The sequence below is a fragment of the Myripristis murdjan genome, chromosome 14, assembly GCF_902150065.1.
Source record: "Myripristis murdjan chromosome 14, fMyrMur1.1, whole genome shotgun sequence".
In the NCBI taxonomy this organism is placed as follows: Eukaryota; Metazoa; Chordata; class Actinopteri; order Holocentriformes; family Holocentridae; genus Myripristis; species Myripristis murdjan.
The window spans coordinates 13,592,801-13,736,979 of record NC_043993.1 but is presented as its reverse complement, the minus strand read 5'-3'; the positions used below and the strand labels follow the sequence as shown (position 1 = coordinate 13,736,979).

General features: G+C 41.6%; 2 protein-coding genes across 10 annotated transcripts; one reads left to right on the top strand and one right to left on the bottom strand.

Moving 5' to 3' along the window:
- The first annotated feature begins 13,305 nt into the window (after positions 1 to 13,305).
- On the top strand, positions 13,306 to 23,189 carry sertm1 (serine rich and transmembrane domain containing 1). 5 transcript variants are annotated; one of them, XM_030069055.1, is made up of 3 exons: positions 16,163 to 16,199; positions 17,136 to 17,190; positions 22,027 to 23,189. In XM_030069055.1, exon 3 carries the CDS (start codon positions 22,032 to 22,034, stop codon positions 22,374 to 22,376), a length of 345 nt encoding a protein of 114 aa, XP_029924915.1. In that variant the 5' UTR covers positions 16,163 to 16,199; positions 17,136 to 17,190; positions 22,027 to 22,031; the 3' UTR covers positions 22,377 to 23,189. The 5 variants fall into 5 exon arrangements, with proteins under 5 accessions (XP_029924918.1, XP_029924914.1, XP_029924915.1 ...); XM_030069056.1 differs by lacking the exon at positions 16,163 to 16,199 and adding an exon at positions 16,267 to 16,363; XM_030069058.1 differs by lacking the exons at positions 16,163 to 16,199; positions 17,136 to 17,190 and adding an exon at positions 13,306 to 13,690 and having other exon boundaries at positions 22,031 to 23,189.
- Positions 23,190 to 27,536: 4,347 nt separating this feature from the next.
- Positions 27,537 to 142,954, bottom strand: nbeaa (neurobeachin a). 5 transcript variants are annotated; one of them, XM_030068808.1, is made up of 61 exons: positions 142,420 to 142,954; positions 110,010 to 110,241; positions 106,654 to 106,754; positions 104,023 to 104,118; positions 103,623 to 103,744; positions 99,442 to 99,568; positions 97,458 to 97,577; positions 95,547 to 95,693; positions 86,949 to 87,146; positions 86,462 to 86,595; positions 84,349 to 84,457; positions 83,502 to 83,654; positions 81,283 to 81,451; positions 74,844 to 74,923; positions 74,349 to 74,411; positions 73,755 to 73,852; positions 73,056 to 73,148; positions 70,925 to 71,033; positions 70,710 to 70,791; positions 70,221 to 70,344; positions 69,299 to 69,491; positions 67,220 to 67,906; positions 65,952 to 66,401; positions 64,944 to 65,161; positions 64,411 to 64,564; positions 63,851 to 63,874; positions 63,236 to 63,319; positions 62,312 to 62,492; positions 61,174 to 61,298; positions 60,975 to 61,043; positions 60,641 to 60,809; positions 59,866 to 60,248; positions 59,294 to 59,430; positions 56,950 to 57,104; positions 55,263 to 55,389; positions 54,335 to 54,454; positions 52,593 to 52,720; positions 51,115 to 51,176; positions 49,014 to 49,078; positions 47,995 to 48,103; positions 47,422 to 47,588; positions 44,221 to 44,345; positions 43,971 to 44,120; positions 43,007 to 43,143; positions 42,253 to 42,370; positions 41,779 to 41,881; positions 41,490 to 41,605; positions 40,010 to 40,122; positions 39,215 to 39,355; positions 38,972 to 39,091; positions 38,257 to 38,409; positions 37,894 to 38,058; positions 37,356 to 37,445; positions 35,462 to 35,654; positions 34,447 to 34,518; positions 33,889 to 34,044; positions 31,936 to 32,106; positions 31,514 to 31,615; positions 30,176 to 30,372; positions 29,844 to 29,995; positions 27,537 to 28,865 (listed from the first exon to the last, which is right to left on the bottom strand). In XM_030068808.1, the coding sequence occupies exons 1-61, from the start codon at positions 142,717 to 142,719 to the stop codon at positions 28,775 to 28,777; spliced, it is 9,129 nt and encodes a 3,042-aa protein (XP_029924668.1). In that variant the 5' UTR covers positions 142,720 to 142,954; the 3' UTR covers positions 27,537 to 28,774. The 5 variants fall into 5 exon arrangements, with proteins under 5 accessions (XP_029924668.1, XP_029924669.1, XP_029924670.1 ...); XM_030068809.1 differs by having other exon boundaries at positions 35,462 to 35,639; XM_030068810.1 differs by lacking the exon at positions 54,335 to 54,454.
- Between the last annotated feature and the right edge of the window lie 1,225 nt (positions 142,955 to 144,179).

Genomic DNA, 144,179 nt, shown 5'->3' with positions numbered 1-144,179 from the left:
GCCCTTTTCTTACCAGGTGTGTCAATCAGTTCAGTTTAAGTTCATATTCTTCTGCTTGTTGCTTAGAATTGCTTAAAACTGCCCGGACCCAACCCATCGCTGCACAGCAGCTATAATTTTTAATAAAGAATACTGAAGACCCTGTTATCAAGAGATATTTCTGTTTATTTTCAGTGTTACATACTTGTGAAAAGTGCCTAAACGCAGCCCAAACATAAGAAATCTGATCTGGAATCACTGATTTAACATTTGAATACATTATTTTAATAATTTTCTTGTAACTTTTTTTTGTATGTTTCAACTTTTATTTAATTATTTGTTTATTTTATTTTATGGTAATTATTAGTATTCTGTTGTTGTCATTTTTAAGTGTTAACATGTGTATGATGATGAAGTTCATTCTATTCACCATGACCTTAAAATCAAATGCTTGTCAAAAAGTGATTCATCTTAATATGTTGTGGCCACAAAGACACTGCTACTCTGTGCTGCATTTAATTTTTTTAGTGAATTTTTGATGGAGTAGAAGTGCATTCATTGCCCCTGTTGAAAAGCAGCTCTTATGCCTGACTGAACACCTGAAGGACTCCTGCACCTTAAACCAGCTCAGTTTGGCAGATCTGGCCCCCCAGCTCTTTTGGTAAACCACTTGATCTCTTTTAGCAGTGAATGCATTTTTATGAGGAGGGATATTAATTGTGATAAGCTGAAAATTATATCTACAGAGAAGGTCTTCAGTCAAAGAGGACTGATATAAAAATGTGTCAAATGCCAGACAGTGAAATTTCCATTGGGCCTCAGCTACAGCATACAACACCTACAATAAATGTCTGCTGCACTGCCCTCTAGGGGTTGAAACTTTCAGTCATGTTGGCTGCAGTTACTTTGCCATTGCCACGAAAAATACCTGCTGCCACATCGCTGATTGGGTGTGGTCAGAAGTGCAACACGCCCTTGAGAGTTTCAAACCTTAGAAGGCAGCGCAGCACAAGGTTTCTAGGATTTATTATTCAGTGTTGTAAATTCATGGCTTTGCTTTGTATACTTAATACTTGCACAAAGCATTTTTGCAATTCAGTATAGTGGGAGGATTTGAAATCACCTCCAGTCGACACAGTTTTGAAGCGACTTACATGTGGTAGCAAAGATAACTTTTTTTTTTTTTTTTTTTTTTAGCATGAAGAGGTATTTGACCCACCCTCTAGATTGTGGTGTACTCGCTCTGCGCTCATCCCTATAAATCAGTGTAGCCAATGTTTAAAATGTTACCCATCAGTTGAAGAGGTAAAAACACATGTATGTGGCAGTGATGTCAAAGGTCTTTTGCAGCAGGCCTACCCCTATAATTAATGTTCCATGTAAAGTAATGTCCACAGACATATATAGGTAGACTGGACGCCACTGGACGCCTTATGGTGGAATCCCAGTAGACTGACATCCGACGGCGGTGGCCATCTTGCCGCGGTCAACCCCGCGATTCAGTGTGCATTATTGTATAAACAATACAAGCTTTCAGAAATAAATATCTATTCCCCTTGAATATTTTGAAGTTGTAGTGGTATGGTTGTTATCACACAAGACTTATTATTTATAGACCCGGGTTAAATTCTTGCTAGAAGCATGTTTTTTTCCCCCCTCAGATCATATGCCCATCAGAAAGCATGCTTTATCATTAGACATGGCGAATTTTAAGATGCCTGTCAGTCCATTTGTTATCAATTTCGGTTTCTCATGGCCATATAGTAAAAGGTTAGGCCTATGGAAGACATATATTTTGTCAGTAGAATAAGGACACATTATCAATTTTCAAGGTAAATATATGCACATTAATGTGATAGGCATCTTATCTAAAATGTGAAAATATTGATGAGTATCTAAAATGTGAAAACATGCATATATGGTTCTTTGTCAGAGGGCCTCATTTGATCATTTTCTTTCTGATATAATCAAATTCTCAAGGTAAATATATACACATTAATGTGATAGTTTAAATAGTGTAATATTGATGATTATCTAAAATGTGAAAAAATATGGTTCTTCATCTGAGGTTCTCATGTAGTTATTGTACCTGTGAACACTCTGCCAGACCACCAAGGATCACACACACATTAGCATTCAAATAGACTTAGACTTTCTTTATTGTCATTGCACAAAAACAAACAAACAAACAAAAAAAAAAACAGCAGTGAGTTTTTTGCAACGAAATGTAGTTGCTTGTAGTCGTCCTGTCCTGGGCCGTGCACATCTCATGCCAGTTTGTGATGTTTCCAGTCAGGATGCTTTCAGTCGCTCCTTTGTAGAAGTTGACAAGAACTTGGTGTGGGATTTTTGCTTTCTTAAGTTTCCTTAAGAAATACAGCCGTTTCTGAGCTTTTTTAACCAGGTCAGAGATGATGTGAATATCTCTGCCGGTACATTTACGTTGAATACGGCCATGAGCACTTACCTGAGTTGAATGCAGGTTAGCCCACTGCCCAACTCAACAGACTGTTTATTTTATTTTATTTTTTTTTTTAATATTTCCACAGTAATACGAGCCTATGCAATTATTTTATTATTTAAGATCAACAATGTTAGCGAGTTATCAAGTTTCAGTCTAAAGGGAAATTTGCTGACATGCATCTGGCATTGTCTCCATGAATGATGGCTGGGCTGCGGGCATGATTTGATGTGATGGGTGGGTAGGCAGGCCTTTGATTTTTAAGTCACTGAGTTGCAGAGAGTTGGTAACACCATGTGATGAAATAAGCTATGGACAGTTGGTAGGTAGAGTAAGTGGCTGAGAAGCATATGGAGCAGGTGCTGACAGGATGGGCTGATACAGAGGGTGAACAGATAAAAAGGCTGGGGGAGGGAGGGATCCATCAGGGTGCTCTTTGGTGCTGCTGATGACAGTGGGTGAGAGTTTTCTGCCCTCTCTAAATGCCTGAGGCCTGCTGCTGAGAAAACTGTGAGCTCAGCGGATGAAAGGTTATAGACTGCTAAGGTGGTGATCTTTATTCATCATCTGATCCCATTAAATGATGTTGAAGCAGAGCTGAAACTGAACGGTATCCTGATGTAGTTTCCATGTGATTCCAAGTGTTGCAACAGGCAGCACAGCAGACAGGTCATGGGATTCTCCACGTGTCACCTCTGTTTGTAGGCAAACTGATGGTTATTTAGACACAGGTTGACAGTGTCAAATGTTAAAAATAGCCTCTCAAACCACTTTATTAAGATGGAGGTACAGAACACAGCATCCAGCCCTCTAAGACAACCCAGAGTTGCGACTGCCAGAAAGCTCTACATTGGTCGCTGGATCAAAGGAACAAAAATCTATATTGTTATTGTTGTAAGGCATTCATTTTATACAGCTAAACATACATGCTAGATCTCAAACATAAACCAAGGAAGTCCTATACTCTTTGTAAAAAGTGCAGACAACCAAGGAACTGCACTTTTTACAAAGAGTATAGGACTTCCTTGGTTTATGTTTGAGATCTACTATTCACCTGCCCAACTGAAGAGCACCTGCCAAGTCAAAAGCCCTATAATATCCAAGCAGCGCTTCCTTTCTCTCTTTTTGCAAACATAGGCCTACATGCTATTCTGACATATTTATTCACTATCCATTGCTTGAAACTATAGAATGAGCTAACATAAGCAAGCTAACTAGTTTTAGTATCATCAAGACCATCAAGCTGGCAGGCTTATGAAAATGGAACTTAAAATGCATTTCCCGGAGAAAAATTGTGAGATAGCTGTAAGCAACTAAAAGAGTAAGGAAACCTAACGTTTTTTATTGTTATTATGGTTATTGTTATTAGGCTATATGTTATTAGGTGGTTGTTAAGGATGTTACGGTTGTTGCTACGATGTTTCTTGGTAGTTGCTAAGGTGTTCAGCAATGGTCGCTAAGTACTTGGTTGCTGCTTCAGTGTTACTCAGTAGTTGCTAAGGCCTACTAAGTGATGGCTAAGGTGACCGAAGCGGTTGCTATAGTGAACTAAATAGCTGTGAGCTGTTTCTAGGTGCATGTTAGGATGTTACAAAGTGGTTGGTGGGAAGGAGTTGCTAGGATGTTCCAAGTGGGTTGCTGTGAATTTCCACGTGATTACTAAGTGGCTGCTGGGGTTCTTACTAGGGTTGCTAGGGTGTGTGCATATTGAAAGCAGTTTGGATGGGATTAGTCTCTCATAGCCAGACCTATCTTATCTTGGTGCTGTGTCAGTGCTGGAGAAAGGTCTGACTGAACCCAGTATCATTCTGCTACAGGAGAAAAAAACTTTCTGGCCTGTTTGTATTTCTCTAAACCAACCACAATCATGTTGGAGGGTGCAACGCCCAGGATGCAGCAGTGGTGACCTTGAAAAATAGTGCTGGGGGGGAACTTATGTTGGTTTTCACTGGACTTATTAAAACCACACATGATTTAATATCTGTACGTAGCTCTTGCAGAACATTATTTAACCAGTATCACAGAGAATTGTGTGAAATGGAACAAATCGGTACATTGGTAAATACATACTAACTCACAGGCTGTTGCTGTTGTTTCACATAGTGATGTGGATTTTGAAGGGGAGGAGAATTTCCAACTGAAGTAGTCGCCCAATGGCAGGCTTATACTAAAAAAAAAAAAAAAGAGACAAAGCTTAGGGTGAGGATAATAAATATACACACATAGCCACAAATTTTCGCTTTTCTCTTTTTCTCTACATAGGATAGCATCAAAAAATGGTCATTGTAAGATGGACCTTGGAGGCTGAAGAGGAAGGGTGCTATGAGATGGGCTTTATCGCTCAGGCAGTGGTTACCTTGACAAGTCACTCTTCAAATTTATGGTACTAAAATGTGATGTATCCATGTATAAAACATAACAGCAGATTTTTTTTTTTTCTGTTTATTACACAATTCTGAGGTTGTGTGATTAGAGATCGGGACATGGCATTCACAACTGAAAAGTTTCACATGTCAAAGAATACATAATTGATGGGTGCAAAGTTAAGCACATACTGGATTTAAAAAGAAATCCAGGAGTCCTCTGAATCAACTTGTGTGTTTTCAATTATTTACCACAGTACAACAATAGATGTAAGGCAATTGTTGATTGTATATTGTATGGATAAATTAGGTAAAAAGATGGCAACACCTGTGTCATGAGATAGCAGGGTGATTTAGACTCTGGGGTTACATGTGCCCTGACTAAGCTGGCTGTGGTCCCATTTGATCCTTTTTCTGTGTCATTCCTGTTTCCCCTCAGCCTTTTTAGTGTCTTGACATGGAGAGCATAACCAGAGCAGCAGACTCTCTATAGCTGTAGTTACAGGTGATAAAACATAAACCGCCAAAGGCAAGAAACTGGCAAGCCTCACATTTCGTCTGGGTGATGCAAGACTTTCCTGCACCAGCCTGCAATTTCTACATCCTCCACTAGATGGCAGGTGCTGTCTTCAGTGCCATTGGTTTGATGCGTCTCATCTACAGTAAATATCATCAGACCAAGGTTTTGATATTGTTGTCTTGTTAAACATTTTTTAAGAAGGCCTAGTGAAATCATGTGTGTATAACCTCAAAAAAGACAAATTTCAGACGTATTTCTTATTTGAATTAAAACTAAGCACAGGCATTTAGTGTGACCCAGTGCTACATCATCTTCTAAATTACTTGAGAACCTCTGCTCACCCAAATCCCTCAGGAATGGTGCAAACCAGTGAAATGCTCAGTTGATTAAAATACCAAAGCCTCTCTTACTCAAATTTCATATTGCATTTTTCATAATGTCTTTTTGTGTGGTTTCACTGTGTCAGCAAATTCCTACACATAATACCATTTATTCAGTGTGTGTTGGTAAACCAGTCAGTTTGTGTTGCATGGTTATTTTCTTTCTTTCTTTCTTTCTTTCTTGACCAGGGAAGTTAACTTAGGTCACATTGTTATTCACTGCGAGGACCTGGGGGAGTGACCACAGAGGCAGGTATGGAGGCTTGTGCACACACACACACACACACACACACACACACACACACACACACACACACACACACACACACACACACTCTGCAGCCACAATCTTATACTGTTGGCTACTGTGCAGCTCCACTGGAGCAGTTTGGGATTAAGGTTTCCAATCTCCAACCTTCTGTTTACAAGCCGACTTCCTGAATCATCACCATTTTACTGTTTTATTTTATTTATTCATTTATTTATTTATTTTTCTATCTAGTATGAAGTCGGTTTACTGTTGCAAATGTGCTCCCTCTGCTCCTTTACCCCAGATCAGTATTTCCCAGCCTTATTTTCATTTTTTAATGGCAAATAGAATTGAACTTGAGGAACATGATTTCTTTAAAAGTAATCCAAATCTTGACCCAGCAGTTAATTTAAAAAACAATTCTCTGATTCTCCACAAAAGTTGAATGTCCAGAGCCCTGTGATAATGGAGACACTGTCCACCAGTCATACTTATTCCAATCTGACAAGGACATCCAATCCTAACTTTGAGGTTGAGGTTATAACCACGGGAGATCATCTCCTGGCTTCTTCTGCTTTATTCCAGATTGTTCATCATTTTAAACAGCTTGGCGAAGGGTGGCAAAAATGTTCCAAATGGATAGATAACATTTTGCAATGAAACTCATCAAATATAGATGTGATCACATATTTAGTCCTCCTAATCCAAAGGGCTTTTTACTTTTATCTTTTTCCTTGCCAAGATATCTCAAGTTGAGACAGAGAGCTTTTTCACATTGTGCCAAACCGTCTTTGAAGAAAGCCCCTTGGGGTTCGTACCACTGACTTCGGAGAACGAGAACAAGTAGCAGGAGGAGGGGCCGGTCTACATCAGGAGGTGGACTGCCTTCACAGAAATGATCACCAGGCCAAGTTACCTCCAGATGACCGTTCAAAGGGAGGAATAAAGCTTTCATGCAGTCATCTATCATTCCTTTTAGCCAGGTGCGCATATGTATTTTTTTTTCTTTTTTTTGCCAAATTTAAAGATAAGAGTCATTTCAGTTGAACATTCATACTCTCAGATGTCTGGTGGTTTGATTTGATGTTATTTTATTAATCCCATGTCAATACTCAATCCCCCAAACCTTATCATAGCTCAAAATACATCGGCTATCTAAATGTTGACTCCAGTGATTACGAATTGCAAATATAAACAAACTTTGCTTCGAAATGATGTAAAACCGAACTATGAGTCCTTGTCTTAAAAGCTCAGATAATACAGTGTCAAAAGAGTGACAAAAGTGAAAAAATAACTTCAGGACTATGTATCACCAGGTGTTTCATCACAAGGTGGCATAAAACCATATTATATGTCAGACGCTTATGGACTTGTTTTCTCTAAACAAAATGTAATTCAGCTATTGTTGCAACCGCATTTGTGTAATAATATGATGGAATTTCGAGAGATGCAATCCAGCCAGTCGAGAATATGCAAGGAGATCTGACACTGTGTTGGAATAATGACATGCCAGGAATTTTTTTTTTTTTTTTTTTGACAGGTAAAATCACACCTATCTTAAAAATGAAACTGTAGTCTTTACCGACAACACAAAGCAAAATAATATTTTAAACAAATGAATGAGTATTGCATTGAACTTATTAGAACAATACCAAATGTTTTGTGTTTTTGAATCCATTTTGAAAATACTGGTGCACAATATCAGAATCACATGCAGTTATTCAGCTCATTCATTTGTGCATGGCTGTTTTAAGGGCTGTGATGGTTATCATTTGCCTCAAATACAAAGGTGGAGGGGAACAAATGAAAAATTAAATGAAAATAATGAGGACAAGGGACAGTGATAATCAAGAATAATTTACTGCTGTATCCAGAGATAAGGCGCAGCAGAAGCAAGGAAATATCCTTAGTTATTTGGTCCAGTGAAGATGGTCTGCTGTGGCTATTCTCTCTTCTGGAAATAAAATCAATATCTGTTCACGCTCTGCTGAGAAGAGAGACTGAGGCATCCAGACACACAAACATACTCACAGACACACCTGCTGTAAATGCTCATACATGCACACACACACACAGTCAAATATGTATGCATGCGCACAAACAAACACACATGGGATCTGTTAGGAGACCAAACTCTCTCTTTCTCTCTTAACAACCCCCCTCTCTCTCATTTCCACCCGGTCCCTAAACAGATGCAGATTGCATATGGCAGATAGCACTGGGCTCCTGCCACTGCATTAGAGTGATGTATTGCTGCTGACAGGCTTGGGCCAGATGAGTCGGGGTTTAAAGCATCACCTTTAAGACACAGTGCCTTCCCGGAGCATCCTCTGACTGAAGCTGGACACCTCTCATCACTCACCTGAAGGCTCCCTCAGGTTGACTCATCCCTCACAACACAGAGAGCTGTCTGTGCCCACAGGGATCAGTCACGGGACACGTGGTTTCAATATCAATACGAACACAGCAGGACAGGTTGAACAAGCCACTGACTAAGAAGAGGCTGTTTATTATTTTTATTTTTTTATTTTTTTTCTGACAGAGCTAAGATTATTTGAAACCGGTTAATGAGCCTCTGACAGTCCATACATACAGCACTAATACATATACAAAAATGTATATTTTAATGTATCACGCTGAAACTGTGCTTTGTTGTACATGTAATAGTTTTTACTGTTGTATGTGTAACGGGTTTTCAAAGTCTGAGACTGTGGACCTCCCTTCAGACAACGTTTGGAAAAAGGCCTCCTCCCTTAGTTTAGCTCTCGTCCTTGAAATCAATGGGATCATGTAGCAGCAACTTGGTCCCATAGACACTCAAATAATTGAGCAAAGATAGCCTAGTAGTTGTTGTTTGGCATAACTTCAGACTACTCCAAATATATGAAAAGGTCTGACTCCTAAGGCGTTTATTGGTTTATCTGACTCTGGGAAGGTAGGAAAAACAGTAACATTACCCAAAACTATTGTATCTCTGCACTCTCTTTAACCAAATGATAGACATGAAGCCCATTTTACAGAGCAATCTCATTTTGATAACTAATAAAAATATTAGAAATCTTTCATGAGCATCTTTTTCACTTTCAGTCTTTGAACTTACCCTGAAACTGTTTGGAGCCCCGTCTCTCACTTTGAAAACCTCTGGTAAATATGTTTAGAGAAATATTGATCAGTCTGCATTGTCTCTGAAAAAGTAAACATCACAAACTGAATTAAACTAAAGTTAACCAGTTCCTAGTTCATACTGGGACAATGCTGTGTCCTTTCCTTATATAATACTTGGTTTCTGCTGACAGAATTTAATGCTACCCAATGACATCTCTTTTCCTGTTCTTCTCTCCATCACATTCATTTTCCATTTTCCATGAGACCCTCCCCCACACACTCATGCAACTAATCACAGCAGGGGTCCATAATTATCCAGCCAGTTTAGTAAATCGTTTGGGAAAGCACTACATCATAGAAGCCCACCATTTTTTTACACACCATCAATTGATTGGCTGGACCCCAGAGCAACCTTTATCAACCGCTGAGAGTGAATACACGTTAACTACTGTCTGTCCCTCCCATAGGGGCCTCCGTCTATCTATCTATCTATCTATCTATCTATCTATCTATCTAGCTAGCTAGCTAGCTATCTAGCTAGCTATCTAGCTATGTATCTAGCTATCTATGTTAGATTTCACAACAGTAGCCTTGGTGTATGTGTTGAGCTTTAATGCCTTTATTCAATATAATAACCCCCTTCCTCTCATACTCCTCATTTGTTGTAATCAAAGGGCCTATTTTGCTTAAAGACCATGATTTAGAAATTTTGGTAATATATTCTGGGGTGTTATGCTTCAGAGTGATGCCAATCTGCTCTAATAACAAGACCATCACTGTAATGAACCCTGGCATGAAAAGAAAAAGAGCTCTGAGGGAGTGGGCGGTATGACAAAACTGAGAGCTCTAATTGTCTGTCTCTTATGATAGCAGGATAATAATGCTGCCTGGACTGGGACAATACTACACACACGTACTCACAAACACACACACACACACACAGAGAGAGAGACGGTGTCACCAGGGTGCCCGAGGCTCACTTTACACAGTATCGCAGCATGTGGCAATAACCATAATGATGTGACAAACCTTTGATGAAAGTTTAATTGTTTGCTTTTTGGGGTTTTCTGACTCTCTTTCTCTTTGTTGGCTATTCAGAATCATCTGGGGAGGAAGACAGTGAAGGAGGAGGAGAGACAGAGGGCAAGAGAGAGAGAGTAAAATCAACTTCAATGGGTATTCATTGACTGACAGAGAGAGAGAAGCTGAATAACAGTGCTGGAAGGAGAGTTGTCGTGGCTCCTCTCTCTGCATCTCTTACCTTTCATGGCTATAGCCTCTCTATGCATCGCATCTCACAAAATTCCCCATGCCTGAGCCACTGAACTTATGAATTATGAATTTCTGAAGAGTACATTTTTTTTTTTTTTTTTTTTTTAAATTTGCAATTTAAGGGCGCAGAATCTTCGGTGCGCTAAATTATTCATGTATTCAAATGAATCCGACTTTGAGGACATTTTTTCCCCCTTTCTTCTCTTCTTTCATGAATTTAAAGTGTACACTTCCAAAAGGACAGCGCAAAATTGACTAGACGATTAGTGTTAAAGGGTTTCAGGGAACAGAACGTGATCTCAAAAGCGGTATGTCCAGTTTTGGGTCTGTTTTAACTCGCTTTGAACTCACTTGACGTGTTGTTTTGTTTTCGTCTCTGTTGTTATTCTGGACAAATATAATGGCTACCAGACTGGCTTCTGTGCAAATGCGCCTCAGTATGTTTTCCCAGCTCCTTGCCCTTGGTTCTGTGGACTTCACTTGTGCAAGAGATAAAAAGCTGAAGTGCAGGGTATATTTACGGCTGTTGTCAACTCGTCAGTTTCTTTGTAAAAGAGTGGAACATCACATGATTCTTCACAACATGTATTTTGTCTCTTTTTTTTTTTGTCTGTGAGGAAAAATTTGCCAGTGGGCAGAGGTAATCCCACTTGTTTCCAATGCTAATCAAAAAGTTCTTGACTAAAAGTATAATTTTCTTAATGCTTGTGGGCAGATCTACCTTATTCTGCCTTGTTTCAATATATTTATACTTGCTCCCAGAAAAAAATCCTCAAGCAAGTGAAACTGCATTGGAAACAAGTGGGATTATCTCATCCCACTGGCAGATTTCCTCACTTATTTTAAGAAAAATACAATTTTAGAACTAAATGTGAGACTTAATGACTTGTAAAGATGGAGATATTTTGCAGTGAAGGAAAAGAAACAGGATTCTTCAGCTTTCAAGTTCTCAAGTTTCATGGTTTCCGGACTTGTAACACAATATATTTGTAACTAATGTCTTCACACTTTGCCTGTCTGTCATCACAGAGCCTGTTGTTGTTCACATGGGTTTAGCCAACTGAGCTTGGCAACCCCCCACCCTGCTTTACCCAAAATAGTCCCTAAATGCAGATTCACACCCTGTTGCTGCATGTCTCCCCCTCATTAGCATGCAGTGCAGAGACTGGTGTCCTCACAAGGGCAGCGCTTGGATGGCATGGAATCAGAACAGACCGGGATATCAGGGAATGACACGGAATCGGCGGCCACTTCCTCGCCTTCTGGGATTAGTGACAAAAGCCAGCCGAGGCCAGAGCTCTTATCTCCATCCCTCAGTCCTCTCTCTCCCTCTCTCACACACACACAGAAACACACACAGATACAAAAGCACAAATGAATACACACACAAGCACGCTCATGCACACAATAGAAAAGCGTACATGGATGCACACAAGTTTGTGTACACACACAAGTATATACAGCCTTAATTAGCACTGAGCATATCCTCAATTTAGCCTCAATAGGAAACAAGGAATCATGGGATGAACAAGGGTTGCGAGTGATAGGCTGTGACAGGTGGAGAAGAGGTCTTGCAGACTGTGATTAGTAGAATGGAGGTCAGGGGGAAATAATTATTGAAATAATTAAATGATGTGCCATGCTCATCCTCCACACTGCCCTCCGTTTCCTCCTCATCACTGTCAACTCCAGGAAAAGCAGCTATAGTGTCTCGGTTAAATATTTAGCCACAAAAGCTGAGTTTTTTTGGATGAGTCAAATCAAATCTAATGAAAAATATATTCACCTACATACATATGCTCTTTAGTTGAATCCTAGACCTTTCCAGAGCTGTCAAATTTTTATCCAAAGTGCACATGAGCACCAGCCATGCTGGTGAGGGCTGGAGTTGGACCTGGGATAGAGTTATCTTCCTCTCATCCCTCCTCTCTCTGTTCTCTGCTGCTATTCCCCTCTGGTGTGTGTGGCAGTGGGCAGATGGCAGAAGATAGAGGCATCTGTGGAGGAGGAGGTGCTTTTTTCCCCATCACAGAGCAGGGACAGGTATCATCTGCCACACGAATAACACTTTCATGAATATCATTAGGTTGCTAACAAGCATATACTTGATATTCATAAGCATGCACAGATAGTAACCATACGATGCACCTTTACTTGAAGTGTTTCATTCCAAAATGAGATATCCATTATCCATTTGAAAAAAAAAAAAAAATGACGCTTACTCTTAGCTTATAATTGCTCGTATCAAAATAAAGCACCCCAAAAGCACATTTGGGGTCACCTTAAATCCTTTGTTTACAAAATGCTTTTGACGATACAAACAGCTGTGTTTTAATGACAGGTGAATTTAGAAGCAGCATTTTTCCTCAAAATGGATCAATAGCATTTTGGAGAGACGGTGTTCATTTTTCACTTTATGAAATTATAAAATGAATTGGCTCAGTGGTTCTGTGGCTCTTTTGACAGGCTGGGTCCAGGGTCTTGTCAGGGGAGCCGAGCCTGCCAGCGCAACGGAAACCAGCCACTGCTCACCACTGTGTCACTGACGCAGTTTACAGAGAACAGAGACAGGAGACCGGACACTGGTAATCTCCCTCACATACACACACATAAACACTGATGATGAGAATTGATGCTTTAAATCAATAAAACCAGGATTATGTGTATAATGTTTGGCTAGGTGTGTAAATTATTGAGTGCTGTGTCTATCTATGTTCCATGCCCATCTCTGTATTTACTTATCTCTGTCCATATATTAATGATCTAATAGAAAATGAGTAAAATGAACACAAGGGTGAGCCAAAGAAACAGGGCTGACAGTTAACGTGATAATTATCGAGAGGTGGTGAACGGCCGAGAGAGAAGTGGGAGGGAGGAGACAGAAAGGGTGGGAGGGTGGGATGGGATGGCGGGAGGGGGTGGCACATCAGACATTTAGAGTGAGCACTACACTCTCTCTCCTCTCCTCTCCTCTCCTCTCCTCTCCTCTCCTCTTCACAACCTCTCCAGTAAAACAGTTGGATCATTCATTATCTACAGCCTCTCACTCACGGGGTGTCTGTTTATGCCTCTTATTACTGAAATCTGTTTCTGAATGTGAGTGTCTCACTCACCGAGGCGACCCACATCTGACAGTGTCAACTCCAGCTGTAGTGCCTCTGGCTTGTGTGTGCACTGTGGAAAGTGCATCTGAGAGTGTGTGTTGCATTGTGAGAGAACAAGAGAGGGGACTAGTCTCGCAGGGAAGATCTCCAGGGCAATATATCAGGATTGTTCGGCTGAAAGACGGAAAAAAAGAGCAGAATGGACTCCTGGGGGATGTGAAAGAGACACCGGAAGAGCTGCCATACATATAAACAGGTCTGTAACAATGTCTATACCCTGTAATATGATTTATGCTGTAGGATACGTCTGGCTGAAATGTGGTGAAAATTGTTTGGAGAGGCAGACAGAGAGGGGTCGATGGCTGTCTTAAGTGCTATTATGCAAAGTATGAGGAGAATGGGGAAGAATGCAAATACTGTTCATCTCAAAGTAATCAGTTTCTTAGCAGTCCCTGGCAACTTTAGTGCAAAACACTTTCCCACTTCATCACAGCATGTAGAGAGTGTGAGAACAAAGAGTGTTACAGTCTGACAGACAGAGAGAGAGAGAGAGAGAGAGAGAGGAAGAGTTGAAAATAGAGGAAGAAAGCAGGAGAAAAATATAAATGTCAACTGAAGTGAGTTGCAGCACCCAGTTAACAAGGTTAACGACGGGGCCAGGAATTCACTCACTCTATTCATCCACCAACTTAGGGAGATGAGTGGGCTTCCTATGGTCGTTGAGACAGAGAGAGAGACGGGGAGAGTGAGAGATGAAAGGAGCAATTGTACCCTGGGATTCAAAGAAAAAAGGAAGAGAGCATAAAGTGCCTTCTGAGACAGCAATGACCACAGACCACGGTCTGTTGCTTCAAATGACGTATGACTTTTCTACCTCATAATAATAAGCTGACTTACGATGAGCTGCAAGAGTCAGTCTCAAGCTGCGAGCTAATTCACAGGAATCAGGAGCAATTAACAGATGTGAGGTGAAAAAATACAATCCACCGTAGGAATGAAGCAAACAAGTAAACAAGTACACTCTCATGGACACAGAAACACGCACGCACGCACGCACACACTCACAAACACACACACAGATACACTCACACACTCAGACAGAACATAGACATCAAAGCATAAGAGCTCATTATCCGCATTGGCCACTGACCAAAAAAGCTTCAATACTTCCTATTCATAATGATCACTACTTCTGACTGAGTTTCAACTTGTATAACCTTGCTGTCGGTTATAATTATCCCTTTCTAAATTTTTGAGCTCTCATTCCAAATTGGCCCTTAATCCCCGCTTTCATGTGCTGAATATCTGAGAGAAATAGATAAAAGTTGAGCGGCTCTTCTCGACCTCTGGTGCCGCTCCGAGAGAGCTCAGGTGGGCTGTGGGATTTTGTAAAGTGTAAAGAAAATGAAGGTACAATAAAAAACATTTGGTTATTATGCTGTTACAATATTAGATCCTTTCAAATGCAGCCAATCTGACATGATCATGTTTCACGAGCTTCCGCTGCATATAATTCTGGAGCCTTGTTGTCTGTTTATTGGTTTATATTAAAGGTATATTTATAATATATGATCACACGCGCTTTTAAAGGACATACTATAAAGGTGACTTGTGAAACAATCAAAGTTAATCTTCACAGACAGAGAAAGGTGGCGCTCCAAAAACAAATAATACCTGAGGGTGTTTAGTTGATAGCCAAAACGCATCATCATGTATGTGGCAAAGGGTATATTTTTAAATATGTTGAAGTTCTAATGACCTGAAAAATGGAGACATCTGGAATAAGTCATTTTTGGGAAGCCAAAAACATTAAGAAGAAACTCTGTCACTCTACTGCACAATCAGGGTTAATTTTATCATCAGGTGGGAAACTGATTTGGTCACTGTGCAGAAATTTTACAAAGTATAAGAACCAAAATGAGGTAATAACTTAAAACACCTGGAAAACAGTACAAAAAATGACAAGGACAAGCATGACAAACACTTACAAGAACGATGATGGAGCCTCAAACCAATGGAGAAATATAATTAAAGGAATAAAACAGACCTTGGCCCATACCATCATCATATCTATCCTACTTCATGCCACAGGCTGCCCTGTTAGCATAAAAAAAAAAAGTAAATCTATATATTTCTCATTACCACTAATGGTCTCATTTGTAAAATTAAAACTGAACTTTCAGCCACTGGATTGTTAATCGCCTGTAGCACAAAATAAATTTTTATCTTGTTGATTTAAATTTACGCTGAAATGCATAACTCTAGATTTCGATGGGCTGTGACTGCTCCTACAGAATTCAGGAGTAACTAGATGGGAGGGACGATTTTGGATGTGAACCAGAACGACATGGATTTGTGACGTCTCAGTGAAGAGTGGCATCGCTGGAAATTAATTAAGAACCACTGATGTAAAACATATTTGAAAGTTGAAAGCATTGTTATAGCTGAACTGGCTGAGATAAAGAGATAGGGAGCATGGCAGTCTGTTGCCTGAGTGGAAGAGCTTGTGCATGTATTGTAACTTGGAACCGAATGCAGATACAAAGAGGCAGGTGTGCGATATAAAATACACTACTTAAAGTAAAATATCCAGGTAACCAACAGATAGATATAAGGATGTGGAATGCAAACATATGGAAAGCACACTAGACAGCTTGGCAAAGACTAGTGTGTGCCGTGTCTCTATACTTGTGAAGACTGTTTAGTGATGAGGAACAGCTGGTGCAGGGAGGAGCTGGGCTGAGCTGGTTTCAGATCGGGAACAGGTGTGTATATTGATGGGGAAAACTGTGAAACCTAGTGGACAGGACTGGAACAACACGACCTGAAAGATAAACAACAAACACTACTGCGCAACACAAACAGACAACACACCAGGGATGAAGGTGGAGACGAGGATGGTGAAGCAGACGGAGGCTCAACAGTGCGTGTGTGTACATGTGTCTGTGCATGTGAATGAAAAAGCCTTGGTATTTTTGCTATTTGCCCAGCGCTCCGCCCGTTCAGCTATGTGGCATGAATACAACATGAGAAAGTATGCACACACACACACACACACACACACACACACACACACAGACACACACACACACATAGGCGCACACACACATAGGCACACACACACACACACGCACACACACACACACACACACACACACACACATAGGCGCACACACACAGGCACACACACACACAGGCACACACACACACACACACACACACACACATACACAAATATGGCCAAATGTCATGACATTTTGCCACACATGGATCATAGTCCATTATTCATGAAGTTCTGCTAGTACCAGAAGAGAATAGCAAAGAGAATGTGTCTACTGGGAAGTGTGTTCATGTGTGTACATGTATGTGCAAGTCCATGTGTATGTGTGTGTGTGTGTACACTAAACCTTCCAGTAATGGCTGTGGCATTTATTTATCTCAACAAATCTTTTATTAGAAAAAGGCTATTATGAGACAGTCTTACCCTGTCTATTTTTAGCCATGTATAATCAAACAAACCCTTACTGACCGAAAAAGGTCCTTCAATGCAAAATCAATATGAATCGTCTCATTAAAGTGAAAGTCTCCTTCCATCATACAATTTACAGCCAGCCTGTTGCTGTATCCTGGTTTGAGCTTTCTAAATTTCTTCATCACCTGAATAAGCTCCTCCTCTGCCTTCCATGTTGTACAAATTGTAGGTCGACTGAAGTGAAGAGGAAGCCACCAAATTCACTGAGGACAAAAATACTTAAGGTGAGAAGTGTGCTACAGAGTTATTGTAGCACTTATTATTGTACACTTTTTAGATTGTCAAGAAGTAGAGCTTTACATGGTTGTGCAATGAAAAGACAAGATAGCCCCCGGCAGCCTGAACAGAGAGCGAAAGGAAGGGAAGCCTTCTGCAGGACATCTCTGATGAGCTCCACACTGGAAGTGCAAGGATGGAGAGGAGACTGAAACACTGTAGGTCCTTGTTGGTCCTTGTTGACAATGGGGGGAAGAGAATCCTTAAAGTCACTGAACATCTCCAAGCTAGAAGAGTTAGGATGGAACAGAACTGAGAAATGGAAACAGAGAAGTGTCTGGCAGCAGAGATGGTTGCCCTCCAGAAGCGGCTGCATGACGCATACCATCAGCAGACATTCAATCAGTTGGTTGCTAAACTGTATCAAGACCAAATGAAAGACCTTGAGGCTGAGTTTGTCCAGTCATCCTGAGACGTCCAGCTTCATTTTTTTTGGCAGAGAAATACTGAGCATCTGCATTCCAATATGAATTAGGCTATTGTTGCTAGACTCCATTATCAGGGACTGTTAGAACCACAAAGAGGCCATGACATGAGGCTTTCAATCAAGATCATTTCTGCCCAGAGAGAGGTCGAGGTGCAGCTTGAGACCACGCTGGAATGATGAAGTGAATCTGAGACTGAACAGGCTTCGCTCTTCAGTGGGAAGCAAGAGGCTCTGAATGCCTTGGAACAACTGAGGTCCTGTCTGCAGAAGATGGAAAGTGAGAGCAAGAGCAGCAAGCAGCAGCTACAGAAGGTTGTGTTCAACCTGGAAAACTGTTAACAGACTGCTGAGGTGACTGAGGCCTCCATTCTGGAGAACAGCAGAAGTCTGAAAAAGCAACCAGAGCTTGACAGCCTACTGAGGACCAGCAAGGACACTGCCTCAGGGTTTGAGGGTCACCTGAAGTCCAGTAAAGAGCAAATGAGTTTTCAGCTGGTCTAGCAGGGAAGAGATACATATATTCTCTTTGTTCAGAAGGAGGAGGTACTTTCTGCCCAGAAAAATGAAACGAAGCCCATCTTCAGCAGCCATCAGAGAGTAACATGTTCTCTCAGTCTCAAGAGGGAAAGTACTCTCATCTGATGAAAGCTGGCCAAAGTGCAGGCCACTGTTCCCAATGTGAAAAGAGGTAAAAAGGAAACTGAAGATCAGCTGGCCACCAACAACACTCAGTAGAACAAAGAGAGAGCCCTCAAGTGGCTAAACTCTTCAGGCAAAAGCTGGCAAAAAGGGACAATTTGGAGAAAAATAAAATCAAGACCCTTTAGCTTCAACGGAAAGAAGCTGAAGATAAAATGAAGGTAGAAGGGAAGGATCAGGATGTGGAACTGAACCAAAAGATCCAACCACTGGAGGTGCCGCTACAGGTAGAGCTAGATGAGATGTTTTTTTTTTTTTTTTTTTTTAAGCTTTAGAACAAATATTTCTGTTTTAGTTTTGGCGATAATGTCTGAAACTATCTTCAACATCTGTAAAAAGAAAAAGAACAAAGGATGCATGGCTGCATTCTTCAGCACAAAGCAGGCCTCTTCCCACCAAAACCACCAAACAAGCCAAGGTCACTCTCAACACTGACAAAATTTTCCCATACAAAGATCTATCTTTTTGACACTTTGACTCTTTTTTAGTCTCTGTGTTGTCTTTGTTACACTTGCTACTAGAGCTAAAGACAAGCACTATCAGTATGTGTTATGGTTCAGTGTGTGTGTACATGTTTATGTGTGTGACCTCTTTAGCCTCAGTGGGACTGGCCTGCCCTCTCAAAGTAGATTAGCTTGAAAAAGAACTGAAAATACCTTGTTGCCTGGATACAAAAAGCATCATTAAGCACAATTATCAGCCACTTCAGCTAACGATGAGCAACCTTCATTACAGATTTAAAAACAACGTAACATCAATGACAACAACTGATATTATACAGGAAAGAGTAGGAGGGAAAGACAGAGAAGGATGCAGGATAAGAAGAGACAAAACAAATGAGAATAACAATGGCACAGAGGAGGGGAGGAGAGGGAAATTACAGAGGAACCCATGAGAAAATTCTGAGGCCATATAGGTCTATAATTTATTTGGATCCCCTTAGTCACTACTAAGGTGGCAACTACTCTTCCTGAGGTCCACACAATATATGACTCATCACTTTGTGTACGTAGTCATTTAATGGGTTGAAGATATATTTTTTCAGAGATTTGTCAGCTAATATAACAAAAACATTTATTGTGTTGTGAACCGTTTTGAGATTGCAACAGGTTTGCTCATTTAATATTTTACATTTACACTTGAGGCATGTATTTCACACTCTTATCCAGAGGAATTTATAAGCAGCTAGGGGTTCAGTGTCTTTCTCAAAGTCACCTTGAAAAAAACCTGACTGACTGAATGGCTGACTTCATTCTTTCACTCTCCTAAAAAATGAATTTGCGAGGTTTAAAAGAGCCTTGTTTGTGACTTGGAAAATTTTATAAGTTTGGGAAACGTGATGTATTTTATAAAGCTGCTCTGGTGCAAAGGAAATTAGGATTCAGCTGTGTGATGAACAGTCCTCCAACCACTGACTCGTTTTTTCACCACAGTGCACTCCCTTGGTCTATCTGGGTTTAGTCAGGTTAGAATGGTGGTTATTACCATGAGCACCACAAATGTGTTTAATCTTGCTAGATTGAAATTTGATAAAGGCAGCCGCCTCTGAGCTCTATATGGAGGGAAACCCCTGCATATTGTCAGATCATTTTTTAGAGACCCTGCAAATTATCACAAATCATGTCTTTAGGGGAGCTTATGTCTTAGAGAAGGTTCCTCTGTAGTTCGCACCCTGGTTGTAAACACTGAAGAAATCCAGACCTGGATTTAGAAATATAGCCTGCCAAGAAAGTTGGAGCTTGCTTTCTACATCTGCAATTCAAAGTCATATATAACTACACTCAAATTCTCGATGGCCAAATAATTCTTTAACTGACAGTAAAGAAAGGAAATGCTGTTAGATGCCAGATGGAAGCCAGAGCAGATAGAAAAACAATTACAAGTACATGGTGGAGAGGGTAGTGTCCATGCAGTGAATATCAATATCAACATCAACTCTGAACTCAGACAAAATTCTGCTGGAGGAGTTCAAGTTTTGCAAGAGAGAGAAAGAGAACGATAAAGTTAACATGAAGCGGCGAGAGAGTTTTTCATTGAGCTGGGAAGAGATCTGGGAGAATTTGGAACCGAAAAGCAGAGCCGGGGCAAGAGAGCGCGCAATCACACAAGGGAGACAAAAAAAGAGATTAGCCTAAGTCCATCCTATCTCATTATGCCTTGTATGTCCCTGAAGGTATCGTAGGCTGCAAATTAAAGTCATCTCTACCATCCGGAGACACACAGAGAGAGAGAGAGAGAGAGAGAGAGAGAGCAAGACAGGGACAGAAATCAAGTGAGGGAGAAAGGGAATGAGAGGGAGGGAAAAAGTGGAGAAGAAAAGACTTTGGGGACAGAGCGCATTGCTTAAAACTTCAAAAGCTACATTATTTCAATACAAGATTAAGAAAATACATTTCATTCCCAGAATGCCACACAGCTACTGTAGCTAACCCCTAACTCCCATCATATTACCATCTCTACCCAGTGTCACAGAGTGAGTCAAAATGAGAATGGATGAATTAACCCGTGCCACTGCACTCCTGAGTGTAAAGCAGTTAGTCAGGCAAACATACACTAGATGGAGGAAATGCATAGGCATGAAATGGAGAAGAAGGAAGAGAGAGAAAGTCAAGGAGAGCTGTTAGATGAAGAAAAATGGGCACTTTCCACAGTGAGATTTAGACTGTGCACTGACCTCTCAGCTATGGTAAATTATTCCTGCCTTTGAAGTGTCTTTTTCCTCTGTCATAGATCAAGCCAAGACACAAGGCTGTCCTAACCCAAATACACCACCACCTCACCGCCTTAGCTCCCTCCCCCCACACCCCTGTCTCTCTCTTTCTCACTCTCTCTCACCCACACACAGACTGGGACAGTTCTACATTAAATTGGTCCATGCATGATGCTTTCCCACTTAAACAGTCACATCGTGTGGTCAATTTTGTCTCATACATTCCTAAGCAATGTGAGAGTGGTGGCACTACTTATATGCAATGCATAGATATCAGGCACAGATGTGCAGGCGAGGGGTTTGCTTTCTATTGTTCCTGTAAAAGCTGATTAGGGGGAGTGATGATGAATGTTTAATTTCATCAGATAAGAAGCCCTACATTTACCAGCATATGCAGCTCCAGGCACACAGCCTGAGAGGCATCTGATGAGACAAGCACTCCCCCTGCTGTCTCGACATTGATGGGAGTTTCACACCACTGCAGAGTCTCATACTTTAACAATATATAAGCAGTCCTACTGCATGGCATCCCAAGCCTTTTACTGTGTGGGACCCTGACTGAACTCTGCGCTAAAGGACCCCAGCCGAGAAGATTGTTGCAGTTAGTTATGATGATTTAGTACAGAATTGCAGGGCTGTCTAGTGCAAGGCAGGGAAACCCATAATCTGCCTGACTCAAGCTTTCAATAGCAATCTGATGATTGCTATTGAAATAAATATGTAAATAAACAAATAAATTTAATAAAAATGTTCATGTATATATAGATATAGATATATAGATGTATATTAAAATGAAAAACACAAAGGATTGTTTGCAGCTGCTGATGCCTCTAAGGTTTATCAGATAATTAGTGTATCATGAAATTCAGTTATTGTGTATCTCTGTAGTTTTACTCTAAACCTTACTCATATTCTCTCTCTCTCCTGCCAATCCCTCTGGAACCTCAGCCAGGATGTCAGGGATGGACGTCCCATTATTGGTTGACCATAACGAGACGGGACTCTCTCCAGTGGACAACGGGACCTTCCTCCGCTTCTCTCCAACCTCCGTTTCCACGTCAGCGGCCGCCTCCTCACCAGGACGGACAGGGAATGTTTACGTTTACGTGTGGATCTTCCTGGGCCTGCTGGTGTTCCTGCTGACGCTGCTCATCATCTCCCTCCACAGGCTGAAGAACATCATCACGTCCTCCTCCTCTGTCCCTGACTGCAGCAGCGAGGGGGGGAGCTCCTTCACCAACATGGAGATCTGCAGCATCTCCTCTCAGAGGTCCACCATCTCCTCGCTGTCCAGCTGAGGGAGCACACACACACAAAAACACAGACATGAGGGAATGAGCATTCCCATCTGTGTATGCGCTTTCATGCAGACACAGACAGGCAAGCATGCATACACACAACACACAGGCTACCAGAGGTCAAGCATCACCTGTCTGCCTCTCTGTCACTGTCTCTCTCTCTCACACACACACATGCACACACATCCTGAGCCTGAGGGGAGCTGACAGCGTGACATGTCCATCCATGCATGCATTTTCTTCTCATCCCTGTGGTCCACTGAATTTGCTGTGTGAGAGGAATTTGATAAACTCATTAACTACTTCCCAACTAAGACTCATGGGAAATATTGTTCACGATGTTCTGAGGAGGACTTGAGGGGTGAGAGTGTAAACTACTTTGAGTCTTATCCCAATGGACTGAGACTTACGAACCTGAAACCCTGCCTCATCCAGGAACAAACATGATGAGGCAATATATTCTTTCTTCTCTTTTTATAAAATGAATGACTTGTACTGCGTATTTCAGTTTAGAGCCAAAACATTGTTTTCATGTGACGCTTTGTACAGTATATCCTCCCTAACATCTGTAGAATGAATTGCAAAATCAGCATTCAAAGTGATTGATATTAAAGGCCAATACTTTGTACAGAAGTGCATGCTTATGCCTCACTTGTTTTGGAAGCTGTCGCTACATAAAATAATAACAATAATAAATATAATGCATAACAAACTGAAAGGGTAACACTCTAGGTTTTATTTATAAGACTGACATACTGTGACACAATTGCTGAACATGAACATAAATGAATATTTTTGACTCTTGTCATTAAGTGCCCTTCAGTCAGTGATGTTTCTTTGCCTGCTATGTTTGCATTTGCCTTCATCATGAAAGCTTGATAATAGCCAAGACAATGGTAACTTTACATGGAAGGCGTCATTGTCAGCGTTTTCATAAAGAACTTCACCAGTGCATTCCAAGCTGTACGCACAGTGGTGGCATTCTAATAAAAATAAAATTTAATGGAACTAACAATTAAGTAATTCAACTGATTTCCCAAAGAAGACAAGTCAGGTTGCCCATTAGCAACTTAGATTCCCCTTTACAATACTAGTTCTACTCAGTTCCATTTCTATGGGAATGATGCTTAATGACAACAGTTACTGCACTTTTATTTATACTGTTCATGTCTACATGGGTCTTATGACCACACCTTCAAACAGTTGGGTTTCATTACTTAACAAAGTCTAGAAAAATGTCTATAACCTAAAAGAAGGTCAGGTGAGAGAAATACTGCTGTGTATTGGGAGGTTGAGAGAGAAATGTTGGGTAAAAAAAAAAAAAAAGAAGGTTGCCACGTTAGACCGCTGACAGGTAAGCAGCTTCTGTCTGTAGCTACAGACAGGCCAGGTCGAGAGAGACACAGACTACACGATGAATATCTCAGGTTGAGTGACGGCCCCGGCGCTGTGGCGGATTGCCCTCTCCTGCCTGTCAGCTCAATACTGTATGGAATCACGTCTGTCTCCATGGCGACTGAACCGTGAGACTTGTGTTCGGCTGTCAGCCACCTCTGTATTTCAGGCTTAAGCTGGCTGTTATTTCCGACCTCCCTCCCCACATGCCGGCAAAAACAGTGAGGCCTAATTCATTCAAAAGTAACTCAAAACAGTTTGGAAAATGCTGAACTATTCACCTGCCCACTTTAAGAGAATCCACTAACAACCAAAGATCCCAAAAAACTGGAAGAGATGCCTATCATGTTGATTTTATCATGTTGGTGTCTGACACCCTAGGGAGACAAAATTTTTTGCTTTTTTATAATGCATTGTCATATGATCTTTCACATGGCCTAATTAGGACAGCTTGTGAGAATAAGAAACCTAGGGACCACGTGAGATTCAAGCATAAAATTTTATTTCATTAACTTGTTAACATGAGTAGTCTAACAAGTTTTGGATTGGGCTTGTTGTGTGGATATTCACACACACGCAGAAAAAAATCAAGTTGTTGAGATGTAGCAAACCACACACACTCAGTGGCCATTTTATTAGGTACATCTATACAATCTAATACAGTCCAACACAACTGTTCTGCCATAAAGTTCACTCTTATGATGCCTATAATGCTCAGGTTTTCTTTTTGTCACAGTAATAGAGGTGTTCATTCAGTTCTGTTTTTGGCATTGAGCTCATAGTTAGTGCTGCTGTTGTACTGGATTGTATTTTATTTAGAGGTGTTTCCATTATTCTGTCCCCCTCATGTAGATAAACTGGGAGGACAAAAAATTAGAAACACCTCTCAATATAATGCCAGTACAAGACCTCTGCAAACTACAACCTCAATAATAAACATAGACTTAAATTTACACATTCTCCACAATGTCAACATAAAACTGAACATTAAAAACTTTCTTAAAAGGTCGAATTTATGGCAGAGCTGTTGCACTGAACTGTATTAGACTGTACAGGTGGACCTGATAAGTAGTGTATATGTATTCCTCGTGCATTTTAATAATGGCCACAGACATTCCTACATTAGAAAAAATAATTTGGAAGAGAATGTGCCACAATGTGAGCTATATAGTAATTGTAGACACGATTTAAAAAAAAAAAAAAAAAAGATTTCTCAATTTTCTCATCTAAAAAACTAAAAAACAAACAAACAAGAGTTGTTCCAGTTGATTTGATCAACTTATGACTGTTTTTGATGTCGATTTTCATGAGTAAAGTCAGACGAGCTATCAGTGTGATCTGAGTCAGAGCACACAGATAAGAGAGAATTAATTTAAAAGATAAATAAGGAATTAAAAAATAAACATTCCAGTCCAAGGTTTTATTGGGTTTCTGTTTGGGTTAGATCTGTTATGCTTGTGCTTGTCATGGGTGTAACACTTTGAGGCTCCAGAAAGAGGTGTATGATCCACAAAGTAAACAAATTATTAATTTACATGGGGGTTTATATGGGGGTTAAATTATTAGTTATACTTGATTATTAGTTATACTTGAGGGGGTTAAATTATTAGTTATACGCTAGAGAAGTAAGCTCTCTCACAGTAGTGCCATATTTCAAAATAAAATCGAGGCATGAAACCAAAACGGTGTAATTTCAGATGGAAGTAAAGAGCAAAATGAGCTGTGTTTTAGATCCATGATGAAGTCCCAGCAAATAACCTTAGCAATTATAATGATGAGCCTTTTGTCCTTTTGATACTTTGAGCATTTTGTGTAGAGAATGTTTGAAAACGCTGTTGTTAACAATTAATTCACCATTCTCACTGGGGATGAATTTTTGTCCAACGCAGCCAAGAGATTACATGCATAATATTTTGCTTAATGAAGTGTGAGAGTCAACCCTAAAACGAATACAGAACATTATAAAACATTTATCTTCATTTTAACCAATGCATAACATTGTAATCATGGTGTTACAAATTGCATGGTGTTAGGGTTCATCTGTTGACAGACTGACTTTTCAATACACCACGTTCAGTATGACACTTGAATATTATATTGCATATTAACACCGGATCACTAATATGAGTTTTATGCCTTTTAAGATTAAAAGCCATAGAAGGGTAAAAGCATACCAGGCTCAAATTGGTGTGATGTAAGCGACACAGCTACAACTGATACTACTGATGATGGACGTGTTGGATTTTTAGTAGGTGTGTGAATGATCAAGCATGGGCAATACGAGCTCAATAGCATTGGTGGCACTGAGGCAGTGGAAGGGCCCCAAATCTAATTCTGCTTAGGGCCCCATAAAGGCTCGGAACGGCTCTGGCTCGGTGAGATTCTTCCTCGTTTTCACTGAACACAAGACACATTATAAAAAAGAAAACACTTTTTGCAGTTTTATTAAGGACATGTCCTTATTTCTGGTTCACTCTGCTCTCATGGCTGCTTTGTGGCTCCACCGCTTCACCTGGTGGTTCAGTATCCTGTTACCTTGCACAGCTCCCACCACTTTTTCTATTTTCTGCCCTTCATTTGAAACGTCTGCTGAACTTTCATCTAAGCGGCAGTATTTTGCCTCTCATTCATACATTTGCACACATTCATGCCTAGCAGCCGCCTTGTCCATGCTTGTTTGCTGAAACTGAGCTGCCTCACAGGAGTGGTTTCGGGTTAAGTGCTTTGCTCAAGAGCGCTTCATTGGGTGGATGTTGAGACTTTTTCTGCACCGATTATCCCAGACGGTTCAGGGACTTGATGCAGGTAGGAGACCCTGCAGGATGAGACCCTGACAAAGACGGCGCAGATTGGTCAGACAGCGAAAAGTTCCACTTAAAACTGGGATTTCTTTTGCCATGTCAATGTGTGTGTGTGTGTGTGTGTGTGTGTGTGTTCTTCACAAGTGCTATGTGCATAACAGTAACAGACACATCTGTAAAGAAAGAAGAATAAAGAAAGGATAAAGATAAAGACAGAAGACAGCAAAGTGGGCAAGGCAGCGAAGTCAACAAGTGGGTCAAAACTTTTTGTAGTGCAACATGATAACTCAAGAGTCTCCTCAAGAACTAAACACTAAAAACATCATTTTTAGGGTGAAGTATTCCTCTTACACTAATGTTTCATCATAAAGGTTCAAAAAAAGAAGTCCTTGAAGTCTCTTTCTCTCTCGTGAAGAAAAAAATTAAACACCCAGAGTGAAATAAAAGTGCAATCTTACCACCAATGAAAAGTCAAGTCATCAAATTCTTTGCATATTTTATTTTTCTTATGATTTTTTTTTTTCAACTCACACATGTCATATTTTACATCTTTGCAATAAAACATGAATACAATAGTTTTTAGGGTTTCATAGATCCAAAAATATTTTACCTTTTTTTTGGATACGTAAGTTGAACCTGTTGATAGAGTATGTGCATGTGTGTATTTGATCAAGATGGCTTTCACACATACAGTACATCTCACATTTCATCCCCCTCGTCTCCCTCCTTCCCACCTCTATCAGCTACAGAATCATGATATTGCTTACAACTGTGAGGTTGTACAACTTAATAATCACACATGAGCTCAACGTTTTAAATACAAACATCAATGCACAAATAATCCCCTAGGGAAAATGGACCTAAACAAAATGGCAGCCGACCAGAAAGAACCAAGCTAATAAATAATGATATGTGATTGGTGCAAAGTGCAAATACAAAACAAACTTACATTGATTTGATTCTCTTTTTTTAAATAATCAACAAATGTGGGTAAGTGAAGGTTTCCTCTGCGTTTTCAGTCTTATTCAGTTGATTAAGTCTCCCACCAAGCCTGAACCAAGACTATATGTACATATTTGACAAAACAATCACCAAATATACAAAGGAAATCATGTTCATCTTGTGGTTGTCATCCTTGGTGACACTGGCAAGATCGCTTCATCGTTACCGTCATCACCGCCAAAACAATCATCATCCCGCTCGTCACCGTCGCCATTACCCTCGGCCTTGTCAACATTATAATAATTATTACACAATATTTTACATACAGCAAGTCATTAATAAATTAAAGGTGATAAGCGCAGTTTGTGTAGTGAAAGAACAAGTGTAGACTCCAAAGGAAGCAGAGCCTTATTTACATAAAAATCATATTTACCCTGCTGTGGGTTAAAAAAGGGGAAATAAAAACTAAGGGGAAAAAAAAGAAAAATAAAGTAAAATTAAAATAACCAAAAAAAATACTAAAACGAAATAAAAACTTAACCTCAGGCAATTTGTCAAAGGTGGATTTAAGTTCAAGCCAATAGCACCTATTTTGATCAGTGGGTGGGGCTGGTTCAGTTCATACCATCTCAGATCAGTTTAGACGCATCATAGGAATATTAATTTATGGTCCACCCAAATACTTCCATTGCTCAACTTCCCCCCAAAACAAAAACAATATAGAACAAAAGCAATTAAAATAATAATATTAATAATTATAATAATAATGATAATGATAATAATAATAATAAAAGTTCAGTTCTTTGCCCGTGAAGCATTAAGCGTACCAGTAACAGCTGCTGCACCAGTCCTCTGTGTGGTACGGGCCTGGTCAACCCACACAACGTCTACTTCACTTGTTCTTTTTTTCTCCCCACTCTCCAGTCTGTGTATTATATTAGCAGGTTTTGGTGTGTTTCTTCGGGGTATTATGTGTCTGTGGCTACACACGTGTGTATACTTACACGTATGCACAGAGGAAGTATTTCCGCCAGCGCCGGGATGCGCCGCTTCCTCGCATCATGTGAACTTGCACAAGGGAAAAGAGCTTAGGGTTTCGCAAACCAATCCATTGTTCCTTACTTGTTTTCCTCCTCCTTTGTACCTGTAAGCTTCCCCCCCTTCCAGATACACAGCAGAACGCATGTCCTCCTCCTCTGCCTCTTTGTCCGTCACTCCTCTCTCCATCCTCCGCTCCTCCTCTCCCTCACTCGGTCCGCCTCAGTACCTGTTCTGGTGCTCGTAGTGCCAGCGGTTGAAGTCGATGTTGAACGCTACGATGCTGCCGGACGCCATGCCGGTGATCAGAGTCCTGAGGGCAAAGCACATCACAACACACTGCATCACAACAGATGCACCACTGCGTTAGATCACATCTCCAACACGATGAAATCCATTATTTCCTTTAGTGCTGAGGGGCAAGAAACAAACACCAATTTAAAAAAAATAACAAGCCTCAGCTGAATAATATGCAGATTAAAAAAAAAAAAAACAGCACCATTATACATTCTCCCTGAGGGGGACAAAACTTGAGGTTTAGGCTGTTTTTATGAAAATAACTGCACAATTACTGATCATTTTGTATTCTGCACAGGCCCCGTAGAGCCCCCCTCTAGCTCTCAGGGCCCCACAACAGCTGCATTGTTTACCTCCCCAATGGCAGCTCTGTATGAAAATACAGCCCCAAATTCTGTTCCTCTCACACAAATTCTCACTGTGTCTCAGAGCCTGACGCCTGCCTGAGCCCAACAGGACCCGGCGACTCGTGTCGGGTCACGCTGGGTTTGGACAACGCTCAGATTTCAAGTATATGGGCTGGGTGTAGTCATATTTTTAGCTTTGGGTTTCAGATTTGATGTCTTTCTTACTTATTTTAACTTTTAATGGATTTTGGATACATGCTGTCTTAAGTCATGGATTGATGAAAAAAATGATTTAAGTGGCATTTAAACGTAATTTGGGATTGAGCTTTTGGGTGGATACAGCCTGTTAGATTGTCCATCATTCTGTTTTATTCAGAGAGTGGCAGGCACTGTGTAGATCAGAGTTAATACGTAGCCTAAAGATAAACCATCTTGATATAACTGATATAAATGTTTCATTGAGACTCTGGCTGGTGGTGGTTGGATTTGGACAGAAATTCTTCAGGCTTTGGTTGGAAAGGATTCAGCTTTCTGGTTTCTGGGTCAGGCTAGGTTCAGAAAAAAAAAACGCTTAAAGATACCAGGCTTGATTAAAGGTCTCTCTACAGCTATCTGTCTCTGTCCGAGCGCCACCCAGCCCATGTTACCTCTGGTCATGTGAGAGGTCCATGGCGCGGATGCCGGCATCACAGCCTGGGTAGATGTAAAGCTGCTTGAAGTCACATGCCTGCCACACCTCCACAACCCCGTTATCACCTCCCGTCACCAGGTTCTGCCCATCACTACTCAACAGGATTGCCTGACAAAAGAGAGAAAAAAAAGGGCATAAATAAATGCTCAACAGCTCCGGTGTGTATATGGACAATGGTTAGCACATTACCGTGTTGTCTGACAGCATGTGAGTACACCTGTGCATACAGCGTTCAGGGTGCAAACACAATAATATGTTTGCATACTATGTTGACACAGGCGGCCCTACCCGTGTGGAGTCGTTGACCTCCATCTGGGCCAGCAGTTTCCCATTTATGCTGAAGTTGCAGAAGCGGCCTCTCTCGTAGCAGATGATGCAGTGACCCTCACTGGAGACCGAGATGAGACGGGGCCGCTGGCATAGCTCGGGCCCCTCCAGGGCCCTCAGCAGGTCTCCTGTGATGGTGTGGACCAGGCATGGGCCCTCTGAGCAGGAACAAGACAAAAACAAGCTTGTAAGCATGACCTATAGTGGCACTACCACGATGAGTACAGCTTGGTTCAGTAATGACAGATACTTCCACACACCTGTCTGAGGCTGAGTTGCTTCCACTGCAGCCGTATGTATAATGCAAACTGCACATTTCTTTTTTGGGGATGTTTTTATGTTTTCCATTCTACTGTTTGGCTTCTTTTTTTTTTTCTTAAAAAGATCATTAATTATGCATCTGTATGATAATGAACTTCCCAGGTTGTTTTCCAGACAGGAATTATGCTTTCCATATGTACATAGTTCAAGCAAGATATTTTTTTTGACCAGCCAGGTTAAAAAACAACAACAACAACAACATCAACATGTAATCAGATACTGCATAACCAGCAACTCTGCCCAAGTTGTGTATGTGCTTATTTGTCCATGTAGAAAATATTATGCAGGTAAAACCTAAAGGAAACTTTAACAGCGATTGAGTGAACATAAAAGCAATATAACCAACATGGATTCACCTGAAGCTAGGCATCTCTTGAATTCAGTGAATGACCTTAAATGTATAGCATTTGAGTTCCACCAGGTTCAAGAGAGGGCGATACTGAGAGCAAATTAGTTAGACTGGAGTCAAAGCGGCCACATCATAACAGTATGTATCGTACTGGGATGAGCAAGGAGCTTGATATTTCTCTATTTTAATGAACTGTAAAACAACTGAAAGATTGATTAATGAATGGTCTCAAATCTCCAGTCTTTATGAATGCATGTGCATGTAGGCTACAAATGGTACTAAAAAATATGATCCATCTTCATGGGAGAAATACATATAAATACTTCACTATATTTTTGTATGTTTTTTTTTTTTTGCATCACATACAGTAGAAGTATTTTCCTTTAGGTGTGCAATTACACCTGATTACCTACCCTTGCCAACAGAAGTTGCAGACAGCAGTGAGTCTTGTGTATGCACACTGATGAAAACCTGAGTGCTGAAACTTTTGTCAACTAAACTTCCCACTCAGAAAATGTATTCAACTCAATCTGGTGCCTCTGTAATCCTTCACATGTACAAACCCACGGACACTGTTAAATAAATTTTCCACCTGTGCCAGGTAGAAACACACGTGCAGACTCACTAACCTTTAGCTCCACTGATGACCAGTCCCAGCTCTGCACAGACAGACACACACACCACCTCATGGTCATGGCCTGTCAGTACTGCTCGAGGAGCAGGGTAGTCACCTGGAGGGGAGAACATAATTACAGGCACATCGCTATAAAAAGCGGGGTTTCTTAACTTTACTTTTTCTCAGGACCACACTTTCTCAACCTGCATAAACACGGGTACCCCGAGGCGTTCATTCAAGCAACAATCATTAGTCCACTGTTAAAGAAATGGAGTGATAAAATGGTTTCTTAACTGCAAGCCTTCAGTCTCCCTAGAGAGCAATATCATGAGCTGATTCAAAGCACTGATCAATGTACAGTCTAAAGCAGTTCCCCCCACACACACACATTCAACACAGCTACACACACTCCGTTTCCAGGCTTTTGCCACTCACTGTTATTGGGGTTGTCCCCTATGATGTGGTGTCGTCCGCTCCAGTACCACAGCAGCAGAGTGGCGTCTCTGGAGCCAGACACAATATAGCAGTCTCCTCCGATGTAGGACTCTGACCTGGCCAGACACGTCACCACATCCCAGTGGCCAAACACTATCTGGGTCAGCTTGCCTGTAGGGAGGAAGGAGTGCCGGAGATGAGGACAAGGATTTTGTCTGCTTATTTCATGAACTGTCATATTTTATACTAGAGGCCAAAATTTGGCATTTTGAGAATCAGACAATGCTGATCACCAGCATTGTCTGATTTCTGATTTCTGCGCTCACTGGGCCGATAAAACAGTAATGTCTGCAGATACATCTGTCAGTGTGGCTGCTGTGGAATGATGTTAATGCTCCCCCTTATCTGCTGATTAATGCTCTTGTTAAGTGCAGTGAAACGTTATCTATTTTTCATTCACAAGTTGTTTTTTTACACAGTTTAGTTTTTTGATTACCTGTGAACACTGATTTAGATGATATATTTTTTATTCAAAATAAGTGCACTGCAGACAGAGTGTGGATCTGCTTAAGCAAACACCGACAATGTAAACAATAACATTAGGATTATATAGATGTTTATTTAAGTTCAGCAATTTTATGTCATATTTGTTATTTTTTAATCAAATTGAAAACAACAACAAAAATGATGTCAGCCACTGCAAAACCAACAGTGGTCGACCACTGGTTCATACCTTGGAAAGCCATGCTTTTATAGCATCAAGATTAAATGTACTACACAGTTGTGTGCTAGCTGCAGCATAAAGGACCAACACAAAGTAAACTTCTCAAATCTGTGGAAAGGGAAAGTGAAAAAATAACCTTCTGCCCTCCTTCAACAACGGCTGAGGTGCACTTGAGCAAAACACTTAAACTACAGCTTCTACAAAAGAGCGGGAGTGGAGGCTATGGTCAAAAACAGGCTGTGAGATATAAAGAGAGTGGACTCGCACAGCACAGCACCATGCTGACTGGTACAGCAATCAGAGGGTTCAGTGTGTGTAGCTCTGTCATTCATGCTTACTGGTATCAGTGGGAATTTGCGAGAAACTTGTCATACTAGCAGAAATATTTTCTGTTAGCAACATTGAGGGACAACACAGCCCGATTTTCCAGAAGCTGAGGGTGGGGTCTCTATGCTGAGAAAAACCACTGGTGTTGGGGAGGCTCATTTGAGAGTGGCTTCATGATCAAAATGACAAACTTGATACTATAGACATTACAGTTAAATGGGACAGCAGTTTTAATCAGCGTATTGTCAATTCTGGGTCAATGGCACATAAAAAATATGCTTCAGTGAATTCAATTTATCTTCATTAGCTGTGGCTGCCACACTTACATCGCCTATCACAAAACCACTAATCAGGTTTTTAATCATATATGTTTAGTTAGTCTTTAAATGGCCTGTAAGGGGAAATTTAAAAAAAGACCATTTTTAGTGTTATTTGCATTCATTTCAACCCTCTGTGTTAGCTTGCTGGATGAGATTTCACCAACAAGCTCTGTTTTTAGGTGGAGGAAACCAAAGTTGATCTGTTAAAAGGGAAGGACCCTGTGGAGGCAGGCCTGTCCACTGTAGCAGGTGGTGAATGGCTTAGATAGCAAGGTCAGGTAGATGGTGCCAAACTCTGTCAATTGAGTCCGCTATCTTTCTTTTTATTCACCATCTTTTCTATGGCTGTGTGGTAAATAACAGCATGTCTCCAGGTGTGAATGTGTGTAGCTACATAAATGAAAAGCAGGGAATGGCCTTGCTGAAAAAGACCAAGCGCATCCTCAGCAAAGCTTCCCTAGGTAAATAAATGTTTAAAAAAAAAACAAAAAAACACTTAACTTAATGAAGAGTTTAGAGACACTTGACAGCTGAGAGTAAACATGCATGCTCAGCATGTCTCATAAATGATAGAAAATCTACCGGTTTCAGTGGAGTAGACGCGGAAGCTCTTGTCCCAGAAGCCACAGACGAGGATGTAGCGGTTGTCGGCGGTAACCACAAAACAGTGAGTGTTGATCTGGATGCTCTGGTCCACCAGGTCAGTGATCTGACGCTTGTTCACGCCTGAGTTGTTTGCTAGACGAGACATGAACACGGAGGTGTTAGCGGACTAATGAAGACATACAAATGCAAAGATGTTAACAAGCTATTTACGATAATAAACTTTAGTCTTTCCCAATCACTCATCACTGGGCACGACGTCTTAGGGAAAAGTTCAGGTCAGGCACACTGCAGCGGGTTTTTTACAGCTTATGACTGAGAGATATAAATAAATCCAAAGTGCATCATGTGATCCATTACTTTCAGTCCCACTGGTGACCTCATTATCTGGCTTGGGATAATGATGTCCTAAATATTACTACATAATGTTGGTTCTATAGTTGCTTGTACTGTGAGTCAGTCTGGACAACAGCGTTGGCACATAAAATGTCAAAGGCATGTGAGAAGCTGTGGAGACTTGACTCAGTGTGCACTGACCTATGAGAGGGTCCATCTCAATGGGCAGATGATGAGCCTGTTCCAGGGAGTATCCTGGAGCTCCACGGAGACCTGAGGGTTTAAAGGTCAAATATTATAGACAGTCACACACACACACACACACACACACACACACACACACACACACACGCATACACACACACACACGCCCAATGTGTCCATCACTACACAGATGCTCTTAAGCTGCTTAATGCCATGCCAAAATCACCATGCTATATCTAACGTAACCACTTATACTTATTAAGTGTTAATGAAGGTAATTTATGCATTAATTATCAAATGATTAGGTTAGTGCAGCCGACTGATAGGGACTAAAATGGACAGCTATCGATGAAGTAGACTAAACATGTTTTATTAGCTAAGACTGGACACACCAAAAACAGGCTCTTTAAGCGGATGGTCTTCAATTACACTCCCCCCTAACAAAAAATGAGGCTTAAGAGTAAAATACACCAAGCATATTCTTTAATATGAACTCTACAATTTATCTTGAAGAGTTAAGGAGTTAAAACAGATTCAAGATTATCAGTGTGTCTTGGTTAATATGCAGGTTTAGGCAGCAAGGTGCTCTGAAATCTAATCACAATCTGATCATTACTGACTCTGCAGGAGGAACCTGTGGTGCAAAAAAAAAAAAAAAAAAATGCCTATCATGCGCTGGTGTGTGTTAGAATGTATTTACACACTCACACACCATCATAACATGATGTTCTGCCTTGTATATACCATAGCAGCAGGACAAAAAATATGGAAAGTCTTCAAGTTCCAGTCGTATTTCTTAAACCTATTTTTTGTGACACCTGTATCATGTTTTTGTGTGTTTCTGGCAGCCATGGCATAAAAAACAAACCAGAACACTCCTGGATCTCTAGTGATCACCACAACCACCTGCCAGTACATACAACTGCATGACACTTGCTGCTACATATAAGCCAATTAAAACTAACAGTACCCGACTGCAAACACATGTCCTACACACACATCCCGCACTCACCGACTGTGTTGTGCCAGCGGTTGACAGCAAACAGCCGGCTACAAGTGACAGTCACGGCTGCTGGTATACTGAGGTGGGGGAGTGTGTTTGCTGCCACGTGTGTGACTGGGGAGTTGGAGGGGAACTTGAGCACCATGATGACATCCTGCTGCATCTGATCCTTAAACATCAGAGGGCTCTGAGGAAGGAAACACTGGTGAGACAGAAAGAGAGCGACAGAGAGACACAGAGAGAGAGAGAGAGAGAGAGAGAGAGAGAGAGAGAGAGAGAGGAGGGGGCAGAGCGAGGGTGGAGGGCCAGAGGAGAGAGGGGAGGAAAAGGGAGATGGAGCGTAAGAGGAAGGGGCACAGGGAGAGACAAAGAACAGATGGGACAGAGAGGGAGGGAAGGGAAAAGGTATATTAGTGGGAGCACAGGGTCAAAGCAGGTACACACACTGAGGGTGGCTCTAGGCCCAGGAGAGGAGGAAGGAGGCACTGGTGGGCAGGGGGTCAGGACCGGGAGGTTTGGGTTGACATGGAGGGCTCTGATGTGGAGACACTGAGGCTTTGGGCTGCTGCTGTGGGCAGCAGGGAGGACAGAGAGGCTCAAACCAAGTCAGAACTTCTTGCTTAACAAAAAAAAAAACTCCAAACTGTGTACAATAAAATGTTGCAATTCCAAAAACCTTAAGCGTCACAGTCCTTCTAGCTAATGCAATGCTGACTCAAATACACTGAAATCTGAGGGCTGAAATGGATTAAAATGTGACACACAATTACTGAAGACGACACATAATTTCCTGTTGCTTGTCATAACAGAAATCAGCAACTACAATAAAGGCTTGTTATTGTTCTAGTCCAGCATGTTGAAGTGAACAATGTGTATTTTTGTGAACAACTACATAGAATACAGTTATGGAACTTAACATAAAAGTATAAAAGTAGTAGTTGAGTTTAACTAAGTAGCAGTAGTTTAAGTTTTACTTCAGCTATGGATACACTAGGTGAGATTTCACACTTAACACCTTCAATTTGCTGAATCTCTGGACTAGAGGGTGTCACATTTGACATCTGGAAATCTAGGGGATGAAAATCTATATTTTTACAGGGGTAGGCAATAGTAAGTAAACTAAATGGTGGATTGCTGCCACCCAGTGCTCAACAACATGATGCAACGATTTAAAGTGTATGTTGCGCTGCCAGAGTTGAACAGATTTTGCAGCACTCTCACAGCCAGTCACAAAGGACTGCTTGTACTGTTTCACCTACGATTTCATTGCCTTTGGACTATTTTGCCATGAGAGTCTCTAGGACTGGCAACAAAATCAAACACGTTTGATTTTTTAAGACAAAATCAAATATGTTAGATTTTGTCTTAAAGGCGCACTATGTGGTTTTGACAAATAGTTGTTTCCACTGGCAGAGCCTGCTGCTACATATGCATTTTTTTACATTGATTTTACAGACCAAAAGGAAAAAAAAAAACATTTTGGAGCACTCTATAAACCAAGCAGAATCCTAGAAGATGCTTTTTTGAATAGCAAATACATATGTACACAACACTGCGGGCCCTGCTATTGTAAACAACGGTGAAGCAGTGACTTTTACATTTTCCCCTGAGGATGATTTCTTTGTTTTGTTTTTTTTGTTTCTAAGATATGTATTTTTGTTCATAATATAGTTTGGCTTTTCTTTTAACTTGTATGAGTTTACAATTTATCTAAACTACATATTGCTAGCAGGTCCTAGGAGCACTAAAACTGCATCACTCGAGTGTAACTCCAGAAGACAGTTTCTCCTGCAGGATCCTTAAGATGCTCAGGGAACTCATTAGATGACACAAATAAAGGCAAAGGCTGAAATTTCGGGGGAAAGTCGCCTAGTGTGTCCCTAGCTATAGGTGTTAGTCTCACCAGGTGCATGGCAGAGGAGCGAGGGGGATGTGGCTCAATCAGCAGCTGGGAGGGAATCTGACCACAGGCCTGAATCTGGGCCTCCATTGACTGGAGAGAGAGAGACAGGCAAGAGAGAGGTGAGACGGGAAAGGAACAGAGGCAAGCGGTTACACAGAGACACAGTTTAAGTAAAGATATGTATTTCTATTTTAATCGATACATATTTGTACAGGGCTCACAGCTTATTCAGTACTGCAGAGTTGGTGATGACAAATAGATACAGTCGAGGTTGACGTTCAATATTTTACTGTATGCTTGCTGGACTGTATTTGGAAAAAAAAATCAAGTTTGCTTTCACAATAAAACTTTAGAGGTAAGTTTTGTATTGCCTTACATTAATTTGCTTCTGTTCTATAACCTTGAAGAAAGAGTGACTGCACTGTAAATGCAGGATAGCAGCAGGATGAACTTATGAAGGATAATTCCTACACCGGTTACCACTCTAATAATAAATATGAGACTAAGGCGAGAGTGATGTGTTGCCCTAGAAACAGACCTCCCGTTGCGCAGCGTCTAGATTGTCTAGGTTGACGGCTCCCTCGTAGGACAGGAAGTTGAACACGTTGAGAGCTCGGACTGCTTCAGGTCCTCGCTGCTTGTAGCCAAATATTAGGTCAATCCACTGGTGGAGTTGGCACGACACAAACTCGCTCTCCAGCGCCTGGGGCAGAGGAACAGGGGCAGAGCAAAAGCAGTGAAGTTTTATAAAAAAAAAAAAAAAAAAAAAGCTGAAACCAAGGCAGCATTTTCCTCTCAGTTATTCTGTAAAAAAATGATTTCTGCAGATTTATGGAACATATAAAAAAAAACTTCCTATCAAGTTCATTATATTTTAGCAAAGACCACATGGGCCCCTTACCATACGGTTGATGCGGACAAAGTCCTCAGGTTTCTTGGCCCAGGCGGGAAGCTCCACATCACAGACTGGTACCCCGTCATCCCGCACCCCCAATTCATACTCATTACTATTGACAAACATCTCTGGCAGGTAGTAGAACTCGGGGATCAGCTCCTGTAGGACACGGCAGCAACACACAGTTTCATACAACACTGTTATCACTCATACTTGCTTTCATTTTTCACTGTTTTATCTGTAAAGCAGAATATCAAGATTAAAGTGCTATACAAATAAAGCCAGCTATTATTGAGGTGAGCTCACAGCTAGCACCTTCAGGCTATTTCCTCCATTTCTGAATTCTCATTATTTTCTCCATAACTTTGGACTCTGACTGCTTCTACTTGCTTTCAGCTTCAATAAATGTTCAGGTGCATCAGAAGATGTGCGGATGTATTCAATTTTGGAAGGCTCTTTTTGCTTTTTAAAATATTCAATTCTATTTTTTTTTTCCTTCTCACTGAAATTTCTTAACTTCTTAACCTTCCCCGGCTGCAGAAAGCACACTGCCAGCCCACACATCTCCTCAAAGAAATGTTCTTTTCTAGTTATTGTATGCATTCCTTCGTTTCCACCTGAATACTGGTGTATTTCAAGCGGATTTTATGGTGTAATCTTTTAACAACAAGCCACTTCAACTTCTCATTCCCTCCTTTCTCATTCCACTGCAAACTTGTACCTTGACATCGGCCGTGTCCCTCTGGCAGTTCCTCCACGAGCGTCCGATCCCGGAGAAAGCTCTCTCTGGATGGTCAAACTTTTTGTCATTGGCATTGAGGAAAAATGTCGTAAAGGGCTCCTGCAGGGATGAAACAAGACAAATTAATTTCAGGCCACAGCTCGTCTGTAAAGTACGTTCAAATGGCTATGAGAGGTTGAGAGTGTGTGTGTGTGTGTGTGTGTGTGTGTACTGGGTACTCACTATCCTGAGCATCCACGACAGTGTTGTATGAGCAGTAGAGTATAAGGTTGTGTAATGATGAGGAGGTGTGCCGTCGTCCTCCCACGTCTCATAGCGTTCTGCATAAAACGCTGCCCGCTTGGGGTTCAGTGCTCCGATGGGCTAACAGAACAGAGTCAGTCATAATAAACAATGCCATACTTTTCATTGGAGGGCATCACAATTTCATATTTACAACTATCAGTAGATAAGACAATGAAACTAGCAAAACTCAAATTAATTTTGATCCTTTCTAGGTGGGCTGGGCAAAAAGCAGCAAAATATTGAGATTATGTTTTGTCTTACTGTAGACAAAGCTAAATAATGCTAAGCAGGCCTTTGCATGTCAGTGGTAATTAGGGCTGGACCCATACATCAACAGACTACCTGTATTAATTGATAACAGCTTTAAAAAGCGATATATAAATACGTCAAGCTCATTCATTCATACTGATGTTGGTGCAGATTTATTTTTCCTGTTGACATCTGGATGATTGTGAAATTGGCACTAAAACTAAAACTAAACTAACACAGTCTTTTGTTTTGAAAAAAAAAGAAAAGAAAAAGGAAGGAATCATTTTCTTAAGACAGTCCTATCTGCAAAGCTTACAGTGGTTTGCACCTGCACTGGTGTGATGATTCCTACAAGATATATATCCTATCTATATGCAGTATCTATATCTGCCTCAAAACATCGTATCAGTGCATCCCTAGTGTTGACTGCAGGCTCTGCGCTTCATTAGGAAAGCTGTGTTGAGCGTGTCTGTGTGCTCCAACCTTGGAGAGGTCTCTGAAATTGCCAGGTAGTGTGAGATCCAGCTCCTCAGAGTCATAGTTGGTCAAGACCCAGGGGAAGACAGGGTATTGGTTCAAATCATTATAGGTTCTCCCTGGATGGGCATAGCAGGGGGAGGAGAGGGAAATAATAAGAGGACAGCTGGACACAACAGCATGGATACAGTTCTGTCACTCTGTTAAAGATGTTCCCAAACTATAGCAAACAAGGTGTCACAAGTATGTTTACTTGTTTAACTTTGGTTGTTATGACAATACAATATTGAATTAATTGCATCATTTAGCTGTTTTACTGTAATTCTACACAGAGTAACAGTCTAAAAATATTCATGCAAACTGCAGTATTTTGTTATTCACTGGCACAATCATATGGCTACACGTTTCAGGCCTCAAAGCCCTCATGCCTAAACAAATGGGCACCCACTCAGATGTTTCACCAGTGACACGAACTTGTCTGTGTGAGCTTGCATACAATGCCAGACAGGGCTTGGCATGACACCAACAGAGCTTGTTTGTTACTGTGATGACAGACACACAGGCAGGCCCAGATAAAACTGCATAAGCTGTTGACAAACCTCTACATGCAAACATATGCAAAGGTGTTTAAACATGTTTTCTCTGGCTTAGCTCGTGTGCTCAGATTGCCCAGCGTCCACAGCTGACAGAGACTGTCACCATTTGCCTAGATGTGTAGCACTAAACCAAGCATACATCTGCATGCCCGGTGTAGCCCTGCGTTTTAGTCTCACTTGCACTTTGCACGTTTTGTTCTGCACCACAAGTTTAAGAGGATACGTTGCTAGACCCATGAAATCGTGAGCAGTTCATTACAGTGTGCAGTGAACTTCTCATGAACTCCTGAACTGGGTTGGCTTTATGCAGCTGCAGCAGCACTGCACTGTAATTAGCTTACTCTTCCTGGATGTGTATTTGAAAGTTGAAACTCGTTCTTCTATTATGTATTGAATACATCAGGACAAAGCATCTTGTGCTCTTTGAAAATTAATTTACTTCACAGCAGATGCATGTTGTACTATACGTTAAGTTTCTGTTGCTCACTGTACGGTACATTCTTACAGGTTGTCTGATTTCCTCTCAAATACACCATTTCTCATGTACAGAAACAGTCTGTATTCACTTTTATTTTGAATGTACACACAAATGTTTATGCATTTACTATACATAACAACCAAAAATGACTATAAATCCCCAAAAGATAACAACAAAACCAATGGGACTTGTATCATGCCAGGTGTAGCTGAGCTGCAAGTTATTCAAGGAGTAAGGCAGCGAAAAAAGATAGAAAAGATAGAAAAAAGGAAGTTGGCTCAACCAATGCACCTCAGTTTGGATTGCATGTTGGCTCTCTAACCCGCTCACATGTTATTTACAGGCTAAATTCCACTGTGTCAGCTAATGCACACAAGGGGCTCACGTGAGGATCACTGGGAGTGTGTGTTACCTGCAATAGTGTTGAGGAACATGAGGTACTCAAAGTTGGAGATCTCTCTCCGCTGCCAGCGCTGTGTCATGTTGGAGGACTTGAACAGCTGACGAGGCGTGGCCAACGAGATCCGCCTGGGGCACACACATTATTTCAAATAAATATTCTTTCAATGGTATCGCGCTCTAGGCAAAACAATCTATTGCAGCTCAAATGTGCAAGCCTTGCAGACTGACTGGATGTGTTTCTGCTTCATAAAAAAACCTTTTCAGCCATGGATTGCTACGCTGCTCCACCCGGTACCCACCTGGCCTGTGGCAGGCCGTAGCTCGTTCCCACGCCCACTCTTGGCAGACTGTAGACCACCCTCTTCACTGTGGCCTGGTCGGGGAAGTTAAACATCACAGACGCTGGGGAGAAAGAGACAAAATATAGTCAGGTGGTTACTGTGATGGCTGATGTTTATTAGTACTGAAACAATCACTCAATTAACTGAATTGTAGATCGACAAAAAAATTGACAAAAGGGGCAGAGCAAAGTCAAAAAGAAAATATGCTAGAGGTGCACTGCTGCTCACAGATTTTGCATTTTTGTTAGCCTGCCAACTTTTCTTCTGCTACTGACAGACAGTAAAACTGGAAGAATGAACAACAGTATGATGCAAAGAGCTAGGTATAACAAACAAGTACACAAATGGTCCTCATACATTTAACTTCCTTGCCATGCTGATGTACAACCAATGACTAGGAACTACGATCTAATGCGAAATGTGCAGCCTTACTCCTGTTGGCCATGAAGACCTCTAGCCCGGTATTCTGCAGCAGGTAGCGTCTGGAGAACACGGCTCGGATCTCACTGAACATCCATTTACCATGCAGACCCTCAGAGTAGGCCAGGACCTGTTCAGGATGGACCAGTACGAAAACAGGAGACATTTTTAACACACATTATGACATCAGAACAATCGATCCAACCCAGTCCAAACCCCAAGCGCAAAAAAAGTAAGCTAAACAATGAACTTTTCCATCAATGGACTGGAGGTGATGCAATGTTTGGGGTTCCATTTTACACAAACACTAAAGCAGTGAACACATAAATTCAGCATTTTAAGAGTAACTCAACACTAAATCATGCAAGGCAAAAAAAACTTTGGCTGCAGTGGCGTCTAGGGGTTGAAACCTTAAGGCATATTGTTGCACTCCTGGCCATAACCAATTAGTGATGTGGAAACAGTATTTTCAGCAGCTGTCAATGGAAAAGTACCTTCAGCTGCGTCACTGATTGGGTGTGATCAGAGATGCAACATGCCTGAAGGTTTGAACCCCCAGAGGGCAGTGTGGTAGAAATTTTCTGGTAGTGCTGAGTCTCTTACATTTTGGGTTATGATGGGGGAAAAGAGTTACCCTGAACTCCTAAGGCGTTTCTAAGTTATAAAAGTTTGTGAACTGAGTGGCATTCATCATTCTTTACCACATCATAACATCATAACTCCTCCATGCACTGAGTAATAATAAAGGATGGGACTGTGTGCCTACTTTGGCATCGATCTTCTTGAAAGCAGGGTCCTCTTCATCCACCTCGAAGTAGATCTCAGTTGTGGTGATGGACAGAGTGCCTCTTGCAACCACCACAGGAGCGACCAGCTGAGCCGGGGTGCTCAGCACAACTGGGCCTGGGGGGACAAATTTGTAGCTCAGAATTACTAAGCCGACAACTTGAGGCAGTGGTTCTCAACCTGTTTAGCGTTACAGAGCCCCAAATTGATACAGATGAGGGCGATAAGATGTACTTTCAGGGGTCCCCGTCCAATTAGATTTAGTTATTCCATGACTGTCTATACTGTAGATTTCCAGATTAACAGTGAAAAGTGTGAAACCTATGAACTGAATGGCCATTCTTATACATTTGCTCATTGTGCTAACCTCTAGTCAATGAAATAAGAGTGAAAATATCCTTTTTTTCTGGGGAACCCCTTCAAGGACCCATGATTGGCCCCCAGGCCCCAGGTTGAGAACCCCTAACTAAAGGAATCTGTAGTACTAACAGGATCATGACACAGACAAGAATAATCAGTAATCTTTATACACAATCGAAAACTAAAATAACATAGGAACACGATCAATTCATGTTAATTGAGATCTATTAATTCCTAGCTTCCTCTACTTTACTCACCACGTAAACAAACTATCAAGTGTTTAAGTCACAGGAGAACTGTTGGATTACAAGAGGATTACTGTTTGGTTTGGTTTGATTTGGATCAGTATCATTTTTTAGTGAATCAGGACTGCCGAGTATTTTCTTGAATCAGATAAATCAGTTGGATTGTTAGTGGGTCAAGGCTGATTTTTTTTTAAAGCACCAACTTGCCTCTGGAGATAAAAAGTCGCGGTCGGAAACGAACTAGAAATGAGAGCAATAGAGAGTTTACTCTTCTGTAAAAATGCAGTACAGTGTGTGTATCTGTGTGTATCTTTGTGTGTGTGTGTGTGTGCATCTCACCAGCAAGGTTGTCAATCTCCTTCTCCTGCAGCAGGCTGACGGCGTCATCATCTCCCTCCAGCATTAGCTCAGCCTCCGGGTTCTGGCTGACCACTGATTGGCTGCGGAAATTCTTCTTTGACTTAAGCCCTTCATCCTCTTCCTCTGTACCTGTTGGAGGGAGTGTGTGTGTCAGACCAAAAAACGAAAGGTAAAGAACATGTACTTGTAGCGGGTGTTCTGCATTCTGGTTATGGTGCAGGTGACTGACCATATTCTTCCAGGGATTTGAGTGACACGTCGGCATGGGTGGAGCCAAAGGCATTTCGCACGAATCTCCGCCTCCTCCTCAGGTCATCCTCCCAGTAGTCGAGACGCCAGAAGTCATGTAATTGGCTGAGAACAGAATAGGGGAGGAACAAAGATGATGACAAGTTATTTGACTGGTGGGAGACAAAACAACACTTTGGACTCCACTTTTGAGAGACTTCAGCCCTATGAAACATAACTTTTAAACTGTGAAATGGACAATATTTTTACGACAGTCGATGAATAAAATCTGGAACATTTAACATCACACAGCCTCAGTGCTAGGATTGCATCTCAGGTTATCATTATGTCTTTGATATAAACACTGGACCCAGTAACAGTGACAGAAATAGTTCAGTTACTTGTAAATATCTGAAATAAAACTTTGATGATCATTTAATCGTATTTACCTGCATTGAGAGCCATGTATTCTCCTGTATTTACCAAAGACTATACTGCAGTCTTATTTTGCCTCACTGCAGTATATGGCTATGGCTCAGCTTTCTCTCTTTATAGGCTTTGGTTTAAGTTGTTGGTTGCAGCAGCTTGACTACTAATGAGCTGTGGTCAAGCTGCTGCAAGCATGACTGAAAATTTTCCATAATGTCACAGAAAGAAACATTATCTGGGCCAGAGCACTTCAAATGCAGTTTAACAAATAATGGTATATCTGAACACATGAAGTGTTTATTAATAGCCTCAAGGTTGTAGCATGCAATTTACTTGAATAATATTCAGGAGTGGCATGAGGGAGACAGAAGTAAGATGCTGCATGTCACATGGGCTCAGATCAGTGTCGGTGTTACTGCCAGCCTGGAGGCAACTCTGGATAACAACCAATCATCAATTCAGTGTGTGTGTGTGCACTCTAAACCATCATGAGTCAACTTACATTCACCAAGAGTCACAGTCTATTTTGGTAAAACGGTCTCCGCAAATGGCATATGTCTATGCCTTTCATCCATATAAAAAGCAATATATTTAGATTTACTGAAATGAAAACCATCAGAGCAATAAATTCTCACATAATATTGGACAAAACAGGTCACATTTTCTAAGCAATCTGCGGTTTATTTTCCCAGTGCGTCCGATTCAAATGGCACAAGCCTTTTTTCACCCACATTAAAAGAAATGCTCTTAAATTAAAAGCCACTGAAATCAAAATGATGAAAACAACCTCATGTTACCAGTGTGTAGGCCTGCTGGTGCTACATTTCTAATCACACAAGATGACTCAGACTTTACTCCGCTGAATCAGATTAACCTATTCATGTATCTGGGCTATTCAGTTAGACTATTCTATTTTTTTGTAAATAGCCTTTCTGGAGAAGAAAATGCTCTGGCATAAGGCAATCATATTCAAAAGCAACAGGGTCATAGAAACATATTTGACAATTCAAAACCTATAAAATTCAATAGTTATTTATTTGTTAAACACCAGGACATGTAAACAATTTTATTATTCAACAGGTTAGACTGAAACAGGCCTATATAATCTAATATAATTTTCCTTTCACTGCTTCTACTATGTATTATCTTACATTGATGGATAGCATACAGACCTAAAAAAAAATTTCTCCCAAGTTTCTACAAGTTAAACGATCAAGACATGCAGAAGGTGATGGCAACTCTGCCTCACATATCTTTTCACTGGAAGAATCCAAACCACCACTTCAACTTTAACTCTGGTGCTCAGTCGTACTCTGACATCAGGCCTCTCCTAAAGGGACAGACGGTGAAGAATAATGATGCTGAGGAAACAGATTGGGACCAATATCCCAAGAACCTTAACTCACCAGTGACACAAACATCACTCATATCTCCCGTGGTTTCTTCGTTTCTTGAAGAAACCTAGGCAGGATTCTTCTGAATTTTGTCCATCAAGTTATGAGATCAAGCAACATGGCAGGTGATCGAGGTTCTGTGTAATCCTGTGGCGAATTACCACGGCGGGGTGAAGAATGATGATGTTGAGGACACGGACTGGCAGCCATATCCTCAGTATTTCAACTCAACAGGGACACCAGGAAACCAATTTTACTTCCACCAGTTTCAAACCAAGCCAAAGTCATTTCACCTCCCCCAGCTTCAACTGCAGGGCTCAGTCATGCTGCGGCTCCATCACTGCCCTGAGGGAACAGAAACCCTCACGAAGAGGCAAATGGTAGGCCTCTAATAACGAGGCAGTGCTAAGCCAGCCTTCAGAGAGGTGAAAGAAGATTCATTCAGAGTTTGTGTCAGCATCCTTCCCTTGCCCATGGGACAACTCCAGCTACTGTAATGTCCAAAAATCCTCCCACAAGACTTGTGTGAAGAGCTAGGGAATGGGTTGCTGCCTCAGATGACAAGGAAGAGGGAAAAACTGAGCGGTCCGTGTTAATGAGAGGCCTGATTGAGGAGAACAGCTACACAAGACATCTCTTTCCTTTCTTTTTTTTAAAGACCCTTTTTTGGCATTTCTGCTTCATTTGACAGTGACAGTAGCGAAAGATTCAGGAAAAAGCAGGGGAGAGAGGATAACAAGCAGCAAAGGGCCCGGGCCGGACCCAAACCCAGACTGCCATTATAAGGACTTGATATGCGGTATGTGCTCTACTGGGTGAGCCCCAACACATCTCTTTTCAACAACTGTGAATGTATTTTCTATTAAACAAACATATAAAATATTGACAATCCTACATATTTATTGTAGTCATTACATGACGTAAAATTGGAGGTATTTACTGAAACTGAGAAACCCGCTCTGTCTTTGGTCTCTCTCTCTCTTAAGATTTATTCAAGTGGGGCCCAACTTGCCATTGAACTCAACAATGGACTTTTTCTTTTTTGTGGGATGCTGGAGCTTTCTATTTAGTTTATTTAGTTTGCGTATTTCCACATGTGAAAATACCAAAATGCAGAAACAAGAGAAATTTGTAGAGATCGCTCAGGTCAGAGTAAATATGTTCAGGTCTTTAAAAAATATGAAAAACAAAAACAAAACAAAACAGAAAAACAAGAGGGAAGTGCTGACCTTTCCCCACCCCTCTCCTCTCGTATCTGAGCAGTTTTCTACCGAGGCGCTCACCCCTGATAATGGCCAGAGCCACATCCGACAATCTGACAAACAATACCTCATGACAGGGTATAATTTGATACGCTGTTCCTCACGCTGCGCGCTCACCTCTGTGACATTGTCCCCCACGCTCCATGCTTATTGGTCAGGATGTTGAGGATCTTCTGCTTCAGTTGGTTGGCCGTCACATGATCTCTGTGCTTAGCGGCACTGATGAGGTGATCGCACATTTTCTCCTCCTCCCTCCGGTCGGCAGCGTACTGGGCACAGTTAGACTGCACGAGAAAGGGAGGGGAGAGAGAGAGAGACGTACAGAGAGGTTGCAGAGAGTGAAACTGAGAGAAATTAGATAGTGATGAAGAGAGACGGGTTTGTTTGCTGAGTGGATGACGAAACATCGAAATCTGTTTAGGTTTTCAGATGTGTGTCCTCAAATCCTGTTATATTCACACAGTAAATTCACTTTTTATGCAGTTGGTAGTATTTGCACACTTTGAAGTGATATGCAATATTGACGCTCTGACTAGAAATGTTCAGTCAAGTTGGTTGAAAGAATTTATCATTCTTTTATGCTTTTTCACCATAAGGATGGATGGAGTTAATACAACATGACTAAATCTGCATCAAATTAAAACCCTCTGAAACAGGCAGGAGTGGTGGCATGTGCGTGTGTGTGCGCACCTCAAATTCAGCGTGTTTGTGTACATCCTCAGCCCTCTGTCTGTTAAGGATGAACTCTGCTTCGTTGGCAACGCGCACAATATGATCTTTCATGGCATGGCACAGAAGTCTGGTGAAGGACAAAGCAAATACATTAGGAGGTGAAGGGGGTTACAGAGAACAAAGATTACAGATATTAAAGCTGAGCTAGGCAGTTTTTTTTTTTTTTTGGGTGTCATTGGGCAGAGATCCCATAATAACCTTTCAGCATATTGTAATTCAAATGGTCTGAGAGAAAACTAGACTGCTGCACCTCCTCTTGGCTCTGCATTCAGGCTTTAAGATCTAGCCCATGATGGGAGACTTCGGCCAATCAGGGGATTATTTCAGAGAGAAAGAGCATTCCTATTGGCTGATCTACAAACACAAACAATTCACATCTACCCTGCCCTGACTAGCTTGCAGCCCTCTAGAGGAGAGTTTTATTTTCAAAAAATCAACAAGACCATCTAAAATGGCTGATTCACATGAACAACATTAATGTCACTAAGAGGTTACCAAAAAAACAAACAAACAAAAAAAACAACATAAAACACCTTATTTTACATGGATGAATTATCAGCTATGATCCAAGTTTCATGAATGTCACTTGGCATTTCCTGGTTGTAACGTTACACAGAGCGATCCCACATAAATGTTTTATTTAAAAAAAAAATCAACAAGAATATATTCAGACTATCCAGTGTTAATATTCAACTTATTATCTTTATATCAGCTGAATTTCACAGCCGAGTCAATCTTGATGTTTAACTTCATATAAACCTGTCCAGTGTAAATGCTGAACTGACCAACTTTATATCTTATCATTTATACTAAACTGACACTCAGCTGACACTAAGTTTAATATTAACATTGGACGCTTTAGATAAAGTGTTGCCAGATTTCCTATTAAACACATTGCACTGTACATTTGTTGAAGCAAGGCTCTCATTATGGCTCTATCATGGCGCTGACAACAGAATCAAAGTGTTTATTATTACCTCCCCTCATTGATGAGCTCAATGAAGGCCAGTCCGGCGTTCTTCTGAATGGAGTTCTGCCACTCCTGCAGGAGGAATCAACAGCGTTAATATATCACAATGTACAGGCACTTTTACATACAGGCATATACATACATTTTTAATTGACTGATTCAAGAGCAAATATACTGTTTCATCATTACGTTCATCCATTATCAGGCTCCACAGCCTTTTGTAACAATGATCAGTCACCTTTTATATGAACCGTAGAAACACTGAAAACCCAAGCAATTCATCCCAATTTCAGATTTTAACACAAAATAATTCATTATGTATGCTGATGTCACTGACAGGCTTTTGAATGGCATGGATCTGCACTTGATGTTTTTATGTTCATTGTTTTTCATTTGTTCTGTCTTTAAAAAGAGCTCACTTATAAAAGAGATTTATTCTGTGTGACTACCCTGGTTAAATAAAGGAAATTTTATGTTCCAACAAATCTTTGTTCAGTGCAGCATAAACACAGGTATTAGCAGCTTCCTAAGTGTCAATGACACTGCACCCATGTGAGTGCATGGGAGTGTTTTAAGCGAGTGTATGCGTTTATATGAGGCTCCAGGCTTCTAAGCGGGCTAAGAGTGTGGTTGAAAGCCCCAAACGATCAGAGCTCCATTAGCTCCACTGGTCCTGATGGTTGTGAAGGACACGTGGGAGCGTCTCCGGTTACCTCGCCCATCCAGAGGATCAATATCTGGGCTAAGGTTCGCTCTCCTGAGCCCCTAATGGCAGGCGAGGCCGGAGCCTGGTGTAATACTATACATGCTGACAAGAAGTAAGACAGGAGAGCAAAGGAGAGGGAGAGGGAAGGGAGTGGTGAGAGGGAAGGCGAAGTGGAGAGTGGTAGAAGATGAAAGCAGCTGTCACTGAAACAGTGAGTTAAAATGGATCTAGGAGACCAGGAGAGCAGAAGTGTCGACAGCACGAATCAAATTGGAGCTGGAAAAATGAAGACCATGCTGAGAAAAAAGTAAGCACAAGAGTGAAATAAGGGAGAGGAGACCAGAATGGAGTTGAAGGAAAAAGAAGAGTGGGCTGAGGGTGTGAGAACCGAAAAGACAGGAAGAGCTCCTCCAAGGACAAGAGCAATTGAGGACAGTCAGCATCCGGCCAAATGAAAACACAAAGAGAATAGCCGGGCTAAAACAATGAAGAACATTAAAGAAGGAAAGAAAGCTTTGTGCTGGTGAGTGCCGTCTTGTTTTTAATCAACTGAATATTGTTGTGAAGGAACAAAAAATAATTTGATTTGATTTAATTTGACATATATATTATACTTACTTATTATACTTACTTAATGCTTATATTATCATTAACTATTATAACTATTATAACGTTAAAGAGAAAAAAATTGTATTTTTTTCATGAAGCTTAATGTTTAAAAGCCAAACTGACGACTTCAAGTATGTGAAATAGGGCTGAATGATATGTTTAAAAAAATCATAGTGTAATTATTTTGACAGATACTGTGATTGCAATATGCTTCACAATTTTTGTGGGAGTGTTCGCTTTTGCATCCTAATTTAAATTTTCACTGAAAAAACAAATAATAACAATGATGATGATGATGACGAGGTTTTTGTGATTTTTGCTTCCCAAAAAATGCAATTCGAACGCCAGGGACACAACACATCATTTATAATTAAAAAAAAAAAAAAAAAAAACATTGCAACTCCTGCGATTTGGATATTTGGTCATACTGTTGTGTTCAATATTTCAATGAATTATTCAACCTTGACGTGAATCCTTAGGAAAATACTTTTTGTTCGGTGCCTGGATATTGATTTGGGAATGGAGTGTACAAGTTGATATTATGTTTCATCTGCAATGCGCTCACTGTCAGCCATGATGGCTACACAGCAGGGTGGGTCTACAGCTAGACAGCTCTGAGTTCACTTACAACCAGGCGATCCAAATGAGAAAATATTATTTGATTGGGAATGACTGATAAACATAAGAAGTTACTGGGTTGGAGAAAAAATGCCCATCCTCATATGTGTTAAGATAGACAGAGGGACAGATGGATGAGGAGATAAAGAAAGAAAGAAGTGATAAGAAAACCAACCTGAGAACAGAGCAGCATTACCAGCTCCACCACAGACGTACTAGACTTCATACACACCAGACCTGCAGCACAGAGACACACAGCACAGTCAGGTGTCTCTCCCTCTCTGTCTCTCTCACTCACACACACACACACACACACACACACACACACACACGCACACACGCACACACGCACACACATACACACAGGCACACAAACACACACCCCACTCAAAGTCAAAACATGCCATAAAAGAAGAAACTATAGCATCAGATGTTATAGCTGCAGTGTACAGTATATAGTCATATTCAGTTTCAAAAGAGCATGCCACACAAAGGACAGACATACTGTGGAGAAGGAGAGAAGGGAGGAGAAAGGACAGGAGGAAAGGACAGAAGGACAGAGGAGAGCAGAAGAGGAGGAGGAGGAGGAGGAGGAGGAAGAGGCGGAGTTTAGAAAGGACAGGGAGAGATTTACAGATCAACATAAAGACAGTGGATCACGTAAACAGGACACCAGGAAGCAGGTGGGCACAGGAAGGGGACGCACCACATTTAGCACAATCTACACAGCCTGATGTAGTCACACAGTAGAGCTTGACCGATATGATGACTGGCTGATAATATGAGCCCAAATTAACCACAGATACATCAGTATCAGCATATACATTAGCTTATATGCAAATTAGTGTAATGCCCAATTGTGAACTGGTCAATTCTGTGGTCCAATATTTCTGAATACTGATCGTTGGGTTTAATTGATTAGGGAACTTGACGTATTTGATTCATGGTTGGAGGTTGAGAAATCACCCCAAAAAGGAAAAAAAAAAAAAAAAAAAAACTGAAGAAAGCAGCATGGAAAAAGACAGACTATAATGTATCGTAGGCTAGTTGAAGTGTTAATAAGCCATCCAGGGTTTAATGTTTGTTGTAAAAGGATGCAAATAGACTATTTGTTGCTGTGGTGTCTTAAAGGCTAGTAAAAACATTCAGAAATTCTGTCAATCTCTCAAATCAATTCAAAAACCAATTATAGAGAGGTGCATTTTTATGAAAACCCTTACTAAAAATGTATTATGTATATAAAAACAGTTGACAAAATATTGTTATTGGAAGTTTTTTACCCATCCAGTATCGGTCAGGCTCTATACCGTAATAGTAATACTGGTACTAACACATAATCTGAAGTAACAAAGCTTTCATTTGCTAGCTAGCTGTTTGCTAATGGTGAAAAATACAACTGACTTCATACCTTGTTGACGAATGAGTGAGGCAGCCAGCTTATTCTCTCTCTCTCACACACTCTCTCTCTCTCTCTCTCTCTCTCGCTCACTCGCTCACTTGCTCACTCACTCACTCGCTCACTCACTCACTCACTCACTCACTCACTCACTCACTCACTCACTCACTCACATATTGCGGTGAGGGACAGTGAATGGGAGGACTCCACAGAGAGACGCCAGTTAGAGATAAAGGAGCCGTGTACAGCACCTGTACCTTCTATGAGCAGTTCCTGCCCATGGCTACCCAGCAGCGTCCTGGAGAGGAACGGGGCAAAATCCACAAAAATCTCCCTCAGCAGGGGGGCCACCTTCTCCAGAGCGCGCTCAAGCTTGGTGGTGATACTGTGGGGGGGAAGCAGAGGGAGAGGGAAATAAGGGAGTGAAGGGAGGTGAGAGAGAAAAAATGGAGGAACAAAATGTGAGAAGGGCAAACATACAATGTCATACGGTAAAAAGACAGGAGGAGGAAGGAAAAGGGAAGCGGGAATGGGGAAAGACAGCAAGGCCAGAGAAAAGAAGAGAGAAAAGGCAGGAGAGCGGAAAAACAGGACATATGACAAAATAAGGGGTAGAGAGAGGGAAGGGCACATGGAGAAGGGTGAGAGAGAAAGGAATAAAAGAAGTCAATTAAGTCAGTAAAGAAGTACGGACACAGAAGATGCAAAAGGCATGATGCAGAGTTAAAAAAACAAAGTTGCAGAGAGCAAAACTTGAAGTTATGGTTTGGTATGGAAGCACTATGCCTGGGTTAGTACAGGAGATGAAGGGTTAATGGTGCTATGAAGATCAAGGGCTAGTCTTTTGCAGATAATAAACAATGTGTGGTAGCACGAGTGGAGCTGGAAGTGCAAAAAAAATGCTAAACCTCCAAAAACTGTTCTTACGCTTGACTGCACCAGGTAATATCTTGCCAAGCTGAAGTTGTGTTAGCAAATGCTACAAGATCTAGTGGTGGAAAACAATGTGTGGGTGTGTGTATTTGTGTGTGCGCACGAGCATGTTTGTGCTGTTGTCTATCCTATACTCTATTGAGGAATGCGGAGGAGAAGGCAGGGAAGTGTCAACAGCATGAGTACAGCGTTCTGTAGAGCATACTACAAGTATGGAGCCAAGATGGCCGTGGAGTTCAGTGTGTATTCTTTGCATTATAAGCATGTGGTTTCTGGAGCAGACCTGGGTCACTTGGGTGCCGTTCACATTAGCATCTTGGGCCTTGACAACTGAGGTTATGAACTGGAGTCGTTTATGTTCTGTATCCATACACACACGTACATTTAGTGAGTGAGAACACTTACATGTATGGCCGAGTTACTGCTGTATTTTCACATCAACTACTGGTTGTCAAGTCCCATTCCTGTCCATGCATGCGGAGCCAGGCTCATATGCATTGTAACTTCAGTCAATTTCAACTGTTGCTACCTGTTTTGAGCAGGACTCATTACTACTACTGTAGATGTTGCTTTCATTCAGAATCCTACTGAGTGTGAAAATGACCAGATTAGGTACAAAAAAAAAGAGGAGGGACAACAACATTTAGCTCTAATGTGAACGGGGCCGGAGCATTTACAAATCTTCATTTTCTTTTAACCTGCTTGGAGTGCCAGATGGATGGTGTTAGCCATACAGGACAGTAAAAAAGAAGCTGCAGAAAAGTTAAAACAAGCACTTCAAGCAGGCTTAAGCAAAGAAACACTGTTTGCAAATAGAATTTGACACAGGTCTGATCTGGAGGTCGGGGTTACTGTGAGAAGACGGCCATGCCAGAAGAGACAGTAGTGGCTGCACCAAAAACAAAACCTAAAGCAGCAGGCCTGAACCAGAACTGAGTCTAATTTTTGAGGCTGTCAGGGAGGATGTCTGTCCTTTCTCGCATGGCATTCTGGAAACATTAATTAGTGGCTGGGCGTATTAGGGGTGCGTGGTGAAGACTGGGGGCAGGACGAGTGTCTTCCTTGCCTAAAACACTGTCCTGCATCTCGGGGGGCGGCCTGGAAGCCTGCCAGAGAGCTAAAAGACTTGAGCTCAGGGGGCGTCTGACCGCTGCGCAGTGCACACTGCTCCATCTCACAATAGGAACTGCAATGCAAACCACACACACACACAAACACACACACACACACACAGACATGCACTCGTATTAAGGGACACATCCACACACACACTCATGAATGTGCGCGCACACACTCGCACAGACACACACCTAAAGACATAATCAATACTATCTATTATGTGTGAGTTATGCTATGATAGAGATAGAGATAGAGATAGAAATAGAGATGCAACAATACAATAATACAAAATATTATAGTTTGCCATACAAATAATTATGTTCTAGGATTTTTCAACTGTTTAATATTTTATTGGTGAGTGTGCGAGACAGCTACAGTGTGTGCAAACACTGATGGAACACAACAAGTTACATTTATGACTGTTTTATTTACACTTAGTCAAATATATTTTGTGACATGAACTTGGATTGTTGACTTTCACAGAGGGAATTAGTAAACCTGGAGTAATTAGAGGTGATGTGGAGTGAGTGGGGAAGAAGACTGACACAATATTAAAATAATGCTAAGGAAAGTCTTTGCATCTATGTGTGTGAGAGAGCACAGAAACAACATATTTACCCATGCCAGACAAAACTTATCTATCACTAACAGTTGTGAGAGTGAAGCACTTGTGAAAATGATTCGGAAGATATAAGGGACTGAGTGATACTATGGATGGAATGACAGGGGGGAGAGACGTCCAAGAAAATGGAGAAATTGAAGAAAAAACAGCTGAAAGGAGGAAGCGGAGAGAATAAATGGTTGAGGAGGTAAATGAGCAGTTGAAGCGCTGGGGAGCATTGTGAAGGCAAGTGGCACAGGAGTCCCCCTCTAACCTCATGTTCTCCATGGTGTCTTCTGGCATGGGCGCCACTGTCTGCACCGCTGGCAGGTTCTTACTGGTGGCCCCGTTGACGAACGACGAAGAAGAGGAGGAGGAGGAGGAGGCTGAGTCTGTGGCACCTGGGTAGAGGACACAGAGAGACAGACACAGTGATGAAAATGAGCGAATCAAGTGTGAGAGAGATCAGCTGGTGAAATCATTTTAATGTTACTGATCAGTTGTGACCAAACTCAATTCCGATAGCGTCTCTTGAGAAAAGCAGTTGCGTGTCTTCTGGTAATGGCTCTTGTTTGTGAAAATAGCTTTATTCACGCAGAATACTTTCCAGTGAAGAAATCCATTCCCTGTCCATTACTAATGTATTGCCTGTAATGTCTGACCGGTTGAGTACAAAATGACATTTTAACAATGAATCTGCCCAGTATGATGATGCAAAGAAACACCTCTGAGTGGCTATAAACTGATGAGTAGGGGGTTTGAAATGTGATTCCAATCGAAGTTCTACAGATGCATCCCAGCCCAGCCATTCTGGTTGCTCATTTCAAAAAGGATTTCAAACTTTTTTGTCTTTTGCATCACTCGCAACACAACACACAACAACGTCAAATCCAGAAGAAGTCATGCTACTTCCAGCAGAGACACTGTAATAAACTTCCTGCTGGCACTTTGGGGGGAGGCTTCTGTACATTCTCCCTGCTTCCGTGTTGCACAGCCAGGTCACCAGCGTATGTTGTTACTGACGTCGATGTCATTGCCACAGCAACCCATGCAGAGAGGTTGGTGATGTCTGGACGTCTGGTGATCCGATCACTTGCAAATAACAGTGCAGACAGTCTGTCTTAAAGATCTGATTTGAGAAACAAATCCGCTTTGCCTGCAGTCTGAACAAAATCTGCATGACCTCTTACCAATCACTGTATTAAATTTAACCCAACTGTGATCTGCTACTCTAGCTGTATTATATTTGTGCTACTCAAGCACAGAAACAAAGCAGAAACAGAAAAATAGTTTTCCAGGCTCTCTGTCTCTCTCCTCACCAGACAGTATGTCAAATCGGTGCCCTCTTTTTAATTTAAGTATGTACAGTAATAGTGCACTGAAACACTATCATTCCTTCTCATTTAATGCGAAATGTGGGCCAAGTTGTATCTAATAATAACTCTTACCAAATACCAAATGTGTGTGGTGTTTATAGAAATGCCCAGCACAGCAAACAATGTTAAATTAACTACTCAATGTTTTCTTGTATATGGGGGGGGGGAAATTACAAATCCTGGCACATGCTTTAAATAAGCTAGTACAAATGATGAATTTGCAGATACTATTGGCTGGGTTTATTACAATTTTAGCTTATTCTGGCTGTCAAAGGACCGCATCTTATGTGGAGGAAAGCATTAAAGTCTGGCATATCAAGAGAAGAAATTCACCACTGCTTCATCTCACAGGCTTTGAATTCCTGGAGGCTTTTCAGACAAACACCTCCGTCATACTGCAGGTGTCTAGCTGCTGTTCTGGAGCTAAAAAATAATTCACAGGAGTAAAAATATCCTTAAAAGGTACAGGCTTGAGAGGAACATTAACAGCAAAATAGCAAATCATTGTTAGCATGTGTGAGAGAGTGTCTCGTTGTGTCCATGTGTGTCTCACACACAAGTTTACAGATGTGTGTGATCCCTCACCTGTAGTGTTGATCATACTCTTGGGTGTTGCAGTTGCAGCAGCAAAGATGTTGGGTGTGCTGCCAGGAGTGGCTGCTCCGCTGGTGGTGGGTGTGCCCACTGTGTTGACCGACAAGCTGCCGGGAGGAGGCTTCTTCACTGGCACCACAACGCTCCTTTGAGGGGCAAAACAGACACGTGACACACCAATGAGAATACATGGTGCACTTCATAGATGCTCGGGACAGAGTACCACAAAACGAGCTCATCTGTGTTTGTTGGTGCAGGCAGAGTCTGTGAGGATGCACACACAGGATCGGCCCCAGTGAGACACTAGATGATGCTGAGACTGGATGTGTGAGCATGCGTGCTAGGGCTGGGCCATATGGTTGAAGTCAATATTCTGATAAGGTCTTAGAGATGTACAATATATATCATATCATCGGTATTGGCTGATACCGGCTTTAAACTGAGACATTGACACTGACACTTTAATTATGCCTACATGGTCAATGCTCCAGTGAATACAGAGTATCCAGTATGCATTTTGAAAAGCAATATTATTTTATGTCTGCATCTGCCTGTGGGCCATCATGATAAGAGCAGCCACAATAACATGTTAATTCCACTTCAGGAGAGACGTAATGATGTAAAAAAAAATATGTGCATATATCAGTATCAGCAACTGGCCAAAGTTGGAAAATATTGGCATATCAGATATCAGCAAAAACATCAATTTCATGCATCCCTAGTTGTTGTTTTTTTTTTTTAAGTTTATGTATAATTCTATTACTAAATATATATATCATCATATTACTTGTATACAGTATGTAAAATCATATGTTAAATAATTTGTGTTCATCCAATTGAACCCAGTATTCCTTAAAATGCCTAATTTGCCTAACCGCATGATTCTGCTGAAATAAATGATGATAAATGATAATACTGAATTACTGTCCAGCTCTGTTTGCTGTAGCTCTCTCCACTCAAATAATGCAATCCAAACACCTAAAAAGGTAGGAGTACACTTGTTTAATTCCATCCACATAGTGGGCAAGACCATGAACATATAGGTAATGGCAACATATATCATGTGGCACATTAAAATAAGATTTGTGTCTTCTATCACCAGCAGTACCAACAGCCGAAAAAGAAGTGCAAGTGTTCAAAACAACAGCCCCAAGATGGTGGAAGTTTTTTTCATTTTTTTCACATCTCTGGGCTGTTTATGAGTCATACAGGGAAATATAAGTGTCATTATAAAAAAAAAAAAGGAGAGAAGTATATATAAGTAAGCAGAATATATTGGCTGAAGAACTGATGTATCTATAAGTGAAAGTGTGCAACGGATGTGCTTATTGGTACCTGATACAGTATGCATCTGCCAAGAAATGACATGAATTGATTTGCCTCTTTCAATTGCATGAGGTCTGTCTGTATTTGGACAGTTTGAAAGGCAGCTGGATGACCCAAGAGATGATATGGAGCTGTGATCTATTATGCACACGGTCTTCAATCAATAACTTAGCTCTTAAGGACTGTCACTGAGCAAGATCAAGGAGACTGAGAGATACGTAGGGGACATATATTGTTAATAACTCAGTGGAGAGTCCATATGTTAACAGTCTGGATGGGAGAGGAAAAAATCTAACCTCTGTTCGGGGTTCATTACCTGTCATATCTGATGACTTTATTACTCTGCGACAATCTCTGCATCTCAGCATAGGAGCTGTCCCACTATGAGGGCAATATTTAACTGTGACCGATACAAGACTTTTGAGCTCAAAACCAATAAATCAAGACGGCAATTATTGACACTGATTTTGCTTTCGGTAAGGTTTAATTTTTGTGGTATCACTCTTACTGAAAATAATTCATTGTTAACCTCCTTTTAAAATTGAATTCTCAACCAGAATACTAAAACACAGATATCTTGGTAATTGATCTTCTCATAAGTCACTGTGCTGAAATCGGGTCTTATCTGTGCATTATCCATGGAACAAGTTTCATTAAAAAATGACTATATTCACCATTTGAAATAATTGCTGGCATCAAAGTGAAGCATGTTATGGGTGACTGTAAAAGGTATGAGTCACTGTAAGACCTTTGTGCATGATGTTTTCCAGAGCAGAATGATCTGTGTGTTGCAATAATCCTGGATTTAAAGTCACCTTTCCCACTCAAATGAATGTATTGCATTTTGAAACAACAGTCTTCAAATGCAGATACCATTACGTCTCTGTGAAAGGACAGTCCTGTCCAAAAACACTGGTGCACTGATCCATTGTGGTCTGATATCCTGCTTGGGCCTAAATGTCTTTGTGTTTCTCTGTCCTGTAGGCCATACACAGAAAGCATGACTGACCTGTCAAAGGAGTGGAACTGCATGGGCAGCATGGGGTGCGTCTTCAGGGCGGGGTCTGGGTGATAGGGCGTCGGCCCCGACTCCTGTCCCACCTCCCCGCCATCAACTGGAGCAGCCACCAAGCTCTTCAGGATCTCCTGTAAGGCCGAGAGAACATCCAAGGTGGTGATTACTATATATAAACCAAGCTTTAAAACACACAAAAAGGTGTTAACACAAGGCTATAAATAGTTTAATGGTTTGCCTAATGTTTAACTCATTTTAAAATTTCTTATCACTTAATTGAAGGGATGCATAGACATAGGGCTGGGCGAAATAGTGATAAATTATCAATACTGCGATATGAATCTGGGATTTTGGATGTTGTGATACTGTGTTAAGTCCGGTCTTCTCCTGGATTTAAAGGCTGCATCTAAAGGAATGCGATTTTCTGAACTAGTTACACTGTGAGGGCTGTTCTATTATTTGCCTCCACCTGCTCAGTCATTATATCCACATTACTAATGACTTTTAATAAAAAAGAGATACACCCTAACAGAAAAGACCGCATGTGGAAGAACATACAGACGCACCTTGACATTGATGCCCTTGTTCGTTTGGCTGATGCTGGAGATGGAGGAGGGTGGGGCTTGAGCCGAGTTGGGGGTGGAGCTGGGGTTGTGGGGAGAATCCAGAAGACTCTCCTGCGACCGCCTGACATCAGATGACAGACTACACAGCAGATCGGTCCCTCCTCCTCCCCCTCCTCCACCATCTCTGTCTCTGTCTCTGTCCGTCTCTCTCCCCACCAGGCCGAGGCCGAGCCCCAGACCCATCTCTGAGCCGTTCAGCGATCCGGCCACATGACCCTCCTCCCCGATGCCCGAGTCTGTGTGTGGGAGGCCGGCACGTGGGGAGTCGTCCACAGGGGTGGGAGTCTGCTTGTCTCGGTCAGAGAAAGATGAGGACGGGTGCTCTGAGGGAGGAAAGAGAGATAATGGTTGAATTCACAGCAATACACCGTGGTTATAATTAAAAATCAATATAAAAGCCATTTGTGCAACGCACTGTCAACAAATTACAAAACAGCATGTCTCTTTTTAACAGTCCATTCTCAGCTAGATCCTCTTGCTTTTCAGCTTTTATTTCACTACATGAACAAGCAATACATCTACCTCCGCCCCCCACCCCTACCCTCCCCCTCACTTTATTTTTCTAATGGTCTCATATTATTGACAAAGTATGTAATTATTTGACTGAAGCTCCTCTGAATGCACAACACCAATGCTACCATGATGACTCATCACTGGCTCATCCAAGATTACCCTCTTACACTGATGTTGCAGGACTCAAAACAAAGAGAATTACCTGTACTGGTTGGGGAGTTGATCTCATGGCGGATGCTTCTCCCTGATAGGCTGGTGGTCCTGCCAATCTCACGCTGGGGTTCCAGAATGTCCCGGTACTTGGACACCATGAGGACCGAGATGAAATAGACGACCGCCAGCGCCAGAAACTGAGCCTGCTTACTGTCATCCTGTAGCCACATAACACACAGTAAAAACAACAATGGTAAACCACATGAAAAGCCAGAGAGGAAAGTCAACGGCAAGGGCATTCAAGTCTTTGTAGCTGTGTTCAGACAATTATACATCACAAGACATGCACACATACACACACACACAGATATACACACACTTACCACATCTCTGAAGACAACAGCTCGAAGGCGATTGATGTCTACATCCTGCAGGAGTCTGTCTGGATCCTGCTAAAGAGGAGAGCGACAGTTCCAATTGTGGTGTGGTGAGTGTGCGTGTTTTTTGTGTTGTGTAGAGTGTGTGTAGTATGTGTAAATGCGTATATCCATGTGTGCACGTGCAGTTATGCGTGTGTGGTACCTTGCTGGTTGTGGAGGCACTGTGGAGGCTGTCCTGTGACTTGCTGCTGGTTAAGGAGGACTTGCATCCCCGATCTCTCTGTCTCTGCCTGCACTCCAGACAGTTCCTCACCGCCACACAACACACTGACAGACAGAGAGAGAGACGGGGATAAAAAATGTAAGTATCACGCACTGGAGGGGCTTTCAGATTTCTTGATCTATTCTGTTATGAATTTCACAGATTGTTTCTGATTTAATATTTCAAACTGACTACTGATATATACTAGGGCTGCATCAAATGAATATTTTCATCATGGTCAGTTAATTTATTGATTATTTTACCAGTTGACCAATGAAACATTTAGTCTATAATGTGTCACAAATAATGACAAATGCTGACTGGAAGTTAGTAGAGTACCAAGTTATGTCTTCAAATTGCTTCCTTAGTCTGACCAGCAGCCAAAAAACTAATAATTAATAATTTTATAAAGATATGAATGGAGAAAAGTGAAATCTTAGCATTTTAGTGATCTTTGTAATCAACAAATATTTGGCATTATTACTTGACAAATGAATCAAATAATTGTTTGATTACCGAGAGTGTGACAGATTAATTTTCAGTCAGCTGATTAATCAATTAATCAATTGTCCATTGTCCATTTGTATGTACTAACATAACAACCTGTCTGTAAATCAAAGCATGTCTTTGTTTTTAGGAGTTTGCACATTCCATACATAACCAATCACCAAACCGCACAAGCTTACGTTGATGCAACTAAAAAAGGTGTATACTTCATATGTGTGAACATATGAAGTATATTTACACACACACACACACACACACACACACACAAATGTGTGTGTGTAAATATATAGATGGATAATTATATACTATCAAATTTCAAAGGTAGACTCAGGAGGGATATGATGTCAGATCAGTGATGGAAAACAAATTCCTTGAAAACATGCAAAACGAGAGTCTATTTGCAACACCACTTTTTGTGTAACCTTGAATAATCTTCTTCGAGCTCAACTTCTGAAAATTTCTGAGTCATACCTCTCAACTGGGCCATGAAATCCTCTCTGTGAGTCTACCTCCACGGTCATAATAGTTTTAAATCTTTAATAAAGATTGAATAAATCAAACTCACACATACCCAGTCGGAGGCATTGCCTCATCAGCCCTCCCGAGGACATGTTCTTCTCCGCCTCGATCTCGCTGAAGTTGAGGGAGCTGGCGAACACCAGAACGTCCACCATGGCCATAAGACGAGACAGGAACGTGACCGCTGTCTCCGAGGACATGCCCTGCGTCGCCTCGATGTTCTCCAACTCCGTCTGTGAAAGGGCAGGAAAAAAAATACACACTAGCCAGTTACTGAATGTATGATAAGCATGTAGACACACTGACTTGGATGCTCTCTCATTCACTTGGTGGTTAAATAGTATCCTCTCTATGTAAAGAACAGACACACCCTTTAGGAAACAAATGCAGCTGGGTCTTGCATGGCCATGACCCAAACAGTCATGGCTTGTTGTATTACACAGGAATAGCAGCCTTGAGTGTCATGCTGGTAAGTGAAGTATTTCACCATACATGTATGGTGAAATCTGGCAACATGAAGTGCTTAGGACGACACACACAAAATATAGCCTGATGGCACACAGGTAATGGGAACAGTGAGATAGTGACGGTGGTGGTGTGGATTCAAGGCCTATTAGCAGTAACAATAGCAGTGTGGGGACAGGTACAGCTAGCCTAAAACTACATAAAGCCCCCTTATGTTTGCACCAACCTAAGTACACAGTTACCGCATTGGAAATAAATCTGGAGGCAACGTGACAGGTGTGAAAAGTTGAAATAAAACCAAGTATGTGGCTTGCTCTGTCTCCGCCTGACTAAGCAGATAAGGATGTGAAGGGTGCGAACGAGTAGACAAAGTGCAAGCATCTAGAGGCTCCGCAGAGCAAGTGTGCACAGACATTTGGGGATAACAGACACACAGGGTGAGGACAGAAGGACTTGGGTTGGTGCTCTTAGCTCTTCTGGTGATGGTGGGAGTACCAGGCTCTTTACGCACCTCTCCCCCTGCGCTTCCTCCCCCAGGAACAGGGGTCACTTCCTCTCCCTTTGACCCCCTCTGGGGTCCGGCTCCTCCTGCCTTCTTTAGTGTTGATACAAAGGGGACAGGCTTAGCAGATGCAACCCCCTCAGTACCATCATCAGTGTTTTAAAAGGGCTTTTGGAAAACTCTCATGCTTTCTTTCTCATACTTTTAATCCATATGAAATTTTTACTATATTTATTTTTACTATATTTTTACCTCCAACATATGTTTTTGAACGGTACTGCCTATCCACCTCCTTGCCTTTCAATCTATTGCATCCCCCTGGTTTTTTATAATATTCTAACAATGTTAGAATATTATTTGTTACAGTGTTAGAATAATATTCTAACCCACGTTAGAATATTATTTGGTAAAGAAATAGATACAACTGAGGTAGAGAGTTCAGTGCATAACCACAGTAGATAGGAACAGTACAAGGGGGAGTATTGATTAGCAGGAAAAGAACACAACAAATAGAAACACTATGGATGTTAGACAGGCAAGGGTTAGTGTCAGTCACAATGGTATAAATAAACCATAACAGAGTATTAGTAGAACAGAGAGAAAAAGGAAGAAACCACAACTTACAGTGTTGGCACTACCCTTAGAACTCTGCACATGCAAAAACAGACAAAAACAGAGACAGAAATACACAAAATACAGGTAACACAGAGAGGAAAAGGAAAAAAAGAAAGATGATTAACATAACCAGATTATCAAACTACCAAACTGAAGAAGTTGTTAATTAATGGGTTAAAAAGTAGATTAAATTAAGGTACAAATACTTTCCAAGACACATCAAATGTTAGGTTGACAGTCATGAAGGAGATCAGAGGAATCCAGAAAACGGTGTTAAAAGTTTAATCAGGTTACATATTTTTATATTTGTGGATCACACATAGAGAATTGTATAAAATGGGGCCTATGGGGCTTCAGACCTCATTGCTGATCTAAAGTGTAATGGACACAGCAAATATTTCAGCCTATCCGTTCATGTCAGATCACCGCTCCCTGAGCATGAGAAGGAGGTATGTTTTAGCAGCTTCATCTTGTGTTAGTTCACCATTAAGCCTTAGTCATGCCTAATTAGTGGCTGGTGAACTGCAGTTTTGTCTCCCACCACAGAGGGGCAGATCAGAGCCACTTACAGAGGGGGAGGTGGCAGCGGAGAGGAGAGGCAGGATGCCTCCACAGGCAATGATGATGTTGTCCACCATCTGGGAGATGAGGTGGATGGTGTTGTGGACGAAGATGATGTTCTCATTGCTGTTAACAAAATCCATCACGGACTTGGTGGAGTGGCTGAAAGAAAAGGAGTTGCACTGATTTTACACAAAAATAGAAATACATTTATTTTGCCCTCCTTTTTGAAATTCATCTAAATCTGTTGGCACACCTCTAAAAAGGATGTGTCATTTTCAAGACATCTATGAGCAGTTTGTTAGTTTTAACAGTACGCGTTAATAAAGTGATGATTACGACTGCCTAATGACCCAACTGTCTTGCTGTTCACACATTATGTTGAGAAATATCGGGTTGTCTCAAACCACAGTTACAAAAGTGTGGAAAGTGAGACATCCTTTTCATTGGTGTAAATGGAACATGGTGATGTCAAAAAAAAAAAAAAAAAACAAAAAAAAAACAGCTGACCCTAAAATGATTTTGGCTCCATGACGCTTACCTCCTCCACACATGCACGTCAGTCTCCAGGGCAAATAGCAGGTCAGTGAGGAGCCTCTGATGCATGGGGGACCATTTGAATTCTGGGATGCGGAACATTGTGGTGCGCGGGCCGGGGCTGAACTGTCGGCGCTGCTCCTCCGTCATGGGCATGCCCCTGAAACCCAGGTCAACACGCAGGTCTCGCTCCAACTGTGCCGCACTACGACCATGGAGGGCCTACAACAGACACAGCCAAAAGGGGTGGGGGGCAGTGAATAAGTCAACCAGGGCTTTCAGTAACCCCCTCACAGTCAATAACACATCATAAAATTATGCATTTAATTCAGAAATAAATCAAGATCATAGCCAGATGATATTTTATCTCATGTTCATTCTGCGGGCAACATGATTAACAAGTCACCCGCAATCCTTACATTTCAATGATCAGGGAAAATTGACCAGCTGGTGTGTGGGCAATCAATAAGATTGTCACGGTGGAAAAAAGTTGGCTACAGTGTTACTTTTCAACAGTCAATCAGATTTGCATGTTTCATTGTTTGCCTGCGGATGTGATTTTGTTTCATGATTACAGCCATTCAGAGTTTTGTTTTTGAAAGACTATACCAATAAACATTGTTAAAAACCTAGGATTTCAGAATAGTTGCATAAAACATTAGCAACAATGGCAAGCTTCATGGTAATTCTCCTATTGTTAGGTTTACTTTTGATTAATGCTACCTCATTATACTTGCCAACTAGCTGTCAAAGCAATATTACATTATAAAACTCAATAAAAACAGCAAGAAAAATGAGATGTGTGTGTTCCCAACATTGTAGCTGCATGAAAACACTATATAGATGCAATCAGAGCCTTTTGCACTCCCCAAAATCAGCCAGAAGAGCAAAAAGAGCAAGCCATCAACTAAGTTGCTTGCAGTGTGAGCAATGAATTAGAGAGACCTCAAGCATGCAATGAGAAATGAGACAAAAAAAAAAAAAAAACAGAAACAGAAACACATAAACACACCTGAGTAGTGGCAGTGGTTTGGATCTTCTTGGTGTCCTTGTCCTTCCCATCGTCTGATCTCTCGGTATCAGAGGTGGTGCTGGCTGTGTCTCCTCCAGTCTTCAGCCCTGTGGCCTCTCCCTCTGCCCCAGACGGGCCCTCACCCTCTGGGTACTCTGGCCTGGAGGCTCCTTGGACTTGGGCTTGACTCTCAGCCTCAGCGATGGAGCTGATGTCAGCCAGAGGGCTCTGGATCTTGAAGGGTCCATCCTCTGGAAGTTCTCCAGTAGTATGACTCTGCGGTTGAGTTAAATCAGAGCCACAGCTAGTCATGTGGGCCAAAAGGCTGAGGTCGTCACTGGCACTGGTGGAGGAGAGAGCTGGGACCGGGCCAGAGGGAGTGGTCTGGTCTGAGGTGGGCAGCACCAGGGGGTCTGTCGCTGCCAGAGCTGGGAGCAGCTTCTCATCCACCTGGAAGAGATTGAAAAAAACAAGTGGATGAGCATTAATAAAAAACTCATTAGTATGGATACATCTGGTGTGCAGTCTTCAGAGTCTAAGTTGCTTATTTACAACAGCAGAAAAGTTAAGGCAGACACACAGTAGTAGACAGACAAGATTTAGTGGGATTCTATTCTAGGAGAGGAGGGAAAGAAGTGGCTCTACAGTAGAGTTTTAGTCAGGTCTGGTTTAGCAAATTTTGTCTGAATCCAACCCAACTCACCAATCAAAACAAAATGCTGAATCCTATCTAACTACAGCATGCGGAAATTTTGACCAAATTCAGTACGAACCTGACCACCACCAGCAAGAACCTCAATCAAACCTGACATTCGGCTGTAGCAATCCATCCAAAAACTAAGTTTAAAATCAAGTTTAAGGATGCATTACATATACATATGGGTCGACTGAATGAGGAACTTTTAGACAACTGACAAAAGATGAATAAGAAGCATGCAATGTGATGATTGAGTCTACATGGTTGTCATTTGAGTCTAAAGGGTCCTTACTTCAGTCAACCCTCAACAACTTTGCATAATGCACCTTTAAATAGCATTAATGAATTACTTGACTAAGCTATGCATAACATATATCCAAGATCCATATAAGTTTAAATAAGTAGGAAAAAGCCCAAGCCTAAAAATCTGACTTGACCGGGCGAAATTTCAGAAATTTCATCCAACCCAATAGGACCAGTTGGGTCCCATCAGGTTCAGGCAGCGATCTCAGGCACTGCTCTACTGGCAAATCCTTAATCAGTCAATGCCAATAAATACATTACATCCTACCTTACTGAAGAGAAATCCATTGTTGCTGGGGACACTGTCCTTTTCATCAGCCAGCGTGATGAGTGGCCCCATGTTGCCATCATCCTCCAGGCTAACTCCTGAAAGCCCCAGGCTCGACCCCATGCTGACCCCTGACCCCGTCGTGTCATCTTTAGTTGCCAAGTTCCCGTTCAGCTTCTGAACAACGGCACAGTAAGCGCTGTCAAGGAGCGAATCAACCTCTACTAGAGGTCCGTTCTCCATTCCTCCTCCACCTCCTCCACCCACGCCTCCACCCAGGCCTTCAGGAGACAGATCCAAGTCATCCAGCTTCACTTCTGTGGCCTCCACCTTCTCTGCTTTAATGTCCACCAGCAGGTCGTGAACCTCCACCCTCACCCCGGACCCTGCACTCTGCTCCCCGGTAGTCAGGGCTTCTCCGTTGGGGCGTTTCACTGTGCCCTCTGCCAGGAGGTTGCGGGAGTCTCCACCAGCCCCTTCACTGTACTCTGCCTCACTCTCAGGTGTCTGTGTCTGGGAGTTGTCGTCAATCTCCAGGTTGCCGTTAACAACTGGGGTAGGAGCAGCAGACAAGCCAGAGATGGTGGAAACGGAGCCTTTTTTGCCCTTCTTCATGTTCTCCTCCTCTTGACGTTGATACTCCTCATACATTTTAGCCAAGTACTCCTTATGAGCCTCATAGGTCACCTATGTGGGAGGGCAGAGAGATGCTTGGTTAAACTACCAGAACAGAAGGGTGAACAATGATTCATTTGAACAATTCTGCATCGCGGATTCCTTAGGGAGTTGTAGATCACCTGTACCAAAGGATAAACAGATCAAATTTGGGCATTAGTCTCAACAGGCTCTCAGACAGCCATCCATAATTTCTCTTCATGTTTTACACTATCAAGGCCTGAAGTGTACCATAAATGGGCTAATGTGATAATAAAATAATAATGTATGGTATTTATGATATGATACATGGGCAAGTAAAATTTCCACCCCTGAACGGAGAGCAGAGAGCTTATCAGTTATTAATAATCAATATTTACCAATCATAGGCATTATAAGCTAATAAAAGCAGAAATAATTATGATCAATAATAGCCAGCTTGTACAAATCAATAAGTCCTTATTCACTTTCTGAAATATACAGAGTCAAAATATCAATAGCTACAAATCAATGCCACCTCAGCAATAGGGTGGTTTAGAGAATAATAGATTTTGATCACAGAGCAATCAGTTGTCAGCATCAACCAAGTATTAAATAAGGGCCTCAACCAACTCCAGGGAGATTTGACAAAATCAATATCTATCAGTCAAAACTTTCAGCATGAATTCCATCACACAAAGTAGCACACGACACAACTGCATGTGCACACAAAAAAGAAAACAGGCACTGTGTCAAAAGAGATTGAAAGGAAAATTCCACTCTTGTGTATCATTATTATGCATTATCTGCAATGGTCAGTGCATTTCAGGGGTTGTTTTGTGATTGCTGTACTCACACTCCTCTCTACTTTTTCTTCAGTTAGTAAATTCCTAATGCTGTTTAACAGCCTCTAGAGAACATGCTTACACTTGTTGCAGAGCAAGAGAGTGAGTTTTTGTGGTCAAGAAAAAAATGACAGTCATGCCCTTTACTCAAAACGCAACATATCTTGTGGCTACATTGCATTCTGGTCTATTGAGGTTATGGTCAGTGGACAAATTGGTATTTCTGCCTATTTTGTCATGCATTTGTGCTTGCGTAATTGTTGAATGTTGGTAGAAAACAGTGACTCTAAAAAGAAGGCCTTGCTCTTTGATTTTGGAAGACTGAAACCAAAACTTGATGAAACTGACATGGTTGAAAACTTTCTATCTCATCAGCAACATTTGGTCAACGATCAGGAAAATACTCTACCAAAACAACTAAAGAAGATAAATAAATAAATAAATGACTAATAATAGATAAATAAACCCAGAAATGCAAGGTACATTGCCACTGGCTGTTTTTTTTAACACTGTTTGTTAAGGTGGATTTTTCCTTTAAAGAAAAATAAATGAACAAACCCAACAATTTCACTTCTAAAAGCCACAACTGTCCCACTCTCACCTTGGAGTGTGCAATGGAGAGGGTATCAACCCAGACCCTCCAGCCTCCCCACTCGTACTTGATGGCGTGATAGAGCAGGATCCGGAAGATGTTGTACACCATCTCCGTTATCTTCTGCTCCTCAGGGTTCTTGGGGTTGATGTATCCCAGGGAGAACATCCAGTCCTGCCACACGGAGCACTGCAGCAGGCAGCTGGAGCACAAAACAACCGTATGTGAGTGGAGTTTGTTAACAACATATATAAACAATGTAACAATGACTAATAATTTCATTCAAAAACAAAATGTAAACCTTTTGATTCATTATAAGTTTTTACAAAATCTGTGTAAGCACTGGAATAAATCATATTATGCATTACTGCTACATTTTGAAATCTTAGAAAATCTAGAGTACTGTCTAGAAAATAGTTACATTTGTTGATTCAACACTGATTGTAGAATTTTTGAGATGAATTTTTGAAACACAAAATGGATAGTTAGCATGATGGAGTGAGCTGCAACAACATTGTGTTAAGTGTCAACTCAGACATCATGACTGCATATTCAAGTTGGATATCCACAAGTGAATACCAACAAGTAGAAGAAACTTTCTATTTTTCCTCCAAGGAGAATACCAAACGTATATGCTGCAGCATTTCCTTATGTAGTAAAAACTCATCCAAGATTCAATTATTAAAATAAACATCAAAAGGCGATTCGTTTTCTGCTGTTTTTCTGTGCTCTAACATCACTTCAAATCGGAGCACTGAAATGGCACCCAAATTTCTAATGCTGTTCAGTTCATTTTTTCACAAGTCAGAGCTTGTTTTTAACAAGATCCAAGTTGAAAGCAACGCAGTATGAAGGGTCTATCCTGAGGTGCATTCTATACTATTCTCTGACTGTCTGCAAGCCTACAGTGCACATATATGCATGCTCTCACCGTCGGTTCTCACGGCTATTGCTGAAGAGTTTTATCATGTCGGAGAGAAACAATCTCCTGACCTCCATCAGCTCGGCACTGGGAGTGGAGTTCTTCAGAAGCGTAGCCACCACCTTAAGAATCACTGGGGAAGAGAAGAGTGGAGCAGGAGGGAGTGGAGAGTTAGATAGGAGTATGAGAAGAAAAACAAGAAGATGAAGTGCTTGGAGTAGGAGAAAAAGAGGAGACGAGAGTATGAGAGAGATGAAAAGAGAGATGGCAGCAGCGTGGCCTTCTGAACTCATGTTTCGTTGTTTGCATTTAAACCACATTGTATAACTGGGCGACTAAAAAACTCGGAGACACGGAGAGGTGCGGACAACAGTAATAATAATAATACATTTTATTTATATAGCGCTTTTCAAAGAACTCAAAGACACTTTACAAAAGAAATATAGAAGAAGCAAAGAAGCAGTACACAGAATGTACTTCACAGTGATTTGTACTTACTGGGATTTTGGATCTTGACGGTGGAGTCCGGCTCAGGGTGGGGTTTGTGAACCACCTGGGTGCAGACCTGCTCTGTCAGAATCTACACAGACAGAAGATGAAGAGCGGCCAATTAAAGACACGAAGAGACTACAAGGTCATCACCGTACTGTACTGTACGTGCGTTGCTATGACAACGTGGCATGCTGATGAGCTGCTGCCTAATGGTCACTCACCTCATACAGCGTGTTGTAGGTGGTGACAGAGACAGTGTTGGTGTGCATCATCAGCCTCTCCCCCAGCAGTGTGAACAGACTGTGTGTATGCATGATCTCCACCTTCCTCCTGCAGGGACACACACACACACACGCGCACACACACACACACACACGCGCACACACACACACACACACACACACACACACACACACACACACACACACAGCTTGTCAGTCATATGACTGAATATCTGACAGCTGAAACTGACACTGGTTGCCATTGGTCTGATATTGACATGAGGAACCACACGGCCCTGTCAGTTATTGTGGCACCAAAGAGGAAGGCAAATTAACAACAGCAACAATTAGCTGGAGTCAGTGGAACAACTGCCATATGGCCAACAAGTATTAACCTTAAATATTAACCTTGCCAGTAGGCACAGACTGAATCTCATAGAGGCCTTTTACTTAAGGTGCTCTGCAATCACACTTCACGCTGCAGTGAGGACTAATGACTCCAGTGGACTTTGTTAATTATCAGCTTGGAGTGGTTTTAAATTTGACACAAAAGAATAATGCTCCTGGCTTATGTAAAACTCCTGGCCTGTTTTCAGTACACTAGAAACAGCAAACTTTGTACGGCATTCAGTTCAATACTTCAGTATATTCCAGCGCTGGTTCCAATCATTTTTTTAGCGCTGTGGTAAATGTTTTTTCGGTTGATAGTTTGTTTCTGATGACTAGATAATTAGTTATTACCTTTTAAAAGGAGGGTATTAACATATACATTTACAGTTTCACTTATTGTTATTCATAACCCTTTTAGCCGTAGATCTTTTTTCAAACAGAGGCTCAGAAGTAATGGGGAGGGGGGTTAAGGAGTTGTCAAATTGTCAAATTAATGATGTTTTCTCTCTTTTTGCCTTTCTCACACATCGGCACAGTAAGCCAGCCAAGCCATCTCAGATGATTGCTGTTATGACAGGTATTAAACTTCTACATTATGATGTGATTAAAATGTCATTTTCTATTTATGAGTAGCTGTAGTCTGCCTTTGAGCTGGTATTAAGTCAGCCACCCTCCTCCAGAAACACACCAATCAAAGTTTTAGCTCCTACTTAACTTGCGATAGTTTTTATGGACCAACTTGTGAATACACCATCTCATGCATAACGGAACATTTAAGGTCATCGAGATTATCTGTTTGATGTAATAAATCGGTTTTATTGAAATTTATTTTACAAGATGAACAATCAACAATTAAGGTAGCATCACATTAGTAAGTCACACGAAAATAAGGTATGTTCAACAAATCAAACATCTTTTAAGACTACGTTAAAAAATGTTGCTTGGTTCTCTAGCTCCCTGTATTGACATGTATTATTTATGAATTTCATTTTTATATAACATCTACATTTTACATTTTAAGTTGCTTCTCTAGATTTTTGCAATGTAGCATGATATAAATTATATTGTGATCCATGTATAAGGACACATTTTGTATCATGAAGTCCTTGCCAATACTCAACCCTAATATGTGGTTGTCATGTTGACTGACTGGAGTTGGTTACTTTATACTCCTTTTTATTCACCACTACATTACTGTCTGGATCTTCAATTGATATTTCGTAAATATTAAAGTGACATATAAACTTGAAGAGGCAGCGCTGAAGGCTGTTTGGTTGGAGCAGATGTTAAGTAGGTGGGGGATTGAAGTCGCGGGGCTCAGGTGCGGCGCTACAGTCTGCGCCCATGTCATGCAGCGAGAGGTGTGCATGTGACATGGGATGAATAAATCCCCCAGCATTCACTGCTGCTGATCAAGGTTCCACCTCCCTGCAAGCACACCCTGTCAAAATAATTATTCCGCCTGGGCATGATCATATTACCTCGAAAGACACACACACACACACACACTCACACACATACACACATTTACCTCCCATGTAAGCCCAAGAATTAGCAATAGTATAGCAAAGCAGTCTTGCTGAGGACTGCACTGCTGTAGTTTTTACTGCAGTGTGTTCTCCCACTCTTGGAAGTGAAAGTTAGGACTCTTAAACACTCTTTCTCATCTCTATAATTCACTGAAATACATTTTCTTAGCAAACTTAGAGACGCCAAAGCACAGAGACAAAAAGGTACTGACTTGTGTCCCAGGTGCTTGAGGAAGTAGCCCAGGACTTTGAGGGCTTGTACCCGGATACTCTCACTCTTCGAGGCCAGGAGCTTGCAGATCACCCTGCAACAGTTCAGACATACAGCTGTCAGCTAAATGTGTGTCAGTGGCGAAATCATTTTAAATGCTGCATATAGTGTACATTGCGGGTAAAAAAAAAAAAAAATGTTGGCAGGACTGCATATGAGTGGTAAAAACACCATGCACTGTCAACATTAATCAACATGTGTACTTATTGAATTTTCTTCAAAGCAGTGAACTAAGAGGGTATGAAGGTTAAAAAACAAGAGAAAACAAGATACATCACTAATTAGCTCTCTGGTAATAATTAAAAAAAAAAAAAAAAAAAAAAAAAAAAGTTACCATGGCAACCAATAGCAGAACTGGCCAGGCTTTATGAGAATAATAAGCATGGTTAGAATATGCCTTTGACTTGCTTGATTGACTGCCCTTTGTATAATTCAAATTACACATACATATATATAAAATGGCCTCCTCAAAAATGAAATTTAATAGTAAATAAATTACAAACCTTGATTATATTTCATGTGACCACTCTCGTGTCAGTAATATGTGGCATTGTATGTCATCTGCGTCATGTCATCTGTCTGGGTGTGTGCGCGCGTGTGTGTGTGTGTGCCAGAAAGTGGTGGGGGAGGGGGTGTTAACCTTATGCCGTTTCTCTGGTCAAAGGCGGGGATCATGGATGCTGGGTGTTCAGACATGAGAGCCACCAGTAACTGGAGCACGTCGTGGATATTCTCATCCTTTTGCAGATGGAGACAAAGAGACGTTAGCGGGTTGGGCGGGTACAGCGAAGAGGAAGATGGAAACAGGTGAGACAGCAGACAGAGACACAGAAGATAGAGAGAGGGGAGGAGAGAGCAGAGAGGGTGGGGAGGGGGGTGGTGGTGTTGGTGGTGGTGGAGGAGGAGCAGGTGTTGGTTGAGAGTAAGAATAGATATAATTGTTACAGAAGAGGACATTCTGTTCGGTCCATTGTTGCACCATTTTTCATACTGTCACAACGCTGAGGCTGAGTCACACTCTCGCTCGTTTAAGTGGACCATAACTCCAGCCCACAAATTATAATGCACACTCGCATTCGCCACCGGCACCACTCAACCGCTCTCCCGCTCCCTCTTTCAACGCTCTCCCAGTCTCTCTCTCTCTTTTCCCCGCTCTTATTCTTTCTCTCACTACATTTTTCTCTCTCTCTCTCTCTCCCTTTTTCTCTTGCATAACTCAGAAGTTAGCATTTACCTCATGCATGGTCAGTAGGTAGTTGAGTATGCTCTGCAGCTCGTCCTCTTTCACGCCTCGATCCTGCAAAAACACAGCATCTATACTGAAAGATCCATCGTCCCGTATTGTTTTTATATTGCATCAACCTGGGATGACCTCGGTAATTCTGTGCATGGTTAATATATTCTAACTGCAATGTAGGAATGCCCTCGCACACATGCATGCCAACACAGCAAAACATGTGCACATTCTGATATGTGCACACACACACAGTCTCATGAACACGCAAAAGCTAACTGTAATTTCTTAGAGTGCTGATCCATAATGCAATTCTCCCTGCACAGCACTTCAGGTTAAGCTAGTGGTACCTGGGAGGGAGAAAAGCAAACAAAAAATCAACAAGAAAAAGTTATTCCCAGTTACTGCCTGTCCCAGGACCTTAAGGTAAACTAATCAAGATAATCGCTTACAGTTTCCCATGTGGAGCCACAAATGCAAATGTAGTCACTGTACCTTTAATATCAGCTGTTTGAGGAAGAGGAGCATGAAGGCTCTGAGTGAGATGATCTCCTTTTGCGATGGCCGTGGTCCATCTGCACAAACACATCAACATTTCACTGTTAATTCCATATTTATACACGATAATGATCAGCTAAATCAATATGTGGTGCACTCTGAGCGGGCTGAGCTGTTTCTGCTGTTTACTGACATGAGGTTTGGACAGTGCACTTCCAGTCTGCCAAAGCAAATCAAAACTGCTCTAAAACACTTTCTTGACACAAAGCGCACAGAAAGACAAATCTCTCACACACACACACACAGACAGACACACACATAAAATGCTGCATTAAGAGGAAGCTGTTCATTCTCACCACTATTAAGCCTCCATCAGTGACTTCCACACTCTGGTTATCTGGGTATTTAACAAGCGCACTAATCCACCTGATTAGAGTAATTGTGATTAACCAGCGTAATCCAATCTATCTACCTTGACTCAGACATCAAACACGATGCCATTGCTACCTAGTCTGGAGTTTGCCATCTTTTTCCCACGGTCAAAACACTGGCAGCCATTTTGTGGTGATTCAAAACTGCCACGTGTCCATTACCCCCTGAAAATGTGCTTCAAACACCACAAACCACAAAGATTGATGAAGATCACAACACATGGAATTTCATGTCTCCATCTCTGGTGTCAGTCGTGAAATTTTGCAGCATTTTGCTTCTAAAGATAGTGGAGGCTTTAGAACTCCATACTGCCTCTGAAAATAGAGCACAGAGGTGCTTTCAAAACGTTGTCTCAGAAGGAAACTGATAACTCAGATGTTAGCGTGGCATTTGCATTGATGTGGTTGTATTCCGCGTTTAATGCACACGTCAGACACACCAAGACGCCTATGGCAGTGATGAACTGGCTCAAAATGCCAAGTGTTGCTAATGGAATAAGGTGCCAAATGATGGTCTGGAGTATTAGTCGTATATTCCTTTAACAACAGCGACTGCCACTGCAACTAGTCAGCTGTGATTTTTCATTTCCTTTATTTACTCTCCACTTTCCACAGCTACGCAGCTCCAGCTGTCACCGAACAAAGACGTAACATACAATTAAACCCAAACTCAACTTTTTTCACCAGTATCCTGCGTTCCCAGCAGAGGTGTGTTAAGTTCACAAGGCTAGAATAAATATTTAAGTAGTCCTGCTTGTGTGCCTTTGCCACTGTAGACTTAGCTGTGTCAGATGTTTTGATTTGACCTCATTTTATGTCAGCTGCAACCGAACCAATAGGACAGTACCACAAGTACAAACTCTGTGTTTAAGGTAAGCGGAATAAAATGCACCCCGCCCTCTCAGAGTATTTTAAACCAATATTTGACCTGTAAGTGCTTAGCTGGCAGAAACAAGCAAAGGAAAAATATAAAGATGGCAGGGGTGGGAGAGGAGGGAGGCACTACGGGAGGATATGAAGCTCCCCTCTCCGTTTCTTTGTCGTACTCTGCTGACCTTGATCCCTGCGAGTGTGTGTGTGTGTGTGTTTGAGTGTTCACATGTGCTGCACAAATCCAACACATGACACTGAAGTATTCCCTGGTGATAAATCATCCTTATCTGTCATGTTGTTACATGTTGAAGGGATGGTGGCACTCACCATCCATCATCGTCTCTATTACTCACATGTACCACATTTGCACAGAGTCCTCTGTGTGTGTGTGTGTGTGTGTGTGTGTGTGTGTGTGTGCACCAGGTGAGCGTGTGCAGGTGTGTAAAGCGACTTCTGTTTTAAAGCTCCTTTGTTAACACAGGCTCTGAAAAAAACTCGTATTCATCTAAACACTTCCTCCTAGGCAACTTTAATTTTTGCCTTTACTCTGAATTCATTTCTCTATCTCTCTCGCTGCTTTTATCCACATCTGACTCAACAGATTTCTCCTCTCATTGTTAAAAACAAATGAACAGCTTTGTTCCAGGAGATGATGACAACCTGGACATACAAAGACTGAGAGGTTTTTCTTTTAATAAGCTTGTGCAAATGGGTGCGTATGTGGATGTGTGACTGTTCAAGCGTGCGTGAATTTGTTCTCACTTTGGGAGTATCGCACCGCGCTATACAAGGATTGATTTTATCTAAAAACTGATCTGAATGCAAATATAATGATATTCTGCAGTTTGTTTGAGCATTCTCAGCTGGCGTTTGCTTGTTGTAGAGGATTTAAAATGGCAGCATTTCTGAAACCAGACACCGTACTTGGTATTTTTTGATGAACTACATTATGTTACAGCACATTACAAGATCACAAAGTGACAAAAATTACACAATGATAATAGTATTTCTCATGTTGGTAGCAAAAATAACTAAGGAAATTTTGACTTAAACATGTCCTCAAAGCAAATTATTTTTAGCTGCATTTTCATTTGACTCCTCCATCTATGAATATTTCTACTGTGTTACCTTTCCACAGCGCTGCACACTCACTGTTCACTGCACAACTAACGCACAAACACAAAAGACATGACATGTTTATAATATGAGCTATGTTCTACGACAGATGTCGTCCCACTTTGAGGTCCAGGAGACAGTCTGTTCACCAATGGAAAGCAACAAGCTGGAGCAGCATCAAATAAAGTTACAGTATTTTCAAACTCAAGATTTGCCAACTACGGGGAAACCTGGGTGATCTATGCACATCCAACTTATTTCATAGTGTACACTGGATAAAAATACACCGGATGATATGAATAAAAACATATATGAGACTTGGATTGAAGCTCCTAGAACCTGATTAGAGCAAAATTGAGGACATCTCCATCCAACAGGGCCGTTGTGTGTGTTTAAAAGATCTCCCAATTACTATGCAAATTTATCCCATCAATGCATATCACGCACTCATAGTCGAGTGCGCACGTACGCAGACTTCCCACAGCCAGCACATCCTTTAACTTTGAAAGACCATTAGTACGTGGCTTAGGCTAATTGCCACCATTATCGGCAGTTCTGTGGCTCAGTTCTAGTCGCCAAACAGCAATATCGCCAAACAGAAAGGAAGCCAGACAGCCGTTTGATTAGAAATTCCAAAGGCTCCCTTGGATCTGTCAATCAAATCTGTCTGTTTCCATGGCAACATGGGATGCGTACTGATAGTCAGCTGAGAGTCAAGGGGCTAGAGGAGGAGGTTGATTAAACTGAACTGCATGCTCAGAGCATTCCTAAGCCTTGGTGTGTGGCAAGGCGTGGCTACTTTAACGCTGCTCCCTGCCCGCTTGCAAAGCTGATACTGACATGTTGAAAATCTAAGATGTGCATTGGCTGTATGCTGCATTATGAATATATTTTTCACCTGTAATTTTTTTTTTTTTTTTTTTTTTTTTTTTTGGACAAAAATGGAAAAATGTTTCCAATGCATGAAATCACTTTTGAACATAAATATGCATCATAATAGATTTCTCTGATAACACAGGCTGCACTTTTCGTTTACAAATACTGACACGGGGAGCTGTCAAGTTCAATTCTTGGCAATTGGAGCAGCACAGAGTAGACTGCCTTGCTCAAGAGCACCATGGCAGCAGCCAATAGGAGAGGAAAGCATTACTTCTACTCTTCCCCTACTCACATTTTCCCAGCCACACGGAGTAATCAAACTTTCCAGTCAGAAGCTCACATCTCCAGGCTATCATTAATTTCCTCCATCCCCAGATTCCATTCCTCCTCTGTGTGCGTGTGTGTGTGTGTGTGTGTGTGTGTGTGTGTGTGTGCGTGTGCGTATGTGTTTTGCCCACTTTCTTTCCTGTCATGATCTCGTTGCTAGATAACATAATCAAATTATTTTATTAAAGACAAATTAATAAAGCATTCACAATTTGATGTACTTTTTAGATCAATGAGTTAAAAATACCCTTCTAACATGAAACATTTTTCACACTGACTGCAGACTTTTCTCTCTCCCTGTATGTCTACTGGAATCGTCCAACACTGTAAGTTAAAGTGGAAAATCAGTAACAGTTATGTTACTGATTCAAGCTACTTTTCCTCCACAATTTCCCTCCCAATTAAGAGTTTACTAAGAGTTTTAGGTAACCACTACTTAATACAATAATAATACAGTTTATTGGCACATTCATTGTTCAGATGAATTATTTGAACTGAAGAAAGCAGGTCTATTCTATAACACTCTACTGTAAATAAATTTTGAGGGGGAAAAAATTCAAATTTAAAGTTGTAACATTTAAACAAGTTTCCATTTCATCAGCCAAAGACTCAAGTTACTGCAACACTTCATGTTTGTGAATTTCAGGGTAAGTAGGTGATAATTAGCAACTGCCAGTATTTGAAATTTCTTTGAAATTATCCCAAAATTATATCAAGATTCACCCCCAAATTTATTGAAAACCAAAGCTTTTATTTTTTACTGTGCGACCAAACACATTCCAAATGATGTTGCAAACCAAATTTTAGATTTTTATTTGCTGGTTTTCCTGTAGAACTACAATAAAACTAAGCTTCACAGAACTGAAGGCAGTCTTATGATTTCAGGATATTCCCGAAATCCTGCGACCGGTGACAATCCTGGTTTAATTTTTCTGATCTAATGTACCTGAAATATTCATCTAGAGTGAGTTTGGTGACACAGTAAAGGAAAAAGTTTTGCTGTTCATTAAATTTTGAGGCAAATGAAGTGTTACCAAGTTACCTGCTGTTCTCAAAAAGGTGCAGTGCTATACTTTGTCCTGGTTTCTGGTTTTAGCTTGTAATAGTGGATGTTACACTTTTCAAATGGTGGATATCTTGTCTTGGAGAAAAGCTCTTAATATGCCTGTAGAGACTTCCCACTCTACATTTTTATGACAAGGATGAAATGGGCTTGCAAATAGGATAGTTACCTGACACTGCTCTAAAGAAGACACAGTTTTAGTGGGCATTAAGGAGGGAAAGTGTGTGAAGGTTAAAATTATTGTGTTGTGAATTCAATACTAATCTAGATCTAGTAGAGCTAAAAATAGGCTCTGAACTACTGGAGCCACGTGCGGGGCTGGCAACCTCTCATGTTTGACCTCCTGAATGTCAGTGTGTATGTTAGAAAGGTTTAAACCAAACAGCCTCACAAAGGAAAATATAGTCCAGCTCCCTTCACCATCGGACAGAGCAATAAAACCAGCAAACACATGAGCTGTACACAGATGTAATTTCCATCAATGCAAATATTAGAAGGAATATTAATAGTTATTAATAGTTATACTACTATTATATTTATTTTTTATGAACTACAGTGAGAAAGTGTCAGAGTCTCAATGCATCCGGCCAAAATAAAATAAAAATAATAATGTACTTGTGTGTGTTCAGCTAATGTATGTGTGTAAGTGGTGTGTGTGTGTTAAGACTGTGACTCTGCACCACATCCGCTACGAGCAAAGTTTTCCAACTGACTTTATATCAAAAACCAGCTGGTAAAAGCGAGCAGATGGTAAAACAAAAAAAAAAAAAAAGACCGGTGTGTCGGCAGTGAGAGACGCGACGCCAGTCGCATTCAGCCCCAACCCCCTGACGGCCTGTGCCACGGCCGGCTCGCCTGATGCCGGCTGGTGGCTTTTTTATTCAAACAAGATTTTGTCCATATAAAAAGTAGCCTATTTTTCCAAAAAAGGGTCTTGAAAAAGAGGGGTTGTCTTAAAATCAGCGTCGTCTTTTTTTTTTTTTTTTTTTTTTTTTTTTGTTTTGGAGGGTGCCCCGAAGTATATTGCGCCCTGGGCGGTTGCCCACATTGCCCATAGCAAAAACCATCCCTGCCCACACTAATGAAGTGGTTCTACCTTTTTTATCAACCAAGCGACGCTGCTCAGCCTCACCCTCTGCCATCTTCACACGTGCTTAAAACGCCAGCCTGGGTCTCCACTCTCCACACACGCGGGGGCGGGGGAGTAGCAGTTGCGTTGCGCATGCGCGTCACAGAAACGGAAACTGACAAAATAATCGTTTTTCCTCGATTATATGAATTTTGAGATCGTCTGGAGCCAAAATCGTAATCACGATTAAAATTCGATTAATTGAGCAGCCCTAACCATGAGTCATGTGAGGTTCTGTTAAAATGCAGGAAATTTCTTAGTTAAATTAATTAAAATAATATCTTGAAAAAGACCTCCAGATCGCCTCCCAGAAAGCAGCCCCCCCAAACTTTACAGACCATAGTTACGTCCCTGCACATACATACAAAGAAAGAGAGACAAATGCCTAGACAGACAGCACAGTACTGAATATAATGCTCGACAGATGAGAGGTCAGGGCTTGTGTCTTTAAATGCTGGTGCTGGTGTGTAGGAGGGACTCATTGTTCCTTCGTCGCTTTCTTTTCCTCTCTGCTGCCTCTCTCTATCCCTCTGCACCTTTAAAGGCTGCAGTGTGCAGTGCGTTATGTGTGTGAGTGACTTCATGTGTATGTGTGCAAATGTGCAGGTGTGTACATACCAAGACCTTTGGGAGTGATCCCACTGCACTCCAGCGGGTTGCTGGCCCAGTAGTAGTACTTGAGCGTGTGCATCAGTTGCAGGACAGTGCCGACGCGGCGGATGGTGGTGTAGATGGTGGCGGTGCCGATGAACTCTGATGATAGGTATGTGTAGAGGGACAGCTGGACCTGTTTATCCACGCGTACATATGCAGGGATATACACAGAGTGAGAAAGATGGACAAAAACAAATTGTCAGACAGCTGCCGGGGAAAAATGAATTGATGGCGTGTGTTTACAGAGTGTTCAAACAAAAATCAAAGACTTTTATTACAAGGAGTCAGCCACAGGGGAACAATAGGAAACCTCCCTCCAGCAAAAGCGCGATGTTCTCCGCTCTCCGTGTTATTTTTGTTGTTTCAGTGCCTGAAGCCGTCAAGCCTCATCTAAGGAGCTCCTCACACAGCGCTGACATTTTAAGCGGGTGCTCTCCATTTCTTGTTCCCTCCCTCCCTCCTTCTCTGTGTTCATTTTTTCCTTCTCTTGATATTCCTCTGACCAATTCTCCATACGCAGCCTCAACTCTGCTTCGCGCTCGCAAATCTCTGAGCTCATTACAGTGACCATGACGCTAAGGACCAGCCTTAACGAGGTAGCTCTATTTAAGCGGTTGAAATTAGTGAGGTGCCATGCCCTGGCCACATCACATCACAGCTCATCTGGAATGGAGAGTGCATTTGGCTGGCTTAAATGGCCATCATTACATTACATTTTACACATTTAGCTGACGCTTTTATCCAGCACAGTGAGTTACAATGAGTTCAGGAGTAGGACAAGCTTAAATTGCTAGATCACTGGCATTAAAGGTAGCCACTAATAAGGAGCACAGCAACTCAGGGCCACACCGCCGCAACAATAGCTGTAACAAATGCTTGTGCATCTCTGAAAGGATTATTATGTTTGCTAAAAGTGCTAGGCAAAGAAAACAGCAGCTTTATTTTCAGTGCAAGTAGGGGATAAAAAGTTATGAGAGATAGGAGCTGACATTCAGAGGTGATTTCTTCAAGTGCTTCATTAACTGAATGTAACCAAGGCTACTCTTGCAAATAATGGAAGTGATGATAACATTGAGGAGTGGGCTTGACACAGTCAGATGACTACAGAAAGTAATAAAGCTCCCTGGGAGAAGGAGTGTATGGGGGAAAGTAAGATTACAGGATTAAAAATGTGTCTCTGTATTGCTGGTTAATAGGCAATCATGCTCTTGTTCTCATTATGACGCTGTGGTTAGGGGACAATTCATCTGTTTCATATTTGCACCAACATCAAGGTAAGGAATACAACGGTTTGGCTATTTTCATCTGTTTCGTGGTGACACGTCATCGTTTGAGTTTCAGACAGATTGTCTCCTGAGCTGCCTCTCTGCAGCAGCAGCAGCTGCCAGGTCGCGTTTCGCCCATCTTAACTCAGCATGCCCTGGGGACTCGCACTGCTGCACCCAGGAGCCAATCACATCGCAGGGTCAGAGGTGAGATGACGGGGAGTCAGGAAGTGCTGAAAATAATGGAGGTAAGAGCTGACTGGCCCTGCAGGGATGGCAGGAACATTCACATCTAGTTCAGACCGAGAAGTGGAGGAAGAACCTCAAACTATGCATCTCTCTCTCTCTCTCTCTCTCTCTCTCTCCTGTCCTGGGGTATTCTCAAATGTCACTTTTTCTCTGTGTTTCCCTCTCGCTGCGTGTTCTGTCCTTTCCCTGTGAGATATGCCAGCTCCTCCATCTGTGTCCTGCAATCTCATTGTTAATATACTGTAAAGGCCAACAGCCTCTGGGATGTCTTCCCTCCCTCTTCATTGTTTTATATTCCGCTTACCTGCTTTAATTTTCCTTCCCTCCAGACAAAACCCTCATTGTTCTCCTTATGTAAACTATATATATAAAAAAAAAAAAAACATTTCTCCCACTACTTTTTCCTCTGTTTCACATTTTGTCCGATTCTTCCTCGATAAATACCTGGCAGCTTTTCACTCATCAGCCATCCTCTTCAAACCAATAATGTTGTGACTTTAATTCATTGCCTTCTCTCGTCTCTCACTGTGTTAAAAGCTTTGTGCTGTTTCAATGTCTGGCCGCATGTTTTAGCAGCAAGGTCATACTTAAGCCTACATATTGAGAAACAGAAATACACACACACACACACACACACACACACACACACACATATATACACAAACAGACCTTGGCAGGGGTGTGTATCCAAATGGCGGCGTTGAAGAGGACGTGGTCACAAAGCTGTTTGAGCAGCGGGGCTCCATGTGGTAAACCATCCAGATATTTGGCGAAGGACAGGAACTGCTCCAGCACTGCCCTGGTGATGTGGACCCGCGACGACTGGAAACAGGAATTTTTGTTCATGATTTAACAAGATCACACAACAGTGCAAATTTCTATTGGGAGAATGACCTTACTGTTTTGAATTTAAGCTTTGAAGACTTGTAAGGTGTCTCTGGCTAGACTGATCTTAGATAAAAATTAAAAAATATCTCAGATTTAAGAAAAAAATGCAAGGAGAGATAGTAGTAGAAGTACTACTTTTTTTTCTTCGACTTTGGACGGACCCTCACAGGTCGACTTTTACATTAATGCCCTACTAGTGAGTGTATTTGGTGTCAGAATAAAACTACAGCTGTCATATTAAAGTCTTTTTATTTCTTGTTTTCATTTCAATTGAACAGGGTGAAATATTTCTTTAGTTTTATGATTTCTTTCTTTGGCCTTACAGAAACCCTTTCAAGACTAGACTGTTTTTCTTAGGTCTTGAAAAGCTGGTATTTTGGAGAGGTTTTCACTCATCAGCGATGCAATACAATATGTAACATATGGCAGTTAAAGATGCACTATACAAAATTGCTGAAAGATGATTTAAATGAGAGTTTAGACCCAAGTAAAAAAAAAAAAAAAAAACTTGGAACGAGCATGTAATTTGATTTGGTTTGAGTCCAAACAGTCCTCAACCCTTGGCAATTTTACATAGAGCACTATTTATGTCTTTATGTCATAAACAGACAAAGGCATGTACACTGACCTTTTCCAGCAGGTACCCAATCACCAGGAATCCCTTCCCACCCAGCATCTGCTCCTGCATTGCCACTGAGCTCTTCAGCAGCTCCACCAGGAACGCCAACAGGGTAGCACTGCAGCAGTGCACAAACACAGGCATGTACATGAACAAACACACACACACACACACACACACACACACACACACACACACACACACACACACACACACACACACACACACACACATTAAAAACTGTTTTGAAATCTTTCTTCTACATATTCTCTGTAGTGAGTTATTAATTATAAATGTCGGAGGTTGATCTTTCAGAGGAAAGACTTCTTCTTACACTTAGATCATGGGGCGCACGGGGAATGGATTAATGATCTCTTTTTCTCCACCCTTCCTTCCTTTCCTTCCTTTCCCTTATTTAATCCTGAATCCAATCTAGGATAAGGTACAGTACGGCTGCAGTTTAAGAATCAGTCCTGGGGCGTCCTGAGTTTAAATCCAGCCCAGGATATCCCACTCTCCATACCTTTCCTATTTATACTGTCAAACTAAGATGAAAAATGCCACTCTACTGTTAAAAAAAAAAAAAAAAAAAGGCTTATTTGAATGTTAACATCATGGTACAACGACGGTTGTTCTGTAACTGTAAAAAAAAATGAGTCTGGATGAACAATGAGGCCTGACTGATACATTTACAGGATGTATTTCTAGTTGAGGGCAATTTTCCAGCAGCGGCTTCCATCTAAATTGGGGGTGTAACGATTCATTCATTGCATCATTTTGCTAAAATAAACAGAATGAATCACTTTGAATAAATATAAAATGCTTAGAATCAAAATCATTAAAAATTCTTAAAGGTGCACTAAGCAAAACCATTAAGGGTCAATTTAAGAGGACATTTTAAATTCAACTAACAAAACAAAAAAAAGTGGAATAAGCATATCATTCAAGTCAGTCTACACGGTTATCTTCATTAGCTCGACTCACTGATAAATTATGTGCTTATTCCATGTTTTTTGCCAGTAGAGTCTCAACAGTCCTCACTTAAACTGACACCCGGCATAGTTTTAAAGGTGCATGGTGCTCGTTTAAAATGAAAAGCCCTTAAACTACTTACTAAACTAGTTACTTTGTATTTTTATCTTATTTTCTGTGTATGGTAAACATTTATAAATGTTTCTCTTACTTTTAATTCATAAAAAAGAAATTATAATACATTGAGAAGCAGCCAGGTCCAAGAAAATAAAGATTTTTAGTCTAGAATTAAGATACGTATTATATGAAATTATATATATATATATAGAGAGAGAGAGAGAGAGAGAGAGAGAGAGAGAGAGAGAGGCGCGCGCAGTATATCAGCGATCTCCTACTTTCTCTCCTCTCTTTTTCCACTGCCTTTGTTATCTCAGGGTAGACAAATTTAAAAAAAAAAAAAAAGTTAAATGAAACAGTAACTAGCTTAGCCAGTCTGAAGATGACTTTTAGAAGCGGAAATGTTTTTTTTGCAGACACAGCAGAAGGTAGCATTATGTAATTTGTCTTTTTTAGATTTTGGTAAAACAGTGTGTCCAGGTGTGGCCACTGGCCAGGAATTATTGATGGAAACTGTAACTTGCAGGTTTCCTTGTTCTACTTTCTCTTGTTTCTACACAGTTACAGTCCTGGCATTTGCTGTAAGGTGTTTCTCCTATCACTGCAGTTAGGGCAGATAAGAGTCTGGTAATGAAGGTAGTGAAAAGTTACTGCGTTACAAAAGGCTAATTAGGCTACTTTTTCCTAATTTGCATTTGTAATACCTGCCAGAGGTCTAGAAAACCATGCTAAGACCCAGACACCAAAAAAGGAAAATTGGATTGCTCTAAAAAAAAAAACAAAAAAAAAAACACATTCTTGAACATAATCTTGACCCAAATAGTGAATCATGAATCAAATTGTTAAGCCAAAGATTCAGACCCCAAATGTAAATGAATGTAAGGAAACATTTATGTTATCTTTCTTTCATTCTACTCCACCATCAGGTCTTTCATTCTTCTTCCATCAGTGCCTGCCATCCTCTCCCCTCTATTTTCTTCTCTAATCCCTTTAACTCTGTCTTCTCGCCCTCGTTACTTGTGATCCCACTCACCAGACTGTGGTGTCCACAGTGCTGTCATTGAGCTGTCTGTAGTCCAGCTGGGAGAACAGAGGGAAGAGGACCTGAATGCCTCCTATAGAGTGTATGGCACTGTGGATGGAGTGGGTCACGATGGCCTTCACATCCTAAGGAATGGAGAGACAGACTGTTAGTACAGAGAGAAACATACAGACGCTCACACAAAACATGAAAAAGCCCTAATGTACAGACTCAAAGCATACTCTGTGTCTGCAGCATGATTATGGCTTAAACCATGATCATGGATGAATTTGAGGAAGAAAGTTTTCATAACAGTGAGGTAACCAGGTTCATGCAGATGCAGGTTTGGGTTTTATTGGGCAGTTGCAGTCGGGTAACTTGCTAATGTGGGCGGATTTGGGTGAACTTAGAGCTAAACCGCACATCCCTACTTTCTGTTAACAGATTTATAGTATTTAGAAATAGCTGTATCCATCCATGCAACTCCAGCCACACTGACCTGGAGCATGAGTGCATGAGGTGAGTGGACGAAGATGGAGGGGTTTTCCCTGGGTGAGGACTCCAGGCAGAGCTGGGCATCCGTGGCCTTGGCGTTGTAGGTGAAGGAGATCGAGCTGGCCAGCTTTCCGTCGTACAGCACCTGCTTGTGGTGCTCAGCCAGGTGGATGTCGCTCTCCGACTTGAACTTGAAAGTGCTCTGCAGAAGAAAAAGGAAGAGGAAGAACAACTAAAATCAGATATTGTTAAGAGACAGGTGTGGTATGACAGGCGTGCATGCCTGTGTGTGTAAGTTCAACAGCCAAAATGGAGTCTGTCTAATTGTGGCAATGAGCCGTGTGTAAACAACACAGCATTAGTTTTATGAACACAGCACTAGCCCAGGCACTAATTCAATTAGCCTCAAATAAAAGAGGGAGAGCGGCTGTGTGGGAGAGATTCACATCAATCTAAATTATCCTCTTTGTTGTCTACCAACATCAAAAAATGTTGGTCTACTTGGGACGACCTTTTGCTGACCAAACTCATTTCCAAACTTAATCCTACTTCTACAATTAACCGTAAACTTAAGCAACACAGTAGTGCCCATGCAGAAATATGGAATTCATATATGGATTGACACATATGTTCATATATGTGCAAACTATATAAGAAACCTATTAGAAATAGGAACAATTTCACAGATTACCATATACTATATGTCTAGCCCATACAAATATGTATATTTATATATGTATGATACATTTTTTGCATCTATATCACTCATGATTATTTATACATGTAACCTTTATTATCAAATATATATGTAAACAATTTTTTTGGCATTTCTCCTTTATTGGACAGTTAGAGCAGAGGAAGACAGGAAAGATAGGTTAGATTTTACATATAAAAATATATATGATTTTGCTGTATATGTGGGATATATAAAGTGTCTTTATTGAAAACTGTGCACATACATGTAGTGGAATATATGTTGTTTATATGTATGAAAACACATGTTTGTCACATATGTTTCCGCACAGATATGTATAAGAATTGCAAATACAAAATATTTTTGCATTGACATTGGATATAAATTACACAAATATATAAAACATATGGTGTTAAAAGAGGATTTGTAAACTGAAGAGGAAGATGTAATGATGAGAGGCAGGTTGTTCCATGATCTGGGATCTGCTGGGTTAGGCTGCACCGTCAGCCGCCACTGCCATGTAGCTCAGCTAGTAGCAGTTTATTACATATGTTCGTATAAAATATAGACATGTATGTAACATACATGTAAAGACATGTATGTTTAGAATTTATTAGAAAAGCAAAAGCAAACATATCCTTTTTTAAATGTGTTGTTTGAATAAACCTGCATATAAATTAAATATGCATTATTAATATACATGGTGTCAATATCTAATACCTTATAGGAATTCAGCACAGAGGTATTTTTAATATATGTACATATATAAATTCAACTATCAGTATTTCATATATGTTATAAACATAGGGCTATATATGTACATACCGTATTTCACCAATTAATCGCCCGGCCGCAAATAGCCGCCGGGTTCTTATAAATGCCTGGGGTCTGCACCCATTTTACCCACCTGAATAACCGCCGGGGCGATTATTTGCATCATAATAAGGTAACCCAAAATAAGGCTACTCACCTTATTTTTGCAGCAGTAAACAGTTAGCCGCACAATAACTGTGCGGCACTTCTGTTTTCTGTCAAAATAAGAGCGCTAGCTAACGTTAGAAAAAAGGGTGTACCGTAATCTTAAATTGCCCGACTGTAAATATGTTGGACGGTAACTGTCATCACGATAATGGCCTGGTGCAGGTCTGTGCAAAAATAAATAAAGGCCTGCAGCGAATAGCCGCCTGGTTCTTTTAAACGCCTGGGGTCCAAGTTGATTTTGCATATTAAACGCCCGGGCGATTAATTGGTGAAATACGGTATATGACATTTCAGTAAGCGTGCTCTCAAAGAAATGAGAATGGACAAAGTGTCCTCAATATGAAGGATTTTCTTCATTTTTTCATTCTTGTGAGAACACTTGGTCCTTTTAAGTATGAAAAAAGTACACATCCATGCATACACGCTCAACAGAATTACAGTAAACAACTGTATGGAGCACTTCAAACACAGATAGATATCTCTTCTTTAAGTAGTGACCTTAGAGAAAAATGAGAAATGCCAATGAATGTATAGTGTCCATGAAGAAAGGGAAGAGTAGATTATATGTTGTGTGTCTGCTGTGTGTGTAGTGTGTGCGCCTGTGTAAGTCTGTGAGGCCAAATATCCTGCAGCCATGCCAATACACACATGTGAAGGCACTCAGATGAAAGGCCAGCGAGCTGCTGTGCCACCCTGTGTAGCGGCTGCAGGCACGGGGTGCTCTCGCCTCCGAGCGGCTGGGTCCCCAGGTGCCTTGCTCAGCCCGACCGCACAGGAAAGCCCCGGGCTGCTCACAAACCTGGAGGCCCGTCTTGTTCCAAAGCTTTCATCTGAGGTCTGCTGTAGACAATGTGCCCTGAGCAATTCTTACACGCAACACAGAACTTCACAGTGATGCAAAGAGCACACTGCACAATGGAGAGGACTCGAAAAAATAACAACCCATGCACAGTATACAGCATCCATATCTCAGTCCAAAGGCTGAATACAAATCTGCTGTTTTCTACCAGTGTCTTAATCTTAACCTTTTCTTTTCTTCTTGCTTGTGCTTTGCAGAGAGGCTAATTTAAGATTCTTGAGTGTTATTTCTACACAAAACAAGCGCCCACTTGTATAGACCTGTAAAACAGAAGAGCTGGTAGTATAAATAAACACTAATGCTGATCTGTCCGAAGCACACTTGCAGATGCAGGCACACTTCCTTGGTCTTGCCAAGGCCCCAACGAGACATGAATTGCAACAGCAATTATGTGATAGGACTGGATGCATGTTTTTTCCCCCCTCTGCCTGTTAAACACACTGCTCTGCCTGAGAGTCGATGACCCGGTGTTAAAAAGCTATCTATTAAACAAGTGTGTTAAATAGCTTATCTGTTAAAAGCTTACCTATAATTTGGTAGGCCTCTGAAGGGACAATCAATCAAAAACCCAAATAAAATGCTCTTAGTTTTATTTTGAAAGTTGGCGGAGCTTCTGCATTATAAATTAATATGGAATAGCCTGAATATGACATTAATGCACTTATTAAGATGCACATTTTTTGCAGAGTAAGCCTATTTAATGTGATGTATTTATGTAGTGTGTGGGTGCGCCTAACTGTGCGTGGGCTTATATTTACGTTGCTCCGCTAAACGAGGGAGGCAGGTAGCTGAATGTGTAAAAGAGCTCTGCTGACTCTTAAAAGTCTTCAGGCCTGTATGGAAGGATTCTACAGGCGGCCGGAAATCAGGGGAAAACATGATAGAGCGATGGAAAAGTCTAGACAACATGCAAGCGGTGCAAGTTATTACATATGTAAAGCCAACGCGGCCTTGCATGAACACGTCCGACTCTCACCTGCTTATACAAACACACAAACACACGGAGGAGCAGGGCTCAAAGCGACATCTCCAGCCCGTCTCGCACCTGACAGCCACAGATACGACACTGGCCTGCAGTGATAACAGCACACATCTCCTCCAGTCAGCTCAGCCCGGGCTGCCCCGCATCTCCACACAACAAAGACTGTCACTCCGCCACTTGGAAGAGTGACAGCATCTCTTACAAAATGTCAAGGGAGAGGCGCTCATTTTGGGATATTATTAGGTTTATAGTCACTATTAAAAGGAATATGACTTATTCAACTTTTTCGGCAAGTTTCCACACCAGAAAATTCAAGAACTTGCTCATTTCTGTTTCTTGATGGTGTTTTTTGGGGGGATTTTATACCAAAATCCAATTGCTTCTACATAAAGGAGGTGCATCAAAAATTTCCACTGAAAACAGCACTTTTTTGAACAAGCATGCCCCTCCCGTCAAATACTGTTGCGTTCTGGTGGAAATTTCGAAGTTTATCACTGAAACTTTGGAATCGAACAGCGAAGTCATGAATAAAAGTGATAAGAAAAAGTTGTGACATATCACCTAAACTTGAGAACAATGTGCCACTTCAATGGTAAATCATACCCACGCATAAAACTTTCCTTTTTTGTTCATAATGTGTGTAAATAATTGTGACAGTAACTGTCCAATCTGTAAGCAAACAATAGCCATCTAAATAATCTACTCCTGGTGCTCGTTGTTTACATCTTGCAGTGAACGATGTCATCAGTCCAGCTGCTTGTCAAATGTCAGTGGACATTTGTGTTACATACGTCAGTGAGCTGTTACCACCTGGACACAAAAACCTGGAAAAGCTGGTCATTTTTCTCATTTTGACGAGGAGTGCCCGAATGCAGCATAAAATTGCCTCTCTCTGCCTAATCAATCACCAATTGGGATGCCTCTCTGTGTTAAATCCCACCCCATCAATTTGTTTCAACAGGAAATGCATCAAATTAAGGAAGCAAGAGATACTGAAAATGACATTTCACTCTGAGTTGTAATGAAATGTACAATAATGATGTAAGTAATGAAGCGCAAGAAAATGTAAAACTAAATAAATAAATAAATGTAAAAAAAAAAAAAAAAAAAATGGATGAACTATTTTGAAACCTGTCAAATGCACCGGGACTAGGACACTATGTGCATGTACGTGCACACACATATAAAAAAAAACAAAAAACAAAAAACAAACCTAAAAAAAAAACAATACAGGTGTCCAGGCAGACTCACACACAGTTCATTAATTATGTGGCGGCCAGCCTGTTGGCTAGTGGCGTGCAGCGAGGACATCTGGATACTCCTGGTGATGAGTGTAACCAACAACACTCTCATTACTGTGTGAGTGACAAGACATACACATACACAAACACATACACATATACAGTTATACACACACACTGACACACATAAGGACACCAGAGCTTTCTGCCATGACCCGCACAAAAACACAAGAAAAGAAGAGGTAATGTTCCATCTTCTTCTGTCATTATCAGAGCATGGAAGAAGTGGACTGCACAAAAGTCCGTGCGTGTACGCACACACACATACACACCCAGAGTGTGTCTGGCATCGTGAGCAGAGCCGAACGGGAAGACCTTGAACACCCTCACTGTGCCGAAGGCTTGTTTAGCAGACCGAGCAGAGTGTCTGTCTGTCTCCGTTTTGCTCCTCATTACTGAGCAGTAACACTGACACCGGTTGAAACCAAGGAGCTACATACGGCCACACACACGCGCACACACACACACACACACAGATGCAGTCCTCTTCACTAGCGATTAGGCAATACCCCAGGAGCAGCAGGAGTAAGCTTGTCACATACACGCATTATCATCTGCGTGAAGTCATGAGAAGAAGGACGGCAGGCCCGCATTCGCATTAAGACAGGAAGCGGTGTGACACAAGCCGAGCCCCACGAGCATTCTCTTTTAGTTGATCGAAATCCAGTCCACCCATCATTACGATACAATGCCAGCGCTGAGGCCTGCAGCTTCGAAACAACTGAGCCATTTAATGGTCTCTTCTGGGCATCTGAGAAGCCCATTCTGCACCACGCAGAGAGGCAATCATCTGATCAGCCTCGGGAACCGCGGGCTATGACAGAGGAAGGAATCAGTATGCAGAGCAGAGCCGCGGCAAACCCTGAGCCTGTGATCATTAGGCAGAGCATGTAAGAGCCAAAGAGCTCTATAGTGTAAGTGCTGTATGTTGGACTGTATGAGAGAGAGAGAGAGAGAGAGAAGTGTGTGTGTGTGTGTGTGAGAGAGTGAAGTGTGAAGCTGTCAAATGTATAAATCTGTGCTCCCCTGCGATGGCAAGATGGTTTTCTGTGTGAGGTGATAGAGTGAATACAACATGCAACATGGCAAGTGGTTATGATAGTGTATGTGGCATGATGCAGAGGATCTCAGCCATTTTTATGTCACAAGTCCTGAAAAAGACACACAGCAGGACCACAGATGCACAGGAGATTTATAGCTATGGACATATATGGAAAGACTGCAGCTACTACTGGTTTTGAATTGAATTGTAGAGTTTTCTGTACAGCACATGGGTAGAAATAAAAGTGAACATGAAACCTCTGTTCAGAATAATCCTTCCTGAGGCTCATTTATGTCCAACATTAAATATATATACGTAAAATACTGTAAAAGACGGAGCCTTCTGTCCGTACTCTATGTTTATTTTGTCCGTAATTGTGCACGTTTTCAGGAAGCTTACAGACACAGACAAAAGGCAGCAGTACCACTGGAAATCGTGGGGGCAGCGCAGCCAATAGTTCAAGTGAGATCGATTTCTGAGCCAGACATGAGGAGGAAATTTCTCTCATTGGGAATATTAGAGAAAAGAATTCTCTGCTTCTCACAATGTATTTAATGACCTCACAGACCACCGCCGTCTACAACACTGCCTCTTCCTTAGCAGGTATATTATAACAACCTCCCCTACCGTCAACATGTTTGCCGTTGTCAGAAACGTTTTACTCCGAGCTGCCCTCTAGCGGATTTGTTTTTTTAACATCCCGTGAGCAGTGTCGGTTGCAATGTTTGAAATGTACGTATTTATTTTCATATGTAAAGGGGCATAAATTAGCCTTTACATGTTTTGTAATTGGGTTACCTTTTACTGGATTAAATTATAGCCAAATTAAAATATACTTCCTTTCGCTGGGAAATGGAATCACTTGAAGGACTGCTTGGGTCTGAAAACTCTAGTTTGAGAACCACTAGGGATGGGAATAACTGGGTAACTGGTGATAGGATACTATCACAATATTTTACCCATGATAAAGATGGAATATCAGTACTCAAATATCGATACTTTGCAAAGTGCATCGATAATATATCATAAGAGGAAGTATCACAAAGTGCTGCATGTACATATTGATTTATTCTTCCACCCCTAACCACTACCACAACGTATTAAGCACCAGTGATGAGGTTCCCCACTCTGAATGTAATCAGTATGTTTCTGCATCAGTGTCACCAATTAAAATGCATGTATATTTACTGTCTTTGGTAATTAAAGCAACTCTGATTCTTATTCTGTGTATACTCTTTCTAAGGAGCTGTTAAATGACCTGAAGCTTACAAATCTGCCAAAACAAGAAGCGGACAGCTGGCAAGGTGTTGCGGCATCTCAGCTGTCACTGCAAGCCTGGCTAACAGGCAGAGATGCAGATTTCTAAACCCATCTGTGTCCAACATCCAACACTAAACTCTCTTTTGAATCCTTTTTTATAACCACTGGATTGCCGAGATGTGTTTTTCCAGAAAAAGCTTTAAGGGAAGATTCCGACTCCAGTTGCTCCTACACACTGATATCATCTGTGAGGTTCACTGAATTCCAAGAGATATTTTGGAATGAAGTGTTGTGATTTGCTTTTCTGAATTTACCAACTTTCCCTTAACCTGCATCATCTACTACTTCAGTTTGTGATTGCCTACATTTCCTAAGATCACATTCCCCAGCCCTCAAAAAGGAAGCAAGAACGTGACCAAAATCTAATATGTTTTATACATGTTTTATACAGCTGAAACATTTTCAAGGTGAACCTAGTTGACAAAACCATAGCTGCATCCATGAAGGTCAGCAGGGAAAGGAAGTAATGTAAAGTGAATGCGTGGTAATCACGTGATGCCTTGTTGTCCATCAGCTAAAGGGTCTATTTTCACTAGAAAAGCTCTTTGTTGTGCCCCTGGTTCATTTCATGAATGATACCATATTATCAACAGGTGAGAAGGTGACATTTTGTACTATCAATCAAAGTCTTTTTTAAGAGAGGTCTGTACGCTCACAGACTATCTTGGTAACGCCCCCATGGCAGCAAGTTCATGACTGACAAGACTCCTATATCTTTGAATGGGCACTCATTTATATCTAACATTCTGACATAAATACATTCATTTACATTGTATATTTACAAAAAGCAATAAATTGGTAACAACATGGGATGTTACATTTTTTTTCAAATGACATAAAATATTGCTAAATTACTGCTTGTAGCTACACTAGAGATATCATCATGACATCACATCATGTATATTGGGCTAGTTATTGAATAAGAAAATTACACCAAACAAAACAGACGAGTGTTATCTTGTTATAGGGTGGATTTTGCATTCATTCACCTGCACACAATGCCTACACAAGTGTACAAGTTAAATGCAGAAACATACAGGCTTTTATCACACTGTAGCCTACACGAAAACATAAGCATAGCTATTGTGTGTGTAATAAAAGAAAAAAACGCGCGCTCCAGCATCAGTGTATAATTACAAAGAATACCACGGTGCAGAAACCCATATAGCTGACAGCAAGCTAAACCATAAGGGCACCAAAGTACAGGCTGTATTTGTGATTGACGGTCTAAGAATGATTGATGGGCTCTGCCTCTAACTGACAATGTCTCTAACCGGCACAAATAGCAATAAGTAACACTGACAATGCAATCCACGGCCCCCTAAGATATTCTACCTGGTAAATGGTGCATGACATTGATGCATTGTAAACCCTACGGAGGATGTGTGGTGGTTGATAAGAAAGTACTTGAACGCTGTCTCACCTTGTATCCAGGGCCAAGCTGGTGAATGGCAAAAATCTGAGCTGGGTTGAGAGCTTCACTGAATACGTAAATGGCTCCCAGCTGACCACAAAACACCCTGTTAGCATCCGCCGTCTCTGATGAACCCAGGAAACACTTGTCATAGCTCTGCAAGACATCACAAACAGGAAAAAAATGCTGCTAAAAATCACATGCTAGGTCACACTTCCAAACCTCTCTTGCGATGAGAATTTGGCTGCATACAACAACGGAAAATGTCACAAATGTTCTTTTCAGACCAAGGACAGAGAGCATCCATTTAAAAATCTGGGGTAACTTCACAACTGCATCCATTTTAAGTTCAAACACAATCCACAAACCTGTAAACTCAGCACCCAACAAAGGCTTTCCACCTCTCAGTTCTGTAATCTCCACACTGTAGATAGCCACAGTAGTTTCCTTTCTTATTTTAAATGAACAACTGTGATCAGACACTAGCTAAGTGAACGTTGTGCTGACTTCTCTCTCAACAATCTGTCTGCAGTTATTCTCCCTGGTATTACTGATCGCAGCGACTAGAGGAACACAGCACAGGGCAAAATACAACAAGACAACCAGGACACAGATATAGAATAGAGCAGAATAGGATAGAATAGAACAAAATGGAACAGAAGAGAACGGAACGGAACAGTGCAAAAAAGAGAAGAAGAGAAGAGAAGAGAAGAGAAGAGAAGAAGAGAAGAGAAGAGAAGAGAAGAGAAGAGAAGAGAAGAGAAGAGAAGAGAATGGAACAATACAAAACAAAGAAGAATGGAAGAATAGAACAGAATAAAACAGAATACAGTAGAATACAATAGAATATGGAACAAAACAGAACAAGACATAATAGAATAGAGAAGACCAACCACGAATACAATACAATACAATAGAACACATTGGAACATAATGGAAAACGATGGAACAGAACAGAATGAAGAATACAAAAGAACAATACAGAACATAACAGAACAAAACGAAGAAGAATAGAATAGAATAGAACAGAATAGAATAGAATAGAATAGAATATGGAACAAAACAATACAATACAATACAATACATTGGAACATAATGGAAAACAGTGGAACAGAACAGAATGAAGAATACAAAATAACAATACACAACATAACAGAGCAAACTAAGTGGAAAAGAATAGAATAGAATAGATACACAAACAGTCACATTTTGGGAACAGGTTTTTTTTTGTTTCCTCATAGATTATTGATCTTCGCCTTGTATCTCTATCATTGGGTTCCTGGCATTTGAAATCCGTAGCGATGGACATGGTGGGTGGTGGTAAGAAGAAGATAACCTTTTTTCTGCCGCTCTGTTTCTAATCACTGTTTCAGTCTCTTACAGCCCTGCCATTACCTGCTATTACATTCCCCCTGTGTCCACTCGCCTTTCATCTACTCTATCCTTCTGATACCCTTTATCACACATTAGATCTTGAGTCTTCTGCTTCTTCAAAGTGATAAAATAGTTTTATCTTTAGCCTTTAGGACAAAACAAGCACAGATGGTATCAACACATTCTGTCGTGTGTATTTTCGCCTGTGTGCTGCAGTTGTGTACTTTCCTTCTCTTCTATGAACTGCGAGGCGCTTAACCACAAGGCCATGGAATGTCTTGCAGAGAATAGAACCAACTCTGGGTAATTGCGGCAATGTCAAGAACCTCAGAGGAACTGTAATGAAAGCTCCAACTACCTCACAGAGTGCAGCAGAGGTCAGCTATACCTGTCCCTTGCTAACTGGAAAAAGTCGGACCTTGGAGTTGAACAAGCTCGGCTGGATCGGTGCCCAAGGGCGACTTGGCACCAGCTGATGAGCACAGAGGGTGAACTTGAAACCCTGGCCAAAATCGCAGAAGGAGGTAAGTGTGGAGGGACTCTTACATCGTTGGTGTTGACGTGCCAGGCCATATCGCCATAGGAGACCAGTTGTCCGTTGACATAGCAACGTATCTCGGAGTTCCTCCAGCGGTTGTAGATGTGGACGATGCTGATCATGTACCACTGAAACAGATAAAACACACAGGCAGAAAGAAAAGCATTAATCACAACAATGCTAGCTATGAATTGGATTGGATTCTACCAAGCCATTCGCTCAAACTAGCTTTTTGTAGATGTTTCTTTAAAGGCCTTTAATTAAACCAGGGCAGGAGAAAGTTTTGTAAAAAGTTTCTTCTCTGGTATGGCCTCATGCTATGTTCACTTCAACTCGTTAAAAACAAGCTCCAACGAAACCAATGCCGATTAATGACACCTCACGGGGGCCGGATTATTTTTTGCCAACATCGATACGACGTGAGGCAAACACAAGGATAATTTAGGCTACTTTCTGATTTATTATTGTAAATCAGTCAATTTGGAGCCTACCAATCAATGAGAAATTGTGTGCTGGCACATGAAAATAATATATAATGCAGAATTACATAAAGCAGAAGAGAGAAATGTAACCAATAGTATAGAGGTTTCCCCATTTACCTCCCAGAAGAAAAACTGCTCTTTCCATCTTTATTAAGAAAGTCTGTATTCCAATCTTTCACTTTTTTGATAACCATATCTCTGACATCTCTGAAGGAAACAGTCATCCAACTCAGCATTACAATTTGGGAACTGGGTTACCATTTCTGAGCTCCGCTTTCTCCAATTTCAGTTCAGGTGATGTCATTGCTCACAAAAATGGCAAAAAACAACTGCCTTTTTGGGTTTAATTTTAGAATTTTAAGTGCTTATTTGCTGCTTAAGTAAATCCTGTTGTATCCTGCTGTGCTTTTTGTTATTTCCCCGTGGAGGAAAAAGTATAGTTTGTTATTCTTGTGGGCATCAATTTTCACAAGCTGACATTCTGAGCGTAATGTTGTCAGAGATCGGAAAATTACAAACTGGAAATTCTGAGGTTTGAGTTTAAATGAATGCAGCGTTACTGTCACATGTCTCTGTCTTAGCTCTGCATTAGAGGGTTAGTTAACATGGCAGATTACGGTGTGTTGAAACTCATCATCTCCTCAGGACCCTTCCCAAAGGCTATCCCTTTCCTCACCTTAAATATCCTATGTGTTGTGCGTACATGTGCGTGTGTGTGTGTGTGTGTGTGTGTGTGTTGATTAGAGGGCATCTTATTCCCGGTGATTATATGCGCTTCTACCCAGGAGGGGAAATGGAAAAGGGGGAAGAAGACACAAGGAGAAGAGTTGAGAATCTTGCTGGTGTATGCATAGCCCAGGAGAGGAGTGCACTAAGTCATGCACGTGCACACACACATACAAACACACACACACAAACACACACACACACACACACACACACACACACACGTGCACACAAATGGACAATATGCAGTGATACATGGTGACTTATTAATTGATCAAATGGAGCCACCGGGAACTTTGTTAGGCTGCGGAGATTCTACTGGCTCAGCACATACTGTGGAAGGCCATCTCATCAAATGCATGTGTGTGTGTGTGTGTGTGAGTGTGCACATATCTGTTTGTTTATGCATACAAGTGCAAACTAAAGTGTGTGTATGTGTATGTGCACAAGGAAGTCTGTATATATATGTGTGTGTCCATACTCGTGCGTGTGAGCAGGACACAAGGAGAATGCTGACGGTGCGGTAAAGGGGCAGTGTGCAGGTCTTAATTGACAGACCTTATCTACACTCATCAACAACAGGAGGGTAAAAGGAGGGGGGAGAGAGAGAGTGAGAGTGAGAGAGAGAGAGAGAGAGACTCCACCACAGGACTGAATCTGTGTCTCATGTAACATGTGGCACAGAGTTGCCAAGCCCTCTGCACTGACTACTACGGCTTGATTGAATCTGATTTTGTAACAGTGTGTATGTGTGTGTGTGTCTATGCGTTGACTCAAGACGTACCTTGCGGGGTTGGAAATCATATTTCACACAGTGCTGGAAGCCCTTTCCTTTTGACTTCAGTGATGTCACGATTAGACAGTTCCCCACAAAGTGAGCAGAGTAACCAATACCTTTACTGGTGCGAAAACTGCAGGAGAGAGAGAGAGAGAGAGAGAGAGAGAGAGAGAGAGAGAGAGAGGAAGGCAAACAAAGACAGTCTCAATAATTGCACTCTTTTATGCATTCCAAAATAAGATACCCACAATTGAAAAACACCTGCGGTTCAAAATGATGAACAGGACTAAATGAAAACAAATAATTACACGTCATAAGACAGTGTACTATTTAAGTCCTTGGGAGACAAAACTGTGATACTTTTACAAACAAGCTGCACAAGATTCCAGAGGCAGTGAATGATGATCTTGATTTTCTGTTTGTTTTTTTTTCCCAAAATGTTATTATAGAAAAAGTGCAAAAGGAAAGAGGAGGATCTTTTATTTGTGCAAAATCCACTGAGCTGAAATTATTACTCTGTCTTTGTTTCTGCAAAGCTTGGACTTCAACTTTGGAGGGCCATCAAGGTAGTCAGTGGTGCTCAATTTTTTATCAAGAGGACGTCACACTGAGTAGGATCCACGCCTCCCATCCCCAGAAGAAGCAGGAGATCTTACAGACTTGCACATCACATAACTTACTCTAGAATAAGTCAAAGAAGTAGGATTTTATGATGTTTTCTTTACAGCAACTCCAGGAGGTCCCAGACCAAAGGTTTGGGATGAAACATAACTAATCTCCTTCCCTCCACTTTTCTCCATCCTGCCTCACTTCCCACGCTCATAACCTCCACATAAAACCCAGACTGGCAGCTAAGCTTCTTCATCAAACAAAAGAACACATTTCACTTCCAAAATAGGCCTACAAGAATCACATACATGGTGGGGTCAGACGCGCACTTCAAGCAGATACAAATCCCTCTAAAGTGAATTTCTGGTGCATGTTAAGAGCTTGGGGAGTGTGTTATCGTGGCCTCCACACGGCCACGGAGGCCAGCGTCAGACAGGAGAGTGGAGTAGGAGCTGAATCTGGGCGAGAATGATAAGACCTGGGCCAGGACAGAAGAGGGCACCCCCCTCGCATACGCACACACACTTGCCATGCCAACCTGTTACTAAGGAAACAGGATTACATGCCGACTCTCTCTCCGAGCCCATTTCTGTGATGGCATCGGTGGAAAAGTAGGAATGGATGTTTTGCCTTCCTGCTGTGAACTACCCTAGCTACCTAAATCTTTTGCAAAACCTTTTCTCTTGGTAACCAGCCAGAGTTTGACTCTGTGAGCGAGGCGAGGTAAAGGGAGGACGCCTGGGGTTCAGTTTCATCAGAGAGTGAAGAGGCGGGGAGAAAAAACGAAGCAGTGAAAACGAGGGAGTTCAATTAAACAAAAGGTCAAAGCTAATGAAGCTTCACAGTGGCTAACGGCTTGCACTTACAGCACTAACGGTAAGGCCAGCGTGGTCCAGGCTGCAACACCAGCTGAGGCTTCCACCCAGCAGCACACAGATAATGGAGTGTCCTGACATTTAAAATTATGTTCTGATTCATTATCTGTTTATCTATTAACTCCATGTTCATGTTATTCAGTCTACTGAGTTAAATACTCTGAAATACTGTGAATGGCTTTCACCCAACAAAAGAAATGCTGTATTTATGGCCCCTTATGGTCAGTAAAACTTTATTTACAGATCCTACAGTTATATAGCACCAATGTGATGTTCTACCTTGCAGTGAAGTCTTGTATTTTACTGTACCTTTTTGTTGTGGCAACTTCCCCCCAACCTGCCTCATCTACATGCACTTCAGTTGGTGTTTTCCTACATTTCCCAGAATGCTTTTTTGACAACCCCAAGAGACTGCACCTGTTCTTTGCAGCTGCGAATTACACTGCACATGCAGAAAGAGCAACAGTGGTAGCAAAAAAAAAAAAAACAGGTTCGTCTGGTCCAGAAAAAGTTGAGTCACACCAGGGCTGCAGAGATAATTTATTAGGTCAGTATATATAGGTGGTTACATTACTGTGGAGGAAGTGAGGATGCTCTCCTATATAATTCAGTGGCTATTTGGCTGATGGATGTGCGGACTATAAATTGCCAGGAAAACAGGTGAGTATACTGTGTGTATCTGTGTCGTCTACGCTGGACAAGCTAACCACAAGGAAACTAAAAACATACTAAATAAGGAAATGTGTCCAAGAATGCAAAGGTCATTACTTTCAGTTTCAGTACTAAGGCACCACTGTCATTCAACGAATACACAAAAAAACTACAAAGATGTCAGCAAAAGAAACAAAGAGAGCAGCCAGGGAACCTACTGCGTCCCATTGCTTCATTTGAGAAATACCTCTCATTGCTGCTGCCCAATCCACTGGCCTTTTGTCTCCATCCAAAGCGGATGAACCAATAATGTACGGTAAGTTAATGATGTAACTTTATGTAGTTTGCATGTTTTTACTTGTAGCCTGTTCGGCTCAATTTTCTCTGGCTATGTGGTCAATTGCTATCAATATCATTTTGTTACAGTCTAGTCTGGTTATTCAGCAAGTAACCAGGCTACGCTGAAACAAAAATGATATTGCTGGCAAGTGGTAGCAGCTAGGGGAAAGTGAATGTAATAGCTGCCGATGGTAGATACATCTGTGGTTATAATGTAACTGCAACATGATGAAAACATTTTTTTCTTTTCATTAACAGTAGGTATACTAGAGATTTCCTTTGCTCCATGTTGCCATGGATTTGTAACGCAGCCAGCACAGAGAGGATGTACACCAACCGCTGCTTGTGAAGCACCACTGTACAAAAACTGTCTGATGCTGGCCTAGAGGCAAAAGAAGTCATGTCAGTGACGGGGCATACATGTGAATTGTCTCTGCAGTCTTTCTGGTGCCCAAACTACAACAACAGAAGGTGCTGGAGCAACATATTTGCTTCTGGCACTGTACAGCTAGAACGCTCCTGTCCAGAGTCAAACAGCCCTGTGCCGGCAAAGAGGACTGCTAACTTCACTGAACACTGCTTCAACAACTGCACCATTAATGGCAATATCCAGATAAATGTTAATAATTACCCCAATCTTTAAGCGTGTTTTAGCCTAGCCTAGCCTGATTACCATTTCCACTGCGTCTGTGGGTTGCTTAGCAACTACTCTGCTAAATTTTGCTGGAGAATACTGAAGAACTATATTGCTTGGCAGAATGATTACCTGTCATCAATAAATGACTTCAGTTTTTGTTGCTGTGTGTTTTTTCTGAAGCCGTGCCAGGTATATGTAGTAAGTGTTTTATAAAAGTAAGAAGTCACAGGCCATGGTTTACTGTGATTGTAGAACTAAAATCACTGCAAATCACAGCCTATTTTGTATTTTTTCATTTGAGGTTAGAGACAATAATTTATTTAGCCATGTTTTAGAACAGGTTTGATATGTATCATAAGGGGCTTTCCTAATTAACCTTAAAGCTCGTGCTCTCTCTCTCTCTCTCTCTCTCTCTCTCGCTCTCGCTCTCGCTCTCTGTCTCTAATATATATGATCAGATATATCAACTTAACTCTTAAGTGCTATACTACAGCTGAAATCGAAATAGTGATTTGTCATGCTGCTTGTTCCTAGCGAAAGTATTAATATTGCTGTAATGTTACCACCCAACTCTGCTTTAAACCCCAGAATCATATGAAACATCTCAGAGCCATGAATCAGCCCCAGTCCTCCCAAACACCATGAACCATGTTCCAGTGTTTCCTCCAGGATTTATATTCCACACTTAAACAATCAACAAAACAAATAAACAGATCTATTGTAGTGATATAAACACATTGCTTTACCTGAAAAAAAAAACACTATTTTTATTTTTTCTAATTTTAAGAAACCCTGATAAAATGTAATTTGTTTTGGTCTAAATATAAATGAAAAACAGATTTGGAGGTTGCCGGTAAGTAGTGAGTGAATGATAATGGCTGAAGCAGCTAGTAAGCAACCAGGGACCTCAAACCCGGTAAAAAACAAATGGGGCTTAGGTTTATAGACTCATTCCAGTGTTTTCAAATGGGCAAGTCAATTCAAGAGGGCTGAAAAGTTACATATATGACCTTTACGTCTGAGTCTGTCTGATTCGGTCTGATTCTGATTCCAAGTGATAATGGCGTTCTACTTACCAGTAGAGGTACGGTTTGTCTTTGTCTACGTTGATGTTGTTGAGTGGGTCCTGTCTGAACCAAGTGTTGAGAGTGAATCCGTTCTGATAAGGCCATTTAGCGATGGGCGGCAATGCTATAGCCTGGAGGAGGACGCATACATCACATCACATCTCATCACATCACATCGCATCACATCACATCACATAAGACAATCCATTGCATTCAACGCATCAGTCAGACAGTCAGTCATAACTTCTTCTTCACCAGTCAAAGCAATGTACTGGCAGAGCACAGAGCTAATTGCAATGTGTTGACGGACATCAAAAAAGGATGCAATGAAGGAATCTTAATTATTTTTTGTGCACAACAATGGATTTGACTAATTTTGTGACTAATTTTGAGTCTTTGTGAGTCTCACCGCTGCACTACGTCCTGGAAAGTTGAAGAAGGTGTCTGGACCGTGTCTCTGAGGCATCTGGTTCAACACTGACAACAGCTTGATAGCATGTCTTGGCTGCAATACAGGAGAGGATAGGACAGGATACAAGAAGAGAGAAGAAGAAGAGAAGAGAAGAGAAGAGAAGAGAAGAGAAGAGAAGAGAAGAGAAGAGAAGAGAAGAGAAGAGAAGAGAAATGGTAAAGGAGGATAGAGTGATGAGGAAGAACAATAAGGAAAGTGGAAGGAGAACACATTAGGGAAGAGATATAAGATGATGGGCAGATCAAGGAAGGAAGAAAGGAAGAAAAGACAGAGAACAATTGTCATTCCTCATGAGACAGATGTTGGCTACCGAAGACATGGTGGCGAGAATCTGTAAAAACCACAGTGTGACATCATGGATCTACCACAACCCTACTGGATCAATAACTCTTCAATCACCTCTGCCCGCCCCCGACAGCAGCTCATCAATACCACGGCAACCCTTAATCGATCTGTCTCTGGAGAGAGCTGGCGGGGGAGGAGGAATTGGAAGAGACAGAAGATAGGGGAGAGGGGTTAGGCAGCAGAGAGAGAGAGAGAGAGAGCAAGCAAGAGAGAGAGAAAGAGAGAAAGAGAGAGTAATGGAGGGGCTGTTATTGAACAGAGGAAGTATGGAGAGAGAGAGGGATGAAGGGATGGATGATGCTCTCGCTCTGGGCCAGTGATCAGTGACCAGGGGTTGTTGATGGTGGTCGTCTTGGAGCATGAGTAGAGGGGAGATGAACGACAGAGGATGACAGTATATTGATCCAGCTAGTCAGGAACAGCATCGGCCAATGGATTACACGGACCACACTGCCCACTGCCTCACTAACCAAACACCAAGGAGTGATGGACGAGACAAGTTTAGATTAGGGTGCAAGAGCATGGGTCAAACTGCATATCACAATATCTTTCACTAAATAACCTCAGTACTGATATTGTAATGTTATTGTTTGGAAGACTATTGGTGCTATCGTAAGATATTTGAATACGTTTTTGATCAACAATTTTAGTCTTGTGGATTTGATGACCAAGCAGGTAGAGGCAAATTACAGAACAGCTAGAGTAGGTCTAATAAGTTCAGAAAATTGCATCTCTTCACTGTAAACCAGAAAAGATAACACTTCACGATAAGCTGGCCCCACACTAGAGGAGGATAATTGGGTATATTCTGGGTCCAATTCGGGCCTCCCAGTAATTAGAGGGTGGGGGGGGGCATTCCTGATCTGAGGCTGGTCTCAGCTGATTATCTACCCAAATGATCTTGCAGTGTAAGGGGTTAAGACAGAAGATTTTTTTTTTTTTTTTTTTTTTTTTTTTTGGCATTTTTGCTTTATTGGACAGACACAGTAGGTGAAAGCGGGGGGGACGACATGCAGCAAATGGCCTGAGATCGGATTTGAATCCAGGACGCTGCGTTCAGGACTTAACAAGTGGCATGTGCTCTCATCCGGTGGGCCACGGGGCGCCCCCGGACAGAATTTAACATCACCAACTAGATCGGAGGCTCTGTGATATCAAATCGGATGTACCGTATATATAGACAGTATTCACAGCCTATTCTATCAGTGTTTCTCCTTCATAGCTGATTAGGCTGTCACAGTTTGTTTTGCTATACGTCTGTCATTCGAACACAAAAACTAACAGTCAGTGCCACCACTGCATTAATGATGGTATTAACAACACATGAAATATTAAACATGAGTCCCACTGCCTTGTTCTGGCACAGAGTTGAAGCTTTAATGTCCAGAACACACATACACTAACAAGCTCACAGACATGCATCGGTCTTCTGTTAGTCCAACCACACGCACACATTAACTATCTCCGCACGGTTACTCTAGTATAGTCGTATATCACAGCTTTAATTTTCTTCCAGATATGCAATACTGAAACATTTTACTTCATGCGGAATTGCACATTGTCAACATGTCGATATGTGATATCCAAAATGCAGCGAAGCAACAGTAATTTATCAGAAGCGGTTTGACAATCGCTAACAAGGCATGTCATCCCCCATGCAGTCACCCTCACCATCAATCACAAAAATTACTATATGCCACCTTGTTTGACCTGTCATTTTAATGCCCCTCCCTTTCTAAATCAGTGTAATTTTAAAAATGCTACAGTGCCGCGATGATGCACATCATTGCACTAAGTTTCGTCAAAATCCAATCAATGGTGTCTGACATATTATGTGATAAGGACAAACAAACAATTTAACCCCCCACTTAGGGCTGATAAAGAAATGACGCATCATTACCCCAAGTTCCATCAAAATCTGATTAGTAGTGCCTGAGATACCACGTGAGATACACTGACAAACAGGCAACCAACATATCGCCCTCGTCAAATAGATGTAATTTTTATAATGACAGACCACAGTCGTGAGATGCACCATCGCCTCAAGATTCATCAAAATGAAGTCAACAGTGTTGGGGACACCGCATGTGACAAAGAGATAAAACGAGACGACCCGTCCACAGTTGTCCACTTGCTTTTATCACGGGAGATGACAAACTAATCAAGGAAATGATTCTCTCTGGCAGCCCAAAGCGCACAGAGCGTGAGCATCCATCAACTTACCCAGATGCCGTTGTCTCCCCTCAACATACTGAAGAGCAGCTTCAGCTCCTTGACTGTGATGCTGTAACTGGCCATCACTCCCAGCATGTCCACCAGGAGGTCTGAGGAGACGGAGAGGCAGAAAGTGAGAACAAGGCAGGAGAAATGACACAATGTGCATGTGAGCGTGTGCACAAGTGTGTTAATGAATCAGCATTTGGACTGACACTGCTCTGGTGAAATATGGTGAGGTCATCGGAAAAAGAGCATGTGTACACTCTGTGTTGTGTAATCTGTTGTTTGGTGCAGTAAAAATTCAAGCACTATTCGTTTTATCCGAATACACTGAGCTTCTTCGTTCTGGACAAAGCTTTGTAGGCATAAAAAAAGTGAAGGAGTAAGAGCACATCTTGTGAGCACAGTGGAAAAAAAGATGATAAAACGAGGTGTTCTTTGGCAGAGGTAAAGATGTGTTTACCAATAAAGAAAAGATTCAAGGCACTCTCCCAAAGTATATTTAACATGCCTTTATTTAAACAGCATGTTCAACCTAACTCCAGTGAATTTCAGCATCATATAGTAGCCTTCATCACTGCCTGAGAATACCCTGGGTCTTTTCTGGTAAATACACAGCCTTGTAATTGCTGCACACAGCAATACTTACTACCAAGGATATGTAAACCACAATATAATAATCTGTATAATAATCTGTCAAGTGAGTCTCTTCCTAGCAGATCTAATACACACTCAGCCAATGCATTAAGCATTCCGACTCATTATCTGAGCAAATGAATTGCAATGTAATAGCTCGCCGAAAATGCATTTTTGTACAACAACTGCCGCGGAGACAGGCTTGCATTTTGTGTGCAGGAATGCTTGTGAATTCACTCTGATTCATCACTGCATATTGCACATGCAAATTAACTCCAAGAAAACTTTAGTTTTAAAAGTTTGGAAATGTTGTGCTGGAAAATGACATACATATTGCTCATTCATCAGTGTCCAAGAACATCTCTGCACGTACAGGTACATGGATGTTTTTTTCCCCTAGATTGACAGCTTTGGGAGAGCAGATGGTCGGCTTTGGTGAGGGGCTAAATTTCAGGTTCTCAAATTTAATATATCATTGGTCTGGTCAGTCTATTTACTTTATTTTTGGAGTCATAAGCCAGTATCTCCTTTGCGGTCCCTGAACTCAACACAGAAGCCAACATTATCTTGTCACTAACAGTGGTTTCACATGGTGGTAACATAGCAACTACAAACCCTTCTCTCAAAACTAAACAAAACAAATGTACAGAAATGAAGTAAGATAGTGTTACGTTAACAAATTGCTCTTGTTGATAAGCTTTCATTGCACTTTCAGTTACTTGACGAGTTGCTGTCAACTTGATTAATGTAATCCTCACTTCAGCTGCCTCTCCTCTGTTCCGCTTTATTGTGTGTGTGTGTGTGTGTGTGTGTGTGTGTGTGTGAGTATGTGTGTGTGGAGCATGTCTATGGTGTGAATGGGCCAAATGCTGCCCTCAATGAAGCACAGAGAATCTAGAGCGACTGTAAATGACAGAAAAACTTAGTAGAGATGAACAAGTGCATATAAATTAGGTAAACAAAATATTTTGCTTCATTTAGGGGAGGTGGGGGGGTTCTGTTTTATTTCCATACTATTTCATGGGCTGCCTATCTTCCCGTTTACCCACCAACGTGACATTAACGATACAAAAGAATGCAAAGAAGCTACTGCTTTAAATGTACTTCCCTCTAGGATATAAATATTTTTCAACATATAATTAGTCGGGTCAAAATGACTTTCACCGCACTGACGTTCACTCTGCACAGTCACAACAGATCTGTCTGGTTATGGCACAGCACAGTGCAGCACGTCTCCGTCCTGTCAGAGTCAGACAATCTGCTTACCAAGGCTGTTCCTCCCATTAGGCCGGCTGGATATGAATAGAGTCTTCCCACTGTATTTCATTAGCTAGAGCCCCGCGATAGGGAATAAAGCGGAGGGCTAGCTCATTGAGGTGCTTGGTATAAGCAGAAAACGCAATAATATAACGTCCTAGATTCAAAGCCCCTAAGCTCCGTTTCGTGTACGATCAATCCATGTAGGTCATTTCAAATAGTTTTAGAAAAGCGTTAGAATCGTGGTTTAGGGCGGGAGTCTGCGAGAATTGACGTTAAATTGATTTGGGCCCCCGACACACTGCTGTGGTGAGCAGTAATGAGCCATACAAGTTATAAAACACATTATCCTGAGGCAGTAGGTAGGACAGAGAGGACACTGGGGGGAGGGAAGCAGAGGATAGACACTTCAAGGCATGAGGAAAGGGAAGTCAAGGTCAACATGATCAAATAAAGAGACTTAAGTGCTCTTTTCTTTCTTTATTTTATTTTCTTTCTTTCAAACACTCCATGCTAATTGCAACACACACAGAAACATAATGTGGTTATTGTTCTGCTTGTGCTGCAGCAGTAGGTGGTTAGGAAGTGGGAGTGCTGACACGTACTTCTGTATGTGTGCAATAATTTTGTTATGGGGTGAAAAATACTAACTAAAACAATGTTAAAAAAAAAAAAAAAAAAAAAAAAAAAAAAAAAAAAACCTGCTTGTCTGGGACCATTTTCTTGTTTAGTGGTGTGTTTTTCTTAATCCTGTGAATAACTGGCCAAATGTAAAAGGTGTAGCGTCACACTGAAAGGTTTTCAGTGCAGATACAATGGAGTTTGAATGTTTGTTTTTTTTTTTCACCTATTCTATAACAACTTTGAACATCGGGCTCTGTCAGTTGTTCAGAATCAAAGAGCACGGGCTTCTTTCGAGGTGCACCATTTTGCACCAACATTCAGTGATCATACAGGGAGAAATCCAGTCAGAGATAACAGTTTGTCAGCCGACAGCAGCTTCAGTAGACCATAATGCAATGCAGCCACAAGAGATGCTGCATTTTGATTAAGGAGTGTGATTCTCGCTTGTTCTCGACAGGAAAAAAAAAAAAAACTCACGTCACTAGTGTTATTGTTCTCTCCACCCACACATCTAACTCACAGCTGAATGAAATAAGCTTATGCTCCCTGGGGGCTGATGAGAGGCATTATGGGAAATGTAGGAAATCAAGGAATGTAGGAAATGAAGTTGAAGTACACGAGGCAAGATTGAGGGTCACCAAATTATTTTTTTCCCAGTTGTTTGTGTGCATTTATGCTTTTTGTCTCTCACTACGCATGTGTATGTATAAGAATTTGTTTGTCTATTTGTCTAGCTCGATGCACCGTTATTACCACTGTCTGTTTATGTTTGTCTATGTGCATCTGCCACATCCGCCTCCACCCCACCTCACCTACACACACACACAGACATCCACACAACCCACCTGCGATCATGTCGTCCACGGAGCTCATCTTGAGCAGCACCTGCTGGATGAGGCCCACCTCGGTGCTGGTCTGCAGGTTGCGCACACTCTTGCGGAGGATGGCGGTGAACATGCTCCAGATCTCGGCCTGGCACGTTACCTCGCAGTGGGACAGCAGCTCCACCATGCAGCCGATGCTCTCCGCCTCCTGAATGATGAAGTTCATCTCCAGGTCAAACTCGCCGCCCACAAGCTGGAGGAGGGGGGGGTTTGGGGAGCAGGAGAGGAGAGGGGCCAAAAGTTAGGGAAGGGGAAGAGTGGCAGGAGGAAGTGTTGGGGTTGGAGAAAGAGGGAGAGGGTAATAAAGGCAAGTTGGAGGGAGAGAGACAGAGAGAATGATTTAGTGAAGCGCTTAACCTTTTGTCTGTAGGAGAGGCGAGCCCGGCTTCTGATGGATGCTGATTATGGTTTGGAAAGCATTTCTTCTGCCGGGGGCCGCACAGAATGCAGCAACAAATAAACGTCCTTCATCCTTGCGCACACACACACCCACCTCCTCTTCTGCTTTCTAACACTCTCTCTCTCTCTCCCTCTCTCTCTCGAATGTGAGGAGCACAGCACTCCCCTCTGTGAACTACAATCACTCTCCAAGTACAGCAGGCATTAAATTGGCCCCCTCTACTGCCTCAAAGCAAAGCAAACCAAACATTTTGTACAATCAAATGCGATGTGCTGTGCAGTTCAGCAAAATATAACAGAAGAGAATACAAGAAAATAAAATATAACAACAACCTCTGTACTTCTAAAACTGATCATATTTCAGCATAAGAATGATGTGCTCATGCAGACTGTAATGCAGTATAGAAAATCCCTCTATAGCTGTGCAGTTCTCTTATAGCGCAGTTACACTGAACTGTTTTGCATTGATTTAAAATTTAAAAGAGGTCTGCACGGCTAGAGATGCCTGGGCTAAACTTCAGACGCACAGGCTTTAAAAGGGAAAGTTTAGTAGATGTCTGTGTCTAAGACTGCATCTCCTGCAATGTATGACAACAAACATAAAGCATTAACTTGTACATATGAACTTAATAAATAACGTTTGTTCATGTATTACATAAATGGGTAACAATTTGTTTATTGCTTGGTCTGAAACTGGGCTGTACGCAGATGCAGCATTTAAAAGAAGTCTGGTGCTCAGCGGTGTATAGAACAATTTTACACAGCACAATGTAGAAACAACCCTTTGTACCTATACAAATTACCAATCTGCCTTAACCCTCTGGGCACTGAACATGCTCAGCTATAGGCGTAAACCTCCAAATAAATAAATAAACATAGATACAACAAAGAATTTTTAAGAGTTCGTGATAAAATGAGATCCAGTTGAATCAAGAATTAAAAAATAAAAAAGAATCACAGTGAAAAAGCAAATCTGAACAGGTGTTACAGTTAAACAAAACAGAGCACTGAATTATAGACGCAACAATAAGATATATACCTATACTACTACTCATATTACAGAATATGAGTGATATCAATTACCTTCAATGCCTAAACAGACTTTAATGCGGTATGGAGCAACCCTCTATACCTCTATACAGTTCTCTCATAGTGTAGTACAGAACTCGATACCTATATGAGTTTACTTATAGTGCGGTATAGAATACTCTAGAATAATCTATCAAATTACCAATCTGATTTAACTGCTGTAATTGAACATGCTCAGGTTGGCTATATGAAAAACACACACATACTGAGGCACTGCACGCACACATACTGTAAACACTCAGATACATTATTACACACAGACATATATAAGGTGAGCAAAGAAAACTCATATCTGGCTCCTACAAGCTGATAAAAGATTTACAGCACACACACACACACACACACACACACACACATACACACAGAGGAGGACACAATTTTAGGTCCAAAAATTTCTTCCATCTCTGCCCTCTCAGGTAGTGGTCACCCGTTAGTCAGAGGATACCGTGCTCTTTGAACAGAGCGCACATGTACTGTCACATAATGGCTAATGCGCTATAATTATGTGTGAATGTACAACCCTCATAGCCCCACACACACACATGTAGAGACTAATACACACACACATACACAAAAAAAGGCACAAGCATACCCATTCACTCAGCACACTACACTGTACTATCCAGGAAGCGGTGGCCATGGCAACCAACAGGTAACAGAGCGGCAGTGAGGTTATTAAATCAGATGGATTACAGACAAGCATTGGGTTATGAGATGCTAGAAGCAGCCAGATTACAAGTAGAGACAGATAAACCACATGGGGTGAACATGATTTTAAGTACGGGCTTTGTACAGAAAAGGAATGTGAAAACAATGAACCGACCAAGTCTTGTACAGACACAATGAGCTGAAAAAAAGGAGAAGTTGTAGCCACCCTGTGCATTCAGAAGGTAAAGGGAGCTACACCCATCAAAAGAGTGAGGGAAGGTAATAGGGTCCATGCATAGCAGCACTGGGGTCAATTCACTTTCAGCTGACGAGATTTAAAATGTAAATTGAAACTGCGATTCATTCAAGAAAGGATTCATTCTCAATAAAGGAGCAATTTTCTCAACACTTAATACAAGACCCATTTAATAGGAAAAGATGCAGAGTTTTTCCAATTCTGAAGAAACTCCGCTCGCTGAAATGAATGAATTGAAAGTGAGCTGACCCGTGCCCTGATGCAAACTGTCGCACACCAAGAAAGAGGCAAGAAGCGCAAAGGCTGGTCTCTCTGATAGCCGTGTCATGGAACATTAGCTATCGCTCTCATTAGCAACACCAGCATTTATCATGCATTCACCCATCGACAGCCCTGGTCTAAGATCCACTGAGACCTTTAATATTAGAGCTGGGCCAGTAGGCTGTGGCTATTTCCTCCCTTTAAAGGGGCAGTTCACCCACCTTGAAAAATTTTACATTATTTTATTAAGTGATATTTAGAGCAATGATGACACTATCCTCTTCTCACCATTCTTGTACTGGATACAGCCTGGATGACACCAATGCTAGGTTTTAAATACAATGATTAAATACAAATTAAAAACTTTCAGCTTTCATCTTTCAATGTTTGAAGCTTTCAGCCTTCAAAATAAGAGCGCAAGGTTGTTGTTTTTTTGTTGTTGTTTTTTTTTTTCAATAGTAGGTTAATTTGAGCAAAATTATTGCGCTCCACTCAGCAATCATCTGTGGATTTTTGTTTCAGACAAGAGCAGTGTTGTTAAACCTTGTTTAAGTGTATCTGGGCAGTTATTGTTATTGTTTTAAGCAAACCAGGGAGATATCGACCCAAGACCAAGAGGCATGGGGGCAGTCCAGCCAGAGAATACCATCACTAGTGCCCCAAATACCACTTAGAGGGTAAGTAAAACCATGTCAAATTTTTCAAAATTAGTGAACTATCCCTTTAAAGTTCATGGTTGATATCCTGAGATTGATCATGTTTAGACACTGCCATTATGATAACACCTATCCAAGTGTACGCTCTCCATGTTCTTTTCTATTCTGCTTCTGGCTCCTGCTTCTTTGCTGCCCACCTTCACTGGCTCTCATTTCTCTCTTTCTCTCTCTCTCTCTCTCTCCCTTTCTCTCTCTCTCCCTCTCAGTGAAGTGAATTGATCTGGTGCTCTCGGTGAACGCATTAGCAGAGATTAGACCGGACCCCTGAACGAGGCATGGAATAAAAAGAGGAAGAATTAATTCACCACGCATCGAATTTTCCCCTCTCCTCTGAGGTTCCCAATTATAGAGCTCACTGGGGGCCGCTGCGTCCTACAACATCTATACAACCCGTCAGTTTGTGGATGCTCGATATACCATGTAACGGTGGCTTAGAGGGAGACAGTGCAGATACTGTTTCGACAAACTCACTCACACACACATAAACAGGGACACGCATAAGACATGCATACACGTCCTCAGGGCATACCTAACCATGTAGTGCACAGGCGTAATCTCCCTCTGCTCACACTTCCCACCCGCGTACAGAAATTTCACTGCAAGAGGAAGAAGGGTGATGCAAACGACAGCAACAAATTGGATCTCGTGACCAACAACACAGAGACAGCGAGGAGGGCAGGCGTAAGAGACATGGAGGGGGAGAAAGGAAGACGGAAATGCCCAGATAAATATATCTCTACAAGCTAGAAGCGGCATCTGGAAGAGCGACGAAAACCTGGCCGAACCTGATAGACGCTGCCAAGAGCTGCTTGGTCCAAGAACATCAGGGGGGACGTGAGGAGGAGAGCGAGAGCGAAAGATGGAGAGAGGGAAGAGAGATTGCAGGGGCGTGGGAGGGAATATTCTTCCATATGAAAATGCTCATGTGGAATTCATGTTCTCCATTTACTACGGCGTCTATAAAAATGAAAGATGCTCCAGCATTTCCAAGACCATTATTTGCTTGAGCAGGGCATTTAATTGATGTATAAATAAAAGTGCTGCCTAGATGGCAATAAGGTTGATCCCCAGCAGCCCCAAGGACCCTTAAATCCATTCAAAGGCATTCACCTTCACTCCCATCATGCACACAGAGAAAAGCGCACTAATTAGCTTTATGGGGGTACATGCTTCCTTCGCATAAACGCTCCTAACCTTCATTCTCCTCCTTCAGTCACCCCATCTGTGTGTGTGTGTGTGTGTGTGTGTGTGTGTGTGTGTGTGTGTGCAGCGTGTGCTCCCACCCCCTGGACAACCTCACACAAAGGGACGATCATCCACATCAATGAGCACGCACAAGAGTCCCTTAGTGCCCAAACACATACCCTGGTGGAGAAAGGACACACACACACACTCAAAGACCCACATAACGCTACACGCCTAAGGATGAGGGGGCTTGGCACTGCCACACTCGGCCCTCAGGACAATGCGTGCAGTGACCTCACTGTCTTCTTGGCAACCAGTTGAAGATGTTTGTTTTGGCAACATCATGACCATGAAGGTCCCCCGAGTGTCCTGACTCATGTCTGCATGTTCCATTCATAAAATACAAAAAAAAGAAAAAAAAAAAAAAAGGGTGAGTCAAGCTGCTCGTCGTCAAGCAGTTGCTAAGGAAGTGACAGCTTCTTTCCCACCATCTATGTCCCCCAGAGGTGGAACGGTCGCTTGACAAGTAAACACTTTCCAGGTTGGATTATGCATGTGTGTGTGTGTGTGTGTGTGTGTGTGTGTGTGTGCATGTGTGTTTGTTTATTCTGTAAACCCATGAAACATCAGCATGCAAGTAGGGCTGGGTGATATATAGATATTTTATCAATATCACAATACTAGATATCATCTGGGATTTTAGTTAACATCAAGATATGACCTTAATGTTTATTCCCTGGTTTTAAAAGCTGCTTTACAGTAAACGGACACATTTTTATAATTCAGTATACTGCTCTAGCTCTTCTTTTATTTGCCTCTACCTGCTTGGTCATCATATTCACATTATTAATGACTGTTTATCAAAAATCTCTCTTGTGTGAATACCTTCTGAAAGCACCAATGATTATCACTTCACCATTGTTCAATATTCGGTGAAAAAGATATTGTGAAATTTGAAGTTGTGCTTATTGGCCAGCCGTCTATGCAAGAGCTGAATGATCTGGCCAAAATGACTGGAGAGAATTCTTCTGAGTCTAGCTTCAGCACATTACAGACACATTACATTTAACCTTGAAATGCTTTCAGTAATTTGGAAATGTGAGAATATCTCCCACTGGACTTACCACTGATGACTAATCTCATATTGTAGAGCATCTCTGGGCTGGAGGGAGGGAGGGACGTCTGCCAGAAACCTTACATTCTCACCACTTCATGCACTGATTGTGGGTATTATCAGAGTGCCAATTTGCAATATAGATATTGCCTATTTTACACTGAGTCTCTCGGCTTGCACACTTTTGTGTTTTCCTGTCTGAAGAAGACACACACAGTCCACCCCCCCCACCTTCCTCTATTTCTAATTCTGTCTTGACTGGCCTGCCAGTCCTGCTCATCCAGAGCCATTCTCCCCTAAAGGAAGCTGGCAGTCTCCTTGGCATCGCTCTACTTGCGCCTGGAGGGGGAGGGGATGGGGGAGTACAGGGGGGTTGGTGCCAGGGCTGTCTTCAGACCACAAAGAGCTTATATGAACAGGCACCACAACCAGCCAGAACCAGCTCTCATAACAGGGTGGTAGAACAATCACTCCCTCTGTCCCTCTGACTCTTTCTCACCGGCCTTCTGCTCATAAATGCTCCTGTGTAGCTCAAAGGGTCGAGCGTGGCACCGAGCCTGGTCGCGTCCCACTGCTTCCACTCATGTTGACTATCTGTGCACTGCTGAGCGACATGACTCAAAATCAGTGTCATGATAATTTCAAGCAGTTACCTCAATAATGATAAACTGATCATAATTTGTTTATTTTTTTTGTAACATTACCATCACAGTATCCTGACAAATGTCTGCACTATGTAACGTTCTGAAAGATCATGTTTCAAATATGCCAAACTATCTTATCTTCATGAATTAAATTATCTTAGGAAAGCACACATACTGTATTAACCATTACTGACTGTAATGAAAGTTGCAACATGTTGCATGATTCAAATTTAAGAAAATATACATAAATAGAAACTTAGACCACATTTTGAGTATTTATCAAATTAATGTTTCACTAATAGGGCTGGACAATATCTTGATATCACAATAGTCTTGATATCTTCTAGTATTTGGGAGGTCATGATATTGTGATGTAGCAAAAGTTTTATCTTTTCCTGATATTAATTACATGGATTACAGTAAAGGGATGCAGTTTTCTGAACTCATTCAACTGGTCTATCTGTTGTATTATTTGCCTCTCTATTTGCCTCTCTTGGTCATCATGTCAACATTACTTATGACTGATTCATCAATAATCTTGGGTAAATATTTTGAGAAAGTGACAACAGTCTTCACTACAATATCTTCACAGTATCAATACTGGGGTATTCAGTCAAAAACACTGTGATATTTGATTTTGTCCATATTGCCCAGCCATACCCACTAATTTTAATCTCAAGTTTATCAAATTCACTTCACCTAGAGAGCTGGCTCAGTGCGACTGTCATTAGGTCATGCATGCATACAGACCAGGAGCAGCCCTGATACAGGACACCTGAATAATCTCTGGTTGTATCGGGTGTTGTGTCTACCAAAGGGCTCCACAGAGATTTCCCCCTGCAAAAGTCAGAGAGGTCAGCAACGAAAAAGCTTTCATTGAACCAAAACAATCCTTCACTTGTCTACTTTCACCATGCTGACACGTGCTTCATCTCCTGTATACAAATGGACATTTAGACCTAGTTAAAGGCAAGTATAACCCTATTCTCCATTGTAAAACTTTCTGGTCCTGTAAACTCTAGCTCGATACGTAAAATCATGTCATCAAAACTGCCAAGGATTCAACTGCCTTCAAGACCAGGGCTAAAAATGTAAGTTGTCAAATTAGATGACATTACAGCAAACTTTAACATAAACCTCTAAACTTTAAATAAATCCCAAAATAATATCTGAAAATACTATTTGCCCCTGTGGTGTTTACATTCTGCAGATTCTCTCCAGGATTTCACCGTATGCTAGAAATCAATTTGTTATCAGTGTTTTATCACTGAGTTTTATCACTGTGTGAGTTAAAGAAATAAATAAAATAAATAAATTGACTTTAGACTGAGAACAAGAGGCGATCAGGGGATTTGCCATTGGGGCTTCTAGACTTTGAAATGACCTGCCTGAGGTGCTGAGGCTGGCTACATCAGCAGCATCTTTAAAAAGCAGATATTAAAAGACAGACTTTGTCCTTGATCTCGCTTTGTGTTTTACTTTTTAACGCTTCCTTGTTTACTCTGGCTTTTAATTTTACTGCTGATTTTAATCTGTTTTGTTTTTATACCATCCTGTGCACAGCGCCTTTGTAACGGTGCTTTGAAAAGTGCTACGTTATTATTATCTGTGAAGTAAAAATGATTGCTCACAGACCTACAGCAGCCCAATACGAGCCACTGTGACAGCACATCAAACGACCGATTACACTGCCTGATTACTGTGACTGACTGTTGAATATTGGATGACTGTCAAGGCCAACACTGACGAGAGATGCACCTGTTACTCATTACAGCCCTCAGAGATGACAGGTCAGAGAGGCGAGTGGATGGTCAATAGCCAAATCTGCTCCCTCTGCACATTCAATAGAGCCTTTGGAACTGGCATCATCAATATACGGACTTCAAAGCCCAGGAGAGCGCCGGAGAGGTGTGTGCTTGTTTATGTGTGTGTTATGTGTGCGTCCAGTGTGTGTGTGTGTGTGCCTGTGGCTGATTACTCATTCGCGTCCCCTGAGCGAGCCACGGCTATTCAGTCCCTTTGTGTGCAGAGCGAGAGAGGAGACGAGAGGCCCATCTAGACATGAGATCACTGATTATACACTTAACGCTTCGCCAAGAGGGCTCGACAGAGGAGGAGAACAAAAAGTGAAGGAGAGCAAGGGGGGAAAAAAGAAAAGGGAAAGAAAGAGCGAGATGAAAGGGAGAAAAGCAAGCAGGAGAGAGTGAATGGTGTGAACTGAAAAGGGGACAGGACACAGCGGAAGAGAAAACACATAAAGTGAGATGGAAAGAGAAAGAATATGAAGGCCAGACGGAGGTTGAATGGTATTGTGTTTTCTTATCAGACGGGCACCGTGTTTTTATTGCCCAGGGCCCTACAATGTGCTGTGGAGGGTTTAGTGCGCTGATGAAGACCGTAGCAAATCTCCAAACAGATATGGATTACAATGGGGCTAAACTGGCCACTAAACGCTCAATAATCCACATTCCGTTCTGGACATGACCTCATTTCTAACCAGTAAACAGCATTGATCAGAACGGCAGTTACCAACTTTATCGCCCTTTCAGCTCCGTGTAAACAGCCCTGCCTTGGTTTCCTAACCTCGGGGTTGGAACTCCATGCGGACTGAAGTATATGAGGAGGAGTGACAGGACTTTTCTGACCTGCAAAAAATCATTCGGGAACAGCTGCTACAGTGACAATATCTGAATAGAAAACTGTTATAAATGTTAGTGTGACTACAGGTTGGCCAAATGAGGGAATGTGTGTTGGACAGGACCAATACATCAGCAGACTATCAAGACTGTGATGATTATAAATTTTTGAGCTGTGTGGACCCATGGAATCCAGATAAAAAATTACCTTGTTCTGATGATTTCTGGTTCAAACTTTATAGGCCACAGACTAAAAACAGCTACTGCTGCACCATCATCTAGCCGGTTGGTGCTTTTGCTTTTGCACAAGTCATCGTTTGTTACTTCTCAACATAGGTGTCACGTTTGATGAAGACAAGACACACAGTTGATGAATTATAGCCATTTTCTGTGCAGCGATGTTAGTGGTCAAGTTCATTAGCTAATTATGGCCATGTTGTAAAAGTGATCCTTTGTGTTACTTGGTCTGAAAATGCTATGTAAAAAAAATATATCAGCTAAAAGTCAAAAACCGAGGAAGGGGCAGAACTTCTTTTTATCATTATCTTTAAGCTCAAAATGGTGTAAAATCTTATTAATGGAAATGGGTGTGGCTTATATGGATAGATTTCTCAAATAGGAATTTATGAATTTTTTTTTGTTGTTCAGAATATCAGCATTAGCCTACATCAGCCTGAAATCTAGCTGCCAGTGGAAGCTGCTGGGATTCTAGCACAACATAATGCATAAGGGAGAATGGCATGGACCCACATATTCCAGGAAAAAATGACTTTGTTCTTATCATTTACAGTTCAAAAGTTAGAGGCTAATACGTAGGTACGTATAATAACATAGCCCGATTCAACAGTAACATGTAAGCATTCAAACGTCTTACCAAAATGAGTTGCTGTGGTTCTCATGGTTTCAGAGCACTAGACACTTATAGCCTTAAACAATTTAAGCATTTGTTACCCTTAAAAGCAAAACTGATATTGGTCTAGTATTATTTTTAATGCTGATATTTGTCTGATTATGGATTTGACACGTATGTGCCCTTTTTCTAGAAGCATGTCAGTGTGATACAACAGTCGAAAAAATCTTTACTGCAACATCTTAGTCAGTAAGACCTTCACAAAATGTGAGTCAAAAACAAAAATTCTACAATAAACAGAACAAGGTCAAGGGGTCAGTCTACTTTATAACTTTTGTGGTTGACTTTATTTTGCCTGATGAAGGCAGAAAGGCAGAAATATAGAAGAGGAGAAGAAAAGTTGGGGTTGAGGAAGTTGCACTGGAAATGGGCAGTGTTTCTCTCTGCCTGTCTGCCTCTCTCTGTGATAGTGATAGATGATGACATGTTGACTGACTGTAGCCTCCAGAGACGGAGGGAGGAGGGGTGGTCGTCAAACACCCCTGGACTGCATTTCCCATGGGCCTTTGTACCAGCGTCTGCACAGATGGCAGATGGGACGCAACACAGCCCCCACGCATGAGACCCTAATCAGAGCAATAGCATCACAACCACTAAACACACACACACACACACACACACACACACACACACAGACTCACTCACACACACAGCAGTAAGCAAAATAAAGCATTCAGCCATGTAAAGTGTATAGAGTATCTAAAAGCTATTACGCATGAAGTGCAGAGATCTTCCACAGCATGAGAACACTATACTTAAGACGGATACTAAAAAGAGAAGAGAGAGATTGATAGAGAGAGAGAAAAAGAGAGAGAGATGGAGAGAGAGAGAGAGAGAGAGAGAGAGAGAGAGAGAGGTCACACAGAGTTGAAATCACAGTAGAGTAGCTTTTGGAGCTATGGAAAGAAAAATAGGATTTCAGCGCACCTTCACACTGCAAACATACCAGTCATTACATAAATCCACACTGGAGAGTTTAGGCCTGCACAGCCAGGTTTGCATGCACACGCACATGTGTGTGTGTGTGTGTGTGTGTGTGTGTGTGTGCTTGCACGCATACATACGTGGAAGCAGTGAGAGTTAAAAAAAAAAATTGTCAAAAAGCGTCTGAACATCAGAATCTTATAAGGACTGTTAGATTTTTTGACTTTTAAAGGAGAGCTGGGAGATTTTACAGTGACGTTTGTTCTTGCCGTTTGATGGTAAAACTGTCAGCTGTCATCTTCGATGCTCGAGAGATGTCAGAATCAGAGGTAAGCTATCTGTAATGTGCTTCACGGCTCTGTTACAGTAAAGATACTATCACCAGCACGAAACCCGTCTTCTCCTACGGGCTGAGGCATTCACAACAACCTGCTGGCGAACATGGCAGAATTGCAGGCTAAGTAGATTAAAGTTGCAGTAATAAAATAAAAAACAGAGTCAAATGCAGTAAAGTACCCTTTTAGACAAAGTACAGTGAGTCTACAAGGTCCTCATCTGACTCACCACTAAACTCTGGGCTTATTCTGTTTTGTTTTGTTTTGAGTTTTGACATTTCAACTGTTACAGCTTTGAAATTTTATTCTAAACATATAGGCCACTTTGAATCTTCAGAGGTGTGTACATTACCTATAACATTTAAGGATTTATTTATTTTTATTTTTTTCACTTGGGAACTATTTTTATGGTCTTAACATTGCTTAGTGATCCCTTGAAGTTACTCAACACACTCACTCAAAGAAGCCTTGGTATAGAGAGTGCAGCACTTAGAGACCAGTTAGAGCATACATGCAGTACGGCATGCTCAGTTACATTATATCAAAAATGATAGATCATGTGAAGCTGACAGAACTCCATGCAGCCACTCCTGGTGATTGGACGAAGACTGATTCCCCACTTTGGACTGTGACTTCTTTGTGTGACTCTCTCATTAGCAGCAGTAGAAATCCAAACCACCCAGGAAGGCTCCAACAGCCAATCAGAAACCAGAAAAAAACCTTGTGGGAGATGATACTGGCTCTTTGCTATAAGGACGTGATGTGTTACGCAACCTCCACACATAGGCACACACATGTCTACATGCAGAGAACATGCACATTTATCATAATTTAACACACACAAACGCGAGCCCGCGCACACACACACACACACACACACACACACCATTTACAGAGTGGATGAGTGCAGATGGTGGTTCATTACAGGCCAAAGTCAGCCACACACAGCATGTCTACACAGTGACAACGCTTCTCTTCTTGACTTCAATACTATTTTCATCCCTCTTTCTGTTCTCTCTCTCTCACATACACACACACACGCGCACACTATCCAATCACAGACACAATAAAAAGATAAAGACTGCTGTGTTTGACTGAAGCAAAGTGTTTGTGTGTTGCAGCCTGGCATTTGCATTTGCATTTTTCCTCCTGTATGATGTGTTCAGAATAAGCATTATGTAAGAGCGATGTAATGTGCTGAATGAAAGATTAAACAGTTGAGCCTTGCACCACAACAGGATTTAATTTAGGGCTTAATTTGGCATATGGAAAAAGTCATGTGCACATAAACACGCTGCCCCATGGGCAGAGAAGACTTCTCTCCAATCAGCCAGTGTGATCCTGTGAAGGGCAGCGCACAGGCGAGATGACAAATCCCAATCAAGCGTCTGCTAACTTCAATCTAGCAAATAAGTGTGCTCTCCACAGTTCTATTAGATTCAAAACACTGACATTTGTGTTCTCGGTGCCAAGAGCTGTACCCTGGGCAAATTTTCCACAAAAATAACCACCCAAATACGTCTGTGCGCACATCAAAGAAAAGCACAGCTATTGAGTGCTCCCATGCACTAGCTTGTCAGTTTATATTAACACTACGAGAAACCAAAGAGGGGGAGATGGATGAAAGAGGGGCAAGAGAAAGTGAGATAAGACAGTAATACCTGCGGAGATCTGTCTTCATGAAAGCCTCTAGAAAGTCTGCAGCTCACTGCAGGCCGGTTCAGTGAGCCTTTTCCTGCCTCCCACATCTGACTCATACCATGACAAATGCCCCCTGAAACACACACACACATACACACACATGCATGCACACAAACACACACACTTGACAAGCCTCCTTCCCTTTGAAAGCGTGCAGCCAACACACGCGTGCACATGCACACACACACACACACACACACACACACACACACACACACTCAGTGTTCAAAGAGGTGAATGCCTTTTAAACAATTTGCCGCAAAAAGACATGTAGGTTTTAGTCGCCCAAGCATACACTCTCTCACACACTCTATTCCTCTCTAATGCTTAGACTCACACATGCACAACAACAAAAGCAGCAGCAACACAAACAGCATAGCATGTGCACACACCAAAAAGGAGTGGAGGGAGAAGAAGAGAGCGAGAGAACTAGAGAAATAGAGAATCTTCCCAAAATAATCCAATAATAATGAGCCTCCAATTCATTAGCATATGCCCGGCTTGAAAAAAAAAAAAAAATCGAATTTCTCACAAGTCTGTTTATTAGAGCAGGAGGGGAAGAAGCTTCAAACAGAGCAGAGCAGAGGACGAAGAGGAAGAAGAGGAGGAGGACAGAGAGACACCACAAAAGAAGAGATCAAGAGGAAGAAAGAAGACAGCAGGACTGCGAGGTCAGAAATGAGAGAGAGGGCATAAAGCAAATGCACAGTACGAGTGGAGTCCTGAATGTCTGCAAATGCTGAGAGAGAGCAAGTAACAGAGAGAGAGAGAGAGAGAGAGAGGAAAAAATGACAGACAGATAAACAGAGTAGACAGATCCAGCAGACTGTTTCAGCACCACGGACAGCTCCTCCTCTCACTGCTGACAGATCCACTGGTGGGACAAACAGGGAGAAGCTACGGTTTAAATCCCCAGCTACGGCCACACAACTCATCAAAAACAAAACTGAAACTGCAGCCGTTGTATTAGTAGTTGCAAGGACTCAAAGGTTGTGACACTATTTGTGCTTTAAAGTTGGGAATGTTTTGCTTGTTTGTAGACACTGGAGAAATACGGAGCTGTATTTCAGAGTTTCAGTCTAATCTAAAAGCAGTTAGGTTTTCATACCCTTTGATAATCTGCCTATAGCTTCATAACTGTTAATTGTTATAGCTTATCTTTTTTTTTTTTTTCAAAGAAATCCAGATTAGAAGCACATGCGTGCACATACACATTACAGGGGTTGAGGATTCAAGCTGCAGCCAAGTGATTGCAACTCTGACTTTCATTCATCAGCAGTTAAAAAATGTCTGCCACCTGAATGGCCAAAGAGGCTTAGTAACGGATCTAGCAATAAGCCTTGTCACATGCTATTGGGCAACAAACAAAGAAAAATATCCTTTTCCCCCCTTTCCTTTCTCAGAAAATCCCCCACAAGAAAAAGTATATGAGGGAAGGAGGGAGAGAAAGAATGTAATGACGACAACTCAGAGTTAAACAAGGAAGTTAATTAGGTGAAACGGAGCCTGTTCATCCAATATATTATTTATAGATTCCCACAGCATCCTTGCATACACAATACAGTAGCAACAATACAACAGCATCATAAACATCTGCATAAAATCCACATTTCTCACAGTTACATCAAAAAGCATGGTTTGGTTGGAAATAATCATACCTCAAAGCTCATGCCTCATGCTCAGATTCTCTCACATTCACGTTACAAAAAAAACAGAATCATGGGACTAATTGTTATCTGAAGTGTGACCACATCAATCAACATTAGTTTCTGAATTTAGTTTATATATTAGTTCTCACAAAAAAAAAAAAAAACACAACAAAATAATGTCATATTTATGCTGCCTAAATATACCAACAAACATGCTCGACACAGTCCTTAAGGATTTGACCGTATCAAGTGTTACACCTTCAAGGTTATGGTTATGTTGTTGTCCCCTCTGGTTAGTCTATATCTCCAAAAGCACATTAGTGGATTTTCATGAAATTTCGTGGACAGACTGTCCTTCAGCCAAAGTGCAGTAGATCGGATTGTGGTTGTGCTCTGAATGTGCAATTTCTACCATTAAGAACCTGTTGTTCTTAACTATGAAACTAACAGAGACAGGGACTTCATTCCAATCCTAATGGTACGTTTACAGGGTAAAGAAATCAACTGGACTTTGAGTTATACAAAAAATGTATTGTATTTAACAGTGTGGGAGAACAGTCTGTAAATTTGAATTATATGAGTGCCTACTGCAATGCATAGTGCTAGATGAAATAGTCCACCGCATTTTCAAATAAATCAAATTCTTCATACTGCCACTCTCCATCTCTGATAGGTATAACAGTAGAGTGATTGTAGTTGAACTGGCTTTAGGCTACTTGTGGTTACCACTGTTTATGCTAATTACTAAATTCTTCTGTTTATTCCAAACAAAACGATGCCAGAAGCATCTTTTATTTTGTCTTGTTTTGTTTTGCTTGTTTTGTGAATAAAGGAAGAGCTTAGTAGTTTGCGTATGTAGCCACTGTGGCTGAATGAAAAGAAAAAAAAAATACCAGCAGAAACTCAAACTTCAACATCAGAATTTCATACTGTAGGAAAAAGTTATTGTATCTCTGGGAGGTGAAGTGCTAAAACACCACAGCACTCACCATTTAGCGGGCAGGATGTTGCTTTCTCGGGGATGCCCCTTCAGCTAAGATGATCTAATCATTTATTCAACATCTGAAACAGAGCAGATGCTAACTTCACATCACGTTGATCGCTGCATGAACATGGATCCATCCCCCATAATATAACTACAACAGGGCTGGGTATTGATAAAGACCTCACGACACAATGCGTATCACTGTTCAGAATACAATCACAATACTGACTGAAACTTTATACACAGAGCTTAAAAAACAACCTAATGCAAAATGCCTTGGTAGACCAATGAAATATACAACATATTATATAAACTGCAACAAAACAGTTTATTTCAAAACTCTATTTCCAATGTTTAAAAACTGAATTAACACAGTGGACTGAAGCATTGATATTATAACATCACATGACAATGAAGGACATGAACGATGCTTATCGATGCAAAGAGCTAGATAACTGGTGCAGGAAAATAATATTGTGATACCCAGCTCTAGTGATTTTTTTGAACAGCTTTTAATAGAGCAAGCTCATTCCCGCTGACTACGAGTGAACCTGGGCACTGTGCACTGGCTACTTGTCTATGGAAAGAGGAAGCAGTCAGGCAGTGGAGCTGAATCACTGAGACTGCAGCTAGTGCCCAGACAACAAAGCAACAGTGGCTCCACTGTCAGGGCAAAGCCCGGACCTTAACACACCAGAGGCTGTTGAGACCCAAGATATACGGTTTACTGGAAATTTTTTAAAGACCGGACCGGCTACAGCTTCCGCCCTCTGAGAGAGCCAGAGATGTGGAAGAGAGGAAGAGAGAGAGAAAGAGTAGCTGAGGCACAGAGGCGCTGAGAGAAGACGAGACACAGACAGAAATATAGTATCACAGAGTGGTGGTGAATGAGGGGGTACAACTGAAAGGACAGCAGGAGACAAGGGAGACATGTTATTAAATTCCACCTGATACAGACCGAGCCGAAAGGAGACATCAGCTTCGAGTGGCTGTGAGTGTCAAAGTGCAGTCTTTCACTTCTTCTGCCCTCTTCCCCATCAAAAAAATAAAGAAAAAGAAAAACTGATGCTGTCAGAAAGGAGAGGAGACTTCTCAATTTTGCTCTCGCTTTTCTTATTTCAGACAGGCAGCAACAAGGGCAGCCTTGTGTTGTCACGGAGGCCTTGGGAGGAAGGACCCGAGTCTGAGTCAGTGCTTTAACAAGGCCTCCACGCCTTGTCTCCTCGACTCGATCGCATTTCAAAGGAGCTGGCGAGGGGAAGTGAAATCCTGAAAGGCATCCTGCATGTTGCTTACACCTCAAAGATGAAAGAGGAGGCACCAGAGGGTAAATGAGTGTCAAGAGTTGATGTTCTCCTTATGTGAAGCCACTGTAGGGACATGTGAGCAGTATCATCAGAACCACACATTTTTTTTTTAAAAAATGTGCTCCTCTTGTCATTTTGTGTGTGTGTGTGTGTGTGTGTGTGTGTGTGCGTGCGCGCACACATCTGTCTGTGTGTCTGTGTGGTAGCTGTAGACCAGCTGACGCTCGGTTCAAAGGTCAGCCGATAAGCCCAGCAAACCTGACTCAGACCAGGCTGGTCTCAATTCAGGATCACTAATCTGTTTGTTTGGCTTGGTTGTGCGTATGTGCTGCAGAAGATAGGATATGCGCTTGCATGTGTGTAAGTAAGCACATACACACACACAAACAAACACACACACGCCATCCGCTGGAACAATAGAAAGCACTGTTCCATTGAGCAGAGCTGATGGAGGATAAGAGAGGCAGCAAGCAGCTCCAATGAGTGTTGGTAATCCATCATCATAAGACAGGGTGAGGGATGACACACACACACTCTCTCTCTCACACTCACACACACACACACACATACACACAAACACACACACACACACACACACACACACACACACACACACACACAAACATACACAAACACATATAGAGTGTGTGAGCATGCGCACACACACATACACACTCACAAAGCAGGCCTAGAAGGGTTAGTGGAGCATGCTGTATGTTTTTGTGTGCCAAGACCACACACAGAGCACATACATACTGTAGAGTACAAACACACACAAACACTCATGGGGTACAGGTCCCCTAATCACCAAAAGCCCCTATATATAATGTACACTGCATCATTGTATTGTATTGTATCATTCTTAAAATCATATCACCAGATCAAACAATAATATTTTAGCAAAGAAGAGTCAATAAAGGTCTGCTCCATTACTGATTTTTACTTGATGGTTTTCATACACAATGATCATTTCATTCAGTGTGAGCATGGTGGTGGGGGGGCCCACTAAAGTTTGTTCCCCAGGGCCCCATGATCTTCTGATCCAGCCCTGAAACACTGACATTCATGACGGAAATTCTACTAATGGCTTTTGACAGATATTAGTCTATTGTTTTAAAACTTAAAAAAAAAAAGAGAGAGAGATGGAGAGAGAAACAAGAGTTTCAGCAAAAACTTAGCATTAGCAAAGAAAGCAGCTGAAATCCTATCAGCACTAACTTCAGCCGCTTCCCTATCATGGTGCTACTGTGCTACAGTCCTGTCACTATATCAGCAATACTTCAAACATATCCTCAGCACTGGGCAGGGGTGAAGAGATTCTGTTTGAAGTGTCTATTGTTTGAAGTAAAGCAGACACAGCAGCTGAGCTGCTGCAGTTGTCATAGACTTCTGCTTTGGAAGGAAAACCTTTAAAGAGAGTCAGCTGTTTGCATTTGTGGTGATCAACTGAAATTCAGGTCTTTTGCTACTTTTAACCAAAACTTCTTCTTCTTCTTTTTTCTTTTTTTTTTTTTACATAAAACATATTTTCAATATCAGCTCCCTGTGTTTGTACACATTGAGGAAAAGTTTGTCTTATTTGCATACCCTTCAGGGACTGGATGCATTAATACTTTATCACACCACTTCCATTATGTTGGAATAATTTACAAAAAGTACTATCTTCCTTGAGGGTGTTTTCATGGATACTAATGGATAACTAAATGGATATAAGTGAGCTGAGCAAGAATTCAGCTTAGAGAACAAGGTATGAAACCATGACTGTGTGCTTGTGTTTTTTCATCTGTCTTACATGTGCAATAGCCAAATATTATAAACATCCTCTGGACAGATCCCTGGCTTTTGCAAAGTGACTGAAATAGATTTGAGTTTGATTCCATCTTCATATGAAGGTCTATTGATTCGTAGATGTTTTATTCTGAATAGCTAACATAGCTGATAATTAAAGCTAAATGGCTCAGTAAAGCTACTAACAAATATGGTTTTACTGGACAACTGTTTTTATGAGTTGGTTTATAAAATGCAATTCAACTGTGGCAAGATTATGTTCAAAATTGACCCAGAAACACACCTAATTATAAACAGTATTTCTGCAAATACAACGGGGACCACAGAAAGACACACACACACACATACACATCCTCATACTCATATGCACAATCATATCAGGGTGCTTCTTTAAAAAAAGAAAATCAGGCACACAGGATGAGGATGCCAAATGTCAAATTCCCTCATACAAAAAATGGCCTATCAAAAGGTCATATCAACACAAAATCCATTCTCAAATATCACACACCATCACCAGTATGAATTTGTATCCTTGAAATTTTGCTCACTCCCTCTACCTCAGGAAGGCCAAACACTGGAAAAAAAAATAAACATTTCATCTGAAAAAGGGTGCAAGATTATGATTAAAAAAAAAAACAACTCTCAGTCCTATTGCACAATCTAAAATAATATCAGGAGGAAAAAAGAGACGTTGCAAGAATAACTCTGGGGAGGAGGAGGCAGGGTGAGTGAGCATATTGTGAAAAGCACATAGAGACAGTTGATAAATCATAAAGCATCAATTATTAAATTTCGAAGACTAGAGAATAATCTCTCTGCAAATCCAGTCCCTTGGGAAGGCAAGAGGACAACGTTTGAAGCCAAAAGTGCTTTCTTTGGTGTAAAAACAATGAAACTGAACACAAACTGCGCATGCTCCATAACGTCCATGGCAAATTTGTTGCACACTCAATTTGTTTATTGTGGGACAGAGAATGTATTGTTATCCATATGTGCCCCCCCCATGGTAACATGCACAAAAACAGACACCATCCAAAACGCCTTTGGATCCATACATTAGGTTGATTAAAGGTGTGCGTGCCTCTCTGCATTCACATTCTCTATTTATTCTAACCTTATGTTTTTCTTGGTAGCAGAGCCTGGAGGTAGCGGGGGGGAAGTGGAAGGGGCGGGTGGGGGGTTGGGGGGGGGGGGTACAGTGAGTCACCGATGCCCATTCTCGGCTGTTCATAATCGGGTACAAACAAAGGCCCCTCCTCCAAATCCACCTCCATCCACCAGAATTAGCATTCCTATGTGTGAAAGTGCTCTCACAAGAAGCGAGGCAAACCGTGACGCACTGCACACCATCGCCACTGACTGTCATTCAACAGCAGCACAAAGACAGCACTTTTTCTAAACGTGTGGCGTAAAAACTCAGCAAGTAATCAAACAGCATCATTTTTTAACTATTATAATTTTCTCACTATTTTTCCTGCCGAAAAGAAATAACATCTGAACTCTTAAGTGTTACTTTATGTATTTATTTTACTTTAGTAGTGTAAAACAAATTATAAACTAAAATTATAAACAAAATACAATTTGACAGTGTAAAGACATGCATGTATTTAACTGCATGTTTTTTGTGGCAACAGTAATTCCCATTAAGAGCTATTTCAAGCATCAAGTGCCGGTAAAAAAAAATTCTATGTATTTATATAAATGCAGTTTAACATGGTTTTAAACTCTTCAACCCTGCCGGTCCCATCAGTGGGTTCGTCGTTGCCCAAGGCCAAACTTTGCTCAAACCCACAGAACTTTATTTTAACACTCTAGTGAAGATCCCAGGGTTTCCAAAGATACTAAATATGTCCTGCTGAATTTCAGGGAAATGGGTATGAAATGATGCACAAGACATCTACATATTTTCTATTTGATCTAGTGGTGCACACATAACCCCTTTTTTTTCAAAAAAAAAAAAAAAAAAAGGTAAACATGGTGTCAATTCTCCTGCCTCAAATTAACATTGTGCACTACTGGGTGCATCAAGGTGTTGCTGGACTTGCTGGTTTTTATTTCCTTGTCACAGACACTGGGCCGCATGCTGTCACTGTCAATTTTAGCAAAACGTCGCCATACCTTGGAGCTTTTTTCTTGGACACTGTTTTTTGTTACATTGCTTACTTTTAGAAAACAGAGAGATGAAGGTGTAGTGACGCGTGAACAAGTTTGTTTCCCCTGCCTGTGGCGGGCAGCTGCATAGCGAGCCAATCAGCAGTCGCTTTAAGTTTTAGACACAGGTGGAGTTTGAAATTTGCACTGGGGGGGGCAAACATTTTTTTTTATTATTATTTTATTTATTACAATACCAAGCATAATGTAATTCAGATTTATTTCTGAAAATAATCTTATTTTATTGCATTGCTTAAATGTTTATAGATATGTATACAGGAAAAAAAAAAATATTGGACCTATTTTTGACTCAATGTAGGGACACATTTCAGACGCTAGGGGGGGCAATGCCCCCCCTACCCCCCCGCAAACTCCGCCTATGATTTTAGAACAGGTAAGGGGATTGGATAAAACATTACCCCGAAGTACCGAATTTCTTTGGTCACTAGTACCAAAGTGATTCAGTGCCCAGCCTTACCGCTACATATCATTATCGAATGTAGTTTCAACACTCCGTAGTAGATAGTAAGTTATTGTTTTATTTCCCTTGCTGACTTGGAAAAGAGAAGATGCAGAAGGAAAAGAGTCAAGGGAGTGACCGGGCTTTATTGTGTGTACTATAGCCCGTACCGGTGCACTGCTATCCAAGCAGTATCACCTCCAACAGAAACAGGTACAATAAAGGAAACTATTGCACCGCTCATTCCTGTTTTACCACAAGTCCTGTAAAGTATACAAAACATTAGGAGGACCTTCCTCATATCAAGCCGCAGCATCTTTTGAACATTCCATCTCTCGGCAGTCGCAAAGCGTAAAAATCCTTCAATAACCTGCCTCGCCACCGCTCCCAACACCCCTAATCTACTTCTTTCCTTCACGACTGAAGTGGATTTAATAGATGAAATCCATTAGGGATCATAGATCTCATCTGCAGTCACTGGCCGCACACTGTTTCATGGAAAAGAACAGGCGGTCCTGATATAAAGTACGCTCGGTGTGCAATGTAGGCGGAAGTAACAAGGGAAGAGGCTGAGGAGAGGTGTGTGAGGTAAGATGTTTCTGGAAGCACAGCAGTTACACCATCTCTAGTTTAATGTGCTGTTGAATTATTTGTTCCTACTACTGATGGAAATTAGTTAAATACAACAGGCACATGCTGGGTGGCTACACAACAACAAATATCATGCGTAGATACACACATATACACACACACATACACTCTCTTTCCACAAAGTTTGCTATAATCAACCTTTGGCCACTGCGGTATGCACCATGATGAATAGCTACATAGTTAGCTATACTTCACAGTACAGCAGATGTGTGTGTGTGTGTGTGAGTGTGTGTGTGTGTGTGTGTGTGTGTGTGCGTGTGTGTGTGTGTGTGAGGAGCCAAGGGAGAGAGGAGAAGTAGGCCAGCATGAATATAAAATCACCCCTGCCAGGCAATGATGTGGGCTACACGAAGGAAGAGAGCCTGCGTGTGTGTGTGTGTGTGTGTGTGTGTGTGTTTGTGTTGTCAGAGAAACAGTGCAGATGAGAGTGTAGGAGACTAAAGCAAAGGTTTGTAAGAACACTCATTTATCAACTTTCTGGGATGTTGGGGGCATGCACACACACACACGCGCACACACACACACACATACACACACACACACACACACACACACACAGACACACACACATGCACAGATGCACAGATGCACCAGGTGATTCTAACAAAGCAGCCTGTTATAATGCGATGATTAGTACAATGTAGGGGTGTGAGACTGAGAAATGCACACACTGTAACATACAAAAACACACATACACCCACACACACACACACACACACACACACACACACACACACACGCATTAAGACAAAATGTTTAAACAATAGCTCGATTCAAACCTTGTGCCATATGATAACTCCATTGTGTCTGCCTGGTTTTGCTTGTTGTTGATACCAGAAAAAGGCTACTCGGGGGAAAAAAAGGGGAAGAAAAAAGACTACCCTTGTACACAGACACACAGACACACACACACACACACACACACACACACACTTGCCCACATCTGCTGGAAGAAACACAATAGAGAGCGAGACACAATAGCATGAACCAGCCAGACACAATAGTGTGGTAGCATGGAGAAGATCAGAGGGAAAGACAAGCCGACTGCAGCCTTGATGGGAATATAGCGAAGACCCTGTCGTAACATATGTGTCCTATATAACAAGAGCCCCACAAAGACAATGCAGCTACTGTAGCGCTCAGCTGTTATTCATTTCAGTCACATACTACCATATTTTTCATTTCTTCATCAGTTAGAAAATAAACCAAGAATCCATGTTGGATATAAATGGAAAAAAATGAACTAACAACAGGCCCATGTTCTCTTGCCGTCTGCTCCTTTCCTTCTCTCTAACTCTGGGTCGGTAAGGGGGGGGATTGAAAATATGTGGTTAACAGCAAATTGCCTCATGCCTGGCTTTTTTTTTTTTTTTTGCTCAAAAATTCAGTGAAGACGAGCGGCAGGAGAAGAGTGAACGGGAGAGGAATGGCTCAGCAGACAGCTCCATTACCTCTTCACAATAGGGATCATCCACACTCATCCACTAGCGCCTTCACCCAGCCACCGGGACAGGGAGCGAGGGACGAGATTACAGCGCGAGGTTAGGACGATGGATCTGCTTAGAGGAGATAAAGAACGGATAGATGGAGGGGAGAGACGAAGAAGTAACAAAAGGCGTCGTTAAGCGAAGGACAAGACACTTTCTTTTCCGCGTTCCTCAAAAGGTGCCCTGCGCTAAAATCTGACACGGCTTATCCTTGCAAGAGTCTCAGTGTCCGGAAATAGCAGCTCAGGGAGGATGAGGAGGAATTTGGAGAAGTGGAGCAGGATTGAGACACTTTAAGACTTGGAGAGGTGAACGGTTTTAGCATTTCAGCTCATATTAGTGTGCCTGGACCCGTAAAAAAACACACACACACACACACACACACACAAGCTCAAACACACAAAGTCTGGGGACGGTTTCAACACAAATCACGAGTCCAGGAAGCATGTGTTATAATTTAGGCCACCAAGAGTTTAACAGAAGCCATAATGAATCCAGGACGGATGCCTTATAGGTTAGAGAGATTCATTTGGCTTGAAGAAGATCATTACGGATACATGCACTCCTAAGAGGATTGTTACATCATTTAAGGTACAACTTGACATTTAGATTTTTAATTGGTTCGTTTTTCTTTGCGCAGATACAAGTCACAAAGTGGGGAAAAATTTCTACATTTGTCCACCGTACCGGGTAGTTTGGGAAGTGGCTGCAGTGCCTGCTCAATGAGAAAAATCCAACCATGCCAAAATAAAACATTTTTGGCTCAAAAATAAATTTGAGTAGTAGTGACAGACCATTTCTGCAGTCAGACAGGGATGGAGCTTTTACAGGTTTTGTTATAAACTATGATAAAATATCTAATGGTTAGTTACAACGTTTGAATTTTGAATTATCACAACAACCAATATTGATTAGCACATTCTTTTTTTTTTTTTTTTTTTTTTTAAAGTCACAGTTTTTGCAGCACATATTGTCTGGCATCAACCAAAGTCAGCATGAACCCATCAGGACTCCTCAACACTCATGCAGTACCTCCAACTTTGACTTGTTTTCATATGGTTTGTGTTGCTCTTATATGTACAACAAACATCTGATTTGTTCATATATGGTTATGGATTGTGCTGTTTTTGTAAGTATCATGCACACTTGATTTGTTGACATAGGGTTGTGTTCTTGTAAACCTGCACTAGGAAACTTGACAAATGTGTTGTTGATTACTGGTGCAAACTTCTTATGGCCACCCTGCTAACCCATTTCATATAGTTATGTTGTATAGTTTATATGTTAACATATGGAACTGATTGTGTGATTATTTTAATGTAAGCAGTTCATAGTGTCAGTCATTTAAGGTGTGACTGTCAATACAAAACATGGTGAAATTATTTCAATGTGTATTAGTGTTTATTTAATATTTTCAGCACCATTTAACAACAACACAATAATATCAAAAACCATGATTTTGTCTAATCAAGAGAAACAGTCAATCAACACGCAAAATGTAAAGGTATCTTTTTCCACAAGCGTCATTCGTGCAAAAGAGGGCAAACTCCCCCATGCATTCAAGTCTCCTCTGTGTCCTGCAGGACTTCAGTCCTGCTTGGCTCCTGTGTAGCCAGGAGCAGAGCAAAGGGAGGAGCAGTGATACACACAGCGTGATGAGGCTCCGCAGGGGGGCTGCAATTCATCAGACCCCCACAGAATAGCGGCCAGTCAGACCTACAGTACACTCCGAGAGAAAAGTGTGTCTGAAGGACAAACACTCCAACACACACACTTTTTAATTCACCCCCCCCCCTCCCGAAACTTGGAATCCTTCCCATCTTCTGTCTCCCTTCAACTTGCCACCTTCCTCTCTCTTTCACCCATCAGTCTCTATTTTACACTCCTCTTTACAATTGGCAGCAGCATCCAAAGGTGTTCACACTGGGGTCAACACAACCCAGCTGTGTGATAAATAGCAAAATCATTCACGACCTTGCGGTGGAAGCCACACCCTCTGTCCTCCACCTCTTCATGCTTGTCAGGGTGTGTATGTGTGTGTGTGTGAGGAAGACAGAAGAGAGAGAGAAGAGAGAGAGAGAGAGAGAAGGGGAAGCAAACCTGCAGGTGTGTGTGTGTGTGTGTGTGTGTGCACACATTCATGCGGTCACATCAGCAATCACCCATGTAAAACATCTTAGAGTTGTTTTGCCTCTTTGAGCCTGCTTTCACAGTTTGCTTGCTTTGCTCGCTGGCTGTAGCCCCCCAGGCACAAATTGACAATTAGCTCCACTGCAGCATTACAGCAGCCAATCTTTCCTAAATAATAAACCTCAAAATGCACTCACAGAAGGATAGGAGCCACTTGATGAAGATAAACAAAATGAGCACCTTCTCTGAGAAACATTTTTTGTTGAAACTGTAAATTTGAGGGTTTCTTCAGACACTTTGTTCTCTTTGCTGCAGCAATAGCCTAAGGGCAATGTCTGCCCCTCCCCTACAGGAAGGCAGCACACAGCAGCAGCTCTACTCCTCAAGACTAAATCCAGAATCGAGTGGAACACCACTTAACATTGCGCGTTTACAGCCTGTATTCATGTTCATTCATTTTTTTCTGGGAAAAAAAATGTAAATGGAAGGGTACTTTAATACACACATTGGCAGTGGGGGTCAGCTGACTACGATTAATCATTATCACATACATTTTGATATAGTTCCTGTACGCAAAAAGACCAGCAACCGCTACACTACATTTTACTAAATTGTGTGTCACCAGGTCGGATTTTGGGGGGAAATCTACTGTGTTGCTTTACAGCACAAACGCATATTGCTTTACCACATAAACAGGGAATAGGGCTGCTGTTCCCTGGCACAAACTTCGTCATACAGGTGGATGGTGGTGAAAAGCAGATGGAAAAATCAACTCTGACATGTTTATTATAAATGCATGTGAAGATAAAAAAACAATTGGCAACATCCTCTTTGCAACAGGATGCAATGCTGTTTGTAAGACATTTGGTCTGGATTTAGAGGAAAAATCGCACTTCTTGATGCCACTGGTGGAAATATAGCCTACCATTCATCTTGCTTGTAATTTCATTTGTTTAAAATAATTAGCCTACACAAAGGTATCATAATTAATGTCATACATACATACAGTCATACATTGATCTTTATCATACCACACTTAGTTCCAATCTCACATTTTAGGCAGCCTGACGAGTGCCATTAAGTCCAGGAGACCACTCTCCAACCACAATTTCATACATGTATCACTCCCCCTTGTTTATCTTCAAAGCTAACATGAGTCACAATTGACCTGTAGCAGCTGATGCTATTTTCTTTGCAGAATCTTCTTCTCAACCACTGTCATAAAAAAAATCATTAAAAATTCATTAACAAATTAAAAAGGTGGGCAAAAGGACCAACATACAGCTAATACAAGTAGGCCTAATACAATAAATAAAGTATCTCAAGTATCTCATATGATATGCCATTGTTGGGATTATGTGGTAACTGTAGAAATACAAACAAGGTTGTCTCAGAATGCCTGTGCCAGTGTTGATATAACATGGCCTTGAGTGTATTATTGCTTAAATAATGCTACACAAAGCACCTTGGAATACGTATTTGAAGTTGGAAATGGTTTCTTTCCGGCAAGTAAATAATTTTCCATTGTAAAGTCTTTGGAAACTATATTTCCCATAACTACAAGCCCAAAACTGAATATGAGCTATAAAATAGGCGGTTTACTATTATTAGGCATTGTATTGTAACAGTTTTTTTTTTATTAGTCTTACACAGAATTCACAATGATTTTTCAATACACAGTGGTAAGACCAACTGATATTTCTATAATGTTTAATTTTTTTTTTGTATTTTATGTGTTTCTTATGCGAGTCGCGCACATGGGCATGCAAGTGAATTGAGACACTGCATTGTAGTGGTTCACATTTGCTCTGAGCGTACAGCAAACAGCAAAATGTGGCTGAGGCTGGCACTGTCCAGTTGAACCACCCTTGGGGGAATGATACATTACATGAAATGTTATTAAATCGGTCGACATATTCCTTTAAAAACCTGTGCGGCATATTGTCAGTGCGCCCATGTTGCTGCACTGAAGTCAGAGGGTTATGGGGGAGAAAAACACATGACAAGAAAAGAAATGCATCTCCAATCTGTTTTCTGCTATCCTTCTCTCTCACTTCTGACATACAACTATTTTTCTTTCCTCACATCTTCCTCTTTGCATTTTCTGTGCCATTCATCCTTCTTTTCCTTCAACTTCAGTGTAAATATACATTGTGTATGGCTGTGTAATCTTTCAGAGTGAACAAAAAATACTTCTATGTTTGTTTATGCACTAATGTGTTTCTGTATATAATTGTGTGCATTTGTTTTTCCATATGTGTTTTTGTTAGTATACAGTTTGCATACCTGAATGAGTGTATGCATGTGTATTTTTGAGTCTTTGTGTGTGTGTGTGTGTGTGTGTGTGTGTGTGTGTGTGTGTGTGTGTGTGTGTGTGTGTCAGACTCAGTGTGTTGTGCTGACTATGTGCTGTTGGCTATGGACTCTGTATCCAGTGACCTTGGTGATTGTGGAGTGTGTGGACAGGAATAATGAGACGTTTGCTAAGAGACACAGTGGGACCACTAAAGGGCTCAGGTTGGGGATATTCAACAATGCTGGCCAAAGACGTTGCATCTGACCTTAAGTTTTATCTGATGAATGCAAGCAAGAAACGAAGAGGGAGGGGGGAGACAGAGAGAATATGAAGTGCAAAACAGAAGGAAGGAAGAGGAAATTAGAAGTGTTGAAGGGGTCTTTCATAAAACTGTCACCAATCCTTTTCTTTGCCAGAAAAAAAACCTCATGGTTTTGATCCCAAAAAAGCATTACAACTAAATACAGACACCTATAAATAAGCACAGCTGGTGCATAAGGGATGGGAGTCTGCAGACAGATGCAATTTAAATATACCCTTCTGTTCTTCACATTCAAAGCAAATAAGTGCCAATGCACTAGATGGATGGATAGACAGATAGACAGATAGATAGATAGACAGACAGACAGACAGACCGACAAGTTAGGTCCCCTCTCCAACACTCATCATCTCAACATGTCAAATGAAATCACCACTGCTGAGTGCAAAGACAGCACTGTCCTCTGCAGGGATCACACAACCAGCCAACTGGAAAATACCATGAAGTCCATGAGGTCGTCTGTACCTGCTATGGACTCTTGGCAAAGGAGACCAACTGATCCAAAGGTGTTAGACTGTGAGTCACCTGTGGAGATACTACACTTCGGCCGTGTGCCCTTGAGTAAAGCACTTATCCTGTATACTACAACATCTACAGCATCTATCGTAACCTGTCAGCAAAACACACCAAATGTCTAACGCCTAACACACCGTGACTATTCATGTCTCCTCCAATCTGCTTCTTATAGATCACATTAATTCACTGATTGACCATCTCAACAACATCTAGCTGTATTTTTCTTAAATAAGTGTGTATCCACTAATGATGTATCAGTTTACCCTTTTGACGGTTCAGTTTGTACCACTGTTTTTTTAGCCACATTTCACTTAGTATCACGGCTTGGCTTGAAAAAGTTGAACTAACTCACAATTCAAGTTCTTTCATTTTAAGCTACACATTACAAACAATTGAACACAAAAAGCTGAACTGGGCTTTTGCCAATGATTTGTGAAAGGCTCTCGCAACAGAACAGGCCACAGAAGAGATTTTAACCTTCCAATTCCATGGTAAAAAAAAATCATTGGCAAGCTTAGCATTCCAGTAGCTGACAACGAAGATAACATCTCAGGACATGTTTCTGGTCCTAGTTTGATAGCAAATACATATTTAAAAATATATAAGGTTGATAATTCATGTCACAGATTCACCCTGTGGGCTTCTAATATCATGGTTTAAAAGATTTAAATTAATGGCAAACAGGACCGAGAAACCCTATTGATTTTCGCCACATACAAAAACTAAATGGAACAAGATGTGCCCTGGAAGCTCAGACCGCTGTGCGCAACTCATGGAAAAGTCAGTGATAAGACCTAAGGTTATTTTTAATCAAAAGCAGCACTGAATTTTCTATATAACAGAAATGTGTTCACTGTAATTTCACATCATCCACTGAACCGATGGGGGAAAAAAAACTTATGAATCACGACATATGTATAGCTCTCCGACTGCAGAATCACAGTTTTTGGCTTTGATACAAAATTGTTGCACCTCTGGAATCTATTCCACATTTTTCAGAGTCAGTGTAGTTAGAGTGGGCTACATTGTCCTGCAAGCCACACAAAAAAATACTCGCAGAGAGCAAGAGACAGAGAGAGTTTAGGCAGAAAGAGGCAGAGACAAAGAAAGAGAGCGTAATGCTGGTGCTGAGGACTGTGGCAGAAGTCCGGAAGTGAAAGGCAACACCAGGTGGTCGAGGAACTGGAGGAAAGCAGTTCAATCAAAGAGCAGTGTTGCCTTGACAACTGCGATGCCTTGTTGATGGTAATGGCTGAGCTGATCACCACTACACACAAAATGTACATAATTACATATGTATGAGTAGTTGACTACTGAAAATACTCTGCATGCAGTGAATAACAACATTGCCACAGCCTTCTTAAAAACAAGAGTGTTGTGGAACGTCACACGAGCAGAGGTATAGGCCTACTGATGGACTACTCTATTCTGTTACTGTGCACAGAGGTATCAGCATCAGTACAGCCGGTGTCCCAATCTGGGTTATAAATTGTTTTGTTTTTTATTGTCTTCCCCCTCTCTCTCAGTTCAAACGACTACACAATTCATCACTAGCCAAAAGCCAGCATCACGTTGTATAGAAAAGGGAGCATATCTGATCCAGCCGACAAGCCATCTGTTCATCCAAGCCGCAGTGGGATCTGATCAATACAGCCATGGTGGACAGAGAGCCTTGCCGCTGTGGTCTCCCACATTGGCTAGAATAATGGATCAGCTTCTGGGTCACAGTGGACTCATTGTGCCAACAGCACAACCACTGAGGTTTCCTGCCTCCACACCACTTTGTTTCAACTCTTTTAATTAAGGAGCTGAGCAGAAGAAATCCCTAACAGGCTTAGCTTATTGGCAGCTTCACAACCAGGAGTGATTGTTCAATTCTGGATTTAGCATGGAAAGCTTTGCACGGCCAGTACATACTGTTTGGGTTTCTGAGATTGTCAGGATTTGTTGTGTTAATGCATCAGGCCAGTGTTCATATATAAACATACGTAGTCCTGAAGCAGGTAGGAGTATTTGTGCCAAAAAAAAAAAAAAGAATAGGTAGTGGGTTTCAATTACATTTATGTCCAGGCTTGAATGTAAAGCGGAATGCTCCACTGAGCTTCAGCTGATCCGATGTGGACCAATCCAGAATCCTTTCCTCTTCCGCTGCATCAGCTGGTGATTTCTGAGCACATAGCCACTGCAGCATCCTACCACCTCATCCTCCTCCTCCTCCTCCTCCTCCTCCTCCTCTCTCTCTTCTCCTCCCCCACCCTCCCTCAACCCCCTCTCCTCCTCCTCCTCTCCACCTGCTTTTAAATGCATGGCGCTGCCCGGCGAGGCCAGTCTATGCAGGCAGCATCACTCCTCTCATCCCTTCCAGAGTGAAGGGGAGGCCAGGGAACAGGATGAATGGTTATCAAACCATGTAGCTGGGAGGAGGGGGGTTGTCAGTGGGGGGAGGCAAGGTCAGAATGAGCCAGCAAAGCCCCCTTCTTTCCCATATAGCACCGATAATCGATTGGAGACAAGAGTCGACCTGAATCCTGGCGGCTCACCCGTCCCACTGAGAGGAAAATGGTTTAGCCCAGCTGTAGGCTGTCCTGCTCTATGCATCCAGTGGGTAAATAGGCCATGGGATGCATATACCCTGCAATAGACCATCTCAGAAAAGAATGGCATTGCCTTAGCGTCATAAATCATGTCTGTCCAGCTCAACATCTTGCTCATAAAAAGAAGTCATGATCAGAGGCCCCTTCTCATGGCAGATTTGTAATGTCATGCAGTAGACGCCATAGTCTGATGCATGGAGGAGGAAAACAGCCAGCCAGCAATCAGCACATATCCTCCTAGCGCATTAGCCTACTAGACCTACATCTGCTGTGCATTTTTGCTCATCTGTTTCATAACGGGAAACACCACTCATGTAAAAAGGCTCAGCTGGATTAAATCCTCTGCTGTGTTGTGCAGGTTAGGCCCAGCATCACCGATTCAGGCAGACACCGATGGAGCAGCAAAGCTGAGGAAGGCCACTGTACATCCGAGCCACAAATAAACAGGCGCACTTCAATGCCTCATTTAACCACAGCAATATAGGCCATTAACCATCGCACCACAGCTACCTACATCACTCTTTTTCGCGCAGGAGGCAAGGCCCCCTACCTTCAACAATGGCTGTAGGCCTATATGCATAATTTTGAGCCATTCTCATACACACATATATGGCGAAGGATAGCATAATGCTAGTCGGCCTTTGTTCGCGTTGGATTCGTTTTGTTTCAGCACCCGACAAACATGCATACCTGCACAATTTGGCCATGAACAGAGAAAATGTTAACACTTCTGTGTTGGTCTCTGTGCGCAACATTGCCATCCGCCGTTAGTTATAAATTGCCTATGTATCGATTCGGGGTAGTTATCGGGGTCAAGAGAATAGCCTGCACACTCTTAGCTATTTCCACTAGAGCTTGACTGGAAATTTCTCTTCCCTTGATGGACAACAAGCAGGTCATTCAGTCAACAATGGCTGGTGATTAGACTATCCTCCATGGTGGGGTCACATGCTTCATTCAGCTCCTCCAGCCTTTACAATTATACACCTTTATTCACTGCCTCCACAAACAGTCGTGCATGCTCCTTTTCATCTGAAGAAAAGAAAAACCTCACATCCATCCTCCGAACAAACAAATGACATCATCCTCTGAAAGCCACACAACCAAGGGAGTGAAGCATCGTAAATAAAACATAGCGGGTAAGGGCGCAGTGATTCTACTCTGTTATATGGCTGCCTTTCTGTGTTTTCTACCACTGTGGTGGTCTTCCTTCGACTCACCAGGTTCAGCACCGTCTCCACGATGTCCCTGTTGCTAACCTCCCCGACCTGGATCAGGCCCACCAACACGGCGAATTTCATCTGGATATTCCTGATCGGGACGGCGGGGTTGATCACCCCGGCCGGGAGGACCATAGAGCCGGCTGCAGACACCATCCTCTCCCCGGTGGCGGTGGAGCCAGCGCCCGTAACGACCTGCGGCGGTTGCACGGAGGAGCCCGGTGGGGGATGAGAGTCTCGGTCTGTATCCGTGAGCGAAGCCGAGCCCGGTGGTGCTGAAACCGGCTTCTCGCTCGACATTTCCCCTTGGAAGAAACAGGGAGGAGAGGAGCGGTCGCCGCTGTCTCTCACACCTGCTCTACAAGCTCAGGCGTCTGCTGCCGCACAAAAACCATCCACTGCGCAGTAAAAACAAGGAGCCGGCGGAGCAAAGAGGAAAATAATGCTTTAGAAATCCTCTGAAATCACCCTATCCTCCCGAAGGTGTGTAGGGATTCATAGGGCTGGAAAATAGGATCGAATCTCGACGTTTGACAGAATGGTGGCTACGCTTCTCTCTCTCTCTCTCTCTCTCTCTCTCTCTCTCTCTCTCTCTCTCTCTCTCTCTCTCTCTCTCTCCCTCTCTCTCTCTGGCAGGTTGCAGTCAGTGCGGTCGTCGTCGAGGGGAGAACGCCATGTTGACGCCCCCTGTCTGCGGTAGCGCGCCCTAGCCACGCATGCGCACTTACAGGAACGTTCTGGAGGTGGGGGAGTTGAGGGGGGTGCTGGAGCAGAGCAGCAACATGCAGCCATCCATGCATAGACAGGTTCATACAGAGCTCAAGACAGCCTAAACCGCTGGCTGCAGCCTTTTTGGTTGTTGTTTTATCAGCTGATGGGCCTGGAGGTGCAAATACGGAGTGCTGGAGAAGAGCTGAACACTATGACAGAAAACAAACAACATGCAAAAGCCAACACTGGTAGATGTATTTTGGGTGCAGCAGTGTTGTAGTTGAAACAGAGTTCATGCAGTTTAGGGAGTCTGGCTGCCAGACAGATTCTGTTTACATATTCAGAGGCTACCTATCTGCCTGTCCCACTTGTGCCTGTCCCTGCGCCTTTCTGTTCCTTCACCAAGATCCCAGAATGGCTTTTTTGACACTCATCCTGCCTTGTCTTCCTCTGTCATTCCTCTTCCTCTGCTTTCACCATTTCTTCTATCCTGTTGTCATTTTTCCCCCTTTTTGTGTGCGCCCTTTTCCCTCATCTCTTTTCTCCATTTATCTTCTGCTAACCAGTGCCTCTCCTTTTACAAAGCATCATCCCCATCAAAATAATTCTTACTCAGCCCCTAAAGCCGACCATGGTATTAGCCTCTTATTACACTTACATGTCAGTCAAGGGTTAGAGAGGGCATTTTTAGCTAAGTACACCCTCCTGTTTTCCTTTGATTTCCTCAGGTGGGCTGCTGATGAGACACTGTGAGACAGAGACAGAGCTCTGAAAAAGAATGGATGCACATATGCTGCACGTATATATATATATATATATATATATATATATATATATATACATACATGCACGCAATCATTGTATATTTATAATACAGCATAGCTGCATTGGGGTTATGTGATGCTATCATGTTTGTCCTTTTTTGGACATTTTGTTTTCAAACTTTTTGGGGTCATGCAGTCATTTGAGCCTCGTTGAGCACAACTCACAAGTCCAGCAGGCATCTCACACACACATCCACACGCCTCTCCCCTGGTGATAGGCAGATA

What these genes read in the sequence shown, in the direction of transcription:
- sertm1 (XM_030069058.1), top strand. Translation starts at nt 22,032, where the DNA reads ATGTCAGGGATGGACGTCCCATTATTGGTTGACCATAACGAGACGGGA.
- nbeaa (XM_030068808.1), bottom strand. Translation starts at nt 142,719, where the DNA reads ATGTCGAGCGAGAAGCCGGTTTCAGCACCACCGGGCTCGGCTTCGCTC. An exon ending in GACCAGAGAAACGGCATAAG is followed by an intron (nt 73,149 to 73,754) that starts GTTAACACCCCC and finishes GAACTGTTGCAG; the next exon opens with GGTGATCTGCAAGCTCCTGG. An exon ending in ACAAACACGCTGAATTTGAG is followed by an intron (nt 47,589 to 47,994) that starts GTGCGCACACAC and finishes TTTCTCGTGCAG; the next exon opens with TCTAACTGTGCCCAGTACGC.